This window comes from Carassius auratus, chromosome 44, assembly GCF_003368295.1.
Source record: "Carassius auratus strain Wakin chromosome 44, ASM336829v1, whole genome shotgun sequence".
Taxonomy (NCBI): Eukaryota; Metazoa; Chordata; class Actinopteri; order Cypriniformes; family Cyprinidae; genus Carassius; species Carassius auratus.
In genome coordinates, this window is record NC_039286.1 from 3,876,311 (window position 1) to 3,978,179 (window position 101,869).

General features: G+C 37.7%; 5 protein-coding genes, 1 long non-coding RNA gene and 1 pseudogene across 11 annotated transcripts; all 7 read right to left on the reverse strand.

Moving 5' to 3' along the window:
- Positions 1-15,282: 15,282 nt before the first annotated feature.
- On the reverse strand, positions 15,283-24,779 carry LOC113062172 (hepatic leukemia factor-like). Its single transcript, XM_026231812.1, has 4 exons — positions 23,792-24,779; positions 21,359-21,790; positions 18,846-19,090; positions 15,283-18,356 (listed from the first exon to the last, which is right to left on the reverse strand). The coding sequence occupies exons 1-4, from the start codon at positions 23,982-23,984 to the stop codon at positions 18,141-18,143; spliced, it is 1,086 nt and encodes a 361-aa protein (XP_026087597.1). The 5' UTR covers positions 23,985-24,779; the 3' UTR covers positions 15,283-18,140.
- Positions 24,780-26,770: 1,991 nt separating this feature from the next.
- Positions 26,771-32,814, reverse strand: LOC113062173 (uncharacterized). Its single transcript, XM_026231814.1, is given in 2 exon segments — positions 26,771-32,510; positions 32,512-32,814. Coding segments are annotated over 2 exon segments (4,533 nt in total). The 5' UTR covers positions 32,590-32,814; the 3' UTR covers positions 26,771-28,055.
- A 35-nt stretch (positions 32,815-32,849) lies between these two features.
- LOC113062174 (uncharacterized) lies at positions 32,850-36,701 on the reverse strand. The gene is made up of 3 exons (XR_003278512.1): positions 36,292-36,701; positions 35,870-35,986; positions 32,850-33,405 (listed from the first exon to the last, which is right to left on the reverse strand). It is a non-coding gene; the product is annotated as an uncharacterized LOC113062174 (long non-coding RNA).
- Positions 36,702-38,597: 1,896 nt separating this feature from the next.
- LOC113062175 (protein shisa-6-like) lies at positions 38,598-55,091 on the reverse strand. 4 transcript variants are annotated; one of them, XM_026231817.1, is made up of 7 exons: positions 54,945-55,091; positions 54,119-54,389; positions 47,662-50,850; positions 47,312-47,469; positions 45,530-45,586; positions 43,920-44,105; positions 38,598-41,200 (listed from the first exon to the last, which is right to left on the reverse strand). In XM_026231817.1, the coding sequence occupies exons 3-7, from the start codon at positions 48,339-48,341 to the stop codon at positions 40,371-40,373; spliced, it is 1,911 nt and encodes a 636-aa protein (XP_026087602.1). In that variant the 5' UTR covers positions 48,342-50,850; positions 54,119-54,389; positions 54,945-55,091; the 3' UTR covers positions 38,598-40,370. The 4 variants fall into 4 exon arrangements, with proteins under 4 accessions (XP_026087602.1, XP_026087601.1, XP_026087600.1 ...); XM_026231816.1 differs by lacking the exon at positions 54,945-55,091 and adding an exon at positions 54,735-54,934; XM_026231815.1 differs by lacking the exon at positions 54,945-55,091 and having other exon boundaries at positions 54,119-54,934.
- An 8,355-nt stretch (positions 55,092-63,446) lies between these two features.
- Positions 63,447-84,064, reverse strand: LOC113062176 (CCR4-NOT transcription complex subunit 3-like; annotated as a pseudogene).
- Positions 84,065-85,552: 1,488 nt separating this feature from the next.
- Positions 85,553-93,210, reverse strand: LOC113062177 (splicing factor U2AF 65 kDa subunit-like). Of its 3 annotated transcripts, none has more exons than XM_026231821.1 (14): positions 93,159-93,210; positions 92,714-92,776; positions 91,608-91,628; positions 91,205-91,337; positions 90,788-90,823; positions 89,994-90,100; positions 89,596-89,747; positions 89,076-89,192; positions 88,844-88,982; positions 88,503-88,582; positions 87,518-87,640; positions 87,331-87,417; positions 86,590-86,841; positions 85,553-86,417 (listed from the first exon to the last, which is right to left on the reverse strand). In XM_026231821.1, the coding sequence occupies exons 2-14, from the start codon at positions 92,760-92,762 to the stop codon at positions 86,283-86,285; spliced, it is 1,431 nt and encodes a 476-aa protein (XP_026087606.1). In that variant the 5' UTR covers positions 92,763-92,776; positions 93,159-93,210; the 3' UTR covers positions 85,553-86,282. The 3 variants fall into 3 exon arrangements, with proteins under 3 accessions (XP_026087606.1, XP_026087604.1, XP_026087607.1); XM_026231819.1 differs by having other exon boundaries at positions 92,896-93,189; XM_026231822.1 differs by lacking the exon at positions 90,788-90,823 and having other exon boundaries at positions 92,896-93,189.
- A 415-nt stretch (positions 93,211-93,625) lies between these two features.
- Positions 93,626-97,231, reverse strand: LOC113062178 (coiled-coil domain-containing protein 106-like). The gene is made up of 7 exons (XM_026231823.1): positions 97,102-97,231; positions 96,686-96,762; positions 96,284-96,382; positions 96,000-96,206; positions 95,765-95,914; positions 94,956-95,162; positions 93,626-94,867 (listed from the first exon to the last, which is right to left on the reverse strand). The coding sequence occupies exons 1-7, from the start codon at positions 97,122-97,124 to the stop codon at positions 94,551-94,553; spliced, it is 1,080 nt and encodes a 359-aa protein (XP_026087608.1). The 5' UTR covers positions 97,125-97,231; the 3' UTR covers positions 93,626-94,550.
- Positions 97,232-101,869: the final 4,638 nt, after the last annotated feature.

Here is a 101,869-nt window from a genome sequence, read left to right on the forward strand (position 1 = left end):
TGTAAAATAATTGTTTTTAAATTTATTATACTTTCAATTATCATTTATTTCTGTGATGCAAAGCTGAATTTTTAGGATCATTATCACATGATCCTTTAGAAATCATTCTAATATGATGATTCATTTTCAAAGTTGGGAAACAGTTCTGCTGCTTAATATTTTTCAGAACATGTGATACTTTTTAGGATACTTTGATGAATAAAAAGTAAAATAAAAATAAAAATAAAAAAAAAGCAATGTTTTTAAAATATAAATATTTTGTAATAACAATATACACTGGTCAGTAATTGGAGTCAGTAATTTTTTTAATTCAGCAAGGATGTGTTAAACTGATAAAAAGTGATAGTAAAGAAATATATTATTAGAATATATATTATTAGAATTTTATTTTATTTTTATAAATGCAGTTCTTTGTAATCTTTTATTCATCAAATATATTAGACAGCAGAACTGTTTCCAACACTCATAATAAATCAGAATATTAGAATGATTTCTAAATGATCATGTGATAGACTGGATGTTACACGTGACACTGAAGGCTGGAGTAATGATGCTGAAAATTCAGCTTTGCATCACAGGAATAATTTTTTTTAAAGTATATTCAAATAGAAAACTATAATTTTAAGTTGTAATGATATTTCACAATATTACAGTTTTTTCTGTATTTTTGATCAAATAAATGCAGGCTTGATGAACAGAAGAAACGTCTTTCAAAAAAAAAAATAGTAATGTTTCCAAACTTTTGGTCTATATATATATATATATATATATATATATATATATATATATATATATTTCCCATACATACAAATTGTGATTGTAGAAAACGTGCAACATACACACAGACACACTCAATGAACTTGAAAGCTCTAAAACCTAACAATCCACAGAAAATCTCCTTCAAAGACAGATAAAAGATAATGAACCACTACAAGCGTGGAAGTGTTGGACTATAAGTGTGTGTTCTCAATAATGCTGTTTAAGGAGGGTGAATCACCACTGTGGGGTATAATGAATCTCCAAAGACGTCAAACACCTAGACGACTCAGGACTCAGTAACCTTTACTACTGGTCAGTAGTATTTGACACAAGTTCATATAGATTTCACCTATCTTTGTTGAAGCAAAGGGCTGATGGGAATCTTTTTCATAACACTGAGCTCGGCAAAAAAAAAGGTAAATAAATTAGAAATTTTATGGTAAAGTCACTGAATTTGTAAAATATTTCTACATTATTAGAAATTATATTATTTCTACATTATTATGTGTGCATGTTTGCTTGCCTGACATGAGCACTGAATGTGCATAATGTTTTATCTTATCCATAATATGTCAGATGCATTATAAGCTCATTTCACTGGCCTAGATTATAGAGAAAGATTGAGAGAGCTAAAGTGAGAAAATAGAAAGGGATTGTGGGGGCTTTTGGGAGGCTGCTGGGACGGGCTGTCACTGGTTGAGAAGACATTTGTGGTGTATGTTGTGTGGTTATTAATGCAGGAATCTGCCCACAGAAGCCATCACATACTCTACGAGAGCTCTCTCACTGTTACATCAGTCTCTCAGGCTTAGAGGAATACTTACATACATACTATCAAACACAGACAAACAATGCATGCTCACTTAGCTACAGACAAATACATGTGCACACACACGAGCATACATCATAATCTTAATGGGTGCAGCTCCTGAGTCAGAGTGAAACTGTTTTTGTATATGCACAATTGCGCAAATACACGAAACTCTGCTCAGATTAAAGGGAAAGTTCACCCATAAATAAACATTCTGTCATTAATTACTCACACTCATGTCATTCCAAACCTGTAAGTCCTTCCTTCATCTTCGGAACACAAATTAAGATATTTTTAATTAAATCAGAGCTTTTTGACCCTGCATAGACATCAAGGGAACTACCTGTTCAAGGCACAGAAAGGTAGTAAGGACATTGTTAAAATAGTTCATGTGACATTAAAGGGGGGGGGGGGGGTGCTCGTTTTCACTCAATATCCTGTTAATCTTGAGTACCTATAGAGTAGTACTGCATCCTTCATAACTCCAAAAAGTCTTTAGTTTTATTATATTCATAAGAGAAAGATAGTCTGTACCGATTTTTCCCGGAAAAACATGACCGGCTGGAGGCGTGACGTGTGGGCGGAGCTAAAGAATCACGAGCGCCAGTAGGCTTTTGCGTTGAGAGCGTTTGGAATCTGTGATTTTACCGTGAAGAAAAAACCATCCAAAACAAACCATGGCTAACAGTCAGATTCAGCGTATATTTATGATCCAGAATCAGATCCAGAGGCTGAAATTTAACAAGAGCAGCATCAGCAATGACATCTCTATGTGGTATGTACTGAAACTGTATAAATTTGCTTAGCGGTTCTGGAAAATGACTAAGTTCCACTTTGTCGTCTTTTTTTTTTTTTTTTTTTTTTTTTTAAGCTGTACATGTGGAAAGAGCAGTTTGATGACAACATCGCATGTTGTTTACTTGATGTGCTTACGCGCCGATAGCTAAGTTAACAACACAGAGATATCTGAAGCAGTTTTACTCACCGCCTGCGGTTCCAACACACGATCTTGACCCTTTTTCGTTGGGACTGCATTATCCTTAAGAAATAAAAGATGTGCAAATCCTGCGTCAAACTGGGCCTTGTTTGTAAAACAAGCATCTTCGAAATGCAGGGAACAAACACAAACACTTGCACAACTCCGTTGATGCTCTGTAAAAATAAACTCCATCCACTGGTCCCTTAATGCTGTTTTTTTTTTTTTTGGGTAATCTGTGCAGGGTTGTCTTGCCCTGGCAACCAAAACCACACTCCTTTTGTGACATTTCGCGACGCTCTCGCTGTGATCAGTGAACGTCTGTTGTGCTCTCAGTGCTCTGCTATACGGGAGCACGCGCTCTTCCGGCAGACGTGCCCTCAGGACCCATATAAGGAAATTCCGCTCCATCTAACGTCACACAGAGCCATACTTGAAAAAAACTTTCCAAAACTTGTGACAAAGCCGGAAGGAGTATTTTTGGAACAGAAATACTCCTTCAAACGTACAACATAATTTTTGAAACTTTGTCCATGTTTAGCATGGGAATCCAACTATTTAACAGTGTAAAAAACTCAGTATGCATGAAATAGCATTTCACCCCCCCTTTAATGGTTCAACCGTAATGTTAAAGCTACGATAATACACAAATAAGGACTTTTTTCTTTGCGCACAAAACTTATTCTTGCAGCTTCATAACATTACAATTGAACCATTGATGTCACATGGAATATTTAAACGATGCCCTTACTGCCTTTCTGGGCCATAAAACATTTCAGTTGTGTTGTTGTCTATGGAGGGTCAGAAAGCTCTTGGATTTCATCAAAAATATCTTAATTTGTGTTCTGAAGATGAGCGAAGGTCTAATGGGTTTGGAACGTCATGAGGGTGAGTAATTAATAACAATGACAGAATTACATTTTTGGGGTGAACTATCCCTTTAAGTGGTAGATACTGAAGACCAGTTGACATCAGACTGCAATTCACCTTTTACCTTTGATGGAGGTTCAACGTTTACAAGATTTTGAGCTCCTAATTTTAGAAGATAGGCTGATCAACTTGCAAACATTGATCTGATTTGAATTACTTACAACCATTTTAACTGTCCATATAATTATTGCAGTTTTACCTTAAAAAAAAAAAAAAAAAGGTTTATAAAACTTACACACTTAAGATACACTTACTTATTTGTCAATGCTGGCAAATGACCATGGCATAAGCATGATAATGCACAATTATATACTGCAAATTACTTTGTAAAGCATGCATTTTGTAATCTGTATAATGAAATTTAATGAAAACTGAATTTTCAGCAGCCATTACTACAGTGTTAAACAGAGAAAATAGCAACAAATGGGTGGGGAGATAACAAGAGAACTATTGCTTGAACTGACTGTTTGAAATCCAGACATGGACTGAAACAATAATGCAATATGAAGTGAGAATTCAAACACAAAGCGTTTACATGACAGTTCTACACTTTTTTTTTTCAGTTCAATCACTGCTTTTTGTTTGTCCAGAAAGAAAGAGATGGTTGAGAAGCTATGTCCTAGTTTATAAAGCAGCTAAGCTGTAAAGTGGGATCAGACAGTACCAACAGGAGAAAGAAACTGCTCAGCAGAGTCCAATCCTTGTGATGTACAGTTTCAGATGTGAGACTCCTAATCACAGTCTCTTATTATGTTTGCATTGAACTTGCATGTGTTTTATGTAGATGCATATTTTGATATGTGTGTGTGTGTGTGTGTCCTCATGCCACATGACTTCTATTAAACATGGACTCTCAGTGGAGATAATTAGAAAGGATGTTACACCAGTGAACCAGAAATTATCACTGTACAACACCCTCATAACCAACAACTAGCTAATTTATACACACCAGTCTATGTTTACATATTCCTTAAGGAGAAGTCAGCATTTGCACCTCATATGCGTTTATCAGTGCTTTTATTTGCAAGCTTTTCCTGTCATAGAATTGTTGATTTGGTGCAACGCGTTTCAAAATGAACTTGATGTTGGAGTTTGGAACACTGCAGAGTTTAAATATCTGAAAGTCTTTGAAAATTACTCCATATTTATTAAAGCATGCAAAACTGTATAATTTGATTGTACAGTTTGATCCTGTGCAAATAATGAGTTACATTTTGTAAGGGAATTGAATTATAATAGCAACCAAATTTTTCTTGTTTTTTGAAAATAACTGCATGGAAAACTACACTGGGGACTTGTGATGTTGCATTGCCCAAACCTGATTTGTATACGGTGGAACTCCAAATAAGCAGCATGCACAAATGGGAATTACAAGAACCCAAACTTAAAATTAATTCAACGTCTGGCAGCCACAAAATCAAATCCCACTCCCCACATTTTTTTTTCTTCTGTGGCTGTGAAAAACTGGTGTATTTGTCAAAGTGAGGCGATGATAAACAAAACCTCAATAAATAGTGCCACTATTGTAATACAGTCGATAGTTCTTTTTCTTGGGGCACAACACATTTTGAAGAGAAACTGGCTCACTAGCTATGATCTGCCCGTTTTAAGTCCAAATTAGAATCAGATAACAACTAAAAAAAGTTAGATGGCTTTTTTTTTTTTTTTTTTCATCATTGTATCACCAATTTGCATTTCATTTGCGAAGGTATAGTGAATGTACATTTCCCACAGCAAACTTTTTTTTTTCACTCTTAGAGCCCTGTTTTATAGTATAAGAAGCCGATTTCTGGAATATGAAGCTGACTTACATATTATGGAGAGTAAAAAAAAAAAAAAAAAAACATTTATATGATTATGTGTTCCAGAAGAAAAACTAAATGTTTACTTTGACAAAGACGTGGTTATTGAATTTAACAGGGGCAACTGTAACGCATACATTTTAATAATTCGCTGCATCTCAAATACCATCAGATCTCAAAATTATATCATTAAAATGTAATATAATTGAAATGACAATAACAGTATTCAGCCAAATACTTGAAATGAAGCAATACTCATTACACATTTACAATGTCCTGACATTTACTCTAGCTTCTCTGTGTTTATCTCATTGGTAGTCAAAACGGAGAGACAACAGAACATGACAGGGAACAGGATCAGAAAGCAAAGCAAGCTGTTAATACAGACTCCTATCCCTCTTGGACCCCAAGGGGTAGCCATGCCTAATCAAACATGTCTGCTGCATCATCCTGCTGTAACTGATTGCATAAACATCCTCATAATTAAACAGTACTTGTGTGTGGATAATATACAATGGGTATAGAAAATAACATTTTGTTAATTTGCAGCCTGAAATGAAAACGGACACAGATTTGTTTTATCCAGCTGTATTTACTCAGTGCAACTTTTTTTTATATAAATTAAGTTGTTTTATGCATTCAAATAATTAGACATGCAAAAAACACAGAATTTAGTAACAATAGAAAACATATGGTGAGAAAAAAAAATTTCATAGGGCCCTAAAATAAGTTTTGTTCAACTTTTAATACATTTCTGTGAAAATGTTAATGTTGCAGAAGCGAAAGTGAATCAAGGCAGGTGCTTTTACTGTTTTTGCCACAGTGCACAGAATGTTGAAAATATTAGGATCTTAGTCTTAGGCTTTGCCATCACTAGTGTACACAGTCATGGTGGTGCTTTAAATGAGTTTTCTTACAGGTCAGGCTTCTCATAGATGAATTTCACCATGCTGAGTGTCAGAACACTAAAGCTTAGCCATCAGCAAGCAAACATGCTCTTTAAGAAGTTAAGTTTGTTTGACAGTCAAGTCTCCTTTAAATGCCCCATGCATGAAAATATTTAAAATCACGAACCCAATAAAAGACTACAAAATGCAGCCTGACATCACCACAACACCAAAAACTACTGTGGGCTGCATCCAAAATCGCTTTCTATACTTTCTCCTGTACTGAAAGCTTCTGTCGCCAAGACAAATTCCTTGTGTGTGTAAACATGCTTCTGACCTCTAAAATAACCAAAATTTAACTAAATAAGTGCAGATTCCCCTAAGTGCAGCTCTTGACACTTTGAAGTGATGTTCGAGTGATCGTGAATTTTCCTTTGATTCCTCCTTTCTCATTTTCTTTACAAGGAATTTCCTTGCATCTGTTCCTCACATTCTAAGGGCGTGGAGCTCAGACACGAGGAAAGGAAGGAAGAAAACGAGGACGCACAAATAAGAAATGAGAAGCACCTCAGGTTTCCAACCACAACACTCACCACTTATTACTACTCAAACTGACCTAGAATCAGTGAGCATGTAACTCTGATAAGCAGAAATGACTTTTCTGAAATCTGAATAATCTGATATTTTAGAAATTCCGAAAGTTTGTAGTCAGTGAAAAAGATTCTACATATTGTAGACTTTTCAAAAGTTTCTCAGTGAGATTTTTCAACGCTTTTCAAAGAGGTCTCACCAAGGCTGCATTATTTGATTAAAAATGTATTCAGTAAAAACAGTACTATCATGAAATATTATTATTATGTTTTCTATTTTAAATTAAACGTAATTCAAGGCCAAGCTGAATTTTCAGCATCGTTACTCCAGTCTTCAGTGTCACATGATTCTTCAGAAACCATTCTAATATGCTGATTTGGTGATAAGAAACAGTTATTATTATTATCAATGTTGAAAACAGTGCTGCTACATATATTTGTGGAGATCATGATAAAAAAATTTGTCAGGATACTTTGATGTATAGAAATTTAACACAACTTTAAAAGAGCAGAATTTATATTCAAATATTTTGTAAAATATCTCTTAACTATTACTTTTGATCCATTTAATAAATCATTGCTAAATAAATGTTTTAAAAAATACATATTTAAAGGAAAGAAAGAATCAGGTTAGGTTACAAACTTGAGGATATTTGACTAAAAACTAGAGAAATGTTTAAACTGATCATTTGTAGAATTATTCATTGATGTATTTTCAACAGTACAACAGTCACTAAAACTAGCCAGTGAACTAGCTTTGGGATCCAAGGTGGATATGATTTTGTCAGGGGGTGTCGAAAAACATGATTAAAAACTCATCTCCCATGGGAGCACCGCAGTCCATCCATCTGGAGCACATGCTAATCACTAGACCACGGCGCCAACTAGTGCTTCCTGTTGGCACCTATGGCATCAGGTACTGGGTGTGCAGGTGGACTGAACCCATATGCTGACAGCACTGTGGCTTTGCCAACCGCTGGCAGTGCCACGACAGTGAAGATGTGCATAAAGGAAGAAAAAGAGAGAGAGAGAGAGAGAGACTGTGACGGTGTGTGTTGTGTCTTGGCATGTCAGCAGAGTGCCAAGCTAAAGGACATCATAATTATCACAGGTTAATCATAAGCCATTTTGACAAGCCCATGATAGTTTTATTAATTAAATGCACTATATCTTCCAGAGCGATGACAGGGAGAGAACTGATGTGCTCTGGTACTTACCTTGTCAGGCCGTGCTGGGTTTCGTTGACTAGTGTGTGTGTCTGTGGAAATGTGTGTGAGTTTGTGTGTCTGGGAGAGAGAGAGAGAGAAAGAGAGATAGATTCAGTGAGAGGAGAGCTGCTTAGTGCTTTAAATGAGCAATCAGGCGACCGAGCCTTGCTCAGCTACAGCTGCCACCCACACAAACACACTTATGCATTTCTCACTCAGGAAAACCTCTTGTTCAGGTCACATGGGGTGCAAAAAAATTCAGATGGTACATAATTCAAATGAATGCCGAGATCTCTACAATCGCACACCTGACCACATTTCCAGGCGGCCTAGCATACAAGCACATACGCATGCTTTCAGTCATATTGTTGAGCAACGGCTGACAAGCATAGCCTCATTATGCCCCTCTCCCGCTCTCTTTGGCTCTTATTCTCTCACACACACTCATACACACCAGCAAGAATTCACACATAGGGCTCTTCACCTCATCCACCTAGGCAGAGGAAAACAGGCCCTCCCTACTACCATTCTGGTCTCCGTAGCAACAGCCAATCAAGTCATGTCTCAGAACAGGCCTGCCAGTGGAATAACAGGAGACGAGAAACAGCAAGAGATGGTCGGGAAAGAGGCTTAAAGACAGAGAAATTATTTCAGAGCAAAAAGGCAAAGCTTGAGGTCAAAGGGCAAAGGCTCATTTGATGTATTTTTTATATGTATTAAAGTCAAGTTCATATTTTAATGCAGCCTAAACTGTTGATATATAAAATAAAGTTTATAAGCAGCATGTGAGATGTGCACAAAACTGCTGAAATTCATTTAATTAAAATGTAATACAATTATTTTAAAATTACTATTTGTTATTAATATTTTAAATTATTTTATATTCTTAAATTGTATATTAAAACAGTGCTGGGGTGTGGGTGGCCGCCATTTAGTTGTTAATGTGATCTAAATGTTTTTTATTTACATTTTTCATTATATATTTTATTATTTAATTATATATTAACGTTTACTCATGATGAAAACAATTACAATTTATTTCGTACTGAAAAATATTTTAGAATTACTATTTTATTTATTTATTGATCATATTTTCTTAATAATAAAAATAACCTGCTAGTGTGTTGCTAAGGTGATCTGAGTGGTTTTAGTACATTGCTGTGTGGTTTCTTTTGCCCCAAATTGAAATCACTTAAGCCTAATATGATATTTTGCTGTATGATATCACCAAATATGACTCAAATACACCAAATATAACCACAGCTTCTGTACAGCTTCAAGTGAGACATGCAAGACATGCAAGACATAAGGTAAAACTGCTATACTTTAATAAATCGCATGTTGCTGTCTGGCTGCTTATTTGCTTAAAAGCACTCAACCCTAATATGATATTCTGATATATGATAGTATATCAGAAACTACAGCTTTTGATTATCTGTGCTTACAACTTCAAAATGCAAGATTTCAGCTTATTACTCTGCTTAGCCAATATATTAGTCTATCAATAATTTGCCCAGTCACAGTTCACCGAGTCTTAAAGTTGTGGCTCTTTCTCACTCACGACCCATGAGTTGAGAAATGTATCTCAGATGTGGCTTTTTCTCTAGGTTATTTGAAGGCGAGAGGCTTTAGTATTGAGCTGAAGGTGCTTATACTTTCTGTTGCTGCCACTCTGGACACTGACTGAATAAATGAAGAGGAAGTGGATCTTTCTGGCTTCCTTTCTCCTGTTTGCCATGCAATGTGTTTGAGTAGCCAGCAAGAGGTCTTGTTGTTTGGCCAGAGCTGTCTTCAGATGAGTGAAGACAGACACTGTGGCAGTGGTTGGACTCTTGAGAGACCTTTATTAAATAAAATAAATGAATAAATAAATAAAAGGAGAGATGACAAGGAAAAGTGTCAAGGTAGAAGTTGTGAAGTCTATTGGGTATGAAACAATATAAAAGTGTGATATTCTCATTGAATATTGGAAATGCAAAGGTCAGGTTGAGAGGCGCAAGGCCAGGAGGTCATCAGGACTGAGAAGAATACTTTTTTTTTCCCAAAAAGCGAGGTGCAGTGCAAGATTTATGACTGCAGTGACGAGGCATAATAAACAGCACGCGCTCCATCACGTGCTGCAGCCTGCCAGTATTGCGGCATTGCCGTGCCTCTCCTCACCCGCTCCTGTTATGATCCTGGACCTGGGCCAGCAATAGAATCTGGCGATAAGCCATCATTTTAGGGGAAGAGGATATGGAGTAAAAATACATTTGACTCAGCAAGTGTTTTTGGGTCAAAGACAAAAAGGGTTTTTCAAGCAACAAAACTAGTAAATGTTTAATACAGCCTTTTTTTAATTTCCCTTTTAATTCATTTTTTTTCTGAGCAAAAATCAATGACTATCATACATTTTTACCATGATGTCATACAGTGTAACAATAGTTTGTACACCAAAAATCCAGGAATATTTGGAACAAGAATTATTAGATGACTATTTAAGGATCTCACATACTAATTCATTGTCATTTAAAATCTTTTCAAAGCTTTGCCACTATCCTTCAAACCACTAGGACCATTTGTCAGCAAGACCTTTTTAATCATTTAAAATGTAATAACATTTAGTATTATCACTTATTATTATATAAGTACAGGTCAAAGTATGTTGCTTCATTTTTACATACATATATCTGTAATGAAGAATGATGCTGAAATATAATTTCTCCCATATTTTGACATTTTATTTTTCACAAAAGTGATTTGAAACATTAAAGTAGACACTTAACTTGCATTTAATATATTTTATATGTATATAAATGTATGGAGGTTATATTTTTATTTTGCTATACTTTTTCTTTCTCCCAGAGCAATGCTTTCAATATTAAAATATGAAACTACTTAAAATATATGAATGATTACATTAAAAATAAATTTTTTGATATGTGTACTCTGAGGTTTGCATCAGCTAGGGGTTCAATATATATAGTCTATGATAATACCGTAATTGTTGTTTAAATGCCGCAGTTAGTTAGTTTTAGGTTAGTTTTATGTTTGATATTCGTCAGACATTCACTTTCCCTTGCCACTGTTCTATGGAGTCGACATTCCTAAAAAGATATCAATACCATGATTAGTTTTAATGCAACAATTGTATATCGACTTTATAAAAATTGAATAAAAAAAAACAACCTATGTGTAATTTGCCTAAATTCCACCAACTGGTTTAATTTGTCAAAAATTGCAATAACTTTTAAAATTTAATAATACACATTGTAAAACGTGTAGTACTCAAGAGTAAATTAACAGAGGTTAGATTTACATAAAATACACATACATAAATAAATAGATTTTGGATGAAAAAATACTGTGGGTTTGTAGTCCCCAGACTGACAGAAATTTTGCCATAACCCCTTAAAACCACATAAAATTTTTGTTGTTGTGTTCTTCATATTACAGATATTGTAGTAGGTTTCTGGTGGCCAGACTGACTTACTACAGCTGAAATTTTGCATGTACCTCCCTTACTGAATGTACAGTAATCAGATAGTTTTCTACCTGACACAGTGTGAAACCAGACTTCTTTCGCCCAAATGCAAAGCATATGTACACTCCCTATGTGCCATTCACCGTACAGAAACTCTGTAAACAAGTGACCGGCTTCAGACGCAGCTTCAGCATCTACTTATAGTGTAGGGGGCGGGGTCTTTTGGATTCTAGAGAGCATTTGATTGGACAGGAAATCTGATGAGAAGCTGAAGTGCAGGTTGATGCCATCAAATCACTGATCCAGATTGGCTGAAGAGAGAGACTGTAAATTCTGAATGCTTATGTCTTGTAAATGTGAATTTATTGTTTTGGAGCACACTAGCTTATAGATAACCTTAAGGTTAACAAATTCATACTAAAAGCCAAAAAACTTCCATTTTGATTTCATGGAGGCTTAATTATGCATTTGTAAACGCAGGTCAAATACATTTCATGTCCTCCATTAAACAGTGTGTGTGATGCTAAACCTCATGATTCTGAATATATTGAGGTATACTTGTTTGTCATTATCGCACACCCTAGCATCAACCTACACACAAAGTAGCCTACACTTCTAAGGATATTCAGACTGAAATTGAAACAAAAAATACTGGCTAATGGGCTAACAGCTGACAGCTAAGCTTTGCTTGAAGGTTACACTCAAATTCAATAAAAGAGCTAAATTAGATTTCTTCCATGTCACTTGAGAGATTATCTGCTATAATATTGACAACTGGATGGTTTCAAGCAGACACTATGACACAAACATGGTTGGTTGGTCGCACTGTGAAATATCTTTGAAGGCAACCATCTCTGGCGCTGTGTTTGTCTGAGCTCTCTTGGAATGACCGTGAGGTCCTGACAGCCCACTGTTACCAAGCAGTTGCTAAGGAGACAGGAATTAGAGGCAGAGAACAAGGATGAGGTGTGAGATGGAAAGAGAGATGAAGTAACAGAAAGAGAAGGAGGCAGGGTGAAAATTAATAAGTAGACATATAGATTACAGTAAGGGTTGAAAGTCTCATATGGTTTCTATTGAGGCAATGCACATAAGACAGTTCTAATGAATAGGACCTCTCACTCATTCCTGTCTATCAAAAACCTGTACATACAAAAGCACACATATTTAGATTTAGCTCTTTTATTGAGTTTGAGTGTAATCTTCTTGAATTTTGTTGATAATGATAATTAAACAATGTTTCCTGTCTCTTTGGAGTGTTACAAGCTGTTGGTGCATGAAGAATATCTGCAAAGTTGCAAAGACTAAAGTCTCAAATCCAAAGAGCTATTCTTTATCAAAGTTATGACTCATGATCCACTAAAACAGCTCATTCAACCACGCCCTCACATGTATACATCACTATGTAGAAATATTTGTGTAATACCGCCCAAATGTTCATGGAAAGAAAGAAGGCATGTTTCAGTAACAGCAGTTAGGGTTGAAGCAGTCATGTCAGGGAGATGCTGTGTGTATCTATGCTAAAGCAAAGCACTTTCTTTGGCCTTCCTAAAGAAGACGCATTTAGGAATCTTTAAGATTAATGTAACTTACAACGGAACAGTAAAGCATTTTAAAGAAGATCGTTTCGTGAACTTTGGAGAGGAAGTCATTCTGACTTTGCTATGACAATCTGGTGCTTCTGAATCAGCTACTGGAAGTATGTTTTGTTATTAGTTTAAGTATTTGCTGTAGACTGTTCAAATGTGGAGTTTGCGCATCATGTGTGTGTGTGCATGCATCAGAGCAGACTGTGCTTGTCAGAAGGAGAGACTTTGTAGAAAACTACGAGTTTGAGATAGGCGGGGCATAGAGGACCTAAAATAATGTACAGTATTTGAAAAAGAATGTGTTTTTTGAACATTAAAGCATGTCAACATATTGTTACACCAAATACACAAAATAATGATCTTTAAAAAAGCATAATATGACCCCTTTAATATCCTGTCTTTTTCAATGATTGTGTTCTCACACCATAAATCATCTTATAGAATTCATACACCTCAATGTTACGGAGCTACATGGCATGTAGGATAAAAAAATAGTAGGCTGAATTGTGTGCACTATTTACTATTTTGTTCCCTCAATTTATAAATTGTGTGTACGATTTACTAATTTATTCCCTCGATTTACATAATCATGCTCACGATTTATAAATCGAGAGAACAAATTAATAAATTGTGTGCATAGTTTAACAAACTGAGGGAATGAAATAGTAATTGTGTGCACGTTTTAGTCCATCTCGGGAACGAATTAGTAAAACTATGCGCACAATTCATTTATTTATTCTTTCATGTCATGTGCGGGGCTCCATACAATAGAGGACCACCTACATCTTTTCTCCATAAGATAATAAAAAAAACAATAATAAAAAACACAAGAGGCTTGTTCTTCAACACCATCTACAGGTAAGCAGATAGTTTTCAGGATCAGCCTGTTCTGGGATATCACTGTAATTAAACATAAAGTCTTTTGGCATGTTATAAAGCATGCATGGCCAGGATTATGGAGCTTGAGACCCGAGGCCTTAAACTGTCAGGGCCCTCCAAAGCCTCTGGCCTGAGGCTCGAGACTGCCAAAATAAGATGAGCAGCAGGGGCTTTTGGTGCATGTATAATAAGCTGACAACTACAGCCCCTGGCCTCTTGGAAAATACAGAACGAACTGACCACTACAGCCCCTTGGCAGACCAGCATGAGCTAGTCCTTGTTTGCTATTTTTAGTCTTTTTGTTAGCCTACAAAAACACTCATTCATATCCGCATAACAATACAACCACCAGATCTAGCAAAAGCTTTTTCCTCAAAGCATCTATCTACTCAATAGCACTGATTCATTGCCTCGCCCAACTTCCTACCTGAAAAGTCTACTAGCTGTGAAAAGGCCTGTATATATGTGTATGAAATGACAGTACCACAGTGTAATAATTCTCACTTTAACACTGCAATAATTTACTATACTGAGCACTATATTTTTTATATTAATATCCAATTTATTGTTGGCCAATGGTAATGTTTTTTTTTTTTGTATTTCCATTTCCTGTTTAATGTTGCCTGTCTTAGGCTAAATGTTTGCACTGGAGAAAGTACATTTTGTTTTCTAAAGAACAGAGGCGCGATCATAAAAACTGATTTGAGTTGGTTATCAAATACCAAGTCTAGACTGTTTTCAATACACCTATAAAATTTTGTACCGGCATTATTGTTTTCATACACATCCCTAACTTAATCGAAATCAGACATTACAGACTTTTCAGTAAGTGAAAAAAATGCTTTTCACCTTCAGTCTGCTGAAGGCCACTTGGGAGAATGGATGCTATATTTGAATCCTTCTCAGAGACGAAGAATGAGAAAGGCTGTACTTTACATGAACTTTTGGAGCCTTTTGGATTGGAGCAGTTTCAAACTTTCACCTACAGTTTAGATACGTCTATGAGAAGACTTCTGAGCATAATGGTCACACATTGGCGTAAGAGTTCAATTCGTAAGGCCAAATAGATGGCATGCAAGCAGGCCTTTTGCATGCCTGAAACTGGTTTGGATAGTTGGCTGATGGGGTGTGTGAAACAGCTGCTGTTAACCTTTATTCAACTAGCTTAGAGACTGACAATAGCACAGAGTAAACAAAACGCAAAAGCAAGGGCTGGGCTGCTATTTCACTTCTATCATCATTCAGATTGTGAGTCAGACGTTTGGCATGATGTCCGTTCTGGTCTACCAGTGATTTATAAAAAATCAGCTTCAAGGCGTTCATTCAAAATGGCCTATTTACAAACATCAATTCTGAAATAAATTGGTATTTACAGCACAAGGAATTCATTGTCAGTGAACAGGGGTAATTATTTATTGGTGTTTTGGGAGGGAAGCCAGACCACTTTTCCCAGCATCCCTATAGGCAGGAACAGTAGACATCACCAAGTGATGTTTGGTAGTGGTGTACTCATAAGATTCATAGTTCTTAACAGTCACAAACAGGGAGCTGTTCATAATCCACATGTGGAAAGGGATAAAATGATGAATACAATACCCGCAATAACATTTAGCAGCACACCGTCACCACTAAAGTGACGACGGGGCTACCAATGCCCATGAAAGAGTATGTGCACACAGTTACATAGAAAAATAGCACTGTCAAAAGTTTTTAAGCTCTTTAAGGTTTCAGCCTTCACTTGCTTTAAGCTTCTTTTAAACAAACTGTACGTCTTTGACATTGCATCAAAAAGTAGCGAGTCAAAGGTGGTAGAAGAAGAAGTTCTGTCGAGAGAAAGGAAAAGTCAGTCTACCATTTGTTCGTTTCAGGTTATATCAAATTCATACACACGAGGACAAGATTTCGGCCCCTCCGTCTCATTGCACTTAAGGCCTAGCACAGTCTCGGTGGATGGGTCCAACAGTGAACAGGCTCGACTGAGTAATTCAACATGGTCTTGCAGTTACAAGGGAGGTAAGAGAGCAATACATTTCCATCGAAAAGGAAGTTGTTGCAAGAAAACGCTGAAAATAAATGTGAGAATTATAATCATAACAACAGCAATGATAATGCAAGCAATCGTAATAATAGAGCAACAAGGTTCGAAAGGAAAAGACATTGAATTCCTATCTGTAAAGTAATAAAGTTATATATCCAGCACAGGTTTTTTTTTCCTTTTCTTTCTGTGTTTTTTATTTTATTTTTTTTTTACAGAATCTTCCTCCAAAAATATTAGATAGTGCACTATTCATTTCCATGGAATTATGACGCCACCATTAGCTGGCTCCATAAAACTGGACAACAGTCAATCAATAAAAGCCACAGTATCGCTGATCAGCGTGGTGTATGTTCTTTTAGAGTCATCCCAGACACCTGAGAAAACGGATAAGAAATCAGATCTGTCTGTTGTATAAGAAAGATACTACATTTATATATTCAAGTTATGCAAATAACATCTATAGTCACAAATTCAAGCATATACTCATGTACACACATATATCTAGTCAGAGAATAGTTTAATATTTAATATATAATATAATATTGTACTTTGTATGGTACAGTAGTATTAGGGTGCATGTTTTTTGGGGGGGTGTGGGGTTAATTTTGAGGAAATGTATAGATATACTCTTATAGGTATATATATATATATATTCCCTCATACAATGATCAATAACAATCATAAGAAATCATAAGAGAACAAAGGTTATAGGCATACAGGGTATAACTGGTGGGTTATGTGCGTCTGGGTCAAGAGACTGGGTGAGCACCATATAAAATGTCATAAAAACAAAGAGTGTTTTTCCTGTGGCGGAAAATACGCAAGCATGCGCCAGCATGCAACCCACTCGCTGCCGACTCGACCTGGGTGAGAATCCCAAACCAGCACCGATCACAACGTCAAACGCTCGAGAAGGAGAGAAAGAAAGAGAAACGATATTGCTGTGTTTAACAGTTCTGTTGTTCACGTTCTGAGTCTGTCTGTGCATGTATATATATATTTCCACCAATATATATATATATATATATATGTGTGTGTGTGTGTGTGTGTCATACCGGGCATGAAAACTCATGTCCAGATTGTGTTAAAAAGAGTGTGTGTGGGTGGACGAATTTGCTTTAACATTTAAATATATACACTGATAAATCTTGTCCACATTTCGCGACTCCTGAGACATAGTGACAGGATGTAATGCCATTTTTCTCTCTCTCTTTCTCCATCTCTCTCTCACCTCAAGATAAAACGAACACACACACAGAATTTTAAGAAAAGGAATCAAAGATACCAAAACAAGTGCTTGAACAAAACCATGATTAAAAATGTAAAACTATACAGCTTTCATGTTCGCTATTTTCTCTGTTTCTAATCCGCTCCGTTTCCTTTCGTAACTCTAAATGACGTTCGTCCCTTTAGTCTTGTTCTTCCTAACTGCTCTCTGAATGTTTCAAATATATCATTTTATGATAACGATCCATTTTCATATAGCCCTCTTTCGGTTTAGCTACCCGCACCCTCCCACCCATATATAAAATATACAAAAAAGATTATTTCCAAAATCTCATCGCCTGCCTGCTTGTGCAAGTATAAAAATATACAGTTTTCCTATGTCAAAATCTCGTTTGCACTCTCTTTCCTTCCTCTGCCTCTTCATCTACTCTATTACAGCTGACCCTAACAGTTCAAAAATATACAATGTGGGGTTTTTCTTTTTAGCATAGAAAAAAAATTACATCTCTACCACCTGCTGTATATAGTTCTCTCTCTGAGAAAATCATCCCGTGTAGAAAGAGGATGTTCACAAGGGCTACATGATGTTCTAAACGATCTGCCTTTACGATCCGTGAGTATTTATGAGAGTTTGGATTGCACATCCTCAGTCAAGGTTTGGGGTGGTATCGTAGGAGAAGAGCCGGTGCTTATGAAATGTGCTTGTGCTTACACGTAGACCTTGTGCACATCCCTCGGCTGAGGCTGTTCAACTTTGAACCACAATTTTCAAGTATTTGTTTCAACCAAGCACCACGGCAGCTAATCCAACCGATCCCTGCACGTACGGAAAGAAACGTAAATTAGTGAACAGAGTATCGTAGTGCTTATTTGAAGCAAGCTCTACAAGAAAATGCCATTCCAGGATGAGTTGAACAGCCCTTGAGATGCTTTTTTTTTGTGTCTTTCTCTTCCTTCTGTTCTTCTCTTCCTTTCCCCTCTTCATAAGTCTCCATGGCGGCTCTCGTATTTGCTGATGATGTTGCGACAGCGGCCCAGCTCTTTTCGCATATCAGCGACTTCCTGGCGAAGGGTGGCATTCTCCCGTTCCAGGAACGCTGCTCGGACTGAAATCTGGTTCTCCTTCAGACGGCGGGCATCACGGGAACGTTTTGCTGCTTCATTGTTCTTAAAGCGCCGGCTCCAGTACTTGTCATCCTTTGAAGGTCAAAAAAAGGGAAAAGGGTCAGATCATATTTACAGATACATGATATATGAGTAAAATATGGGTTCTTACACAATGTAATTTTTTCTTTTTATCAGATGATATTTTATATTTAATTGTGCATGCTAATTTCCACCAATTTGTATGTTAAGTATAGGCTTAAAATTTGTTAGAAGAAGCATGATAAAACAATCAAGATTTTCTGGAATTTGGAACTATCTATCTATCTATCTATCTATCATGATGTTTCATAATAACAATAATAGCAGCATATTCAAGGACATAACCATATAGTTACAATGTTAATAAAAATACAGTTGACCTTTTTTATAAGATGGACTCTTATGAGGCTGGCTAAAACTGTATATTATCCTTAAGAGATTTTTATAATATTATTTCGTTGATTTATGTAATTGATTAGTCATAGCAGCATGATAAGAAATATGGAAAACAATGTCTGGTAATAAAGGTATCCGTAGCACCTTCTGCTCATTTGGCACCAGCATTTTGCGGGCCTTCTTGATCATGGGCTGAGGTTTCAGCTCTTCATCTGTGAAGCAATGCCTGCGCGGGTCGAACGCCTCCTGGCCTGGCACACTGGACAGGGCGAGGTCAGCGGGGTCCGGATCAAAGTTCACCATGACATCAGCCACGTTGGTGGGCGGCACCACCGGCGGAGGTGGGCAGGAGGGACTCGGAGAAGGGTCAGGTGGTACAGTTTGAGCCCCTGTTGAGGAAGACAGAAGTGTCACGAAAAAATAGTCTGTCACGTCGAAGGAAACACATGTTACCAGACAGATAAAAACACCATGCGTGTGGGCTAAAACCAAAGAGGATTATGAACAATAGATGTGTATGTTCCCTAACTAGCTGCAGTGGTTCGTTTGAGCCACAAGGGTGCGCCAGAAGCCAACGTGGACACTTGCCAATTTCAGCAGCTGGCAGGCAAGGTCGACAAGCTTACCTGCAGTTACAACTCATGTTATAAACATCCAGAGAAACACCATAAAACTGACCCTGAAAACGCTCACCTTTTGTTCTCAGTCGAGATTGTTAACATTTATTGGGCCTCGTTTTCCAGCACTTTATATGGCTGGCCTCTCATATATTCTTCCTCTTTTTAGTTTGAAATCTGCTTTTAGAGCAGCTGATAACGCTGCGATTGGAAGGCGAGCACTTGATGTTAATTATGATACATTAGCTGTAATAGCAGTTTCTGGGCTGCTGCTTTAAATTGTTCCTGAGTAAGTTCTTACACAGATATAATGTATTTAGGATGCACACATCCAATTAAGAGCTAATTATATGCATGTAGCTTTTGCTGTTGTGTGCACCTTTAAACATCGCCTGTAAATGTTCAAATAAGATCATTTGGTTTATTTCAACAACAGAAAAACCCGGCTCCAGACTTAAGACAGCTCTCGAAAGCCCAATTTGCACATGTAAACATAATCAAATTCTTTGTAATTTAATAATGAGCTTCTAAGCCTGAGCACTCAGGAGGTCTGCCAGAGATTTGCTTTTCATTCATTAGGACAACACGCAAACCAACACAAAGTGATATAGTAAGATCCTTATGTAAAGCGCGCTCCCACCAAACCAACGTATTGTCCAGTTCCTGTAGTAATTCTCATCTTATCTAAAATCTAGCAAGGAAAAAAAAAAACACATTTCCCATGAGCATGTACAAGACCAGATGTCCTTTAGGCCTCTTCCTTTCTATGCGGGAGGAGACATAAACAAGAGACACAGCTGTGTGCACAATTCACATTGTACGAGCTATACAAACACACACAATAACATACAATGTTTATATTGCCATCTATCTATCCAAAGGCAAACCCAATGCAATCTATCCTTCTCGTTCTATCTGTCTTATATCAATGCATCTATATATCAATCTATCTATCAATACAAAGGCAAATCCGATGCAATATTTCCCGTTCTGTCTATCAGTCAATTTATCTATCTATCTACCTATACACATATAAGTTAATGTACTTTAAATATACAATTATAACCACATTATTGATGCCACATATGATTTCTGTTTCAGACATCCGAACACAATCAAACATTTGTTTAACCATGATGAAAAGACAAATACCAGGCACAGGCAAACATATCTCTTAAAACTTGGATCTTTTTAGCCTCCTGTTTTTGTTCTTTTCCTCTTGCCCCCTTTCTCCTCCCTTGTCCGTTCTTTCCCCTCACTCTCTCTCTCTCTCTGCATCAGCACGTGACAAGTCTACTGCACATGGCCCCAGCGTGTGAGAAAGCAGGAGGGAGGGGGAGCAAGAGAGACAGAGAGAGAGAGAGAGATATTTCAAAACATGCGATAGAAATGCACCCACCATCTCCAGCAGTCCTCTCTCTCCCTCTTTCTGTGCAGCATTTTGAAAATTCAAATGGATCTTTTAGTGAATAGAGTGCAGAATACTGTACACTAATTTATATTAGTCTCAAATTAACGATGTCCAAAAACTAAAGACATAGTAGAGGTACTGCACTATATGCAATCCCTATTGGCATTACATCGCTAGTTAGGTACTAGGATTTCCAAATTTGGTGCTTGCCCAAATATTACATGAGGTTATTATCTGCACTGAGTAATATACTGTAAAGAACCATTTCCACTCTACACGCACTAATACACTCATAAACACACACACAGCTGTGCCCTTAAAGCTTCAAAGCCTGATTTGCCCAGGGCATCAGAGGTCAACAGTTTTAGACATCCCATCATGCATCACTGCAGTCTACACTGCAGTGGCTGAGACTCTCCTGTTCACGTTCACACCAATGCACACACAAATATACACCAAAAAAAAGTGGTGGAGACCAAATAACACGTTGTCGTACAGACACATACTAACAAATCTGCGATTTGGAACTATTTTAGACTGTTCATAAAACAGTATTCTGCAACTAAACCATTAGCAATCTATGTAAGCCATTATGCTTCCTCACGAAATCGAATGAAAAACGTTCTTACCATGCAGACACTCCGGACCTCCCAGCAGTCCAGGGCCCTGCGGCACGTCCAGACCCAGTAAAGAGGATGTTGAGGACGATGAGGAAAGGGAAGAGATGGAGGAGGCAGAGGAAGAGCAGGGCGGAGAGGAAGAAGGTGGGCACTGCGAGCTCTGGCTGGGTACGGCCGACTGCGTGCTCTGAGAAGGGACCTGAGCGGCCGTACTGCAGGTGTTTCCTGACGGCATGCACCCCATCCCATTCTCCGTCAAGAACTCCTCCAGGTCCATGTACTGTAGCTGGAACAGACCGCCGTCACACGGCAGCGAACGCTCCCATAGCAGTGGGCCGAGGAAGGTGGACTGGTTAGAGGAACGCAGGGTGCCGTTCCCACCGTTCATGCCCCCAACTCCACCCAATGAATCCTCATCAGAGTCCTGAGGTTTATCTTTATCTGTGAGTGGTAAAAAGAAACAATAATCTATCAAATATGTTCACTTTGTTGATTCTATCATAAATGAATGAGCATATATCTCATGGAAAGAAAATCTGCTAAATGTATTCACGAAAGTCTGGATCATTTACTGTATATTTAGTATTAAAATTTCAAGTGATGCATGATATATCAGTACCATAACGATTATCAGCGATATTCAGGATTTTCAAAGGTACCGTACACTATGTAACTTGTGGAGCTCTAGTGGTTAATAAACAAAACTGCATGTGTCTTGCGGAAGAACAGTCTGACTATAAACACTTATTATAGGCATACTGTAGTGATTAAGGATAAGACAAAAAACACAGTTTGAAAGACTGATTCATGATGTACTTATATAAATGTAACAAAAAAGTCACATAGCATTTTATTATGAATTACACATTATTTTAATGTTAACCATTTTACTATTTATTAATATTTTTTTACATAATTTCAATGTTTTCATCTTAATATTTATAATTGTATATAGATAGATAGATAGATAGATAGATAGATAGATAGATAGATAGATAGATATGTAGTTTTAATTTATTTTGATTAAATCTTTAGTTTATTTTGGCTACTTTTATTTTTTATTTATTTGCATTAACCGCATAATTTGCATGAATTCTGTCCATTATTTTTACATTTAGATTAGCTCTCCCATCACCTAAATCTCACAAAAATCTGTCTTTAAAACACTTATAATTTAAAAATAATGTTAAATGTAATCCTAATCACATCTCAAGATGAAGATCCATTGACCATACTGTACATTATAATGTTTGGGTGCCTAAATTTACTTGTAGCATTTAAAATGACTGTAATCGTATTAGTGCTTTATAACCATAACATGAAAATATAACACATTTTTGATATTGGTGCATCCCAACATAATTCCTCAAATAAACATGGCGCCCGGACATAAAGGCGTACAGTGTGCTTACTGAATAAACAAAACTCATGAGTGCATGACCCGTGAACTGCTGCAGTATCACAGCTGCAACAGGCTTGGGAACACACAATGCCATGTACACGGCTGGAATGCCAGGGGCCAAAATGGAAGTCTCTTTCTCTGCCCATCGCTCAGATGGAGAGATGAGAGGAGCGGGGTGAGGGGAGGGGGGGCTTGCTGTTAAATGAGAGTGCTGCATGAGAGCGGAGCTGTCATCTCCAGCACAGGGGCTTTTGATGGAGCTGGGGAATATGCACCGCATAGTGATAGCTGGGAAAAAGCTGTGTTTACAAATGGAAAGTGGAGGAATGTTCAAGAGAGTGTGACTATGAAACTGGAAGAGGGAAAAAGCAGTAATAAATGGAATGATAAAAGAAGGATTTTTGTGGAGAGTGGGAGTTTACAGCAGAGCCAAACAAAGCACACCAGTGGAAAATTTTACCAATAACAAACTCATATTTCAAGAATGAACAAATGCATTTTGATAATACAACGCTGGCCGTTTGCTTAAAGTCTTGTCACAGCATTTATCCACCTCTTCCTGATTACTTTTAATCTTTCTAAAGCCGAAGTGACCTGTATCATCCACAAGAGGGCGCGACTAGTGATGTGTACATCCGTATTAAGACAACACCTCAATGCATTTTAGGATTGCATCCCTTTAAATGGCAGCCATGGTGGGAGCTTCAGAAATCCCTTTAAGAGAGGGGAGAGGCCCTAAATTTCTTTAATTTGTAGTGAACCCGTCAGTTCACATCATTTGTCAACGATTTAGCCATCGAGTTGAGGAAACAGCCAGACTGAGCGAAGAACAGAAGATGTTTCCTGGTTGCACAAAACGGAGGTAGATCAGTCTAGAGCTCGCGAGGCAGCTGAAGTTATATTGCTGCTCCCTATTAGTCATTTCCCTACACTGACATTCTTTTTAAGCAAAAAATGACATTGTGGATAATCTTAACAACGAAGACACTATTTAAGAGACTGTATTAGTGGATTAGTGGATGAGATAGAGAAAAAGTCACCTTTCATCTCAGCACAGCAGTCTTTCCCTCTCTGGTCCGCTTTAATAGGTAGCTGAAGAAGGGTTTTCAGACTGGCCATGGAATTATTCAGGTGGCCATTGGTGGTGGTACCTGCAGGGTTAGCAGGACCGAGCTGTGGACTGGTCCCTGCTGGAAGGTCAGCTGGCAGTAGCTGAGAAACTGGCCTGGACATTCCTCGGTGTAACACCTAGTCCGGGTTCGACCAGTTAATAACTTTTTCAGATCACTGGACAGTTGAGCTGGTTGACTGAATCAAGTGTTCCAATCAAAAGTAGAAATGGTCTAAAAACAGAGGTTTGTCAGTCGAACGAACGCCTCGCGCCTTGGAAGTTTCTGAGCTTTTAAAATTCGTATTCAAAGTCCTAATGCGTTCCCATTAGGAAACCGAAGTGAACTGACGTCCTATATGGTCCGCTCAAGTGAGAAATATCGCGGAGTTCAAGATCAACATCCTCTTCTAACGCACTGGCTCTTTTTTTAAAGAATACTGTGCCGATGGTTTCGCCTTCAGTAAACCTTCCGTGGGATCGCCGTTCATTTGTTGACGTGTGTCATCGCATTTAACTGGTGCTCCTCGCGTCCAGGACAGAAATATTCCCCGAAAAAACGAATGAGTTGGTTTAGACGGGTGTCCATGGAGGCACAGACTCAAACAGTCGGCAAAGAAGCTGCAAGTAAACTATAATGTAAGACTAATTCGAATCGAGAGAGATGGAAAAACTCCGTGTGCAAATAAAAATATGGACCCCTCTCTTCAGAATATAATAAACAATTGAGCTGTGACGGTTAAGACTGATGGCTGTTATTATTCCTCTGCCCTCTTTGTTGCTTTCTCTCTCTCTTTCCTTTTTTCGTGCACTCGGTAAAGCGAGCGCTCGGTATCGTAGCAAGAGTCAGCTGGAACGTACACGGGCAGCGCTCGTGACATCACCTCTCACGGGGGAACGGCGCTGAAGGGCGGGGCTATTTATTATTCATTATACACACCTCCTCGATTAACTCCCACAATATGATAAACGAGCCAATCTAGCCAATAGAAAGTGTCTCATTTACATATTAATATCAGCCCCCTGTTTTCACAAACATCTTGCTGTTACATTTTCACAGATCGAACTAATTTAAACGGGAGGCTACATGCATCCAAACACCAGGAAAAAGGACAAAGCTACATGTGCGGGTCAATGACAAAAATTTGTTTGCAAAGCTGCCTAGTTCTTAGAAATTTATTCTTAGTATTTTTGTTTTGTTGCATTCAGAAATCTTGATTTCATGACTAGAAATGCTTGATTTACTCCTTGCTTGCAGCTTCCTTTTTTCCTTTAACAATAGTAATCATTTTATTGAGTCTTTAAAATACTTCAAAAAATTCAAAATTACTTTTAAATCAGACATTGAATTGACTCTAGTCATAATAAAGATGTATTTTAGGCATTTTGTAAGAATCTTTTTTGACAGATCGTCACATCATTTATCATCATATGCGTTAGAGATGTTTCCTATTTAAGATCTGCAGTAATGAGTATCCAGTAGCTATACTGTCTATGAGAATATGCATGTAATGTACGAATGTAAACAGTTATGACAAACAATCAATAGATGCAAAGACACAAAAATTACTATTGGAATTGCAATAACATTTGTTTGGTCCGTCCAGATCCAGACCTGCGACTCGTAGTAACGCTGCTATTTCTAACCATTATCATATTCATTCAATCTCTAATTTATTGCTAGTTGTCATTGGCTAGAATAAGTAAAAAAACGTGAGCATGTCAGTTTGGCCGACACAAAAGCATTTCCACTGCCTTAAGGCCAGCACTAGACCTCGTAGCAAAGCACATGGCTCAGGCACGCGCGATCGCTACCTACCGGCGGCCTCTCCTTCACGCGATTGGTGTAAAGTAGGTCAGTGTCTGCCCTCCGCGAGATCCGATTGGACAAAACTAGGTCAGTCGCTCCTCCCAGAGTTCTCCCCATGCTAGTGCCGCGTGAGATGGGAGTATAAACAACATGCAAAGGCGGCTTGGTGAGATCTTTGTGGATTAGTGCCGGCAACTCTTGTCAGATGCAGAGATCAAATAGAATATGCCTTTGCGTGTTTAAAAATGAAAACAAATAAGAAGAATGTTCCATCCACAGGGATTGTTATGCCGATTTTGACTGCACAGCTGATAGGTTTACTATGCACAATATAAAGTGTGTGAAATTATCATAATAATATTGAAACATCTGATCCTTATTCAGTTGTATGCGTCAAAGTGTCAGATATTAAGAACTTTAATATATATATATATATGTAGATTATGACTTTTCAAACAATGTAAAGGAGAACAGTTCTAAAACAAAACATGAGAATACAAAGTTACTTTAAATCTGAAAATACTCTTGTTCAGAAAACATTAGTACAAATTAACATGTGTATGATCCTGGGGCAAAAAAAAAAAAAAAAAAACAGGATTGTTGGTTGAGAATTGCATGATTGTGTTCAACAGCCTGCACTGCACAAGCCTTGCAAGACAAATCGAGTTGATTTGTGGCCACTGCCACCTAGTGTACATTGTTTGCAACTTGCAGTTTCATGTTAATTTCAATTAAGGTCATGTGAGATGATGTCCTTTATTGAACTCATTGAACTTTTGCTTGGAGACACCCAAGAGGGAAACTAAGTGAACAGACGGTTGTGTTCCTCTGACTCACCAAACCTAAGTACCCTTAAGGGCATTCTTCCCTCCACCTCTAATAATGTGTGGCACTGCATAGGGCATGTGCCAACACGTGAGCTGTAAACAGCCACATCCAGCACCATGGCACCAGGTGCATAACACCTGATTTGACGTTTATAAATCATTTAACTTACATTCCATAAATAACCAATTAAACTTATGTGCTTACTGCCATGAAGAGGCAACACTGCTTCTCATAAAAAAATCGGAATATACAAAACACTCGTAAAACGAAGACTGGACATTTTCTATCTTTTTATTTGCTTTCTGAGAAACTCAACATTACTGTTGACTCAGAAAAAGAAAACAGCGGTTTAGTATTTATATTTTGTATTTTAGTTTACGGAGAGGAAAACATTGGGACAGTAGAGCTAAGTAAAGTATTGAGAATGAATACAATAGTGTTGGGAAAGCTGGGCTAAACTGTGGTTTGGGTTAACAGATCAAAGGGGCAGGGAACAAAAATCACACCGATACATATATTCCCCACATCTTACAATGACAAGCCCTGCCACAAACCCACCCACCCCTAAAATAGTAAAAATGAAAGAAAAAAAAAGTATACTTTGAATAATAAAAAAAGAACAAACTGTTACTTAATAAAATATAATACGCATTGTACAGTACAGACTGGCTATTCCTCACTCCCACTAGCCAATCTCACAACCAAAGACATTAACACTTTCCATAGAAACACCTGCAAAGGTTTCTTTACATTTTTCTTAAAAAACAGATGACATTAAACACAGGAACATGGCATTAGGAACACCTTTCTGTCCCCTCCTAATTAGTTCTGCAGAATATTTTGCACGTTGTGACAGTTTCACTGCAGCGAGTCCTCTTTGAGACAGTTAAATTCAACATGGAGTGTCATAATTGAAGTTGTTCATAGGGAATACACACTATGTACTTGATTCTCTCCCCAACACCAGTAACTTTCAGTTCCAGGTCAAACATTTGCATTTTAACATGAAGACAGCAAAAGTTGGGGGGGGGGACAAAACAACACCACAATTAACAAAAAAGCTACGTATAATTGAGAGTGAACAAAGGCTATACTGTTAAGCTCTGATTACTTGGGAGAAACTAGTTAAGAGAATAGATTGTTACTGTTCAAATTAGTTCACTTTCACCGGTATGCATCCATCATTGCAGCACAAATAAAGTTACGAAAATACATAATGAATGCATTTTTAGAGGATAGAGATGCTACCATTACAACAAAGGTGCTACAAAAGAAAGAAAAAAATAAACAGTTCCATATTCTAGAATATTCTTCCCCTTTGGAGAAACCGTGTTAGAGATCCATGTCTATAATGGATGGTTCTTTAGGTACAGGCTTTTTTTCACGTGAATGGAGTCTTTTATTTTCACGAGGCACTCCTTTGGTTATAGTCTGACCACTTTTAAGGAGTTGAATGTGTGGCGAGTTTCCACCAGTCCTCTATGCCTACTTGCACGTGATCCTTGCCTCAAAAACATGAGTTTTTATCGGCCTTCTACTTCTTAAGATGCCAATTTACTTAGTGCCTGTAACCTGTCACTACTGTTGATCTTTCAGTCTTGTCCTCTGCCTTCTGTTGATTAGTCCCCTTTATTGACATTCTGATTCCTCTACTGACACGCCGACAGGCAAATTTGTGGCGCTGTAGGAGGGTGCCATTCCAGAATCGAGAGGGACATTGAGAGCAAGAGAATGCCTCTTGAGAAAGGTGGTGGGCCCGATGACGGAGGGCTGTTAGTAGCCTTCGAGAACGTTTTCCACAGACTATGCAACACAGGCGAGTCTGAAGCCCATGTTTTCTTGGTGGATGCCTGGTTACACGATGCACTGAAAGAGTTATGCGGCTTGAAAAAGTGGTAAAGGGACAGATAGGGCAAGTATATGACTTTAAGGGAGCAACAAGAGACCGTAGGCCTCTGAACCTTAACCGCCCCACACGCCATGTGCCTCCACCTACATTTAAACCAAGCCCTCCTCCAGTAAACTTGGCCCATTTCAGCTGAGCTATCCACTTCTTCCTCTTTTGCTGCTGCTGAAGCCTGCACTTCCTTCGTTTTAAATACATATGCCTCCTGGCAATTTCGTAAGCATTGAATCCACTCATCAACTGCATGCTACTAGCCAGTTTATATTTTTTCTTTTTTTTTTTCTTCTTCTTCTGGGTGGAATCTCCCTGGGCCTGATGGCTTTGCTGTAGATGTTGAGACTGCATCGAAAAAGGGTGCTGTTGCTGGTGATGTTGAGAGTGCTGGGGTGGTGAAATGTGGATATGAGGTGGGGTGGAATGAACAGTGTTACTTGGAACCCCTGAATACATTAGCTGCTTCCCTGTGATTGGTGGTTGAAGATGGAGGGGACCCATAGTGGGGTTTGAGTAGTGCAGATGTTGGGGGTGAGAAGTGACATTTGAACTATGATGTCCTGATTCTGGAGTGTAGAATAGTGGAGAATAACCAGCAGGCTGAGGATGCTGCGTGAGAGCGATAGTTGAATGGGACTGTTGTACACCATGACTGCCACTTTCAGGTGTTATATGAAGGAGTGCATTGGTTGCAGCCTCACTCTCGGAGACAGATGGGGCAGTTCCAATAGAATCATTTCCTGTTGGTTGTGTTGTAGGCCCAGTACGAGTCAAACCATGCTGAGATAATCTATGTCTGGTCAGGCTGTTGGAGTAAGAAAATGCCTTGCCACACACTTCACACGAGAAAAGTTTCTCCCCTCCATGTTCATGAATGGCTTGGTGATGGGCAGTCAAGTGGAAATGATGGCGGAAAGATTTCCAGCAAATCTCACAAGTATATAGTTTAGGAGGGGGTTGGTTGCTTGTGGTAGCATTAGATCCTTGAACTTTATCCTGAGAATAGGAGTAGTAAGCTCCAGGGTTGGTTTGATTGGTTTGATCAGCTTGATCTTGATTAGTGGGTGCCCCTTGATTTGCAGCGGATTTGGTTTTACTCCGCCTTGGCTTGAAATCTCCCCGTAGATGCAGTTTTTCATGCCTTTTCAGACTCTGTGCATATCCAAAATCTTTTCCACAGAGGGTGCATTTGTAGTTTTTCTCCCCCGAGTGAACAGTCTGATGCTTGGTAAGGTGAAACGGCTCCCGAAAGTCTTTACCACAGATGTCACAATGAAATGGCTTTTCCCCTGTATGCACACGTTCGTGTCGACGTAAGGTCTCACGTCTGCTAAAGCCCCGACCACAAACAGTGCATAAATAAGGCCTTTCAGAACCATCTCCAGCAGCACCATTGCTTCTCCGACGTTTCACTCCTTCTCCTGGAGCCCCACCAGGTCTCGGCTCTCTTTTCTGTCTGGGCTTCCGTGGCCGCTTGGGTTTGGCATTAGGATTGTTGGCATTCTGCGAGTTAGGCTGCTGTTGGGTGGGGTGAGATAAGGGTATCATTGAACCATTCAGGCATTCTTCATTCCCACCATTTCCTGCAGATGTAGATGAAGAGGCACCCATAGACCCGAACCCAAGCCCTCCTAACAGACCTCCGATAATGTCTCTCCGTTCCTCTCGTCCCCCATTATTGTTCATCTCAGCAGGCAAGACGGAGGCAGCAGCAGCTGCAGCAATGGCAGACATGGCACTACTAGTGACTTCATCTTCAGAGTCATCCAAAAGTGAGGAAAGAGGCAGATGAGACTGCGGTTGGTGATGGTGCTGCTGATTTTGAGGGTGTGGGTGAAGTGTTGGAGCTAAAGGAGCTTTTCTAAGGGCTGAACTTGACATGCTGTTGCTACAGGAGTCTCCAGAGTAGGATGATGGGTTGCCCTGTTGACGACGATAGTCATCGACTCTGTAGGATGTTTGGTAAGGATCTCTCGAATACTCAGGATTATACTTTTCTTCAGTTTTGCACACAGGATTTTGATTAACACTTCTTCCCTGTGAATACAGACTGTCACAAGACATCCCTGTTGTGCCATCCTCATTTTTGCAAAATACCAATTCTTTTGTGTCATCCATTTGTCCACCTGGAAAATCACTTTCAACCTTGCCCTCTACTGAACTAATTGAGCTACCATCACTGCTTCTAGATCTCCTCCCTGGCTTGCCACAGTTACCTGATGCAGCATGGTTAAGCAAAGAAGTGCTCTCTCTAAAGCAGCGGCCACAAGCAGGGCAGCGGTAGGGCTTCTCTTCATGAATTTTCTCATGTCGAGTGAGAGATTCTCTGCGGTTGAATGAACGCTCACAGACGGAGCAGGCATATGGTCGAGCTCCAGAGTGGATGACGCCATGCTGAAGGAGGTGTCCTCTTTTCTTGAACCCCTTTCCACATTCATTGCAACAGTATGACTTATCTGGACTTGAGCAAGTGGAAGACATGGGGTCTGTATTCTCATGCTGATGGTGAGCATTTTGTGAAATTCCATCTTGTGTTGAGTGAGGGAGATCTGATTGATGCTGATGATTTGGGTTTGTGTTTGTGCTGCTGTTGGGGCCACCACCGTCTTCTTCATGGCAGCGTATGTGTCGGCGAAGGCTCGTGAGGTGGGTAAAAGACTTGCCACACTCTCCACAATGAAAGAGAGATTCTTGTTCTGGCTGTGTGATATTGGGAGTCATTGATTGCTGATTTTCAGACTTGGGGTTTTGAGAGATATTTGATACCAGCACAGAAGCAGAATTTGAAGATGGGGCAGAGGAAGAAGAGGAGGAGACAGTTGAAGAAGAGGAGGACGGTGTTGATGAAGAGAGGATGGAGGAGGGGTCACCACCAAGACCCCTCATACCAACCCCTCCACCTCCTCCCACAAGACCAGAGGACCCATCATGACCATGTGCCCCAGAGCTGGCATGGCAGTTAGCACTGCTTGTACTGCTGCTACTGTTATTCTCTGTCTTTCTCTGGGGCAGGTAGCCAGCCATGGCTTTCTTTCTCCTGCTGCCACTACCTCCACTTCCTCCAGCCCCAGATCCACTATCTCCTTTCCCATCATCTTTTTGTAAGGAGAGATGGAGTGGGAGTGGCAAAGGCAAGCCTGCTTCTTGTTGCATTAGGGAAGCCAGCTGATTAGACGAAAGAACAGGAATACCTTGGAAATCAAAACCACCAAGAGGTGAAGGTTGGGGGGCAGGGTGTAGAGGGTGGTGTGGATGCGCATGGCTGTGAGGGTGGGACAACGCATGAGGTGGCAGCTGCTGCTGCTGTTGTTGGGGCTGGGGAGTTGGATGGCCATGGGAGTGCGAAGGATGGAGGGCTGGAGGAGGAGCAAGACCTGTATTTGAATCTGCAAGACCGAGATGATTATGGGGACCCTGCTGAACTAGAAATTGTTCTAAACTGGCATTTGTGGGCACTCCAGAAAACAGGTATTGGTTTGCAGCAAGCATGCAACTGAACTGCTGGTGCAAACTTCTTGCATCAGACTGGGCTCCGACTAATCCTGCCACTGAGCTGCTACTGCTGGGGGGATTATTAGAAGTGGTCGTTGAACTCGAAGGTGAGGGAGATGATGAGGATGGCCCAGGAGATGGCTGAGGAACAGAGAGGCCAGGGTGCAAGGGTGGTGGCGGTGGTGCTGATGTTACAACTCCTCCAATTACCCCAGAGCCTCCTCCAGTACTTCCTCCTGCAAAATCAAAACGCCCCATTCCTGAGTGAAGCTGCTCCTGTGCTAGAGCTGCCTCAGCAGGGTGAAATGTGCGTATGAACTGTGGATAGCCAGAGGCAGAACTGCCACTCCCACTGCTGCTGCTCATCTTGCTTGATTTACGTGTGCTTTGTGAGGATGAGGATTGAGTTTGTTGTGGAAGAGGTGGAGGGGGTGCACTCATTTTGGCAAATAAGGATGAAGAATCCGCAAATGCATTACTTCTAGATCCTTGAAGGGAACCAAGGCTAAGCCCAGACAGGAGGCCACCAGATGCCTCACTCTGTTGTTGCTGCTGCTGTTGAAGCTGCTGCTGGTGCTGAAGTTGGACCTGTTGTTGGTGCTGCAACTGTCTTTCCAAGCCCCAGTCCTTTGAACTGGTGAGCCTGGTGTCCACTAAGCATTTCTAAAATGTCCATAGGGTACTTTCCAAACTGGAACATCTCCCTCACACTGTTGAGGGTAGTTACTATGATTTTTTTTTTACCAGTTACTTTATGATTTTTGCAGTAAAGAGGACAATGTAATCTGGCCTAAAAGATGTTCAGAAAGAATCTGGTCCTAGGGCCACTAATAATCAATATAAAGCTTTAAAGAAATCTGCTAGCAGCTCCAGTAAAAAAAAAATGCCTGTGTGGGAATATTTTTCTGATGTTGTGACTGTCCATCCAAAAACAGTCGGTATGTTGGCATAATGAAAACTCTGGAAGTCTTGGATTAAAAAATCTATAAATATAAAAAAGGGTGAAAGGTGGTTTACAATATCATGCAATAAACACAGGTCTGCATTAGTCTTTCAATATTACTATATCTACAGTTAAAATGGTAAAAACATGTTCTAATGTACTAATACCATGTATTAATCTACTAATACACGTACTTATACCATATGAAAATTTGCTTCACAAAATGTGTTTATCTATACAAAGCAAATCATTTAGTGTTGAAAGCCATTTAAAACTGAAGCAACGAGGGAATGTCTTTCTTTCTTGATATTGGTATATTCCTTTGACAACTTCTGAATGAAATGGTCCCACTTTTTGATTTCCTCAGTAATGTCTTCATTTAAAGAGAAAATTCTGTTGAGCAACTTTTTTTCAATTGTTCCAAGTTGGAGTGAAAAGGAGAAAGGTCAGATAGTCCACAGGATGTATCCAACCTCTGTCTATAGCACCTCAGCTGGAAGACCACAAACACAGCAGAGTGGTATGACCAAGTAGTTCTTCCTTCTCTCTGCTGTGGGCAGAGCCCTGTCAGTCCTGTTTTGAAGAAAAGGGAGATCAAAAAGAGTAAGAAGATTTTTAATCAAAGGAAAAAATATTTCAAAACAATATCAAAGGATTGGCACTAATAAGAGATGAGAAGCAATGACTCCCAAAGCACTGCAAAACATAACTTTAACAATTCACAAAACAAATAAATCACTTCCTACCTCAAACAAAATCCTAAAACTATAACATACATCATAAGATAACTCTGCCACAATACATATATCAAAATAGATTTTTAGCAAAAAGAAGCATGAGCAGTTATACTGTAAAAAAAATCAGAACTTCTGTTACTTTGGCACTAGAATAATACCAAATGTATTATTCAGAAAAAACTTATAGCAGTTCAATTAAATTTTTAAATATGTACATTAATATTTAGCTTTAATAACTACTTACGTTTAAAAGCATGTTAAATGTATTTTTTCAATAGCTCAATATTGTTACCAATAAAACAGTATCGACAGAAAACCAACCATAAACACCTCACATTAAAGAGACATTTTATTTAGAATGAGGCCAATATAACTCCATCTAATCCATGTTGCCAAATAGTTTTATGACATGCAAACATTATTCATGTATAACATACACATGATAACTTAACCGAGCAAATAAAAAGCACTTTCATTAATAGAAACTGTCCACATTCATTCATACATTCCTTTAAGGAATGCAATGTAACTGAGCTTCAGCTGTTTTTATGTATTTATTTTGCATTTTACTCAATGCAAAAACAGAAAGCTTAAATTTTACACTTTTTCAAGTAAATAGATTCTTTTGGAATTTCTATTTAGAACCCTGAAAATGGTATCAAAATTTCCACACACACACAAAATGCAACTGTTTTCACTATTGATAATAACATTTCTTGAAAACCAAAACAGCATATTAAAATGAAGATTCTCAAGAATCAAGAAAAATGGATAATGGCTGCTTTACCATCACAGGAATAAATTATTTTTTACAAAACATTAACATAGATAAATAGATATTTTAAACTGTAATAATATTTTACAACATTACAATATTTAGTGTCGGTGATAAACCAGATAGATAAATAGACCAGCTAAAGCACACACACTCAAACCTAAATTAGTCCTTAGAACTCCTTACAGCTTAGGGTTAGGGTTGTTAATACCACTAGTTATTTTAATCAATGCAAATTAAGTTTTAATAATTATGTTAGCATATAGCATATAATAGAGAAATTGTTTTTTTGTTTTGTTTTGTTTTTTTGCTGTAGTATCAATATTGGTATTAAATAACATGAAATTGCAAAAGTAACAACTACTGAAAACATATTATTACAACAACACTACAGTATAGTAATACTGACAGATTAACTAAATCATAATGCCTGATGTCTGAGGGCTAATCCAAATAACATGTTACCAGGTTAAAATCAGAGTGAAGTTATCAGGTGCATCTAAGTCTGAGATCAACTGTGCATCATCGTCAGATATGTAAGCTTTACGACACGAGCAAAATTTATTTTAAGCAACCTCATAATATTAAGTATACTTCATAAAATACATAACTTAAATACTAAGAAAATATATATCTTCATTAATAAATAAACTGTCCATATTCATACTTTCCAAACAAAACGGTCCTTAGAAAATTCTTATAAGGACTTGATTTTAATAGACATTATATTTGTCAAAAGTAACTGAGTTTAAACTATTTAAATGACCACTGGTTGATTTACTCAATGTAAATGACCCCAATTAGCCTGCATTTACCTTGAATAGATTTCTAAAGACAGACAGGTAGATAAATAAATACTGAAGGCAAAAACCACACCAGCCAAAACAGTTCATCCACACATTCCAATAAAAAAACTGCTCATTACAAGTCCTTAACTCTGTCCATATCAAATGCACAATATCTGCACAAATCAAATCCTTATGTCAGTCAAAACAAAAGTAACTGAGCTGAAACTACTTAAAAATACCACTGGTTGTTTTTCAACATAAACAGAAAGTACCCAAATTCACACTTGTATAGCAATCTATGTATTAAAGAAACAAACAGCTGTCAGAAGTGAATACATTTACATTGTTTTCACCTTGATTAAATATATTTTAAAATTGCATATAAATATACAAATATAAATTAAAGACAGACAGATAGATGGATAGATACTGAGCTATAATATACATTCCTATACAATTAGGTGTTTAGAAATCAAATCCTGTCTGTCAAGTCTTTGTACCTGTCAAAATGAACTGAAATGCAACCAAAACACTGGTGCCTCTAATACCAATTACTCTAATGCGAGAACATGCATGGAAAAAAATAATTCAATAATCAGCAAAAAAAAAAAAAAAAAAAACGTTAAAATCAAGGGCTCAGCAAAGAAAATAAAATGAAGGTAACAATGTCAAGACAACTAACAAAATATCCACAGAATTTAGATTAAATAAAATTAAATAACTGAAACTAAACTTACCAAATCCTTTGCAGGTTGAAAGAAAAGCGCTGACTGTTTTTCGGGATGGTTGTGTGGAGTGTGGAGGGGGATCAGGGAGAGGGGAAGAGCCGAATTCTCTTTTTCAATCACATCCCTCTATGGCACAGCAAAAAGTTTCGAAATAACAAATTAGAGCAAAATCAGATCTGTTAAAATTACAAACAACTTGGTGTTATCTCGCACTAATTTAGTTACGTCCGCATACTGCGCGTTGCGTAGAGGAACAGTATGACAGAAAAACACAAACATAAACAAGAAAGTGGCTGTGAGTGCAGACATCCTATCAGATGAATCCAGGCTATAAAGCCCACTTCACTCTGCTAGCCTCTTAGCTAGCTAAATAAAGACGTCGTACCCTTTTAGGTTGCAACAGAATGCATTCAAAAGCTTTGGTCTCCCACCTGCTCGTGAACGGAGAAAGTCCTCTTGAAGAGCAATGCGTGAAAATAATAATGCTAAAAAGGGCGCCGAAAGCGTAGATGTGCACAAAGGCGGTTTCCGATTTCAGGTTAGCAGGTCATTTTTCCTCATCCCGTGGAAAAACACTCTCGCAGGCCTCTCCATCGTTTTCGATCCGTAAAACAAACCCCAATTTCCGCTGGCGCTCGCTAACGCTCAACCTCGCGCGATGGCGTTCTCACCCTAAAATATTCGACCGAAACTCCCCTTCCAGGCCGTTTTCCGCTTAATTTTTATGCGGATTATGGTCGGCCAAATATTTTCCGCCCCGTGTCAATTTTTAGTGCCCCCGTCTTCCTTCGGGTACTTCTGTTCGCCTCACAGTGGTCGTTTCCGGGCAGTGATACAAGTTCCGGGTGGTGTTACACGTTAAAACATCCGACATTGTCTTGCTTAGCGCACTGAAATCAATTTTTGATGAAGTGGGGTCAGAGAAAGGCTTTTTCATTCAATTGGTTTATGCTGTAATTTATTCGAGTTTACTGAAGTTGGATGACAGGGACATGACATGGTCAGAAATTTGTATGTTACGGAATTCGTAGTCTTGTAAATGTCACGGGTTAGTAAACCAGTGTATAAAAGCGCCAAAAATAAAAACAAATGGCGCGTGGCACGTTCTAAATGTTCTAGTGTTGTGTGACGTAGTAACACATTTTCAAAGCACACTCTTCACGAGCTGCCTGCGTGAGACTCAAAAACAACACATTTCGTCTCTCTCTCTCGCTCGCGCTGCGCGTTGACTGATGCAAAATAGCCAGTCGGAACAGCTGTTCTGCACATAGGCGAGCCAGAGTAATTAGAGAGAAGTAATCAAAGTGAGAATGAATACACAATACATATATTTTGGAAAGGATGCAGGGCACAGCAGCTCTCTGAAGCCATTTTACCAACATGCCGCCGTCTCTCTCCCCTCCCCACCCCTGCCGAGCATAAGGTCCTCGCCCACCCTGCCCCTCAAAATGGCGAATGCCGGTGATGCCTCGTCCGACTCCCTCAGGAACCATTTAAGAAGCTGAAACGGCCTAGTTTAGATCAATAAATACAATAAAAAAGGATTTGATGTCAAATAAAATTACAAGTTTACTTTATAGCAATGGAAAACTAAAATAAATAAGTTTAAACAAAACCGTAGACCACTAAAAACACGAGTGAATGCAAGTCAATGAGATGCTGAGATTGATGGTATGCAAATGTGCAGAACCCAATTTTGAACCTTGAGAAATCAGCCATTACAGAGTTATCTCTCTCTCTCTATTTCATTGTTACATCAATCCCCAAATTCTAATCCAAATTGACCCAAGTCATTATAGCTGTCAAAAGTAGCTAAACTGCATCTGTTTTACCCAGTGTAAACAAACAATTAATCTAATACAAGATCAAAATACTCAGCACATAATATGTTAGGATGTAAACATCTCAAAAACATAACATGTAAATCCAACCAACATGTTTAATAATTCATGAGGGGAAAAAACACACAAGTACAAATCAATCTCCAGGACATGTCTTTCTTAATGATCAGGATTTTATTTAAAAATAATAATAATAATAATAATTAAAGTTTTTGCAGTAAATATTTTATGCATGGCATTTTGGTATTTTCCCCCAGAAAATTTACAAGGTTTATGTATCTCATGGCAAAAAAAATAAAAATAAAAAATAAATAAATACTCTTGTGATTATTTTGTTTTCTGTAACTTTGGTGAATTCAGCAATGGAAAATGTTTTTTATTATTAATATTATCATTCTTATTTTTATTTTTTTCAAAGGGACACTCACTTGAAAAATTTAATTATATTTTGGGTTTTCTGAAATGCACATTCTCTGACTTCACACAAGGCAAATGTCAGATGAAATGCGAGATAAAGCATTCCAAAATAGACACTGAAATACACACAAGCACACAAATACAGACACACAAACTGGACACATACACTCCTTGACATCAGAAGTCAGCGATATGACATCATCAACACTGGCTTTGACATCTTCATGCGTTTTGTCTTTTCACTATGATTGCATCTGCTTTTTTTGTCGAGTTACAAAGGTTAGAATGCACTGGAAACCAATATAAACAGAAAACAAGAATAAAAACAATTTCTTAAGTCACAGAGAAAATAAACAAAATGTTTAGAATCAAGAATATAATATTATGATTATATATATATATATATATATATATATATATATATATATATATATATATATATATATATATATATATATATATATATATATATATTGGCATGTGTACATATTTGAACATTCAGGATTTAATAGATTTTTTTTTTTTAACCTTTTTTAACGTATTTAAATTCAGTTAAAGGTAATAAAAGCTTAAACATTGCAGAGTGATCTAAAATGCTATATTATGGCCCAGTAATCTTTCTCAGCCAGGTCGTTCTCAGACATTCCACCAGAACAGTGTCCATTTGATGTGGAGACAGCTGAAAAACACAGAAATTGCAAACAAAAAAAAAATTTTTTCCGAATATAATATAGATAAACAAGATACCTTTTAATCCTAAATCCTAACTCATCGGTTAGATATTAATGCATCTTAGTGTGACACAGAGTGTTTGAAGTAGCTTTGCACATTTTGTTTTGTATACTCATTGGCATATAGCCTATGGTACGCACAGCTGTGTCATGGGAAAAGATAAAAAGCCATTAGAACATGGAAGCACAGACACACATGAAGTTTCAGAATAGCCCTTGGATTAAATTGTCCACTGTATAACCAAACCCTTTCCCCTTTCACCCCTCTATACAACAGCTTGAGTTGCAAATTAAGTGTGAAAAGTATGCTGTCTTATTTGACATTACTGCATGCCCATGATTAAATCTCAGTTCTTAATGCTTATAAATAACAGAACATCTGTAACGACTCCAGGACGTCATACAAAGCTGTTCTCTGATTGGTCAAACATGCAACAAAGAGGCATGACTTCTATCAGATTTCAACGGCTGAATTAAATTTCCAAATCTCTGTCTGCTCAAGCATTTTTAGTCCAGACCTGATTTACCCATCAATATGACAGCCTTTTGATCATATCATAAAACAGCCAAAATGTTTTCCACAATGAAAAAAAAAGTATTCTTGTCAGCTTTGATTCACAGTCTCAGTATAAGAGGCTAAAAATCACTGATCATCAATATAACACCCGTCTCCCAATGGAAATGTTTTTGTCCATTATACTCCTTATGAATAAGCTCTAATATGGCTGATGGCATTTGGATATACATTAACAGTGCAGACTAACGAATCAGGTCACAAAACGAGTGACATTTTTCAAGTCCTCAAGTTCTTCTCTCTGATGAATTACCAGTATTTCTTTCACTTGATGGCAAACTGCTTAATGTGCACAATACTCCCAAAGTCATAATCCACTCCCAAGTCAAGTCAGATATGATTTGAGACTGGTCAAATCATTGTTTCCGTGAGATAATTCAGTGTCAAGTTTCATCCAGTAAATCTCATTGTTCCCTTTATTTTACTGATGAATGTGACACCTCTTTGAGAATGAAACCAAACATTTGGAGGCAAGGTCAAATGTATCATTGGATTCAGGAAAAAAACAATCTAATGCCCAAAACAAATTTCTTTTTACATCAGCTGGAATGTACTAACTATAGAAAACTTGGCCTATTCTAATAATGAACGTTTTCCTTTTGGTATCTCCTCAGATCATGTCTAAATAGACATGCCATGGAAACTCTATTTGCTACTCACAGGTCAGAGGACACCTGGGGCCTTCTTCACATTTCTATTTATTGAGAATTTGGCAATTTAGGGATCTAGTGAAACACTAATGCTATAGTTTTTACATCCCTCTTTATCTCAATGACAATTCATTGTGTATTCCCTTCATATTGGCCTAATTTCTGACCACTTTATTATTACCTTCCTCCTTTCCATTCTTTGTTTATGTCATCAGCCTTTTTTACACTTCCCACCCTTCGGCTTGCATAATCACACCTCATCTATCCATCATCTCCTTACTATCCTTCTTTTTGCTCTCAAACGGTTACTTCGTTCTTGCTCCCCGTCCTCAGTGCCTGACCGCCACCGCCTCCGCTCCCTCCCCCACCTCCTCCGGGGAGGAAATGCAGCTGTTCGATGGTGTTTTGGCGTTTCGTGGCGAAGGCCATCCGTCGAGCGCTGTGTGCCATTGCTCCAGGTCCTCCTCCAGAGCCATGGACCTCCCCCCATCCCGAAGTCCCAGCCCCATGACCAGAGGACATAGTGGCGACCGTGTGGTCTTGCTCACGGCCGGAGGTAGGGTGCGAATTCATTTTGATCATGTGATGGCGGTCGAGCGAGGGCGTCACACACACGTTCTGCTGGGATTGTGCTTTCTGGTGGTGGGTGAGACGGGACATGGTGGGCACCATACCGCCGTAATCACCCATCATCCGCTCCTCCAGGCGGTCCGGAGACACCAGGAGGCGTTCGTGAGACTTGCGCAATGTCTGGGTGTTGGAGCTCTTGCTGGTAGTCATGGGTTTGTAATACTGATGCTGCTGGTTCTTGGAGAGGCGTGAGAGAGTGTTTCCCTCCACCAGTGCCAGAAGCTGGTCTTGGGACATCACCCGGCGAGGCGGTTTACTCATCGTCTCGAATGTTGGATTGTACTGTGTCTGGGGTAATGGGTAGGGGTTGGGGGTGGAAGTGGAACTGGGCATGTGGATGCGCATGCGGGAAGTGTTTAGTGGGAGGGTACCTCGGCCACCCAGTGTTGAGTCACCACTCCAGGGCAGGTGGTGCTGGGAGGAGTGGAAGCTGGGTGGTGCATTGTCTGGCCTTCGCCTGGAGGTGTAATATCCAGAATATTCATCCAAGTTTTTCTCTGTAGTTAGGAAATAAGAAAATTAAGTTTCTTTCGTAAATTTCACCCATTACACCTGTCATTTAAATAGAAATTTAGATCAGATTGCACTTGACCACATTTACAGTTTTTCTCAGTTGCTTTGGTGCATTTTTCAGATCAGAAATGAAATTCTCAAAACGACTTGTTTAATCTCCACATCATCTGGTCACTTCTGCACATCAAAAAAAGCAGTTGCGATTGCTTTGGTACATTCATGCAATTTGATTATGTGCATTTGTGTGGTTTCCTACATTATCAGTTGCTAATGTCATGTTGCTCAAAATGTATCAAATAGTTCTCAGTGCAATAGTCTTACCCCCAAAACATATAATTAGTTAGTTCATCGTATAAGTCATTAAATACAAAATGGTTGATCTAGTTGTCATAAACTGTCAAGCATATGTTCTACACATTTCTATAAGACTTTTTGTATATTTGCCATGAATTGTGCAGGTGAATCTTGACTTTTACTAATATAAATGTAGATCAGCTAATGATAAACCAGTTCTCTGAAATAGTTCAAAGGTGCATCTCATGAACATTCAATTGAGAAGCAGATATACACAGGACAACACAAAGAATTACAAATTCTGAAAATGGATATTTCCTCCCTGTTGGCCTTGTAAATCAACAGTAGCTCTGTGGTCGAGGACATTTCAACCATGCCTTCTGCTTTTTGACAGGTTGAAGCCAGGCTCATCCACATTTATGAAGTTGTGAGATTGTTCACTTGACTCCAATTGCACATTGCAAAGATATTCGTTGAGATGTAGATGCACCAATGCGACAGAAAAACTGTAAATTATGTGATTAAACCACTGGTCTGGGGCAGATGTAAACCACATTTAATGAATGTGTAACATGCAAATGGGTTTTCTGCATTCAGCTATGCAAGTAATATTCAATGGTAAAAATAATTTCTAAAAATGTTGCATTGCAGATTTTTTGTAACACCTCACAATTAGGTTCAGTTCGTAAACAGATCATGCATTAGGGCCTAAAGAACGAACAATGAACATTACTTTTACAGCATTTATGCATGGTGGTTAATGTTAATTTACTTGTACTAATATTTTATTATATTTCAATACTTAAATACTTCAATACTTATTTAATGTACATAAAGCATATAAATTAACATAGTATATGTTAACATCAATATCCTAATGTTTCAATAAGAACTAGTATATATTTATGAATTCATTTTAAACTAGATGCTGTAAAAATAGTTCATGATTCTGAATGCATTATCTTTAGTCTGATTATTCATGAAAGTTATTTAAACAAATTATAAGGTTCGTAAAGAAAGGAAAAGCATGACATGATGGAAAGAATTCTGAATTATCCATCAATTTTCCAAAAATTCATTTAAATTCAGATTTAATTGATATAATTTCAGTTTAGCATAACCTCTCTTGTATTATGTATGTGGAGATTTGCATTTTTTATAGTAAAGTGAGATCACACCATGCAGTCACACTGGAGTTAAAATATACTGTGTATGCGTATAAATTATACTATATATGGCTAAATAATACTGAGAGTATTGGATATGACATATATGGTAATGCTTGACATAATAGAGGTCAATCTCAACCCTTTTTTAAAAGCCATTTTAAATGTAAGTCACCTTTTTTGTAGTAATTTCCCAAATAATTGAAATTGTAGTTTTCAAGCATTGATTGAATATGAATATGACCAAACTGAAATATTTGTTCCCCAATCATGCTGATGAAATTATGCATGTAAAAAATCTACAATGCCACAGGACATCCTTCCTAAAACAGCAGCAATTGACTCCATGCTACACTCCCTCACAAAGGCTGCATTTACACTGCATGTCTTAATGCACAGATTCCGTCTTTTTTTGGCCCGTCTGTTTACATTCAGTGTTTACATAATTACAGGCCAAAATGATTGTGAGTGATCAAACATGGTAGATCCTCGGGTTATGAATAGACTTGGATTTAAAATGATTTATATAATTCATGTCGAGTGGCCATTATTTGCCAGCGTGGACAAAGGCTGTCATGGATGTTTTGCAGCTCAAAATCTCACTGAATGGATAAATGATGGGAAATGGTATGTTATCTTATACAGCTTGTTAGAGGTAGAATTCTTAAGTGAAATACATGTAGTGCCAAGATGATATTTATTAAATTAATTCAAATTAATTAACGAGAGAGAGAGAGAGAGAGAGAGAGAGAGCGAGTGAGAGAGACTGTGCGAGTGTGAAGCTTGCAAACAAGTGAAAGTTATCACCTCATTGCTAAGAAATATAATGTAGATTTTAATAGCGAAGCTGTTGTATTTATAAAATTCATGGGGCAGAGGTTGAAAAGCAGCTCCTGAATGTGCAATTTTTTTAAGTTTCCATTTCAATAAAATGCAAGCGCATACAGCACACCAGCATTAAAACACATCTTTATGGGCAAATGTGTCGCCCTCGCATCGGGAGTTCTGTGGGGAACTGGATATGTATGTTTAGACATTGGTCAGATGACCAGATATCTTATATGTATCTGATTTAAAACCATGTTTGGAACCGGCTCAGATCGGATGCAAAAAAAATCTTATATCGTGTAGATTTATTGTGTCTGATGTGGGTAAAAACAGCCAAAGACTGTAAATGCAGCCAAAGACCCTCTGAGTAATAGCAGTTCTGAAATTACACACTCTTTTTCAGACACACACTCACCTAGTCTCTTGAGGGAACTGTAGCGGTTGAGCTCTGGTTTCATGACGGTCTCGTATGATGGAGGTAGCTGGGCAAGGTTGTGGAAGGAGTGAGAGAAGGACGGGTGAAAGCCAGAATTATTGTGCTTGCTGGACAGCAGTGTTCCTGTGGAGACCATCTGGGTGTTGTTCATGCGTGGAACTCGCTCTAAGAGAGAAGGACAAAAGACAATAAGACAAACACCACCAACACTGTATTCAACGCATATCTGCCTGGGTCGAATATAGAATACGTGTCTGATTAAATGTGGGTTTCTGGAACACTGAAGCTGTATCCTGAGTCTCTAAATGACAAAGGCAGATGTCTAATAATTACCTAGAATACAATGGAACTGGAGTATTTGTGCACAGATATATGACTAGAATATTGTCTTATTCGTCGTTCCATTAAATTTAATATATCCTTACATAATGATAATATCCTTATTCATGTAGTAATTTGTTCCACAGACACTTGTATAAGTAATTTGCGCTGCACGTACTACAGGGAGAGTCCCCCTGGAGCAACCTTGGGTTAAGCACTGCAGATTAAATGTAGTCAAAGACACAGTGGTCACAGGGGATCTCAGCAACTCTCCAGTTCATAGATCATCTTGCTGAGATTTATAACTTAGGTACCTTGGAGTTAGCAGCCCAATTCAGCCCACCGGCCAAAATTCACCATGGCATGCAATTTGTGTTATTGTGTCTCATGAAGTTAAAGGCTTTTAATATTATGATTCTCACATATATGTTACCAAATATTGTATGTAAATAGCATACATAATATTGTACATAACATACATACAATATATATATTTTGGCTTTACAGATTTCTTTCCACCACCCACCCTCCCAAAAGCAAAATAATAAAAGAAAATGAATAAAAAACAACAGACAAAATCATTCTTTGGAAATAATATTTACCTGGGAATTTGAACATTTAAAAACTGAAATGACAATGCATTTTTAAATTCAAATTCAATTTTTAGTATGAATCTGAATTGATGTAGCATTTAAAAAAAAACAAATTTTTGAAAAAAAAATGCAAAGGACCTTGAAGATGGGCAGATCATAGATAGAGAGACAGACAGAATGACAGAACATAGAACAATATAGAACGATAGATAGAACGATAGATAGAACGATAGATAGATAGATAGATAGATAGATAGATAGATAGATAGATAGATAGATAGATAGATAGATAGATCCCAATCTATTGGTTAAATTTCATATTCATATGTTTCATTTTATCATATAAGATTAATATAAATGAATATATAACATACATAAACATGAAGAAAAGACACTTTTTTTCTTCATGATTTTGGCATTCTGCTACTATGCATGCCAGCACATTTACTGAAGCTATGTTGACTGGTGCAAACAGCGATGGGTGCAGGACAAACAACAAGAAAATAGCTCAGGGTAGAGACAGAGTGGGAGGTCAGGAGCAAACACACTCGAACCAACAAGACCAAGCCAAAGCAAAGGCAGTGACAAATACACACAGACAAACCTGTAGCTTTCTTACTGGCACTCTCACACAAGTGACACATTTGCACACTCTGCCTAAGCTCCTTGGCTTACCGATAGTAGCTGTGTGTTTAGGACTGGACCCAGTCTGGCCAAAACTGTGTTTCCCAGCTGCAAGAGAGCAGAGTGAACACTGATCCACTCCAAGTTCAAAAAAAGATATGCAAGGCCTCTTTGCATGTTTAATATCTCAACTTAGAAACAAGGTTTTCAGTGGCCTGCACCAATATCTTTTTTTTTGAGAATTTGCCAAATATTTATCAGTAATGCAAGTGAAAAACACAATGCAAAAATAACGCTCCAGTTATAATGTATGAAGCAGTCTAGACTGCAAGCACTTATGTCAGAGATGCAGTTTTGTCATGCTGTACCACATCGCTTGCAGTACAGTCATATTTCCTTGGTATTTTTATTTTTTATATATTCTCACAACTTAATGGTGCCACTAAAAGACTCTCACCACTGATTGTACAGACTGCCTGCAGCACATTTAAAAAGCATGGTTTTCATTTAGCAATTGCAAACAAACATTGAAAACTTGAGAGTGAAAACAGACAATTCAAGACAAAATGGACTCAATCCTAAAAAGAACACCAACTGTGAAATCAGGGCTAAATACCACAAACAATGAGGGGTGCATCCTCAGAATATTATTATTTTCATATATTTTTCAGTGACAGCTTATATATTTTTCAGTGACATCTCCCCAGTTTTTAATATTCATCCACATCCTTGGGATTACTTATAGTGATTTTTTCTTGCATATTATATTAAAACACATTTTGAAAGTATTTATGAATATTACAAAAGCATATACACTACTGTTCAAAACTTTCATGCAAAGATTAAATAAATTGCAAAAAAGTGACATTAAAGACATTTATGAATGTTACAAAATATTTCTATTGCTGTTCTTTTGAACTTATTTTCACAGAATCCTGAAACATTGCATTATGGTTTTAAAATATTAAGCAGCACAAGTGTTTTCAACATTAAAAATAATAATGTCTAAAGGGTCATGTGACACTAAAGACTGGAGTAATGGGCAAGTTTAATAAAAAAAATTATAATAATAGAAAAAGTTATTTTACGTTTTAATAACATTGAAGAATATTACTGTTTTAACTGTATTTTTGATATAAAAAATGCTGCCCTGGTGAGCATAAGAGACTTCTTTTAAAACATTTAAAAATCTTACATACCTCAAACTTTTGAACATGCAGTGTGAACGTGTTTTAGGTGTAAATAACATTTAAGTTTAAATTCACTTTAACTACACTGTTTGGGAAAAATGAAACGAACCTTTTAAAAACATCACTTAACCAGTCTAAGACAGATGTGTAATTTTTGGTTACTGCATTCCTCAAAACCAGCTGATAAACTTTAGCATTACTACAAGATTTGTCTATTTTATTCACTGGCCGCTGATTACTCCTCACTTCCTGAAAGTTGCCCCCGAATTTTATACTTTGAGGATTCCTATTTTGGATGTTAGTCGATAACGGTTTAGATTTAAAGGTGGAAAACACCTCCTTCTTTACTTGCTGCTCTAGTTTCATGTGGTTACATAGCATCGTTTGCCTCTGAAACAGAATTTATCTGACTCATTTCTGACACATCCTCTGTTCTACATTACCTCATACACTCACACTGTCAATCTGTCGACTAAATTATGCCTCCAGACTTAATTTCGGCCCTGTTGATTCTACAATTTAAACCCCCTTTCTACTTATATGTGATTATTCATACCCCTTCAAATGTATACACATTGTGACTACATCCATTATGCTCTTTGCATACAGATGAGCTTTTTATGAGTGGGTGAGATAGACTTACTCCGGTTGTCTTTGCTCTGGAGGATGGGAGCGTAGAAGTTTTTCGACGTCCGCCCCAGCGTGCCCTCACTGGAGGTGGCGGTTGTGAGGACCGTGCTGTTGTTCCTCTCTCCTTGCTGGACTGGACTGGACTGGTGACGCAGAATGTCCACCAGCCCTCTGAAGAGAGAGATGTAAACAGGAAAAAGGAAGGATGAGTGCATGACGGAATCAAAAGGCGAAAGCTGAAAGAGTCTGACATCAAAATCACTTCAGATCTCTTCAGATGGCAGTCACTGATGCAGACTCGGATGTGTACAGCATTGTCTGCTTCCACATCATGAGCCGGGACATAATTGGCCTTTCACTCACCTAGGCATGTTGATGTCTCTGTTCCTCGGTCGTCGAGACAGTTTATGGAAGGCCACTTTAACCCCAATGGCCACAGCCATGGTAAAAGAGATGACTCCCCCAATGACGTAAGCCGTGTTGTTGCTCTGTTGCTGCAGTGGGTCGAAATCTGGGTCGTGTCGGATGGGAGGCAGGGTGATGGGTCCCGCCGTGATGGCCCAATCAGGTGAGCGGTAATTAGTGCAGGAGTCTTGGTCTAGACGGCTGCGCTGGTGCTCGCAGCAGAAGCGATAATGGCAGGTGCCGCAGCAGTAAATGTAGGTGCCCTTGGTGCAGTTGAAAGTGTTGTCAAACTGACCCATCACATCGTAGTAGCCCTGACACACGTCCACGTCCACCAGTCGCCGAGGAGGAGGGGCAACCTGAGCGGCACCCAGCGGAGGCTTCAGGGCATCGGCCGTCACGTTACGCGGTAGCATAATCTGCGGCAGGGGTCTCGGAGGAATCTCGGCTGCCTCTGGCTCTGCTGCCATGGCAGCGGCCTCCTTGCCCCGCACATCGGGCTGAGGGAACTTGCGGTTGCGTCCTCGCAACAGAACCAGCACCGGGCCCCCATTCACGGAGGTGCGTTCCGAGGTAATAGTCACTGTGGAGACCACAGGGCCAAAAAGGAAGAAAAGCAAGATGGCAGCAGGTGGCATCTTGATACAAGGGACTTTATTTTATCAAAGATGAAAAAAAAAAGTGAAGCCTTAGTACAAAAGACTTCAGAGGCCTAGAAAAAGCTGATGTCTATCAAAAGTTGCAAGTCAGTGTGGCAATATATAAGACACGTAGTCAAGTTAATCTCTCTTTCACGTGTGCATACACTAGTATGCAAATTATTTAATATGCAAAATGCACATCCAAGTGCGGGAGTCTGGGTTAAAGAAAAAAGTATGAGACTCTCAGTTAGGGTGTAAACATATTTCTGAGGAAATTATTAACAAGAATGAGGTAAATCTATATACACATTTTATGCTTAAGGTGTGAGAGCTGGAATTTTCAAAAAATTTGATTTGGCACAAAATGTACAATTCTGAATATTCTTGATGAACAAGTTCTATAAAACAACAGCTTTAAATATATGAAAATGGCTCAAATGAAAAACAAGAGGAACAAATATATGACTCTTGACTTTTGTTGCAAGCAATTTAGTCCGGTAAACAAAATGTATTTTAACGATGTAAACCTTTTAAAGTGTCGAAGTCATGGGTACAACTTTATCTTAAAGGTGGTTTGTTTAAGTCTGTGTAACTGAACTGATCTATGGCACTAACAATTCATTCAAGACTTAATCTGAGTTCACCTTATGGGCAACATGTAAACATTTCTGTTCGACTGTAAACTATGTCTCACCAAATGTTCTCTATTCTAGTTGGCACTTCAGTTGTCAACTCACTAAACAACAGTATTGAAAGAAACAGTTACTAGTCCTCAGCTATTCCATGGACTTGTAAACAATTGTCATCGTCAGCTCCAAGAACTGATGTTGTCTTGTAAACAAATCTCAGCTGGTTGCTGCTTTCAATAAGAATGTCTTGGGAGACTAACAAGAATACCTTTCAAGGTCACTGAGGTTCTGTTGTGCAGTCCACATAATCAGGTTAACAGTGTCAAGTACTTAATCTTTTCGAGTTTCAGAAGGAAGTCATTGAGGCTAGAGATAAAGGTAGGATGAAGCAATGAATGAGCAAGTGTTCAGAAATGGGGAAGAGCTGATCTTTTCTCTACAGGCGGCACCATGGGACAAAGGATCATTACAAAGGCTTTAGAAGAGGATAGGTCGGTTAGGGCACTCACAAAGCGTAACAAGCAGCAGGTATATATTAGTTCCTGGTTTGATGACACAAGTCCAGAGAGGAAGAAGTGTTCAGGAATGGAAGAGAGAAAATGGAAGGTTGAACTTGAAAAAGTTTGAGGGTCTATGTGTGTTGGACCCTCTTGCGTGAGTGTCTCTGCTCTGGATTTAGCTCAGCCCAACAGAATAAAACGAATGGGGGCTTGGGCCCAGTTCTGGCAGGACAGCATGGTTGAGCCCACTGAACAGGCATGAAGTCAGGATTCATCCGACAATGTGGAACACGTGGATATCGTCAAGCAGACACACTGAAGGCCTATCCTAAGTGTTAAAAATCGATTTTTCAAGTACTGTGACAACTTTAAACGTCGTCCCACTGTCAAGACAGTCAACGCGTCAATGGCTGGCTGGTGAATATGGCAGATTACGGAACGTCAAACCTGGACCACCATTGAACATGCACACCTCTGAAGATATTGCTGAATATCCCCATGCACCTGATCTTTCCGAATGACCAAGCCGAATCCTTGCAATGATGGCAGGGATCTTGACGTTAGTATGGCTATGAGAAGTATGGCTTCAGTATCTAAACCCTTCAGACATTTCTCAGGGTTCTGCTCTAAATGTGCAGATTCCGTAAAGGAAGGAGAAGCAAACAAGATGGATGACTAAAGAGATCTGATGGTGAGGAAGATTTAAATGGGCCTTAGTGAGAGGAACAGATGACTAATCAACAGAATTAGCAGCAGCTCACTTTAGAAAGTTTAATGAGGCTTGTGCCAGCCATCCATAAACCCATTCATCCATCCATCCATCGATCAAACGATCAGGAGCCAAACTTTTTCAGGTTAATGCATTCGTATCGGTCACTCTTACATAAAGCATGTTTAACCAATAATGCACTGTTCTCCCTATTTTGGGGATCAAAAGCTGCTGGTTGTTTTTGACTTAAACTAAGTGATGGACATATAAACTTTCCACCTTGGGAACCATTACATGCTATTAAAGTTTTAAATACTAATAGTGAAGATAAGGTAAAAATTGTGAACTAATGTTGGTGTAAATTGAGTTTCAATGGCTTAAATGGATCAAGAGGAATGCAAAAATACTAGTGAAATAATTTCTTGCTTCTGGTTTGCACGGTTAGTGTTTGGCACTGGTTTGGGTAGCAAAAAGTCAAAGAGAAAATCTTCAATCTGTGCAAATCAACATCCTTTCAAAAAGCTGTTTAAAAAAAAAAACTGTTATAGTTCATCTGCTTTAGAAAAGACGACGACTTTTATTCCTGGCCAGGACTCCAGTCGTTTTCATCCAGGCTGATGGCTCTTTGTCTTGGCTTCTGTTTTCCTTTGTTAAGTCTTGGATTTTCACTGAAAAACAAAAGAAAGTTAAGAATGAATCAGTCAAACATCTAATCTGCAATGAGCTCATATGTCCATCAGAAACTTGGAGTAATGTGAAAGTAGGATGAGAAATTAAAAATGTCTAGCTATTAAGGAGTCTTGGGCACCACACACAGCAATGCAATGTTTACAAGTGCCAATCTATGTCACAAAGTGCATTATTCGTGCTTTAAACGCAACTCATCCTCTTAAAATGTAAAGTCAGAAGTAATAGTTTTACAGTCTATTTCAAGTATTGCATGAAGCGGCTGTTGCACTAATGCCAAACTTATTAATTTGTTATGAATAATCATATTTTCTGCGTGTCTTTCAAATTCCAAAATCCAAAATTACATATTACAATATTGTTATTCAATATATAAACAATTGTTCTTATATTTCTCATTTAAAATAACTGTACTGTGCAATAAAATAGCTATATATATATATATATATATATATATATATATATATATATATATATATATATATATATATATATATTAGGGATGCACGATATTGGATTTTGGCCGATATTCGATATGCCGATATTTTCTAAATAATTTTGGCCGATGCCGATACCGATATCGATATATATATATAAATATATACTGATATATTTAAACTTTAATTTTACTGAAGAGAAATCCATGTATCTCTTCTGTACTGATTCTACCATAAATTTATTATTTTACAAATGTAGACAGACATTCACATCTGAAAAACAGGTCAATTATTTCACTTGGAGAATATCGGTTTGGCTCATCGGCAGAAATATTCATATCGGCCGATACCGATAATGGTCATTTTAAGCTTTTATCGGCCGATACCGATGTTGTGCCGATATTATCGTGCATCCCTAATATATATATATATATATATATATATACATACTATAACTATATACTAAATTACTGACTCTTTTGGTTATTATTCTGACATATATGTAGCAATTTAACCACACAATTACGACAATCAATAAACTATTTAAAGTGATTTAAACAATAATGTCAAATTTGTGCATTCAGGTTTGATTATATTTGTATGTTGTTTCTTTTCAACAAAATCAAAGTCATCCAAAAACATATTGCTGTGAATCACATCATCCTCCACGATAAACAAGGTGCAAAGTGTATGCAATATGCACACCATATTTCCTGCATATAGTAGTGCGACCTCAGCTTTCTCACATACTGAGTCACACGTTACGGCAGTGAATAACATGCACATGTTAGCATAGCTGATGCAATACAGTGAATCTTTAACCCTCAATGACAGCACCAGGCACAAAAAAGCAGTACAAAACAGTGTAAGTGCCACTAAAAAGGCTTGTGGGAACATACTTATGGCTTAATACATTCAAAGGGATGCAGCTTTTGATGAAGGGAAAGAGGAAGCAGGGGGTGACACAGTCATCGCGATTTTGCCAAGTAAGACATGTTCTTACATCAACAGCTTTTGATCAACATTACTGTCCAAAAATATAGACCTAACCCCAATCCTTACCCATAATGTATTCCTAAAATCAGAGGGAAATAGGTGTAAAAAAAAAAAAAAGGTAGATGCATCTAACCCTGATTGTAAGACTAAAACTGACATAACTCGAAAACTTATCACTCGTTTCTGATTGGTTGATTGGAATGTTGATCCAGGAAAATGTTGTACTTGGTGAAATCACATTCACCCGGGTAACACAGCCACAGATGTGTGCTAAGTGGGGGGTTGACAGGGCAGAGAGAGACCCTACTGAGAGGAGAAGAGAAGACAAGAAGGATGCAGGGATGGGGGAGGATGAGTCTTTGAGACCAAGGACCCTTAAGGAAGAAGGGATGAGGGAAACAGAGCAAAGCTACGCACCTTTCAATAGCCTCTCACATACAGCAACCAAGTGCATCTTATGCCCTTTCATTTTACAGCATGCTTATGCTCACCAAGTCGCCTCTTTTATGGAGTTGCCATCGGCAACGCCTTGTGTGGCTTATGATGTAAAGCAAAGAGACAGAGTCCTGGAAGATGTGCACTACAGCATCTGCACATACTCCTCGGACACACATGCACACTAACTATCCAAAGACAGCCTGCCACACTACAGGCTCTCGTGCTTCCTTCTCTCTCATACACTCTTTCTTTTTCTCGATCTGTTTGTTAGAGCGTGGGTCGAATGTGTTCTCTTAGAATAGCTCTGCTGCAGTGAGTGAGATAGAGAAGGATGTGACATTGAGATGGGCAGATGGATCACCTCGCTTGATTTGCTCGATTCATCCTCTCTTTGCAGTAAATATCCTATATACTTCTTCCTATAAGCGAGTGCAATACACATCTCCACTCAGCCACCTCTTCCTCTTCCTTCCCCACCCCCTTCGTCCTCATCATCCTCATCACCATCAGCCCTGTTTCTCTGACTCAGGAGGACGGGAGGCATCTGTCCCATCCACAAACAGGTGCAGATGACAGATGTCAAGCCAATATGTAGCCCATTACCATTTTACCAGCGAGCACACACCGAAATGGGGAAGTAGGGATGAAGGGCAGAAAGAGGACAGTAGGCCTTGGGAGACTAAATGAAAGTAGCTTAGGATTTTAAAAGTCTCTTAGTTAGCAACAAGTCCTAGTACAAAAAAAGCTTTGTGCTGTCATTAACAGATGAACACAAACAAAAGGAATTAACAAAGACATCTAACTGTCATTTGATAAAAAAAAAAAAGAAGAATTAGCTTAATTGTGTGCATTTTGCAACATTTGGTTGCTGGTGTTGACAATGCGCCATAGTTATAAGCAACACAAGCCGTTAACAAACAAACATCACGGTGAGGACTTTCCATTGACTTCTATTGTTGTTACACTGACATAATTACATTTTCAGCTTCCTACACTTATCTTTTTAGGACACCTAATTGCAGTTTTAGGTTTTCATTCAGACATTATTCATCCTAGAAATCCCCCCCCCCATCCCCCCCCCCCCCCCCCCACTACACACAGCAGCATCAAGGCAGATCTCGGGGAGGAAATTAAAATTCCAGTGGCGGACGACACACGCTGTGCGACACCAACCCCCATAACACGTATCCATTTCCAAATATCATGCTCGTTATGAATATTCCTTATTTAGCTCATAATAAATATCTTTACACACAGAAATCAAGCAAACACCGAAAAGCAAAGGCTGTAATGAGCGCGCGACCTATGTATAAGAGATCCTCGCGCACGTTGCAGCAGTAGCCACATCAGATGGGAACAAAATGAAGGCACGTCTTACCTGCGTGTGTTGCAACAGCTGCCCGCTTCGAATCTGTGGAAAATGATGCGGAGACTGAAGGAAATGTGACACAATAACCGTTCGAAGTTATTGTTGCCCCTCTCTTGGCTGACAGCAATTTGAATGAGATGATGCAGCACGCGCAGTATTCACAGAGATGGGGTCTTGCGTTTCTTTACAGCTCTTGGTTCGTAGAAAAAGACGCAGTTTTGTGGCATTGGCAATGGGAGAGTATCTCATTTAAAGGCGAATAAAATATCCACTCGGTGGTCTACAAACAAAAAAAAGTCAGTTTCAAAATATAGTTTTCATTGAGTCACAAGTCATAAAAGATTAAATGAATACGTGGACGTCCAAATATGAGCAAAAATATCAACCATGCGTAATTTACAGTCCCAATGAAAAAAGAAAATGCACAATACTCCGTGCATCCAGGTAAAAATATGCTATTTTTTCATATAAAACCCTATTGACTAAGCAAAATCCAATCCGTATGTTGCTAAATAAGCATTAAACGGCTGATTAATTAGACGCGCCCGGTAATATCCGTTTCTCTACTATTTATATGACCGTATTATTCCGCTTTCAACACAAATTCAATGGGCTCCACACTCACAAATAGAGATCTACCTCCGCGCCACGGAAACACAATTGCTCCCACAAAGGTCCGCTTCATTCAGTTTACATCAATTGATTGGAACGAACAGATGCTTGCACGTGGTTTCATTTGCTAAATGTTGAAGATGATCTGCCAATCCCTGGCACGCGTTATTGGCCGAGAACGTGTTTTCTACGCGCGCTGGGCTTTTAGGAAAAATCAACTTACGCTCGTGCGCAGCCTGGCACACACTCACGAGATTCTAGCGCGTGAGAATGAATAAAACTCATTAACATGAGCTAGATTTTAACGTATTTCGTGCCTGAGATGAATGAAAAACAGGATGAGCTAAACTAATAGAGTCTAGCTCTTCCATTTGCGCGACAGAAATGTATATAACAAGTGTTGTGCCATTGGTTGCTGTGGTAACCGCAGCATCCGTTGACAATAGTGGATCTGGATTGATGTCACTTTTTTAGCTGAAGCTCATGAAATCTGTCAACCCTTACGAAAACTAACCATGGTTTTATTATAGTAAAAGTTTATTAACCATGGTTCACTATCAAACACGTGTCTCACGTTGCGTCAGGGACACTTATAGGGAAACTCCTGTCTACTCTGATCCTGAAGCCCTTTTTCATGTTTTTTCACATAGCTGCAGAAGTGGTGGAGCCGACCGCTATATAAGTCAGCTCAGAGCATCATTTTTCAGAATCTTTCTCCTTCAATGTGAAGATCATCTCCTCTCTGGACTCTCAAAGCCTACTACTCACTGCCAAAGAGCCGCAGCAGCAGGAAGACGCTTCTCTTGAGCACATTCTCCCCTGCGGCTATCCAAAAATCACAAAGAGCACATTTTCTGGAGCAAATTTCCACTGCATTGTTGCAAATGCCACGGCGAGGCTGCGCTCACTGAAAGAACATGAGTTTCGTCCTGGTTCATTCACAGATTGCCTTCTTCAAAAAGGGTGTCACCACCCTTCGTGCTCTACCCTTTCTCTCCTTCCAGCTGCCTCGGAGGAAGAAACCGTGGAGTCACTGGACTGAACAACCGGGTTCAAATGATCTCACTCCGGCACAGGTCCTGCGTGCTTCACTCTCCCTGCAGCACCTTGATCTGCCAGTGTCTTTTTGATGTGAGGACCAGTGCCGCTTGTCTGCAACGAGTGGTTGAATCTTTTAAGATGGATCATGGGCCGATGCAGATAGCGAACTGATTTGCATCTTCACCAAGGCTGTGGAGAATATTGGCTTGGAATGTTTGGCTCTGGAAGAACCTGCCCGCAGCAGCTTAGACCGGTGGTTTTCAACCTGTGGGCCGCGGCTCCCTAGTAGTGGGTCATGGTGGTATTGCATAATAACATAATTTCATATATATATAATTAAATAACAAAAAATTCAAATTAAACTGTAACTATGCTTCCACTATTCGAGCTTGCTGATTGGTTTAAGAACAAACCACCAATTTATCTTAGATAATTTTGCTGCATATGCTACAGAACAAAAAATTCAAACATGCATAAATGGCTGTCAACATGTTCCCTCCTGACTGCTTGCTCCACTCGGTGCCGAGCTCTGCCTGGATCTGGTTTTCCCGTTTTGCTGAGCGGTGCCAACCCGAGTTATTTTCTGTTCATTGCCAGTTCATTCTAGGGCTGTGGGATTAATATAAATCGTCATAAAATCACGATTTGAGCGTGCGCGATTTCTAAATTGCTTTATAGCACGATTTTCCGCGACCCTTCAGCGAGCTCGAATAGTGGAAGCATAGTTACAGTTTAATATTTATTTTTTGTTATTTAATTATATATATATATATATATATATATATATATATATATATATATATATATATATATATATGAAATGATGTTATTATGTTATGACTTCGACATTTTAAAATATATTAACAACATTATTATTCATTTTAATAGTAATAGGCGGCCCACTTGCAGTACCACTGGCTTAGACGATTGATGCTCACCTGGCTATCGTCAATGAACTTCCCGCCAGAGACCAGAACCCTTTTTTCCAGAAGTTCAAGATGAACTTACCAAGGCATGGTGTGTCCCTTCCTCGGCACACATTACTCTAATTTTTCCAGCCTCACCTCCACTGACTAAGAGCCAAGGCTGTGCACCCATCCAGGCCCAGCAGGACCATTTTGTCTTTAGTGGGCAGGCCTTAAGCGGCTGACCAGGCTGGCTCAGAGCTTCACATTATGGTGGTGAATTGGATGAGTCTATCCCTATTTATTTATTTTTTTACAATCAATTTTTTGGCATTTTTCCCTTATTACAGTAGGACTGATCATAGCTGACAGGAAGCGAAGTGGGAGAGAGATAGTTAAGAGGACCGGATCAGGAAAGGTCCTTGAGTCGGGCTCGAACTCAGGACAACCGATAGGCGACGACATCCAGGGCCGGCATTAATGATGCTTTTAAGGAGCTGCGCACAGCAACCAACCTGGCTCTGCATGCTACTAAGTCTAATGTACAGGTAATCAGCAGGGCCAGCTTGGTGGTGCTTAAGCGTCATCACCTTTGACTGGATTTGAAGGAGATCTAAGATGCAGTATCTCAGCCGTAGATAAACATATGCAATGGAAAAAAGTAGGCTCTGTTTTTCATTCATTTTTGTTTGTATGTACAGATTTAATTCATATTTATATAATATTTAATCCTTTGCCTTCAAAATGTTTGTATTTAACGGCAAGAAACAAAGTCGCTGCTAGTTTGAAAGCAGCTTCATTGCTCCAGCTCTGCGGCTGGTTCAGGTTGCCAGAAAGCTTTTCCTAGCATCCTGCAATGCCCTCGCTGTCTCCCACTTGGCCTCGGCTAAGCCTAGGCTCTGTCAGCGCCCTCAGGCATCTAAAAGTTTGTGCTCGCCTTCCAGTTACCCGACTAGCTCTGGGAAATGAAAGTGTTGTTCATGCTGGGCCCGTACTTCCCACTCAGCACATGCCCAAGCAAACTACCACTGTAAAAGCAGAACTACTTACTCAAAAGAGCAGGACTGTGATTGTCCGCTCCCCACTTCTGTGTGGCCACCTGCCACTCGAGAAACTCAGACCACTTGCCATCCAGCTCCAGGCTTGGAAAGCCATACTGGATGTGTCAAGCTGGGTTCTAAAAACCATAGAACGTGGTAACTCACTCCAGTTCGCATGCAGGCCACATCACTTAAGAGGTATTATTATTCAAATATGGGTCCATGACAATTATGGTCTTGTTATATGTCATCCGTTTGAACCTTTCTGTAAGAGCTGCTGGATAAGGGTGCCCACCCTTCCATGCTCAAAGTATATGTGGCATCCATCTCAGCGAACCATGCTCTCATGGCTGACCAAATCAGTCAGCAGAAACAACCTTGTCGTAAAGTTTTTGAGGGGAGTATGAGGGCTCATACTCTGTCGACCTGGGACTTACCCTTAATCCTCAGGGCCCTTCTGGGTCCTCCCTTTAAGCTGCTCCAGTTGGCCAACTTACAGCCCCCATCACTTAAGACCGGTCCACTCCCCTTTTGGCTTTAGCATCAGTCAAACAACTGGGTAACCTGCAAGCACTGTCAGTCAGTGCTTCATGCCTTGAGTTTGGGCCTAACGACTGTATAGTCATCCTCAAACCAAGACATGGCTATGTACTTGAAGTGCTCTCCACTCTGTTCAGAGCACAAGTCATTACCCTTCTAGCTCTTCCTAATTCAGAAGATGAACAGGGTCCTAATTCACTCTGCCCAGTTCAGGCTCTTAGAGTGTATGTTGAGCACTCTGGTCTGTTTTGCCACTCAGAGCAGCTTTGGGGACTCATATTTGGCTCATGTTTTTTAGGAGCTCTCATTATGGGCACTCTGGGGCTGGGCTTACATAGGAGCTTTTTTCTGCACTTGCTTACAGCATGGCTTCATTTCCCTCAAAGTCCTTTTAGGCAAGTCGTGCCACTCGGCCGCCATCTTGGCAACACCTCCGGGCAGCTATTTCAGACTAACAAGACCAGGCTCCTATCTAAATGAATGGGCATAGAGTCAGAACTGCACTTTCACTGGTCACCGGGACATAAAAACTGCATGTACAGAAACAGCAGCAAAATATAATAAAAATTGCTGAAAAATGTTGATGACTTTGCCACAAAATAAGGTTTATAACGCCCTTTTCCCCACAGGTTATACGTTTACTACGCATGCGCAAGGGTTCCTGAACTGTGCGCATACATAAGAGAGATAAGAGATAAGAGAACGAGCATTGTGTAGGCTACAGTGCTATAAGGCTGCACTTGAGTCAATGACTGTCACTATCAGATGAAAGATTTTGACAAATGGCGCTCTAAGGCAACTTACATTACAGTCCACACCTTTTGATAGTGAACCATGATTTTAATGAAAATGAGAATAAAAACTAGTTAAAAAAAAAAAATCATAAAACATGATCATTGGGATGGGCAGTGGAAATTATATTAGATATAATAAATTGTATCTTTTGTATTTTTATTTAAAAAAATATTGTAAAAATATTTTGGTTGTCATCAATATTATTGTTATTAAAAAGATTATCACATTTCATCACTATTATTATTACTCATTAGTAATTATTTTTATTATTGCAATTAAACTATCAAGCTATTCTTCAGACAAAACTAGACAATAAAAAAGCACTGCATAAAGCTAGTCAACATGTAAAGCTTGGACAGCAATGCCACGTTATATATATTTAGAAACATTTTCTACAAACATTTATTTTTACTCATTGTATCATAACTACACTTGCTGCTTTATTAGATTTTTTTTGTTTTGTTTTATCAAATTAATTGAGAAACTTCCTGAAAAAAAAAAAACCCACAAAGGACTATTTAAATGACCTGCAAAAAGGTGATTAAAATGATAAATTAAAATTATATTACATTTTCACATTCTGTTTTTATCAATCTATGTTACCTACTACTACCTATATGTTACTGAAGAATGTTTCCTCCTAAGTAATTAAATCTAATCTCTCTCATTCGTGGTTCTAGCAGTAGCAGAGATGCCAGGCTGTATGCATGTGAAGTCTTCAGAAGCTGGCACTGGTTCTCTCACATCATGGAAAAGGCAAGATGGTTTAATAGGCTTCCTGGAGGAGACAGCATTGTTCTGAATTAAGATACAGCAGTCTGAAGGCAACACACTTTAGGACATTGGGGTATGAGCATTCTTATTTGCAGTGACGTGAGAGCGAATTATTGTATTTGGGGCATGACATGACTCCCTGTGTTGCTGGAGGCAATGTAGGGGTCAGTCTTGTCGCTGTGGGCGCTTTATGGCAGTGAACCTGCCAGAAGTGCTCATAGCCTTCGCACACACAAGTTAAACACCCTCTCACACACAACCAGATGACTCAAACACTCCTGCAGCTGCTGGCCCAAACCATATCCGTCACAGAGCCACACACAAAAATAATCAGACACAAAAACATGGAATCACACAGTCAAAAAAAATGTGAAAAACAGGTTCAGGTGTGGGACAAGTTCAAGGATGGTGCATAAAGCAGAACAAAGCCTAAAGAGTCTGAATGCTACTGCAAGGTTTCGCCAAGTGTCGATATGATGTCAATGCATTGGTGTACTTGCATGCAATACATATTTTACACAATGAATTCTATTAATGTACAGTGGCCCTCACAAGATCTTGGAATTCCAAGCCACTCTAAGAAATGTACAAATGTCATAGTATTAAATAACAAAATACTATTAATTACAAAAATATCTTTGTGTTGATGCATTTTCAAGAAAATTCAAGAATTGTCAAGGTTGCATTTATTTGTTCAAAAATACAGTAAAACCGTAATATTGTGGAAATATAAACAATTTAATTTTCCATTTAAATAATTTTTTAAATGTTATTTATTTCTTGCGATGGCAAAGCTTGATTTTCAGCAGCCATTACTCAGTCTTCAGCATCACATGAAACTTCAGAAATAATTATATTCCGTCTTGAAAGACACTTTGGTAACACATTAAAATAAGGTTCCATTAGTTAATGTTAGTTGATGTTTTAACTAACATGAACCAACAATGAACAATACATCTTTACAGTATTTATTAATCTTTGTTAATGTTAATGACAATAAAGTCGTTCATTGTTAGTTTGTTAATTCACAGTGCATTAATTAATGTTAACAAACAAAACTTTTGATTTTAATAATGCATTAGTAAATGTTGAAATTAACATTAGCTATGATTAATAACCGCTGTAGAAGTATTGTTAATGCTTAGTTCATGTTATTTAATGTTAAATAATGGACTTTATTGTAAAGTGTAACTGACATTTCTTATTATCATACATTTTAAACATGGTTATACTACTTAATATTTTTATTGAAATTGTGGTATTTTTTTTGGCATTCTTCAAATAAAATAAAAATATATACAGTATTGTTCAAAATAATAGCAGTACAATGTGACTAACCAGAATAATCAAGGTTTTTAGTATATTTTTTATTGCTACGTGGCAAACAAGTTACCAGTAGGTTCAGTAGATTCTCAGAAAACAAACAAGACCCAGCATTCATGATATGCACGCTCTTAAGGCTGTGCAATTGGGCAATTAGTTGAATTAGTTGAAAGGGGTGTGTTCAAAAAAATAGCAGTGTGGCATTCAATCACTGAGGTCATCAATTTTGTGAAGAAACAGGTGTGAATCAGGTGGCCCCTATTTAAGGATGAAGCCAACACTTGTTGAACATGCATTTGAAAGCTGAGGAAAATGGGTCGTTCAAGACATTGTTCAGAAGAACAGCGTACTTTGATTAAAAAGTTGATTAGAGAGGGGAAAACCTATAAAGAGGTGCAAAAAATGATAGGCTGTTCAGCTAAAATGATCTCCAATGCCTTAAAATGGAGAGCAAAACCAGAGAGATGTGGAAGAAAACGGAAGACAACCATCAAAATGGATAGAAGAATAACCAGAATGGCAAAGGCTCAGCCAATGATCACCTCCAGGATGATCAAAGACAGTCTGGAGTTACCTGTAAGTACTGTGACAGTTAGAAGACGTCTGTGTGAAGCGAATCTATTTTCAAGAATCCCCCGCAAAGTCCCTCTGTTAAAAAAAAGGCATGTGCAGAAGAGGTTACAATTTGCCAAAGAACACATCAACTGGCCTAAAGAGAAATGGAGGAACATTTTGTGGACTGATGAGAGTAAAATTGTTCTTTTTGGGTCCAAGGGCCACAGGCAGTTTGTGAGACGACCCCCAAACTCTGAATTCAAGCCACAGTACACAGTGAAGACAGTGAAGCATGGAGGTGCAAGCATCATGATATGGGCATGTTTCTCCTACTATGGTGTTGGGCCTATTTATCGCATACCAGGGATCATGGATCAGTTTGCATATGTTAAAATACTTGAAGAGGTCATGTTGCCCTATGCTGAAGAGGACATGCCCTTGAAATGGTTGTTTCAACAAGACAATGACCCAAAACACACTAGTAAACGGGCAAAGTCTTGGTTCCAAACCAACAAAATTAATGTTATGGAGTGGCCAGCCCAATCTCCAGACCTTAATCCAATTGAGAACTTGTGGGGTGATATCAAAAATGCTGTTTCTGAAGCAAAACCAAGAAATGTGAATGAATTGTGGAATGTTGTTAAAGAATCATGGAGTGGAATAACAGCTGAGAGGTGCCACAAGTTGGTTGACTCCATGCCACACAGATGTCAAGCAGTTTTAAAAAACTGTGGTCATACAACTAAATATTAGTTTAGTGATTCACAGGATTGCTAAATCCCAGAAAAAAAAAAATGTTTGTACAAAATAGTTTTGAGTTTGTACAGTCAAAGGTAGACACTGCTATTTTTTTGAACACACCCCTTTCAACTAATTGCCCAATTGCACAGCCTTAAGAGCGTGCATATCATGAATGCTGGGTCTTGTTTGTTTTCTGACAATCTACTGAACCTACTGGTAACTTGTTTGCCACGTAGCAATAAAAAATATACTAAAAACCTTGATTATTCTGGTTAGTCACATTGTACTGCTATTATTTTGAACAATACTGTACATTATAAATATCTTGGAGGAAAAGTGACAGTAATTTATTGCATCCTTGAGTAAAAATGTAAATAATAAAATAAAAAATAAAAAGTTACTGACAAAACGTTTTATGCTAATACACAGAGTATTGACTACAAGTTTGTTTCGTAATTAACCCGCAACGCAAATGATTTCTACATTTAACCAACTTGCCTTTTTTCTTAAGGAGCCAGAGATTTAAGCGTCGCTCTCTGACAAATGCACAGACCGAAAGCCAGTCTAGAACAGCTTGTGATGTGGAGGGAGAGGTTTCTCCTCTGCACTCTTAAGTGTTGCTGCTTCAGCTAAATTTCCTTACTAGTGAGAAACCATGAGCAACATGAACCAAGAGAAACACAGATGCTCTGACTCTCAAAACCGGCCTTCGCCCTGCTTCTACCCTGCAAAGAAAGCCAAGCATAAGGATATGAACAGTGCTGTTGTACTGTATATCAACTCTTGGAACAGCACTCGAGGACTGGAACTAATTGAATTATAATGGGACTAAATTAAAATGATAATCAATTTCTTCATGAGGCAGTCAACAAATTAAGTTTCTGGAGACAGTCTCATGAGAACAATGTAATTTCAAAACACATGCTCGGCGATGATGAAAACCCAGACACAATCTTTTTGAAAAGTAGTTATTTTATTTATATTTTACAGTCTTGTCTTTATTTACCATGATTTTTTTTTTACTCCAGTCCACTTTGGGGAGGGGGAGGGGTCAACAGAAGGAGAACAAATGTTCTGTACAACACTTTTCCAGTTAGGAAAAAAAATATAGATATAATTCACATTTCTGCTCTCTTCCACACACTCTTCTGGAAGGATAAAGGTTAAGATAAAAACAAGGTTGTGTACATGGGCATCTCATAAGGTTGGGTATTTAACACCCCATTTTCTTCTTATTAAAATAATTACTGTGGTATACAGCACAAACAAATACTGGGTGTGCCACTTTCAAATGAAACTGAAGTTTAGTGAAATCTGTAAGACATGCAAGTCTACAGAGGCTCTCAAAACCTGTCGCTTTCAAAAATTCATCTGGAGATGCACATTTTTCTGATAAGTGAACATGTATCCCATATTAATTCCCTTTCTGAGTTATGTATATAAAAAAATAAAATAAAACCCTTTTTTGTTGAGTCGCAAACTGACTGATGTGTACTTGGTTTGTTGTCTATGAACAAAATAATAGTGTGCTTGAACTGGTGCAAGAGACTCATTCAGACTCCAGTGATGGAACAATTATGAATATCAATATTAGCGTTTAGAACATTTACTAGAAAGGTTATCTGTATTAAGACCTGTGCTTGGATAAGAGCTAACAGGGTGTAAACTAGTCAAAAAACAAGCTTCATAAGAGAAGACAGCAGATGTTACAGCTTTGGTGGACAGATTTTTGGAAGAAAACTGTTGTGCATAAAAATGTAATTGCTTATGTTTACTTTAAACAAATAACTTTCTGAATAACACCACTGTAGCTCATAGAATTCAGATTAGTTGGCTTAATGTTGTCATTATTATAGCAGAACTTACAGCCATGGCTAAATAACTCATCCACACTGATTTGTAGTTATCCTCCTGACAGGCTGAATGCTTTATTTGACCACATTCAACTTCTGTGGCGCAAAAATGCTTCAGAAAGGGGTGATTTACTGGGGTTAAGTCTGATTGGATGAGAGGGCAGAGTCGCTGGGGGGAGGACTGTAAAGAGTGGGAGGGGCACCAGATGCATTAGGCATCAGCGGGACATAAAACAGCCTCGCACGTGCATCTGGGTCTCCTCTCTGATGAATGAAAGAGAGTGTACATGTGTCCGGAATGTCGACAGTAGTCCTCCGATCTAGTTGACCATCCGTCACTGCAGGTCTCGGTCTTCAAGGTACCTGTACTCAAATGTAAATCCTTCCTTTTTCCTCTGGCCCCATTTCTCATAGTCAAAGTAAATATAGGTCCCCTGTAGAAAGACAGAAATAATGAAATGTTCAGCAAAATTAAAAGTTACTTCAAGTTTTATTCACATATACACCACGGTTTAAAAGCTTAGGATCAGTTACATTATTATTATTTTTTATGTATTTGAAAAGTCTTTATGCTCACCATTTATTTGCATTTGTTTGACCAAATATAAAGTAAAAACAGTAATATTTTGAAATATTATTCCAACTTACAGTAATTATTTTCCATTTTAATAGTTTTTATATTATAATAATATTCAGGGTCACAATCTTCAGAAATATATCAAGTTTGAAAACAGTTGTGCTGGTTAATATTTTTGCGGAAACAATGACAATTTTTTTTTTTTTTAGAATTCTTTGAGGAATATAAAAGCTCAAAAGAAAAACATTAAATGCATCCCTTGTGAATATAAGTAGTTAATTACATAAAAACAAAACGAACTGTGGTCGACACTCGACAAATCGTGGCATATTCCCAAGTAAGCTCTTCGTGGCCAAAATATGATGACAAAAAAAAAAAAAAAAAATTTTGCTCACTTGCTCAAACTCATCAGTGATGGTCTTGGGCTCCTCGTGCCTCTGGAACCACATCATGTACTTGGTGTGGAACCTCCATGACTGTTTTTTCAAGGCCTTGGCTGCTAGATACTGCGCTTTTGTACCCTAGGGGGTGTAAAGGAGCAACAAATTCACCAGAAATACACTAATAATAAAGGAACTGTAATCTGACCGTAATCCTGAAAAATCACACTCAGAGATCAATAGAACCACTATCTATAAATCAAATGCAAGCCATACGTGCTTACTGAAGGACAAAACAACCTGTTTGCAATTACTGAGGCTTCACTGGGGACGTTAACGGTGAACACACACACACACACACACACACACACACACACACACACACACACACCTCCAAGTAGTAAAAGATGAAGAAGAGGGTCTCTGTAGAAAGTCTCTGGTAGAACTCCACAGTGTCAGAGTGAGGAGGGGGCACCTGGTGGTGAAAAGGCAGTGCTGGGCAGGGGTTCCTCATCAGGTACTGCCTGTATGTCCAAAAGAGAGTACACAATTGAAACATGGTTGATGATCGAACAACCCCGATAAACTGGAATAGGATAGGATGAGACAGTATTTTTATTTGAATTTAATATACGATTCAAAATTACAGTATTTTTCGGAATATAAGTCGCACCTGAGTACAAGTCTCATCAGTCCAAAAATACGTCATGATGAGAAAAAAAAAAAACATAAGTCGCACTGGACTATAAGGTCGCATTTATTTAGAACCAAGCACCAAGAGAAAACATTACCGTCTACAGCCGCGAGAGGGCGATCTATGTCTTCAGTGTAGGCTATAGGAGCACTGAGCAGCATAGAGCACCCTCTAGCGGCTGGAGACGGTAATATTTTCTATTGGTTCATTTCTCTTGGTTCATTTCTCTCGGTTCATGTCAAATTAATGTTGATAAATAAGTCGCCCCTGACTATAAGTCCCAGGACCAACCAAAATATGAAAAAAAGTTTGACTTATAGTCCGGAAAATACGGTAAACTGTTAAAAATAGTTAATATATTTGATTAGGGGTGACTCCGAATAGCCTACGAATCGATGCTTTGATTCGAGGAGCCTGATTTGACTACCAATCTGACAGTCAAATATTTGTGATTGATTATGCCATTTTGACTATATGGGGGAACTCAAATGTTTGATTTCACATAGAACTACCGGTTTTCTCCCACTAAGGTAATATACAGCCTATTATGATAAAGCTGAAAGAATCTGAAAAGAAAGAAGATTCACATTAATATTTTAAAGTGCATGAATAAATCCAACCACACCTAAAGATTTATGAGTGAGCAGGTCAAACTACAAAGCAGAATATTATTAACTATGACTGGGACTGTTATATACATACTATTATAATAAGAAGACCATTATACTAAAACGCTAAGAATTTTTAGAGTTTAGCTGCCGTGTTTATGCACATTGTTTCGTGAAGAACGCGTCCACAAAAGGAGTTAGCATTCAGAGCCCCGCAGATATGTTCATGTACATTCGGGTACATGCTTTTTGCAAATGGTCTATAAGTCTTAATATTAATGTTATGTTGTATAAATAACGAGTCATATTCTATATGAAATTATGAGTTGAATCCCATTGATTCAAAACTTCAATCAAATGAATCACCACTGGTCATCTTCAACGCGCTCAGCTCAAAACAGAAATGCAGAACATTAACTGCTAACGTTTGAAAACTAAAGTTATAATGAGACCACTATTTAAAAAAAAAAAAACACAATTGTTAATAGTTATGGTTTCACCGACGTCAAGTGTTAGCTATCTATGTTCATCAAAACATAACATTATTTTCCCCATTTATATCTGCAAGGTGTTCATTACACATTTTCGCTGTATGTTAACATCAGTAATTATGTTGTTACGACTCGTTAAAGGGGGGGTGAAATGCTATTTCATGCATACTGAGTTTTTTACACTGTTAAAGAGTTGGATTCCCATGCTAAACATGGACAAAGTTTCAAAAATTAAGTTGTACGTTTGAAGGAGTATTTCTGTTCCAAAAATACTCCTTCCGGTTTGTCACAAGTTTCGGAAAGTTTTTTTCGAGTATGGCTCTGTGTGACATTAGATGGAGCGGAATTTCCTTATATGGATCCTAGGGCACGTCTGCCGGAAGAGCACGTGCTCCCATATAGCAGAGCACTGAGAGCAGAGGCATTCAGTGATCAGAGCGAGAGCGTCGCGAAATGTCACAAAAGAAGTGTATTTTTGGTTGCCAGGCCAAGACAACCCTGCACAGATTACCAAAATAAAAAACAGCATTAAGGGACCAGTGGATGGAGTTTATTTTTAAAGAGCATCAACGGAGTTGTGCAAGTGTTTGTGTTTGTTCCCTGCATTTCAAAGATGCTTGTTTTACAAACAAGGCCCAGTTTGACGACGGATTTGCATATCGTTTATTTCTTAAGGATGATGCACTCCCAACGAAAAAGGGCCACGATGTGTGTTGGAACCGCAGGTGGTGAGTTAAACTGCTTAAAATATCTCTGCCTCCTTGTTAGTGCGTCCCCTCCCATGCCGAGACCCGGGTTCGAGCCCCGCTCGGAGCAAGTCGTTGCTGCTCCTGCTCTCGTTCAGTTTAAGCCTCGGGATCTGATTCTGGATCATAAATATATGCTGAATCTGACTGTTAGCCATGGTTTGTTTTGGATGATGGGTTTTCCCTCACGGTAATGTCACAGCTTCCAAACGCTCTCAACACAAAAGCCTACTCGCGCTCGTGATTCTTTAGCTCCGCCCACACGTCACGCCTCCAGTCGGTCGTGTTTTTCCGGGAAAAATCGGTACGGACTATCTTTCTCTTATGAATATAATAATTTGGAGTACTGTGGCTTAAGTACCAAATATTTTTAATTCTGAAAAGATGCACAAAAATAATGCAAATACACCTCATTCTGCAATGCGCCCAAACATAACATTGCATTAGATGCTTTAGAATAAAACTTTTTTCTTTAATGACGAAAAAGTACTGCAAAAGATGGTCACACCAGAGAGCAAGTTTCCAGGAATTCCCCAGACTTGGAGGCATGTGCCAGAATGAGTGAACACTAAGGAATTGTGTTTGTGCTCACCTGATCCTCTCAGAGTCGGACGGGTGAGGCATGTGCATCCAGGCGGACTCCTGCATGGCTTGCTGGTAGAGTTGCTCTTTGGAGAAGGGGACGGGGCCCAGTGGACACACGCCCAATGACGGGGGATGCTCACCTCCGACAGAGCAGACTGAGGAGCTGCAGGAGTGCCTGAAGGGGCTGTGGAGCTGGGAAACAGATCTAGAAGAGGATGAAAGAAAGAATGCAGCCAACAACCGAGAATAGTGCAAGATAAGCTGAAAGTAATGAGAACTTGTTGATACTTACCACTTGAGATATGTAGTGCAGAAAGCTCCCCTTCTAACCCTGAGCCCTGAGCAACCCTCTCTGCCATCGACTTTAAAGAGCTCGGAGGCTCCTGAAGCTGGAGAGAGTGGGGGAAATATAAATAAATACATTTATCATTGCTTCTAAATGTTCTAGATATAGATCCATCTCAGAAATGTTTATATAATTAGTATGAATTATAAAAGTGATTAATTTATGATATGTACACTCATCAATAAAGGATTTGCAAGAAGAAAAAAAAACACAAAAAAACAACAACACTACATTAAGTGACTTATGCTCACCAAAACTGCATTTCTTTGATCAACAATAAAAAGTAATATGTTGTAATACATTACGAACTGTAATTTATTCCTGTAATGGCAAAGCTGAATTTTTGTAGCAATTACTCCAGTCTTCTTCATGGTCACATGATCCTTCAGAAATCATTTCAATTTGCTGCTCAGGAAACCTCATTTTCTTTTTCAGTATTTAAATCACATTTAGACATTTTTGTAGCTTTATAAAAGTTTTTACTGTCACATTTGATAATTATAATGCATTCTTACAAAAAAAAAAAAAAAAAAGTATATATATAATAAGAAAAACCACTTGTCTTTACACAGCTAACAACCCAGAGCTGTCAATGTCTTTTCACCATATTTATTATCTAAATTTCACGTAGTGTTTACGAGGTGTGCAATAATTCAAGGGTTAATTTCTCTGCCTGTTCCCGTCTCATCTCAGTTTGGACAATTTGCAGGGCACGATCAGGCAACAGCAATGTAGACTTTGCCTTCAGATGTGCACCCACTCATCAAACAGGTGTAGTGTGATGTAATGTAATGACACAAAATGTGCTGAGTGCGTATGCGCAAACATTACGTGACTGACCTTGGTGTCGGCAGCCTGTGTGTATGAGTGCGGGCCATTCATCAGGATGCAACTGCCTGCTTTACTCTCACTATATGACGGTGAGGGCGAGCTGGGCGGCAGTGTCATCGACCCTAGAAGACTGGACCCACTGTCATTACTGTTTTGACAGGAGGGAGAAGAACATTTAGAAAATCATTTTAATAAGGAAAAACATAAATTAGCAATTCAGATGTTTTTTTTTTCAGGAAAGTACATACACATACATACATACACACACACACACACATACATATATACATACATATATACATACATATATATATATACACACACACACACACACACACACAACAGATCGTTTCAAGCTTCACATTAACAAACAGAAAAATAAGCATTAACGTTGTAAAATTTAAAACAAATTCATCAGTTATTTAACTTCATTTCTATAAACCGCTGTACAGAAGGCAACAGTATCATTATCCAGCTCAATTCAGTTCAAAATTGATTTTCATCCAGTATTGGCAACAGTTTAAATCAACAATATTACCAGTAGTGAATATTAAAGGGATAGTTAGGGACATCCGCTATTCATGAAAGTAACCGGATGAATGTGTGTGATGTTGCGGACGCAGGAGCCAGCGTTCTGATGTAGAACACATATCCGCTGTGCCTGGCTTACAAGCAGAGGAATTCTCACGTATGTACCGTGGTACTCTTGTGAATGCCAGCGGAGACTGAACCAGATTAGGAAAAAATTAAAAATCTTTAAATGAAAGACATTATTTTTGTTTTCTTTGCACACAAAATTTTTTCTCGTGGCTTCATAACATTACGGTTGAACCACTGATGTCACATGGACTATTTTAAAGATGTACCTTTCTGGGCCATAAAATCAGTTGCACTGCGGTCTATGCAGGGTCAGAAAGCTCTCGGATTTCATCAAAAATCTCTTAATGCGTGTTCCAAAGAAGAACGGAGGTCTTATGAATTTGAAAAAACATAAGGGAGAGTAATTAACAGAATTGTATATCTATCCCTTTAATTGTCTTTTAAACCTCATGAAAACTTTTCACAAGGTCCCCCTTCCTCAAATCTTTCCCTGGAGGTCCAATGCACTGCAGTGTTTAGCTCCAACCCTGATCAAAGTCACCTGTCTGGGATTCTCTAATGATCCCAAAGACATTAATTGGCACTGATTAGCATGCTCAGGTGTGTTTAATTAGGGTTAGAGCTAAACTCTGCAGGAAAGTGGATCTCGAGGTCCAGATTTGAGGATCACTGTTATAGGTGGTTGACAGGGTGTTGCTTTGTGGTTGCTAAGGTGTTGTAAGTGAGCAGTACTCACAGCTGATTTGTTGAGGAATTTAAGGATGAGGATTGGCTGTTCTGTGATTGGCTTGCACTGTTGAGGGCGGAGTCTGATGTGCTGTCTGCTACCACAGCACTATAACCTAGAAAAGGCAGGAATATTGAAGTAAAAATGTGAATAAAGCATATACTTTTTTTTATACAATTTCATTGTCTTATTAGGGGTGTGTGATAATGACAAAAAAAAATATTGCATATACAAGATTAAAAACTTCCAGTCCCTCACCAGAAGTCTGGATTTGCGCTGTATCCAGTGACATGATAGCACAGAGCGGATCATACACGTGAATCAGTGCAGACCACAAAATGTACACAGAATGCTATGCTAATCAAAAGGTTCTGGCCCGAACTGTGATATGAACAAAACTATTGAACATGCTATTGGCCAATTAAAAAGGAGGCGGAGCTGCTCGCTTGATATTTCTTCCAGTTACAGTTGGAATTACGTCAACACATAGAATAATGCTGCGTTTATCAAGGCACTTCACCTTTAAATGTTTTGCGGTAAAAAATAAAAAATAAATATACAAAATAAATAAAAAACACTGCATGAGTGAGTCACCGAGTCATTCATTCAACCAATTTGTTCAAACAGCTGATTGATTCAGTAATGAAACACGGTCCTGTGTTGCTCAGAGGTGCAAAACACTTCTGCTGTGGCTTGGTTTAGAATCTTCATTATTGAAAAGCAGCAAAAACAAGAACTTCTGGGTAATGTAAATCACTTTAATATTAACTTTTTGTTTAGTGAACATCACTCATTGTGTGATATTAACTATATCAGATGATATAAATAGGCATATAAATACCATATGGGGGCATTTTTGCCCCCATTTTGAATTTTGTGGGACATCTAAAATGTATTTTTATAGACTAAATCAAGCAGTGAAAGAGTGAACTCGAAATGTGCTGGCACAATATCATGTAGTTTATGCATACATTGCCTGGGTGTTTTTTTTGTTTGAACGATATGCGCATTTGAAAAACAATTACAATATTATCATAGATGAGATTTATCACACACCCCTACTTCTTATAATTTTGTTTTAGAGCAAATTTATTCAGTGTTTCTGCAGGCTTTATGAAGATAAAATTAAGACTTTAAAGGCCTTTGTAAGTAAAAAAAGTAAGGAATAAATCAAAACGCAGTATGCTCACTAAATGTAAATGTCTATAGAGAACAAAATGACTTCACTGTTTAGAAATACAACTTTAAACCAATCGCCATTATTTTTTAATTCATTTTGAGTTCATGATTAGAATAAGAAAAGCTCAATTCAAATGGAAAACATGAAAAATGTTCATACCTCATTGGAAGATATTTGATATGAATTTACTTAATTTTAGGGATGTTAGATATTTGTACTGGAAAATGAGGCAAAAAAAAACAAGAAAAGACTTATGATATGCAATATATGATTTGTTTTGCAATGCATGCAACATTTAATGGCATGACTGTATGAATTTTAGAATTTCTGCATAGATTTAAGCCCTTTTTAAGTTATTTATTTTGTGTAATGGAAAATTAAGACTTTTAAAGACCTGCAGAAAACACTTTTCCTGCTTAGACAGTTATACCGCACTCACTTGTACCACCGTTTTGTTTTGGCCCACTAGGTGGCCTTGGTAGCGCAGCACTTCCTGCTGCGTTTCCTGTCCCAGAGGTTCCTCCGTTGCTTCCGATAACTCCCACATTGCTCCCTGAGGTCAGTGCGCCTCCCACAGAGCTGGGAGCCACCAAAGGTAAAGGCTCCACAGTGGACTGTGTGGACCCAAGACTCAAAACACCAGGCCCTGAGCCCAAGAGGCTTGTGGAGCCTAGACTTCCGTTAGTCCCCACTGAGGATACGACTCCACTGGAGTTTGTACTGCTTATATTCGTTCCAATCGACCCCGACAGCCCGCTGCCCATGCAACCTGCGGCAGCAGCTTGTGCATAAGGTGCCGTTGTGGAGCCGCTCAAAAACCCAGTCATGCTGCTCAAGGATGCCGGCATCCCTGAAAGGACCAGCCCGGGCATCTGGTTTGTGCCACTAGTCACTGATGTCCCCTTCCCAAGTCCTAGACTGGAGGAAAGACCCGTTCCCAGTGAAGGTTGGCTCTGCGAGCTGGGTGTCAGGGGGCCCGGTGTGCTGATGTTGGGCGGCGACGTGGAGGTGGGTGTTGGGAGTAAGGTACTGTTGTTGGAGGAGGCAGAGTTTTTGGGCTGGTGCGGTTGTTGGGATTGCTGTGTTTGTTGCTGTGTTGCTGAACTATAGCTGCCAGAGTTCTGGAGAGAGACGCCCATGTTACCCAAGAGGCTGCTGCTCCCTGCTGCCAAGCTTATGCTGCTGGCAGCAGTCGCCATTGAGATCAAAGAGTTTGAAGAGATTCCCGACGATGAGGATGACAATGAGGAAGAGGAGGATAGAGATGAAGATGGATTTCCATTCTTGACAGGTGACTGCAACAAAACAATAGGATTTGTGAGTCAGCCCAAAATGATTATAATAAAAGTGATCTGTGGTTGCTTTTCTCACCTGGCTGATTTCACTGTCTGTTGAACGACCTCTTTTCTTATCATCTTCCGAATTCTCATTAGCAGAAATGAAGAGAACATGACATAAAATAAAAGCAAACCAAAACAAAAATCACTGAATTGCTTTTTAACTATATTCATATCCAACCACATCTACAACAGTCTCAATGAAATTCAAAAAAATAAAGTTTTAATTGCTACAAGTGAATTTAAGCATCACAACATTGTAATGACCAGTGTGAAAAGTCAAGTTTAAAATTGTTATATTTAAAAAAAAAAAAGATATAGTAATATTTAACAGTATTATAAATTTATTAGCATTTTTAAAGATTAGTGAACTACTACAAGTGAATTTTAGGCATCACAAGGTTATGATGATCAGTATGAAAAACGGATTTTCATTTTTATACTTGCATGTTGTGCATCCCAAGCTGTGATATTGTGGATTAAACTTTGGGTCTGTCAGTAAGGAGGAGATGCTCACCGTAGTGCAAGTAGCTGGAGAGGGAGGTATGGGAGATGAAGACGTTGTGGAGGTTGGTGTAGAACTGGAGTGCTGGAAGAGCTCATCCTCTGCCTGACCTGATGGAGATGTGGCAACTAGTGGCAGGGCTACAAGAAGGAATAAAAAGCGTAAAAAATTAAATAAAAAAAAGTTATGATTGAAAACAAAACACAGAACTCACATATGCACCAAATACTTACGCAAATCCTCCAATTCAATGTCATCATAGATAAACTCATTCTCCTCAAAGTCAGGATCCTGAGAGGAATCAAGGTAGTACTCCACGTCATCTTTAATCTTGCGGATGGCATCCACTTGTACAGAGTCATTGTCCAGCATTCTAAGGATGGTTTCCAGCATGCGGATGTGATACCGGTGCCTCTCGATCATTCGTTTCAGTTCCTCGATCCGATCCTGCTTCTAAGGGCACAGCATGAGAAAACTAGAACTCTAAAAAAGGACCTACCAATGTGTATGAGCAGTCTTTTAAAAAGGGCCCGACATACTTCAAACAGAATCGAAGAATGAACTGATATGACGTAATTTCTAACAAAATCAGGCCGAGATGAAGTTTGTTTCAGCAGTTCGAAAAAGCTTACCAACGCAAACTTTCTGGGGGAGTTAGTTTTGGCTCCTAAACACCTTTGAGCTTCCATTGGTCTGTGGTGGTTATGCAATCGGTGGGCGTGTTCTGAAACTCCGCCTTCGAGGCGTGATTTTTTCCCCCCAGGTTAATTTCTCATTCTACGGAGGTCCGAGCATAGAACAACATCTCCTGAATACACTGGAGTGTTGAATAGCTGAGCTGGCACAAATATATCCACACCTGTACGATCGCTCGCGCATTATTTTAATACCTAGAAAGAAATTGGAACGAAGCTTAGGTGTCGATGACACAGAGATGCAAAAAGCGACACAGAAACATCGGAGACAAGTTTTCCAAAGCCGTGAAAAGAAAGACTAAAGATAAGGTAGCAAGTACCAAATACGCATTTCAAATAAATGTTACAACATACTGCTGCTGCTTTTCTTCTTTCAAAAAGCGAATTTAAAGGGTATACAATAAATGAAATGCCAAACGAATATACAATTCTAAAACCTTGTTTTTAAATCAAAAGTAAATCATGAAATATAATATTCTGACCATAGGAGCCCATCTCACACCTAGATTGCCTACACTTCATCGTTGCTGTGTTTAGGGAATACGCGTCTAGGACTTTTACATTAATCTACACCCCATCTCCAGCAGTGCAGGGGTGTTGGAAAGTTTAGAAACTGTATACCATCACTCAGCCTTTTCAAACTTCTTTTTTCCCCCCAAACGAAGAACGAAAACGAACTTCATTTAAAGTATATCGGGGACATAACAGAAAGAGTGTAACTGCTGACAATGTTCTCACATCCCAGACTGTAAGATTCCCTCGATGCACATTTTACAGTGTGTTCAGAAATGTACAATTTAAGTTTCAACTGTAAACATCTGAACTGCCCAACTTTACATATTCGCACAAATATAGAGTTAATGTTTAGAATGTTTATTTTGTTTTAGAGAGATAGAGATATTACATATATATATATATATATATATATATATATATTACACACACACACACACACACACACACACAGACACAATATGCTCTTATTGTATAGCTTTTAGTGGTCTTATTTTAAAGTTGTTCATCTCATGGTTCTATTATTTATTCACGTTTTTCTGTTGTCTTTGTCAAGCACCAATTTACCAAGACAAGTTCCTCGTACATGTATACAAACTTGGCAATAAACGTGATTCTGATTCTTAGCATCAATAACGACTAATGAATGGCTTACTTAGTTGATACTTAATTGATCGTAAGTGCCTTGTTTAAAGGGACAAAAAAGGACTCATTCATGAAAAATGCTAGTTTGGACCAACCTCTTCGTTTCCAGCCCAGTTCTTTAACTATTATACTACTAAACTATCCCATATAAAACATTTGCATTTTAAAAAGATGAAAAGGACGAGAATAATGGAGCAAATGTAACTGACCTCTTTGTCTCCTTTCTTCTTCTTGGTCTGGACAGAAAGGGATTCAACCTCGCTCTCAAACTGGTCCACTTGCATGTTTAACGTGTCTATCATGTTCTAGGGGAACCAAGGAACAAAGCAGAAGTAGGTGACATTAGTAAGTAATGTGAACAAAGCAACAGTCAAGATGAGCATGTCTTTCGCCAAATGCATTCCAGAAAGCTCTCAGTAACATCATGCTGAGTCAGGCGCTGCAGCTGCTTTTCATAGATTGAGCAAACTAAAAGAATGATGGAAAATGACTTGGTATGGCCACATTTCCCACTGACGGACACATTTTCATGGGTCAAAATAGCGTCATTTGAATTTCACTTGAGGCTGATTTCCAGACACAGATTTCGCAACAGGTTCAATTTCAAGCCATTTTCATCATAGTTCAGAACTTTTAACATATTGCTGAAATAATGTCTTATTAAACAAGAAACGGACAGAAAAGATGCAGACTGTAGCATTAATAAATAGATACACAGGATTTCTTGTTTAATCATCTTCATGGAAAAACAATGTCAAATGCATCCACTTCATTGCCAACAAAAAATGTGATCACGATATCTGCTTTTGCTTCGATTCCTGAACCACTATAAGAAGTGGGAGTTCAGCTGCTCTTTTTTTTCACTACTCCCCTGACAGCCTACTATCATCATCTACATTAAAAACAAGGCATTTGACACATAAATTGAGCCTAATGTTTTATCATATTGAATCAAGATGTGACTCCTTCCTAGAACGGCAGAAAGTCGACATGAAATCAAAACAAATCCTACTTAATTTCATAATGCACATGTCTTGTCTTAATGTGAATGGACTATTACACAACGATAAATCAAAGAAGAAAAATAATTGGATAAAACCAAGCCAGATCCTACTTTTTCCAAATTATGGATGCCAGATGGATTAAGAACAATTCACATTGATTTTAAACACCATGCTTCACACTGCGATTCTTACCGTTAGCCACTGGCCGACCTCTTCTTTCTCTTTCTGTGCAGGATCCACTTTCTGAGCGAGGCCGAGTCCTTCTTTAGAGTACGCTTTCGTTTTGGTCTCCCGTTCCACAATCTTAAACCGCTCCATTTGCTGTGAAAAAAGAAAAATAGCATCATAAAATCAGAGTCAAAAGTATCAAATTCAGATTTAGTATTTCTGGATTACATTATCTTAATCTTACAGTGATTTATGCATATGTTCCCAAAAATATATCCCCACATCTCAAAGGTCTCAACTTGCTGAAAGCATTACTAATATAATTAATAAAATTAAAAAAAAATGAATAAGATGTTCAAAGCATATTACATCCAGCATTATATATATTAGTATCAGGTATCTTTGTTAAATTAAAACGGACATCTACTCACAGTCTCAATGAGTTTGCGATTCTCTACTAGCTGTCTTTTGTCTTTGATCTCATTGGAGGCGACCCATGTCTTAATCTGGTCACGGAGACGCTGCAGAACCAACGCAGACAGAAACAAAATCATGTAGAAACGAAGAATGAAAGAAAATTGAGATGGACGCTTGAAATCAAGCATGCCAGACTCTTCCTGTGCAGCCACAGTGGACACGCTCATACATGACCTGCAGCGATGATAGTGCTTGTCCTGATTGTTACCAGTAAAGACAAACACATCTTGAGCAGTGAAAAGGCCAATGTATCAAAAAATAAAATTTGTTCAGCTATGGCCAAAAAGTGTATTCAGTTCATAGACCTAGCTTGGTGGGGAGGCAAACAAAGCCAGTCGATTTGGTCAGTCACACTTTAAAATACATTTTAGCTCCTCTATAGTACACCGACAAATTCACACTAAGCATCAGCAAGCATGCGAGGTTGTCATGTCACATAAATTACTTGCGCTGTCCATTTTCGCTGCTCCAGCTATTAAACATGTTGAAAATAATGAACTATAAACATTTTTGTCAACAAAGTAGGCTTTTATTAATTACAAATTATGGAGTCAATTTCTCACCCACTGCTTTAAAATGGCTGTTGGACATGATGAAAGTTCAATGCACAATAAGCAGGCACACCAAGACTTCACAACACAGTAAATATTATTGAAAATGGCCGATTAAGCAGTTTATATTCTGACTTTATTTTGGTAAGGTCCAGATTTATCTGCAGTTGTTGTACGTTATCCATTCGCACCATGCAACAGGAATGCATTAAATACTATAGGTTACTATCTGCCAAAATGCAGCTTTGTTGCATCATAAGCTATTGTGATGCAACAAGCTATGCCCATGATTCAGTTTGTGATCAACAGAAAATTCTCACCTGTAATTTTTTTATCTCTTTCTTGAGGTCAGATTCATATTTCTCCTTTTGGTTGGCATTGGCTGCACTATAGAGCTGAAAGAAAGAAAAAAATATTATAATCACATAATTCACGGGCAACAAGCTTAAATATATAGCACATAAAAAGTATTATATGTCATTTATTTTTCAAAATACATCACCGTTCAGAACTACCACTCAAATCGGAGGTCAGAAAGTTTTTATTTTTTTTATAAAATACTACTTTTATCCAGCATGGATGCATTAAACTGGTGCATCAAAGGTAAAAGAAATTGCTTTTTAAATCGTCATTTCTATACAAAAATAATAATAATTCAGTTTTGTTTGTTTTTACTTTAAACTCAAAGAATTCTGGAGAGAATGCATCACAGTATCCACATAAATATTAAGCAGCACAACGGTTTTATAAGAAATGTTTCTTAAGCACCAAATCAGCATATCATCAAGACTTGAGTAATGGCTGCTGAAAATTCAATTCAATCACATCCCTTAGCAGCAGATCAAAAATAAATGAAAAAGCTGCACAATAAAATTAAGCAGATGATAAAATGAAGTTCATATTCAAAAACGTCTTATATTGTCTTCGTGGATTACATTTGCTCATCATGGGAGAGGGACTCACACTTTTGTGCTGTGGTTTAATGCAACAGCTGAGCAGTTGTGGTGGGTGTGTATTAGTTTGCAAATCTGCTTTGCTGTGTGATGTTGCCACACTCCGCAGTTGTTTAAAGGTGGCCCCATGGATGCGCTTTTAATGCAAGCATAGAATTATTATTCTATATTTGCTATTTGACAAATGTTTTTCACACTACTGTTCAGAAGCTTGGGGTTGGATTTTAATTGTTTTTAAAAGGAAAACTCTTATGCTTACCAAGGCTGCATTTATTTGACGGAGTTAAAAAAAAAAAAAAAAAAAGTAAAATACTATTAAGTAATAATTAAGAAATCAGTTGTGCTGCTTAATATTTTTGTGTTAACCATCATACTCTCATTTTTCAGCATTTGTTCCATTTTGGATTTGCTTATGTGACATGATACATGAGACATGCTTTACACAAATAGCTGATGCAGTAGTTTTTTTTTTTTTTTTTACCTTTTTCCAAATGTCCTCGAATTGCTCTACCCCTTCTGCAACTTTTTTCAAACATCTGTCTATTTCACCTGAGGAGAGAGGAGCAAACTTTAGGTACATGATGGGATGAGGTGAGACCAGGCCATATTCTCAGAGAAACAGATGCACACATGCTTTGATACAGCAGATAAGCGAATCACGTAGCATTCTGCTCAAACCAATTCAGAATTGAGATAAACAGATATGGCCCAGAAAAAAAGCCCCATTATCATATACCTTGAAGTTTTCTTTTATCAGCCATGACTCCTTGACTATGATGTTTTCTTCATGCCTTCTTCTACTGAAAAAGATTGGGGAGAAAATTAGCACCATTGTTGTGCTTGTATGAAATCAACTTGCAAAAACCTTTACAAATGACTGGAACAAGACTGCCATTATAATGTGCTTCAATGCAAAAGGTCCAAAAAAAGAACATGACTCTTAGACTGATGGTCTATTTTATAATTGCATGTTTCCCCTCTGAACTATTAGCATAATTATTATAATGACAAGGTGACGTCATTGCAAACTCACAAAAAAAGCTCTTGTGATTGCTATAGGGATGAATAAAAATATAAAAAAGATCATAATAATAAAAAAACTATTTTCACTATAGTTTCTAAAGCAACCATAAACAAAATTGGTGATTACCACACATATTTGAGGAGTTATCCATTTTACTGTAATGGAGAGAGGCTCATGGATTAACTGGCAGCAACATTAAAGTTAGAAAAAAAGCTGTTCAAAGTGATTTTTATTTTTTTAATGTTCAAGGACTCCTGCTTTTCGATTCTGAACAATTATAGACATTTAAAAAATAATAATAACATGAGTCACATGTTTGTGCTTTCGGAAGTTATATGAGGTTATAGCAATGTAGCGTAATGTTATCTCTAAACTGCTGGATGATACAAGTTTGTTAAAACGGTAGGAGTGGGATAATTTGAGTCAAACGTCATGGGGTAAGTTGAGCCAGTGGTTCACCCCTTCCTATGAAAGTATTGGTAAAATAAAGTATTATTTTACTGCAATTCTACATTACAGTTCATCAATTTCAGACCAACATTTTTGTTGGTTTTGAATCTAGTATTGTTCAGAATTTTTTTAAATAAGCCTTGAAGAAAATTGGCCACTGAAGCTTTTATGAAATTCTCTTTCCCTCCAACTTTTATAGAAGTCGAGTATTAGCCTGGTTCTGAACTGTCAATTCCTGTCAGTGTTTTAAACTATAAACTTTAACTTTATTTTGTTCTGAATTTAATCATTTAAAAAAATGCCAATCTTTAAATAAATATTTGAAGTCATCCATCCATCCCATTTTCCAAACTGCTTGATCCTCCAGGAAACACCCTGGATGGATGTCCAGCCCATCACACACAGATTTTAAGAATCATTTATTAAATTTCTTTCTTAAATATAGCTTAAGGTGAAAATGTTGTACTTCAGCATAATTAAAATCACAAATTTTAACCCCATGTGGCTCAACTTATCTACTCTCTTGGCCCGATTTACCCCGCCCTCACTAGGGGTAAGTTGAGCAAAGAGACCTTTTTTTTTTTTTTTGCAAAGTTATATTTTGAAACCTGTTTATTTTAGATCCGAAGTGATTTTTCCCAAGCATGCATCACATCCTGAAATATTTTAATTGCACACATTACTGTCATGGGCTCACTCTAAAAGATACCATCATTAAAAACTGGCTCAACACACCCCACTCACCCATACTTAATCCACATGCCAATAAACCTCATTTTGTTTTTATCTGCCATTTAGCGGTACTGCTTTCTGAAACAGATTTGACCATTATAGAAAAACAATAGTAAAATAAATAGATGAAAATAGTGTGGAAGCCTATGCAAAGAAAACAACTCCATTGTATTGAAGACAATTTTATAGCACTACAGAGCCAGAGTTTTTGAAATCACATACAAACAGCTTACAATTACGAGTTGTTTCATTACATTAAACTGGAATAAGATCAACTATTTTAACACTGAATAAATTACACACCCCACCTTTCCATCTGCATCATCCAAAAAGCATTCAATAAAAATGTGCTACACAGGTTACTCATTTTAATGAAAATACCTCCAACACAAAGGGCAATTTGCCAGTTCTGATTATCTACAATGGATAAGCACTTATTATACAGAAAAGCTGGGCATAATTTTACAAAAATGTCTTCAGAAGTCACCATAATAAACCATATCTAAATCACTGATGTTAGATCATCCCATTGCATATGTATCAAGTAAATAAATATAGAAATCATTTGTTTATCAGCATCAAATACCAATCATGTGCAGACAGGGATGTCTAGTCAAATGTATTTGTATGCTTAAATTACTTGTTGGGATGGACACAAGCACACCAATGTGAAACAAAGATGTGCTATCTCAGTCTAAATTTAGCTAATGTATTAATCTATACTTTGCACATCCCACATAGTAGAGACTTGAATTGATACAGACATGTTATCCATATTTATTAGATTCAGAAAGCTCAAGAGTGTTGCTCAATGCAAGTTCGCAAGAATTGATCGTTAAAGGAATAATTCAGTTCAGAATGCCAGACTATTTTTGCTTATAAACGGTGCTTGATTGGATTTATCTCCAGGTGTCAGACAAGATTACTTTTCACTGGAGAAAGCAATATTATGGATGGAGGACTCATATTTTATATTATATTGTACTATCATTCTGACGGCACCCATTCACGGAAGAGGATCCATTGGTTATCAAGTGATGCAATGCTAAATTTCTCCAAATCTGTTCCAAAGAAGAAAAACTCATCTACATCCTGGATGATCTGACAGGGATTGTGAGACCTGGAGTTTTAGATGAAGGTTGTCTATGTTTCTTCAGTGAATAAACAAGCAAGAAGCACATCACAACAAGCATACTTTGGAACCTGCTTTTTTATAAATGATTAAAACAGCCTCTTCAGGCACTTTTAAAGGGCTATCACACACACAAACTTCTCTGGTTCTGCATTGTCAAAGCTAAGACTAGATACAATGCATATAGAGATGGATTAAATTGTCGACAAATGGCCTTTTGACTTAACCTGCCCCTGGTCAGTGAAAACTTGCAGTATAAAGCAAATACACATTTGAAGAGGTATAACAAATAAGACAACAGTGTCAAACTGAATAATGAAACCGCAGATATCAACTAACCATTTTATCAGACAGAATTGTGACAACAGCGTCCACACACACCTGAGCAAGATGCATCAGCCTCATTTTTCACAACGAAGACACGATTTCACGCATCCATGCACTTCAATAATGACTAGTTAATACATGTGTGACTAAAGCAGAAAGCTAATAGAGCATCTAAAATAGCAATTAATTTCATCATAAAATATAAACAGTCAGGATGACAGCAGCACGTCAATCAAAATTATCTGACGCACAGTCGCGCGCATCCATTCGAGTTCTCGCAACAATGTAGCGCGGGCAAACACAGCAGCTCGAGAGCCTCCATCAGTTTAGAGTAAAACTAAAAAGAAAAACTCATAGCACACAGTCCTGGTGATAAAATTCATTTAGAGAAAACTGGGTTATAATAAATACTATTTCAGGAATATGAAACCAGAAACTACCACTGTCTTTCCATGTATGTGGCTTCTTTTATATTCTCCTACCCAACTTAATTTGCATGCACTGTACTTTTTCTACATGCTGAGACACTGGTGCGGTAATATTAACACTTCAGAGGAATCAGAAAGCTTAATTCCAGCAAGCAGCGCTCGAGCCAGTAGTGAAGGCGACCCGACCGGCTCGAGCTTTTTTGGCTGGGATACAAATTGGAAAGAGTAAGTAAAGAAAAAAAACAGCACGTAATTGGAGTGACGCTCCCACGCTGCAAAGATATTTTACCTGGTTTTCCTGAGTTTCTCTCTGCCTCTTAATATCCCCTTCAGTTCCACCACAATTCCCCAACTTTCCAAGCTATATTTTTATTTCCTATTATTTCTATTCGCCAAACAATCACTCCTCGCATCAAAGATGGCCGCCAGGAACACCTCCTCCGCTTGTGCGCTGGAGGATCGTGGCCCCGCCCACTGAGACGCCATTAGGCAAAAGCCATCAGTGCTGTTCTCTCATTGGACAAGAGAACCTGTCAATCTACTCGCAGTGTTTGACAGCTTCCGTGCGTAGTGAGTTATGGTTGGTGTATATGTATAGGTTAAAGGTGTACCGGGATGTCATAAATTTCCGACATAATATATGGCCTTGTAATTAATATTTTGTTCGAATGTGTTAATTATCAAACGAAAGAAAGCGTAGTTTCAAAGCACTGTTTCACATTGTTTTGTTACTTTTTAAATTCTAAGATGCTACCACAGATCTATAATATAGATCAGTGGATGCTACTCACCAGCTCTCCATCAGTGCAGAGATCCTTTTAAAGCAGATTGCTTGGTTAACGGATGGGATTTGAGAAGATTATGAAATCTCATGAGACTGGAAAAATCTTGTAAAAAAAAAAAAATGTTCTAAGCATTAGCCTTCATAATTCAGACCAATATTTGTAAGAGCTCAGTTATTCAAATGTATCAATCATGACTGCAAAGACGAACTGAAATGACTGCTTTAGTTTTATGCATCTATTATAGTGCACAAAAGTATACTCCACCACATCAGATCCGCTTTAATGAAGGCAGGAATATTTAGTAAAAAAGATCATTCCAAATATATTTAGCTTTCATTTTAAATTAAGTCCAGCTGATTAGTAACCACCTTCTCTTAACTGTCATTAATTAGCAACACAACAGGTTCCTCCGACATGCAAAATTAAGTCTTTACCTAATGGTAGTATATAAACAGCAAAGAGTGGCATAGTAATTATACGAACCAAACACATCTTCAACAGCATAACTAAAACAAATCTTTTTATTGTTATTTTGTTTTATTGTTATTATTGTAATTTAAATAAAGGTAAAGGAAAATATAAATACCAGATGAAAAAAAAAAAAAAAATTGAAATGTTAAATTGAAATAATTAAGACATTTAATTTATTATAATTTAGATGATTTTTTTTAACTTAAATGTAAACTATTAATAAATAACACTAAATGCTTCTCCAAGTATTTGAGTATTTTTGAGGGATTAAATAAGACAAACCGATAAAACCCTTTAAGAGAAATTTATATGAACAACCCAGCGCACTTTCATTTGCCAATAATTTATGCTCTGCTGTTAAGACTAGAATTTAACATTTGGAGAAATAAACAAATTTCTCTGATAGGATGCTGTTTGGTGCTTTACATTTTTTTTTTTTTTAAAGACTTTTGATTGTTGTAAAAGCATTTTACTACTGTTTGCAAAAGAAAATCATACCAGACTTGCAATGAATGGAGAGAATTAGACAGAAACAGACATATTAACACACTATGAACAAAATTGCCCGAGCTGACATAAAAACACACAATAGGCCTATTCAGTTTTCTAATAAACACGCTTGTTAACACTCCTAGATGTTGAAAGCACAATAACATGATTACAGTAGACTTAAAAGTAACACAACACAATATCTGGCTTAAATCGGAACATACTAGTAAAAAAAGTGTTTTTTTTTTTTTGTTTGTTGCTGCACGACAGTATCAAACCGTTCTTTACATAGAGAAAGAGATGGAAAAATATGTGATTAACTTCAGTCCCTCCAAGTATCTCAATAAATCCCAGTTCAGTCTGATCTCCTATAACAGAAGTTAAAAGTTATTATGAAGCAATAACGACCTACACAACTTCAGTGGCTTCGGAAAAGGTAACACTTAAATAGTCCTTATGTGGTAAACAATCAGTCAATGATTTTAGACACTTGTGGCACGTGAGTGAATCATTTCAATATACTGAATTCAGGTATTAGCAGTCACTAAATGTTCATAGTACTATTAATAAATCAGCAAATATGTAAGCCTGATAGTGCTGTACTATGTAAGAAAAAATAAGCAACATAAAAAAATATGCAAAAGAGGATGTGCAGAGGGATTAGATATGTACACTTAGACCAGAAGATAAAGCAAATATTTGTTAAATTTAGAAAGTAATCATGTGACAGGCCAAAAATAAAGTACAAAATTGCTTCATATTGTTTCTTAGAGTAGCATGCCGTGTCCCGCAAATAAATGACAACCAGACAGATTCACAACTGATCATACTTCCAAGAGTTTTATTATCAAAGTGGCCTATTATACTGAGAAGAAGGAAAAAAAACACATCACGCATACAGAAAAGGTGCCACACTGGACAAATATCATCACCGTCAAATGGGCTGGTGATATGTATGGAAGAGACCAAGTTTAAGAACAAAACCAGACAAAAACTGGGACAGTCTAATACCTAGAGATATGAACTGCAAAAAGCTACAAAATGGGAGGGAAACGTGGTGAGTTGGCCAACAGAGAAGACGAATGACTTTCAAGAAAGAGCGGTCACAGTGGGATACTAATGAGAAATAAAAAGAGATAAAAACAAGGTAAAGGACTGAAAGATGTTCAGATCTTTGAACTACCTGTCTAATATGTACTTATCTCCACATTTAGTTGAGTATCAATAGTTCTTTCGTCTTCTCTGATGGTCACAATTTTACATCATTTGTTTCAGTATACAATTAAAAAATAGTAAATTTTATTAACAGATTAAGCATAATCAGTATAACAGAATATCTCCAGCTAATGTTCTTAAAATACAAATGAAAGCAAAAGCCCTCCCATAATTGCTCACGAATCATCTCAAAACAAAACAAAACATAACATTAACCTTTTGGCTTTTTTAAAGAGTAGAAAAAAAAAAAGTGTTCCCCCTTTCGTTATCTCTGCCTTAATTTTTCCGCAATGCTGCTACTCCATCCTATTTTTCTTGCTCTCTTCCTCTACCAGAAGTCTCGGCGGTGGTAAGCATCTGGATCGCAGTACTTGGTCACCACCACCCTGTTGGCGAACTTTCTTCCCGTCAAGGCCTGCATGGCTTTCTGGGAGTCGAAAACAGTTGTGAACTCCACAAAGATCTGGAAAAATAAAACAGATTGTGAGCTGGTTTGTCTATGTTAGTGTAGTGCTACCAGATGTTCGTTGCTGGAGGGTTCGAAGTCAAAGTGCTTTAATCAGCACCTACACAAGGACTAAAGGCGGCTGAGTTTGACTCCCATCCGTCAGTTGAGCTGGTTTGGTAAAGCTTACCTTGCCGGTTCCAGGGACCTCAAGGCCATCGACAGGACGGGGAATCTCTATGCTCTTGACCTGGCCGTATTTGGAGCATTCATCCCTCACGTCCTCCACTATCTCCTCGTACTCCTCATCATCCACCAGTTCCTCTGGAGCCACCATGTTCATCAGGCACAGGACCTCAGTGGGAATACCGCCCATCTGCCCCATGGGGTTGTTCATCATCCCCGGCACTTGCAGTGTCACTGGAGTCTCATTTATGCTTGTCTACAAATGTTTAGTGGGGGGGAAGAAAGATAGACAGCCTGAGAAACTATTTATACCATTTAAAATAATGAGTATATGCATTAATGCACCCTCTTGGTTCATGTCAAATAAATTTTGATAAATAAGTCGCACATGACTATAAGTCGCAGGACCAGCCAAACTATGGAAAAAAGTATAGTCCGAAAAATACGGTATAGGAGATATGTAAAGTAATCCATGTGACATCAGAGGGTCAACCTACTATTCAACTGTTTTTGGTCAGTAGGATTTTTTTTTAAGGAAATTAAAACTTTATTCAGAAGACATTTATAATCTTACAAATACTTCTATTTCAAACAAATGTTTTTCAAAAACTTTTTATTAATCATATTTCATAAAAATGTGTGACCATAATTTAAAATATCTTACTGACCACAAAGTTTTGAGCAGGAGTACTACTTTGAATGTGTGTTTTAAAACAAAACATTTGAAGTTGAATTCCATGCTCACCATTGTGGCATTCTTGGCTCCTACACTTGCCCTCTGAACCAGCAGCTTCTTATCTGCTAACTGCATACCATTCAGTCCTGCAATAGCCTGGAAAAAATATTAATATTAACGGATTAACTCTGTTAAAGTAGGCCAAAGGATGTTAAAATCATTGGATACCGTGCAGAATCTAGCCATGCCAACTCACTTGATCATTGATGTTAACATCCACATATTCACAGAAAGCATAGCCCTTTGAGAGGCCGGTAGCAGTGTCCTTAACCAAATTGAAGGCTTTGAGAGGTCCAAAAGAGGTTAACAACTCTTTAACCTGAGGACATAAAACAAATTCAAAACTGCTATATCACACTTAATAAAAGCTTGACAAAAAAAAAAAAAGTTTCCAGGAACATTTTCTGCTGTGAGTTTGCTTTTGTTTCAATTATGCACGCATGACCTTGTTGTCATAAAACAATTTGTGCTGAAATGTGCCATACAAACGGTTAAAGGTAAACTTAAGGACCTTTTAAAAAAAATTAACCCTTGCTGCTCATTTTCATGTGGGGATTCTTCAAAGGACGTGCAGAGCGTGAAGAGCTATACACACCCAAGACAAGCACAAAGCTGAGCAAACTTTACCACATATTACTGTTAGTTCTTATGGTGTTTAAGAATAATGCGATCTATCAAACTAGCTCATTATTTCAATAGAACTTACTCAATATTTTGCGCAGTTTAGTTTAGTGATTTTCAACCTTTTTGCCCCCAAGGCCCCACATTGCCCACAACACAATTTGAAGGCCCCCCATGACATTTCCAGTTGTTCATGATTTACTGGACTTTGAGAATTGAGAATTTATTAATTTAAAATTAATTGTATATTTATTGTATATTCATTATAAAAATGCCTGTGGCGTTTTATTATTCTATTAAATCACCATGACCATTTCCAGGTCTACAAATTGCATTATAAAAATCCCGCTACTTCACATAACAAGGTTTTCCAAAACTGTGGGAATCTTGGTTTTCCGGAAAAAAAAAAAAATACAGCTGCTGAAGGGATTAAAAAATAAGAAATTTCCTGATGCCTAAGCTGTTATAGCTTATTATAAATAATCAAGGCCCTTTTGTTTTTTTGTTTTTTACAATAAAAGGTAACTGAGACTCTCTACCAGAAACCATTTGTAACCAACCTGGTCGTCATTGAGATAGTTTGGCAAACCACCAATGAAGAGCTTGTGAATAGTGTCTGGTACAACAGTGGACACCACACCTGTGGAGCAGATGGAGAACAGTTGTTAACAGACAACTGACTGGCAGAAGAGAACAATAGACCGGAAGTCTAAAAAGAGAGGACTGAATTGATGAGAAGAGAAATAACAGTGTGGTAACAGGCTAAATTTCTTAGGGCCAAGTTTAAATAAAATCCATTCACCTGGAAATGAGAACGTAATACAAATGTATGCTGAAGCCATTTCTAATCAAAGGAAAAAGTCATGTTTGTTGTGATCTGAGATCTGTAAAATCTGTGTACCCGGGACATATACGCTGGGGTTCTCACTCATGCCAGGTAAAGGCTGATAGTCATGTGGCCGGCGAATCTTTAAACTCTGCCCCTGGAAGATGATGCCATCAAATGCCATGGCCTGGGTGGTCTCATCCACTGATCGGAACTGAAGAGTTGATAGGAAGACAATTGTAATGAAACCAGCTTATCTATTCATTAGAAATATAAGCCTCTGTCAGTGTATACAGGCATTTCCCACCTCAAGGAAAGCAAAGTTCTTGTCCTGGTTAATCTGGACAGCGAGGATAGGGTTTCCTGGAGCTTGAGTTAGACCACCAAGTCTCATCTGGGCATTGAAGAAGTCCATCATAGACTCCTGAAGAAGAAGAGTGTTTAGTAAGCTCTGGAACAATTTTCAATTAGTTATATAATGCAAGGACATTCATAATGTTATAAGGGATGCACCAATTAAAGTGTATACTATTTAAGGTTTGTCTAAATAATTAAGAGAAAAATAAATGATCCATCTTAGATCACATTAGATTAAAATAGATTTTCTAAACAGTACATTTAATGACATCAATAAATTATTAGTATTTTAAATATTATATTTAAGTGAGCAATAGATGATGGCAATTGTAATCTCAATGTTAAAACAGAGTGAATTAGAATGCACAAATAAATATACAATATGCTAATGCATGATATATCTGATTGTGGATCTGTTCTCCAAAGCCCTGCAGAGTAATTCTAGTATGTGAATAATGTTCATTTAACACCTCTGTGATGCCAAATGGGATGTTGCCAACGTAAAGCCTGCGAGCCTGGCGAGTCATCTGGCTGCCCACTACTGGTACTGGGGTCGGCGTTACTGCCAGGCCTTCTGGAGTCATGGTGGGCAGCAAAGCAGTAGCTGGGATCTGACCAGCGGCTGGGTGAGAGAGAGAAAACAACTACATTAATGACAGTAAAATAAATGACCTAAATGACAAGAGACCAGCACCCATATACATAAATAAAATAAACCGAAAGTGGGCAGAATACATGATACTTAATGAAAGGATGATATGAGTTTCAAATTCATATAGCAATAAAACTTTTTACACATTTCTGTGCATCGTTTAAACGGGTATAACACACTTCTACACAAGGTAGTGTTTTATGCCATGTGCCTCACCTTGCATTGCCTTGTACTGCATGGGTGTAATATGCTCAAAGCCAGGAGGCGGCACATCCCAGTACTTCTTAATTTTGATCTTCTTTTTCTCCCGGTGAGGAGAACGGCTGATTACCAGAAAGGCACAGAGAAAAAGAAAAGGACTAAAGTTAATTCATTTGCATTAAATGTTCAAGAATATGATTATTTCAACATTGTATCTGACAGAGCTAGGACTCTATATTATCCCTTAAAATCCTATTGAAAATCAGAGAAATTAAAAACAACAAAACAAATACAATTGTTACAACTGGCACTAATTTAAAACGTAGTACAGCACATGAAGAAGGCTTTTAAAGGAACAATTCATCCAAAAATGAAAATTAGCTTAAATTTACTCACCCTCAGGCCATTCAAGATATAGATGAGTTTGTGATTTTGGAAAATTTAGCTTTACAACACTTGCTCACCAATGGATCCTCTGCAGTTAATGGGTGCTGTCATAATGAGAGTCTTTTTTTGACGGCACCCATTCACTGCAGAGGATCCAATGGTGAGCAAGTGATGCTGTAACGCTAAATTTATCAAAATGATGAATAATGAAACAAACTCATCTACATCTTGATCAACATGTCCTGAATGTGGGGAAATTTATTTGAGCAAATATTCATTTTGGGTGAACTATTCCTTTTACACAGACATGAGAGTACCAATTCATCTGACAAATGCCTTCAAAATCACAACACTTGAATTTGCAAGATGTAAAAAATTATAAAAACAATGGTCAAACTGGGTCAGGTCATCTGCAGTATTACCTGACATTGTCTTGGGGAGGGTTCTGAGTATGTTCACTGAAATGACATTTAAAAACAGGGTTTGACATGTAGCTACTTTGCAGTAGCTTAAACCACGCATATAAAACAACTGGATGAGGTTTAAGAGTAGACTAGTGATTTTACTGGTTAACTTGCTTTGTTCTTGATTACTGTGCACTACTTCAGTTTTACATTAAAGTGATCAATATGGTAATTACAGCATCTATTTTAACAGGGTTCAACAACAAGATTTTATTCTGCTGGCAAGGCTTCAATAACTTGCAGAAAGTCAGATGTTTAATCTGAAATAAGCATTTAAATTAACCTGGCTAAAGCTCATACTCTGTGCTGGAGATCCTGACTGATGAGCCTTTTACAATGATGAAAGTTATGTTAAAACATGACAACTAATCTCACCTGCGCCTATGGCGGCGGTCTTTGCTGTCACTGCGGCGTTCCCTGCTTCTCCTCTCTTTGCTTCTCCTTTTCCTCTCTCGACTGCGGCTGCGTGATGGGCTGCGTCGCCGGTGCCGGTTCTCTTTGTCCCGCTCTAAGACAGAATAAAGAGACATGAAAAACATGAGCATGCAAAAACATGAGACAAAGCTGCAGATTTCTGAAGCAAACAGGAGTAAGGAAATAAATCGGAAAAAGAAGAAAAAACCCATTCCAGCTGCAGATTTAAAGAAAAAAATAAAGATATCTGGCACAATATTATGCAGTTGTCACACTGAGTGTCTAGAGGAAAAAAGGAAGATTAGATGGAAAGGAAAGAGACAGGTTACACATGATTTTTTACACCTCATTATGGGATACCCACCATGACCGTTTAGACTGTCACCTGCGCAGAAGAGAATGAGAGAGGTAAAGTCAAGTCAAGGTGATCTGACAACAATACACTGTCTATATTTACAAGCTAATCATAAAAGACAAAAAAGTTAAGCTTTAAATGTAATTTCTAGGACCATTATCACAGAAAAAGTCAAGTGAGCTAAGGTATCAAACATAAAACTCTCTCAGCACTTATTGTATAGGCATGTTTTTAAAGAATTAATTGTGAATATAGAGCATTATATGCCGTATTACGGGCTGGACAATAATTCAATATCAATATGTATCAAGATATACATTATTTTCAATAATGGTGATATGATTTTTAAACATTTCCGATATTTCGATATACATTACCAGTGTTTCACATACACTGATTTTTTTGTAGCGTTTGACTTGCACTGCACGTTTTAAAATCAAAACGCGGAGCAGGTGTTTTAAATTAATGTATATCTGAAGGGAAAAGTTTCGATGGCATTTCCATTTTATCTGAAGTAGCGTTCATGGGCGGAGCTGCTTGGATTACATTACAAAAGGTGAACATTTATTCATTTGTGCCATTTTCCCCCCTAAAATATTATAATCTTTTATAGGAATATGTTTCATATACTTAATTTTTAATATGTTTGTAGGTAAACAGATCTGTTGTGGCCGTTCTTGGCAGTTTTATGAGACTTTTTTTAATAGGGTTCATATTGATATCTGGATTAGGTATATCGCATCGAACGAAATGAAGAAATATATCGTGATATAAATTTTGGCCATATCGTCCAGCCCTAGCCTTATTTATAACTAAATTGAGCTTTTGGTTTTCACCTTTATCCAAACAACTGTGAATAAATTAAATAAGCATCGAGTCAGTAAATATAAAAAATGGCCCATTATCAAATGTTTATGCATATTTATAACGTTATAGATGTATTTTATTTATATATTAAGCATAAACAACCAATGTACTTAACGTGCTGAACGAGTTTCATTACCGTCAATCAATATGTGGCTATTTATACTGACAACAGACACCATGTTTTGTTATTACGGTGTGATGCAAGCGATTACGGTTGATTGCAGTCAGTAGTGCACATTTATACTTACCTTGTTTGTTTTCAGAAAGCTGCCTCTCAAATTCATCAAAATCAGACATCCTGGTGTTTTGATCTGAAGCAGAAATTTCAGTTAACACGCACTTTCAAGTATACAAAGCTTTCTCAGTCACACGCAATTTAAAGGGGTGGACTACGAAATTATAGATGTTTTAAAATGTAACACCAGCTTACAGTTTCCGAGACACGCAAATTCGCGCAGTGGAAAATAAACGCGTTTCTTCCGAGGATTGTTAGCTGCTAATGCTAACTCCAACCCGTGCACGGTGCGGGTAAATAAAAGGTCCGCGTCGCCTAAATAGATGACTAAATCACTTATATGTAATTAATTGCTGCTTAGATAGATTCTCTGATAGTCAAATGCTGTTCTTTGTCACTAATAACTGTGCTGAAGTCTAGCCCGTCTCGGCCAAAAAGGCTAACCAGAAACCACTTACTCCGCGTTGGCGGATGCGACGATCGTTTCTTCACGCCAAATGACTCTGAATAAGAGCTTTGGCGCCACGCGCCCCCTACAGGCCTGGAGAGAAGAGTTCCTATAATCTTTGATTAGATTTCGTATTTAAAAAATAAAAATAAAAAAAAATAATAAAAAAATAAATATATATATATATATATATATATATATGAGTTCATGTTGAAAATGACTGAATGCTCTTCTATACTTATGTTTAATAACAGCATGGTAGTTTTGAAATGAATAGTCATAATAGGAAAATGATACAATCACAGTAACAAAAATGTCATTCAAGCTTTTAAACTGACATCATGTATAAACACTGTTTTAGTATGATCTTTAATCTTACACAGGCATGCCATAAACTACTAAGGAACGTATTGAACAACATGGTCTCATAAATAATAATAATTATATATATAAAAAAAATCTCAAAGGTTTTTACTTTTACTTTTGTAACCTTCGGAGTAGGACTGGTACCAAAAGTGTACAAAATTGCACAAATGTAAATAATGTTTTCAATTTCAAACATATATTTATTTTCCCTCGTCAATCACAGACACACACAAAACATGCTTAAGTAGTCCCATTACAAATAAGGAAAGGGCTTATATTTTTTATTTTTTTATGCTCAATTGTGAATAACACCACATCGGTGTGCCACAGTCATTAAATAAGACAGCAATACACTTCAACAACCAAGTGATTTCAATGATAAACCCACCAACTACTACTCTTTGTTCTTTGGGTTTGTCTCAGAAGGTTTTGCATGGAAATAATTGCAGACTATTATAGCCAAGGCCACTAATCAAAGAACAAGTTGGTTCTTTATTATTTGATAGCAAACGTAGAAGTTTAGAAACCCTGAAGATGATTTTACGAAGACATTCTTTTAGATGGTAGCAGGCTGTGATCTTTATTTTTATTCCGTAATCTTTAGCCTGACATACATCGTCCAAATGTGATGAAATGGGTCAGGATACTAAAGAAAAGTGGTGTCTTGCCTAAAACAAAACGAAGTCCCTTATATTAAAGGAGTGAGTCTCCAAACATCACCATAAGAAACATAAGCATATAAACAAGATAAGGACAGGCAACCCTTTATACACCGTGACTTACAATTTCTTTCAAAATTGTCTTCTCCCTTTATTAATTTACCCAAATAAATGTTTTCTCTTAACTTTCAAAACTGTACAGCATTTGTTCAACATGCCATTCTTGGAGTCTACACACTCTTTCTGAAGAATCATCATTATTAATAGAGTTGGCACAGAGTTGGTATTTGAACAGATTTTCACTCCAAATGTGTAGATCTAGAATTGGAGGTAGGAAAAAAAAAAAAAGCCCAAAAAAGGAATTGATTTGTGGAAATTTAGTGTCTGAACCTGTATGAAATGGGCAGCAAGAGGTTGTTCTTCTTCAAGGTCTGCACCTTAGCATGAGCATCCTCGTCAAGAGCTTTATAACAGCGTCTTGCGTAATCCAGAAGCTTTTCCTTGGAAGAATCAAACTCACCAACTTCAGATACCTTCTCAGGAGCAACCAAAAGCATTTCAGCGATAGGAGTGGTGGAGGCGACAGTGTTTCGGTCAACCCCGTGGACCTGGAATGCTCTAGACATGCTCTTCAGCTTCTGATAGGTTACAAGGATCTTATTGTAGCGAAGCAGAACACCTGCAGGATCTTTAACTACAAGCAAAATTGCAGTTATTAAATATAAAAAATGCAGTTGCTTTGAAATATACAGAAACTGAAAATAAATATAATAAATTCTCACCTCTTTGTCTTTCCATGCTTCGTGCAATACGGAAAACACGTCGTCTTTTCACCCTCGTCTGGCTATTCTGCCTGCCTGAACGACACTTACGTGAGCCATTACTCTCAGTCTCATCTCCATCATCATCTGTAACAAGGTGCTCCTCTTCCAAATAGTCTTCCTCCGCTATATACTCTTCCTCCTCAATCACCTCCTCCTCTTCTTGATCTGTTACAATAGCAAAAACAAGTTACAAATAAATAAAAAATTTTCTTTGGAGATCAGTTTTTCTTACAAGGTTATTAGTGTTGACTAAAACCATTAGAATACAAATTTTCATTACTTAGAAATATATAAAAAGAATGCAGGTAGTTGCCATGGTGACATTTCTTGGTTCTAATTACTAAAACCAAATGAACTGAAGATTTTATATATATATATATATATATATATATATATATATATATATATATATATATATATATATATATATATATATATATATATATATATATATATATATATATATATATATACACACACACAAACATATACACACACTTTAAAATTATGAAAAAAACAAAACAAATTTTTTTTTACATTTACAATTAAAAATTACAATCTACAAATAGAATATATTTTTGTTTATATTAAAAACTACAAAATTATAAAATAATTATAATAATAATACCGTTATAGACAAAGCATTTAGCAATAGTGAGATTTGTCCAAGTGAGTTTAAATTTTAATTGAACACATTTATTAAGAAGAAGAAAAAAAAAAAAAAAAAAAAAAAAGTAGGTCTAAAAACAAAATAAAAGCCAATTAGCTGCTTTTTCTGCTGCGCTTCTGGATGCATGTGGGGATTTTTCCAGAGCGTGTCATCATGGGTGATGGAGAAGGAATGGATGTCTTTCGGGGGGTTGGCTTCTGATTGGTGGGCTGCTTCTGAGTTGTGGGCTGAGGTTCAGCTTCTGCTTCTTAAATTAAATAAAGATAACATTTTTATAATTAGATTACTACATTATAAGACACTATATCACACAAGTACAAATCTAAAGCTACCTTTCCCAATCATGCCATTGCTCTCCTGATTCTTGGTGCTGAAAATGAATCTGTCAAGTTGGCAGCGCAGGAAGTCCCTCTCCTCCTCCAGATCTTCGATGCGTTTTTGGAGCCAGGAGTTTTTTTCCAGAGAAATCTGCAGTTGTGCTCGGAGGCTGGTAATCAGAAGGTATGGACTGCAAGTAGGAATCTGACCGGAGTCTGACTCTGCAGAAGCATTGAAACATATTACAGTGTAGACCTCAATTGTGTTAAACATGTTATAATGTGGCTAAAGTAAATACCATCGAAGGTGTGATCATTTTGATTATAGAAACCAGACTCATCCAGGCTATTATCCTCAAAGGGAATGGAAATTTCATACCCATCTTCATTCTTCAAACCTGTAATCAGGAGCAAGACAAATCTGGCATTATTAATCAGCTGGAAAGTATATTATATATGTATATAAACACATACACCTTTGCATTTCAAAGATTTTTCTGACTATCATTTCATGTCAGGTTTTACAGGGGTAAACCAGCAAACAAATCACCGGTCAAGCTGGTTTGTGGAACCAGCTGGCAACCTGCTAATAACCAGCTTATTCCATCTTATCCCAAAATCGCCTTAAATTATTTCAAACTAGATTTTACTAATAAGATTACATCCAGTTGAAAGACATTTTTAAATGAAGAAGGTCTAACCTCTGCAGCTCCTCGTGCTTCTCTGTGCATCAGTCGTCATGATTTCGGTGACATGGAGCTGGTTGACGTTCACAAATCTACAACCAAACATAAGTTCTCTCAAAACCACGAATCCAACTGCAAACTAAAGTAAACCGATACAAAACTTAGAAAAGGAGGAAATGCATGACACAGAGCAGGGCGTGATGCAATTAATAACAACAAAGGTCGACTAAGTAGTTAATTAGTCATTAACATTAACAAGTAGTTAATTAAACATTAGTTAATTAGCCTGTGTCTCCGCTCTGTCAGACAGGGCAGTGGATGATTGTTTCATACATTCCTGTTAATAAGGAAAGCGTGCGAGTATATTTAAATTAGCTTTGGATATATCAATTCGCATCAAGTAGTTCTACTAAATTGCATTACACACTTACTGCATGCATATATGAGGGCTCATAATCTCGTGTATTTACGAATGCAACTTAAAGGATCTCGTTTGCTAAACCCAAACGTCCGCGTGTGGATTGGCTCTCGTTTGTTGTGTTCCGTTGTGTTGATCGCCGCATCATGAGGATTGACTGACTGAACGACAGTCTACAGAACAAGATTATCCGGGTCCTTTACAAATCATATGTCATTCTTAATTTTAAATACTTAAATTAATAAATGAACGTAGGTTATTTTTCTGTAACTATTTATTTTGAAAAGATAACTAAAATGAATTTTATATATTATATATATATATATATATATATATATATATATTTTTATATTATATTTTTTGGACAAGGTAGCACGCTTAATTGTAATCTTTATAATTTAAACTAAGTCAAACAGCAATGGCTTTTTAATGCTTGAATGTTTTCAAGATTTCATTGACTTTGACTCATTGTATTGCAATCAATTGCAAATTCAATGAAATTCAATGATTAAAGATACAAAAAAGTGATGAAAATATGATAAAGGATATCTGTCTCAACCAATAAATAACTTGAAGTATTACACAAGAGATTATTGAACAGTAATTCAGAATTTGCTGATATATCTTAAAGCATATTACAACGTTAAATTTAGTTCCCCCAATTATTGTTACACTTACTGTGGTTTCTTAATATATAAAAATGGAATCTCAGTCAAACAGTGTAAGACGTCAATGTTTCATTTTGTTTCATGATGTGATGACAGCGTAACAATTTTTCGAACTATTTTTGCGGAAAATTGGTTACTATGGTAACTTGTTTGAAAGGCCTACATTCTGGCGGTGTCAAATATCAACATGTCTGGGTGGGTCCGGAAACAGCTTCAAACAGGTTTAGTTCATACCTGACGACCACACCTGAAAAACGACGAAATAATATTTCATATTCGTGAAGTGAAGATACCGAGAATAAAGGTCAGTTTATTAAATATTGTATCTTTTATTGAACCCCTATAACGTCCTCAGTGCTTGTGGTAATTTTGTGAGTAGATAAGAATTTCTATTGTTTGAGTGTTGACACTCGCACATGACTTTCTAAGCACATAAAACATCATGAAGGAAAGTTGGTGCAGTTATCTTCGGTTCTAGACCACAGTAACTGGGGGGCAGACAGGGGCCACTTTCCAAAAGTTAATTTAAACCTGTTTTCAGTATTATTCATTCAGTAGTGTCAGGGGAGTCATGCACTCATTATTTTGTGGTTTGCACGAGTGAAGGGGAGGGGAGGCATAAAAACCCGTCTTTTTACCAGATATGTAGCAACGGAAGTTTTAAGCGGCCATGGTAGATATACGTTAGGTGTCAATTTATACAATATTTTTAATACGACTTATTTTGTATTTAATATGAATTTAATAATAAAAACATCGTAAGTTACTAACACATTCATGGTACAATAAGACAGGAAAGAACATTTACATTATCAAAACAAAACAAAACAAAAAATAACATATTTATCACTGACTTAAAGGGATACTTTTACACCCCACAATGAAATTTTGTCATTAATCACTTACCCCCATGTCATTCCAAACCCGTAAAAACTTTGTTTTCCGTCTTCAGAGCACAATTGAAGATATTTTGGATGAAATCCTGGAGGCTTGTGACTGTCCCATTGACTGGCAAGTAAATAACACTGTTAAAGTCCAGAAAAGTATGAAAGACATCATCAGAATAGTCCATATGCCATCAGTAGATCAACCATAACATTATGAAGTGACAAGAATACTTTTTGTATTGCAAAAAAATAAAATAAAAAATTATGAATTTTTTCACCAATTTGTCTCCTCTGTGTCTATATTTTGGAGATGCGCTGTTTCTTTCAAATCAAAGCATAAATACAGGTAGAAAACATATCCTTGTGATGCGGCTGACACAGAATAGCTTACACAGTTTACGATCAGCGAATATTCTTCCAAATGGAGCTACGATGATGAGAGATACAGAGGAGACAAATTGTTTTTGCTTTTTTTGCATACAAAAAGTATTCTCGTCGCTTTGTAATGTTACAGTTGAACCACTGATGGCAGATGGACTACCAAAATATCTTAAATTGTGTTGTAACTCCCATTAAAATCACTAAAGCTGTTTACATTGTGAAATTAATATCTTACTAACATTGTGTACGCACATCTGCACTTTGTTGTTTCTGATGAGAAAATTAGCAAGAGAGCAGAAACCAGGCAGCGAGCTTGCACTGAACAAAACACAGATTTGAATTTAGCAGCTGATGTTTTACTTTTTTCCACCCACAGGACGAACTGCACATTGCACCCAAAGTTTTTTTATGTGACACAATTCCAAATTTTGGGGAGCCAGAGCTATAGCCAGAGGGGTGACCAAGCTTGTTGACACGGGGGCACTGGCCCCCCTCGCCAGAGAAACAGTTTGTAGAAAGGTAAACAGTTTTTCAGTGTGCCAACCTTTTATTATTTGAATTAGATTTTTTTGCATATATATATATATATATATATATATATATATATATATATATATATATATATATATATATACAATTGTTAATGCACTATACAATATATATTATGCACTGTTCATGAATGCATGAATTGATGCTACAAAAAAATATTTCACTGTCTGTTTTCTCCCCAGCAGTTAACATGGGGTGTTCTGGTTTGAAACACTGCAAAGTGGCCCTGGGCTTTGCTATTATTTTTGACATTTTTGGCTTTACGGCCCTGTTTCTGGGGCTCTTTGTGCCACTGGAAATGAAGGGGAGAGATTTCGGCGACCTTCTTGTGTACACTGGGGCACTCTTGGTACTGATATCTCTTGGCGGTTGGGTCATGTGGTACAGCGGCAACATTGAGGGTATGACAACACAGAAGGATCTGAGGGGAATCGGCAATGCCGTGGATCACTTGGCCCGCAGCCTCAGCAAGAAAATATATACTCATCGTGTCCACAGAGAGCCCTAACTTTTTGACAGTGGTGCTGTTTGGTAGTTTTATTTCTAATTTCTGTTTTTTTTACATTTAAAAAAGTACCTAATTGTTGTGCCTGACAGATTAAATACAGAGATTTAAAGGAGAAAAATTGTATTATCAAATTAAGTATTCTGACCTTACACCTTGCTTAGGTAAACTGCCTGGAAACAGACTGCAATAAATATTTGAATAATTCAAGTTTGCTTTTTTAATATAAAGATTAGATTTAATATAATACTACTACTGTAGTTTGTTCCGTTACTGTAACAAGTAATTAAAAACGAAACAAATTGTTACAATTTTACTTTAATGTAGCACAATGTATTTTTACTTACTGTTGTTTTTGGCAATTTATGGCCAAGAGCAGTGTTTTACTTTCTTTAAAGTGTGTTTTAGTTATCTTTTTTTTTTCAATAAACATTTCAACAAAATGTATATGATCTTAACTGATATTTGGCAAATTGTCAGTATTGTTTTATATTAAGTGAAAATCATGAATGGCCTACTAAGAATATTGTGATCCACTGGAAGACGATATTTGCAGTACTTCGTAGGATCTCTAGGTGGAGACACACTTGAACCTTTCATGTTCTGGCAAGAGTTTCTAGCGGTCACATTTTTACATGATTAAAAACGACATTTTTCACTAATTAAAAGTTTGTTTGTTTGTCTAATAATAAAAAAAAAGATACTTTTCTTTTACAGTATGTCAGATGTGAAATTAAAACACTAAGCAGATTTTCCAAGCAGATCAACTTTCTTCTCTGCCTCGTTTATAAGTGTCTCCAGTAAACAAAAAAGAAGCTTACAGTTAGTCTAAGACTTAAAGAAAAAAAAAAAACCCTGGGCTTTATTTAGCTCTAGGGTCTTTTCCCATTTTACACTTTATCTCTGAGGGTTTTTCTTGTTTTAAGCTGTCTAATTGGATTGAGTCTTATTAGCACGTGGTCTAAAAGTGTGCCATATTCTGTGACTGGAGTGTGTAAGGATGATTGGCACTTGATATGAGAAAAGTACAAAGTGGAAAAAAGTTAGATACAAATAAAAATCAATGGTAGTTATGCAATTCTAAATCAATAAATTGGTGCAATCTTCGAAAAAGCAAATCTTGAAAAAATCTTCTAAAAGCTTTTAAATTAATATGAGCTAATGAAAATGGCTTGCACAAAATCATTTTAAAGACATTTAATAGAGATTCAGCTATTTTGACAATTTTCTATCAATTTGACAAAAACATTTTTCTTTTTTCAGGAATATTCTTTCTTTCTTTCGTTTTTTTTTTTTTTTTTTTAAATATAGGTTTAAATATATATGTTTTTTTTTTTTCTGTGTGCACGCTCTCACCGTACATTATAGATGGGGGGATTGTGGTATGAGGACATTATAGTGGGCAAGACGAGGTAGACTAGGGACAGTAAGCTGATCAGAAGACTATCAGGATGTATTTATGACCCAAAGAAAATCCAATGCTTAAAAAGGTGGAAAGATTTAATGTTAGTGAAGGATACAAATGAAAGGTATAAGGACAGCTTGTACAGTGTCAACCGTCAAATGGAATGTTTTTAAAACCCTGTGATCAAATAATTGTGTATATTATAATCATTTGGCCAACAATTTTGTTTAAAGTAACTAACAGTGCACTTAATACAAGTACAATCCCCACTTAAAGGTCAAGAGCCTTGGTCAAGGTCACAGTGATGTTTTACATGTCCATATCAACCTTCTAAAAGCACAATTAAACTTCAATAAATAATAAAAAAGAGGGTGTATTCCAGCGAG

What these genes read in the sequence shown, in the direction of transcription:
- LOC113062177 (XM_026231821.1), bottom strand. Translation starts at nt 92,762, where the DNA reads ATGTCTGATTTTGATGAATTTGAGAGGCAGCTTTCTGAAAACAAACAA. An exon ending in GCTTTCTGAAAACAAACAAG is followed by an intron (nt 91,629 to 92,713) that starts GTAAGTATAAAT and finishes TCTTCTGCGCAG; the next exon opens with GTGACAGTCTAAACGGTCAT. An exon ending in ATGTTAACATCAATGATCAA is followed by an intron (nt 87,418 to 87,517) that starts GTGAGTTGGCAT and finishes TATTTTTTCCAG; the next exon opens with GCTATTGCAGGACTGAATGG.
- LOC113062172 (XM_026231812.1), bottom strand. Translation starts at nt 23,984, where the DNA reads ATGTCCAGGCCAGTTTCTCAGCTACTGCCAGCTGACCTTCCAGCAGGG. An exon ending in CTGCTGTGCTGAGATGAAAG is followed by an intron (nt 21,791 to 23,791) that starts GTGACTTTTTCT and finishes TACCACTCACAG; the next exon opens with ATAAAGATAAACCTCAGGAC. An exon ending in AGGTCCGGAGTGTCTGCATG is followed by an intron (nt 19,091 to 21,358) that starts GTAAGAACGTTT and finishes CTTCCTCAACAG; the next exon opens with GGGCTCAAACTGTACCACCT.
- LOC113062178 (XM_026231823.1), bottom strand. Translation starts at nt 97,124, where the DNA reads ATGAGCCCTCATATATGCATGCA. An exon ending in AAGCACGAGGAGCTGCAGAG is followed by an intron (nt 96,383 to 96,685) that starts GTTAGACCTTCT and finishes TCCTGATTACAG; the next exon opens with GTTTGAAGAATGAAGATGGG. An exon ending in AAATGATCACACCTTCGATG is followed by an intron (nt 96,207 to 96,283) that starts GTATTTACTTTA and finishes ATGCTTCTGCAG; the next exon opens with AGTCAGACTCCGGTCAGATT.
- LOC113062175 (XM_026231817.1), bottom strand. Translation starts at nt 48,341, where the DNA reads ATGCCACCTGCTGCCATCTTGCTTTTCTTCCTTTTTGGCCCTGTGGTC. An exon ending in CCAGAGCAAAGACAACCGGA is followed by an intron (nt 45,587 to 47,311) that starts GTAAGTCTATCT and finishes GCTCTCTTGCAG; the next exon opens with CTGGGAAACACAGTTTTGGC. An exon ending in CAGTTCCCTCAAGAGACTAG is followed by an intron (nt 41,201 to 43,919) that starts GTGAGTGTGTGT and finishes TCCTAACTACAG; the next exon opens with AGAAAAACTTGGATGAATAT.